The sequence below is a fragment of the Hippoglossus stenolepis genome, chromosome 14 (genome assembly GCF_022539355.2).
Source record: "Hippoglossus stenolepis isolate QCI-W04-F060 chromosome 14, HSTE1.2, whole genome shotgun sequence".
NCBI classification, from domain to species: Eukaryota; Metazoa; Chordata; class Actinopteri; order Pleuronectiformes; family Pleuronectidae; genus Hippoglossus; species Hippoglossus stenolepis.
In genome coordinates this window covers 15,674,943-15,801,195 of record NC_061496.1, presented here as the reverse complement: position 1 = coordinate 15,801,195, position 126,253 = coordinate 15,674,943, and the positions used below count along the sequence as shown (strand labels likewise).

At 41.2% G+C, this 126,253-nt stretch overlaps 3 protein-coding genes across 6 annotated transcripts; 1 reads left to right on the top strand and 2 right to left on the bottom strand.

Annotated features, from left to right (window-relative positions):
* Window positions 1-21,193: 21,193 nt before the first annotated feature.
* On the bottom strand, window positions 21,194-64,666 carry tle5 (TLE family member 5, transcriptional modulator). Of its 3 annotated transcripts, XM_035176308.2 has the most exons (8): window positions 63,759-64,666; window positions 45,357-45,445; window positions 42,387-42,450; window positions 37,219-37,263; window positions 27,988-28,050; window positions 27,124-27,198; window positions 25,834-25,860; window positions 21,194-25,619 (listed from the first exon to the last, which is right to left on the bottom strand). In XM_035176308.2, the coding sequence occupies exons 1-8, from the start codon at window positions 63,783-63,785 to the stop codon at window positions 25,392-25,394; spliced, it is 618 nt and encodes a 205-aa protein (XP_035032199.1). In that variant the 5' UTR covers window positions 63,786-64,666; the 3' UTR covers window positions 21,194-25,391. The 3 variants fall into 3 exon arrangements, with proteins under 3 accessions (XP_035032199.1, XP_035032200.1, XP_035032201.1); XM_035176309.2 differs by lacking the exon at window positions 25,834-25,860 and having other exon boundaries at window positions 63,759-64,664; XM_035176310.2 differs by lacking the exon at window positions 25,834-25,860 and having other exon boundaries at window positions 21,194-25,616; window positions 63,759-64,663.
* A 1,677-nt stretch (window positions 64,667-66,343) lies between these two features.
* Window positions 66,344-102,925, bottom strand: LOC118120798 (guanine nucleotide-binding protein subunit alpha-11). Of its 2 annotated transcripts, none has more exons than XM_035176103.2 (7): window positions 101,661-102,925; window positions 79,735-79,919; window positions 78,410-78,564; window positions 77,881-78,009; window positions 73,731-73,860; window positions 71,790-71,943; window positions 66,344-70,908 (listed from the first exon to the last, which is right to left on the bottom strand). In XM_035176103.2, the coding sequence occupies exons 1-7, from the start codon at window positions 101,794-101,796 to the stop codon at window positions 70,718-70,720; spliced, it is 1,080 nt and encodes a 359-aa protein (XP_035031994.1). In that variant the 5' UTR covers window positions 101,797-102,925; the 3' UTR covers window positions 66,344-70,717. The 2 variants fall into 2 exon arrangements, with proteins under 2 accessions (XP_035031994.1, XP_035031993.1); XM_035176102.2 differs by lacking the exon at window positions 77,881-78,009 and adding an exon at window positions 77,221-77,349 and having other exon boundaries at window positions 101,661-102,923.
* A 5,713-nt stretch (window positions 102,926-108,638) lies between these two features.
* LOC118121318 (guanine nucleotide-binding protein subunit alpha-11) lies at window positions 108,639-124,268 on the top strand. The gene is made up of 8 exons (XM_035177111.2): window positions 108,639-108,839; window positions 109,090-109,253; window positions 111,808-111,992; window positions 112,825-112,979; window positions 115,454-115,582; window positions 116,797-116,926; window positions 118,056-118,209; window positions 120,775-124,268. Exons 2-8 carry the CDS (start codon window positions 109,106-109,108, stop codon window positions 120,978-120,980), a joined length of 1,107 nt encoding a protein of 368 aa, XP_035033002.1. The 5' UTR covers window positions 108,639-108,839; window positions 109,090-109,105; the 3' UTR covers window positions 120,981-124,268.
* The last annotated feature ends 1,985 nt before the right edge of the window (window positions 124,269-126,253 follow it).

The window sequence follows — 126,253 nt, the reverse complement described above, 5'->3', positions numbered from 1 at the left end:
GCGAGTGTGTGTATTTTAATGTGCATAATTTAGGTATATATGTGTGTGTGTGTGTGTGTGTGTGTTGTATCACATATGAGCATATGCCACATGAGGGGGTTCTGGGCATGAATCTATTTCATTATTGGTGCGTGTATTGTGTTTAAATGTGTGTGTTCATACAGTATATGTTTGCATAAGTAGTTTGCTGTGGGTGTGGGTGTGTTTTTTCTGTGAGTGTGTGAAAGTATGAAAGATTGCATGCACAGTATCCATGTGTGTTTGCGAGTGAGTGTATTTTAATGTGCATAATTTACGTGTGTGTGTGTGTGTGTGTGTGTGTGTGTGTGTGTGTGTGTGTGTGTGTGTGTGTACAGTCCCTGCAGGCTGTGGTAGACTGTGCTGCAATCAGCCGGCCTGGCATCAGCCAATTGTGTGGCTAACTGGGATTGAGGCAGACTGCAGTGAATAAAATACCTCCTCCTCTTCCATCATCATCATCATCATCATCATCATCATCAGCATCATCATCAGCATCATCATCATCATCTCTCTGCTTATATGTCTCCTGGGATGCATATAGCAATATTTCCTTCTTGTCACACGCACAAGCAACATTTTTCACATTCATGATTTTCTCAAACGCACAAAGATTCACTCATATATATTTTTGAATTCAATAACGGTGCAGTGTTTCGAAGTCAATAGCAAATAACAGGGGACTATTGAGCAACGGCACATTTATGGCTCAGTGGTAAAAGGGTTTATGAAGGACCCAAACAAATGACATAAGTATAAATAATTAAATACATAAATAAATGAAAAATAAACATTTTGTTATCAAAAGGCTATTTTTCTTTATTTCTATATTTATTTCTTTATTTCAACATTTATTTATTTAGGTGTCAATATGTTAATTAGGTAGGCAGCCAACTTAAGACAGAAGTAGAAGATCACACCGCTCTAACCGATCCGGCTTTTTTTCCACCCCTAATCAACATACGGACAGAGAAATATAAAAAAATGAATGTAGAAATTTACTTTTATATATTCATTTATTTATCCTTATGTCATTTTGGGTCCTTCATACGTGCTAGGGTTAGGTTAGGTATCCAGGTAAGTCTGTGAGAAATCTTTTGTTCATGCCTCTTTTCTTCATCCTTTCCAGTGACACTTGGCAGATGAATCCATGCAGCTCTTTACTTTGTGCTTGCTGGTCATTCATCCAGCAGCAGCAGCAGCAGCAGCAGCAGCAGCAGCAGAGAGTCGCTGTGTTTTGTCTCTCATCTCTGCATGTTGCTCTATTCGCAGAGTTTCCACTGATCTCAGGCTCTCGCTCCTCTAAGGTTTTTCTTGAATTCAATAAACTTCTCTGGACAGGAAAAAAATGATTTACTGATTTATCAATATCACTCGTCAAACTGGAACATCAGTATCTCTGCCTCGGCCCCTCACTTTGTCTTCTCTTTTTCTCCCTTTTCCTTCCTCCCGTCTCCGCCTGTCGCTCTCTTTTTAAACATTTTGACAGTAGAATGCGTTATGTAAGTGTAAAACGTACTGGCAGGGGTTCCTGCGACCAGATGCAGAGTGTTCAAAAACACACAGAGAGGAAGAGAGAGAGGTGAGACTGACTGAAAGAGAGCAGATGCATGTATGCGTGTGAGGAATGCTGGATCGGTGTGTGTGTGTGTGTGTGTGTGTGTGTGTGTGTGTGTGTGTGTGTGTGTGTGTGTGTGTGTGTGTGTGTGTGTGTGTGTGTGTGTGAGCTGGCCAAGGTGCAGATGGCGGATGTCAGTGTTGAAATATTCATGATGCCATGTTTGGAGATTCCTGGGGGATATCTGGTTCAACTGGCCTCAGAGCACAGGCAAGTGCTGCAAACAGAACTCCACTGTGTGTGTGTGTGTGTGTGTGTGTGTGTGTGTTTTAAAAGTTATGGAATCAAAGACAGAGTTAGATTTTTAAAGTTTAGAAGAAGATTTGAAACATCTTTTTTGTTGTCTTACTTTTTGAGCTGGCGTGTTTTCCTCAGCCTCTCTGGGATTTCTTCTGTCTTACAAAGTTACTAGATCACTGTCAAGTGGATATTTTACATTTCTACAAGAAAGAAATGGGGGTTATGTAAAAGACTAACAACTATAAATACATTGACTTACTCCACAGTTGTCAGGATCTTCAATGGTTTTCCTCTGTTGGTATATATCGAGTGCCGACCTCTCTATGTATTGAGTTGTTGAGTATTGAATGACGTGCACCTTTCAGGTCAAGATGCACTGTCATGATCTGCTGCTATAAAGACTTATAACTTACTTTGGAGAAGGAGACATTTCCTGGAGGCCTTACGTACCAGTGTAAACTCGACCTGTATCAAACTCACAAAAACACATGTAGAAAAGATACGTTTTGTTGTTATATTTCACCCCAGTACATAAAAGTGAGCGGTGATGTGTCCGAAGCCACCAGCTGTAGTGCACCACTGGAATAGAGAGAATTGCATTATATATATAAGAAGAATCAATAGTTATAAGTCTTAGTTATAATTTGACATGTAGTGTGCAATTATTGCATTTGCAGAATCCTTAAGTGTGATGCACAATATCTTTTTATCAACAGCTCTTCATCTGCTCATTGGCACAGCAGTGGTTTGAGCTACATGCTAACATGCTCACAATGATGATGTTAATGTGGTGATTGTTAGCGGGTGTAATATATGTATGTTAACCATGTTAACTTTATATCTAATATTGGCTAATTAGCACTCAACACCACATGCAGCTAAGCCTGATGGGAATTTTGCAGGTATTTGGTCATAATCTCGTAAGAGGACTTGAATGTGCACAGCTCATTCCCCTCAAAAAACTGATTTCATCCTCGTATTGTTTCTCAAGCATCACCAAAGTCCTCAGGATTCATGGACTCCAGGAACTTCTATACAACATACCGCATCATGTTAATCCATCCAGTAGCCCAGTTGCTGAGATATTTTGGTCCAGTGGACCGACCATCAGACTGACACTGCCATCCACAAACAAACACAGCAGGCAGGGGCACAGGAAGGGACAGAAACAGAAGTATGAAACAGGAAGCCAGAGAGGGTTTCTTGAATTATGCAGAAGCTCAGCGACTTCAAGCAACTCCTCGTGACATTTCATTGTTTACAACGCAGACACCCTTTTTTTCCCTTATGTATTATTTTTATATTTACATACATGTGAAAGACAGAGAACCAGTTAGAAAGAAGAGAGAAGGCAGAGGAAAAAGTATCCATGCTTTCCATACAAAGTGATCTTAACTCAATAGTACACACATTAGTCCTCGGCTGCTCCCTCGACACAGAGCTTGTTGAGAGTGGTGTACGACACATTAGCGTGCCAAGACCATTTGAGCAAGCAGAGCGCTCCAAGCCCAAGTGGAGCAGGTTCGGATTCTGCACGATGTAATGGAAACTGGCACAGACCGGCATGACAAACGCACAGCCCCACACAGAGCTGAATAAAAGTGTGAGGTCTCATTACAGACCCAATTTCTACTTTATTTCTACCTTTTTTTAAATCAGCGACTGCATCTTTAGCTGTTTAGACAGAGTTGTTTGCGGCAACATGGTCAATGTCACAGTCAATGCAGTGTTATTTGCTTTGGATCTGTTTGTCTATATCTTAGTTAATCCTGGATCTCAGTGCACAGATCAGAATCAAAACACTGGCTTGAATTCTTGCTCCCTTGTTTGGTTCTGTTCAGAAATAAAGATTTTTCTTTAAAGTCCAAAGGTGATTGCGTCATTTTCTTTTGTTTTCTTTGTAGTCAAATGATGAATGTAACTTAAAACAGTCCCACAGAGTCCCACATTACCTTTCAGCTGACATTTTGGGCATCAAATCCTTGCCTGGGTAAAGGCCAAATGTGTTCTTTCTGAACATTGACTGTATATAAAGATGTACAATGCAGCTCCACTTCTATGGCTTTTTTTCCTATCTTTATTCAAAAGGTTGAGGGCAGGGCATTTAGATTTTGTAATGCTTTCACTCAAAACCCTGCGCTTGCTCTCAAATAGCCCCTGCTTGCGCTTAGATTTTTTCCGCTTGTGCTCAAACTGTGCGCTTGCTCTCAGATATTTTGTTGCTTGGACAGATTTACATGTTTCCAGCTTCAGCTCTTCTCCTAATGCTTTCATGCTTCCGAGATGTCAGATTTCTTTTCTGTTCTTGGTGTGTCCAAATTCTCCAACCAATAGAATGTCAGGTGTATTGTTGACAAGTGAGACTGTGGAGGGTGGCACTGCGTGAACCCGGTGAAAGTAATCGCTCGAACAGAACCTTCAAATAAGTGAAGCTAAGACACCCGACAATGAGGGTGGGACAATTTCATTTGTCAACACTACACCTAAAAAAAAATTCAACTTTATTTCAACCTGGAGTATTTCCCATAAATGTGGCCATAACCAACAGCTACTTTCAGCATCTGTTAGCTCTCATTTGTAATGATTTGTCTTAAAATCATGAACTTGGAAAAGCTGTAGGAGGGTTACACAGCTTGGCATAATATTATAATAAAAATAATACTGTTTCTACACTTTGATTTCCAGAGTCCCTTCAATGCAAAAATGAGGTTAGCATGACTCATAGAGACACAATGGCAACATTTGAAAAAGTAACATGGTATGAAATTAACCATTGAAAATCATGCCAAACCCTTGCTGTTTCACTGACATCATGAACATCAAGTTTGACTGTTTGGCTGTGCTGCAAAAAATAAGTGTGAATATCACCGTGGAGAAGCATGTTCATTCTTTAGCCAGCTCTGAGGCTCATGCACATGGGTTGTAACTTCCCTTTACATTTGCTTTACGTGCAGAAACATTCATGGGTTCCTGCTGTGGCTCTGCTTTGAATTTGATAGGGGAAGAAATAAAGACATCAGGTATTGCTTCTACATTGTGGCGCCTACCACGTCTCTATCCTGTCACGCATGTCTGAACACATGCAGTAAATAATCTGCACATATACACACAGACCTTTGCACATCTCTGCTCGTACAAATACATACAATATAGATTTATATATACGTTGTAGAAGTAGCAGCACAAACATGTTCTCACACGCAGACAGGAACACATACTGCATGTCTCTGTCACCGTAGGCAAATGTTCACACATATCATCACTTGTCTATGCACACACAGATATGCACAACATTATGCTACACACATGAACACACAAACACACACAGAACTTGGCACATTGTCTGGGCCATGTCATGCCAATTAAGTTCAGAAACTAAAAGCTTTCCATCTGGGCTTTCCACCCCGACCCTCAAAATTAACCCTTTCCTGATCTGAGACCAAACACACACACACACACACACACACACACACACACACACATTTTAATCCGCCCACGCACACAACTCCAGCTCCAACATTTCTGTTCTCCGTGGCAACCGTATCTGTGACAGGGCAAAGTGAAAAGGAGGAAATTGTAAAATCTAGAGCTGACGGATATGAGGTGAAAAGAACATGAATATGTGTGTGTGTGTGTGTGTGCGTGTGTGAGTCGAAGGTGAGGGGGAGGACAGGATGTGGAAAGGATGGAAAACTGTCTCAGAGAATTGAAAAGGAAGCGCTGAATTTGGCGTTTGGTCGTAGGGACGGGCCAATTCAAATCCATCAGTGGGTTGAACAGTTCCTTTTTTCAGTTCCTAACTATTATGCAGTGAGCTCTGTGGATTATCCTCATCCTGTCTCAATAATAATGGTGACATTGTTTGTGCCTGTTTTTTTTATTCAAATGTAGTTTTATCCAAGCTTTGCTATCAATTTGGGTGAAGTGGCCCTTTAAATAACTTGTTATGACAGATATATTTTCAGATAAATGGAGCAGAGCAACCTTGTCTTGCTGGTGACACCATCTGACAGGAAGCTGGGACATCATGGTCCGCCAAGGGTGTGGGTGGGTGCGTTTGAGCGTGCTATCTGCTCGTCGTCTTATGGGGACAAAAAGCAAGTCCCCCATGAGGTGAAGACATATTTTAAGGCTTTCGTCTCCATCACATAAATTGTGTGGTAGAAGTGTGTACGCGAGAGTGCATGTGAAGAGAAGAAGTGTGAGTTAATGTGTTAAGGTATTAATGACTGTTATGTGAATGTGTGGGGTTTTTGTATGTGACATAAAAGCAGTTATATTAGTTAATATTTTCCACATCCATCATCTTTAAAAGGAAAATGAACACAAAGGGTGTTAACGTCCTCCTCAAAGTCCAGAAATGAAAAATGGCCTCCTTATAATATACATTTATGGAGACAGAAACACATATTATTATATTGAAGCCATGTTCTACTACATTTAGTGCTCAGAATACTCTTTTATATGCATGAGATACAATTTGTTGCCACGTTTTGATTAATTCATGTGCATGAGATAAGTGTATACATAGAGAGCCGGCACAACAGAGCAGACCTTCCCCGACAAGCTGACATCCAGGGTTTAGTGACTTGATTCTTTTATTCTTCTCACTTTGCAAAATCTTGTACCAAAGCCCGTCACATACTCGTCCATCTTCATACACAGTCTATGGTACAATACCATTTCGAGCACTCAGTGTAGACAGTTGTGGTTTCCATATATATTTTGTTCTGTGTTCAATACATCACTGCGTTTCTTCATCTGAATACTACTTTGTAAAACTGTAAAAATAATAAATATAAAATAAAATAAAAAGTAAAAAAAAAAAACAACATCTTTTTGTGACACATTGTCCTCAGTGACAGCTGCGTTCCCTCAGAGAGTAAATGTCAAAGTGACACTGAGTGAGGATCAAGCCAGTCTGCTGGGCTCTGTGTGTGTGTGTGTGTGCGTGTTGTGTATGTGTGCGTGTTGTGTGTGTGTGTGTGACCTTGCCTGAGCGTCCCGTGGGACTGGAGCTGGCTGGCTTGACTCAGTCCACTAAACACTCACTATCGACACACTGAGCCACCGAGCCCCATCCGTCCATCCATCAAGTTCATAAAAACATTCAAAGAAACTGGACTGAATTCATTTTGTTTACGCTCCCTCAACTGAATTATATTACGGAACATTTTTCACATCTCACACTTGTTATGGACAGAATTTGATCTGTTTTCAGGAAGTATTTGCTCCCCGAATGCTCCAGCGGGAAGCATTTGGTCCTATTAAGGCCTCATTTCACTGGCAACGTTCACTGTGCATTCAGACCACATTACTTTGTTACTGATCTCTCTGCTGCATCTGCTAAATGTTCTACTGTTGTACTTTGTCATGGAGTTGCAGAAGTAGAAGGGATATTATGCAACACACAACTCATATGCCTTGGCTATTAAGCCTCTTTCAGCCTCCTGTTGTGCCTCCTGTTTTCGGGCACTAGCACTGTCAGCAGCTGCGACAGCCTCAGTGTGCTTCACATGAAATGCTGTCTGAAGGGCTCAGGGTGGTTGAAATGAACCATTTTCTACAACGTGTCATGCAACCACGTCCGTAAAGGGAAAAGGGTTCATAGCTGTTTCAAATGGCCAAACACACAAAGGCAGAGTGAAGAGTTGGTCGTCGTAGCCTCTCCATTGCTCCTCTTCACCCAGTCTCTGGTGATTGGGTCTTTTTGTTCACAACATTTCCTTTGCTGATTTCGCCAGGGTCCTATCACAAGACCCCTTCCGGAGGATAACAACAGGCAGTAGCCTCGGCTCCCAGTGTAGAATGCAACATGGATAATCAATTAAAAGTGTTGCTGGCACCTGGTTTGCTGTTGAACAATTTTACAACTGCTTACATGCGAAGGACACAAGCTATTATTCAAGCACGTGTACTTGAGTTGTCACGTCATAAGTGTTTTCAGGCGTGTTATTTTGGATTGGTATTTTCTTTTCAAATGACTACATAGTAGTATGGATGTATATCCTTTGGGTTCCTTCCTGCCTCGCCTTCCAATGTGGTCATTATGAACAAGCACTAAACTAAACAACATGTTGTGCTTTGTTGCAGCGTCAGGGAAACCTTTAGACAATCCAACAAGCACAGAATTAGTACCCAAAAGCCAAGGCCAGAGGACCTTGTGTAAACTGTCTTTACTAAGTCGACAGGCAACAGTCACAACCAGGAGAAGAAACAGAACAAAACAAAGAGAATACCACTACAACGGCAATCAATTTGTCAGAGACTGTGAACGTGCCCTCTTTAAATACCAGGGTGAGTTGCAGAGGAGGTGCAGCTGGGAAGCGACTGACTGGGTCAAGTGATGAGCAGAAACACGAGGCTGTGACAGGTAGTGGGCAGCACAGGGACTGATCAAAGCTGCTGTCACATCGCAATAGATGTGTGTACCACAGCCATGATGTCTGAAAACACTGAAAACGAAAATAATTGACAAAAGCTATGACTTGATTTCAATATTTGAATTTTTTTTGGCAGACACAGTTGATTCAACATAGATTGAAACTTGATCTTGGCTTTACACAAAAAAAAAAACCTGAAACAATCTGGACAGGAGCTGTAAGAGTGGGTCAATCTACAGAGTACACTGCAACAAAAGATGACCAGTGAACAAACACACATACATATACACCATAGACTGTATATAAATACATCTATACTTCGTCCTATGTACTAAAGTTGAGCCAAAATATCTTGGATGATCATGGAGTAGAGCTGCCGTATCTAGTTTTTGCCATCACACCAGCTTGACCAATCGTGTGTTAGTCTCATCTGTCAATCATGAAGTTTCCACCCATTCTTATGGGATCAAATAATTAAATAAAATCAAACTTAACAGAAACATGTGATGTGTATTGGAGGAAGGTTTATGACCTATGGAGGAAGGTTTATGACCTATATGGCCCCCAGCCACCAGGGGCGATCAAGATGTTTTGGCCTCACTTTTGGGGAGCTATAACGTCGCCCATCTCCACCTGTCAAATTGATTTGCCATACAGCCAATCAGATCCTTTGACTTATTAATCTTAGCAAGTCCAGGTGGGGTCCATGTAAACTGCAGGTAGGTTATTGCAGTTTTTTATAGTATAGTTAGTAGTTAGTAGTACACAGAGTCAGTTTATACAGGATAATGTTACATTCGACTCTACATCTCTGAAAAGGTGCTTATCGTTCTAGCAACAACAGGGGAATTCATAAACTGAGCTCCATTCATGCTCACGTGAAGCATAAATAAATGGTCAGATATTAGCATTTTTGCATGTTTCCCCCACGTCAGGGGAGCAACAACTGGGATTGACTCGTTCTTGGAGACGGCCTCAAGTGGCAACTCAGTGAACTGCAGTTTTTTGCACTTCCGCATCGGCTTCATCTCTCAGCCCCGGTTGGTGCCGCTTGGCAGCAACATATTCACCCTCTGCTTGTTGATGCTCCACTTTAAGGCAAATTCACAGCTTCCACGTCTGCTGGGGTCTGCTCTGCTCCTCGTCATGTTCATGTTGCATCCCAAAATGTGTGCCCATGCTGACTCTACACGTTTACTACAGGTCCTATACAGCCACCTACTGGAATGGAGTGTGGGATCGTGGGCACATGAATGGAATGCCAGACCAACATGGATCCGCATTCTAGTATGAATGGAACTGTGGGCATGTAAATGTTACGAGAACGAGTACACAACTTGTAACCATGGTTAACCCATTACATATGACCCACCACTTTTATGGCCTATGAAGGTGTTGTCTTTGGTATTTCAAACTCATGTGTGTTGCTCTTACATCAGTTTGTGTGTAACCGGTCTATTAGCGTACACAAGCTGCTGAGCATTGATATTTACCACTACTTCATATTCTTATGTGTTGATAGTGTTAGGTGTCTGTTCTTACTACACAGCGATTGATAAAGTGTATCCCCACTGAGCACAGGAGCAAACAGGGGACACGTGGATTAATTTAGCATCAGCAGCAATAGATAAACCATAAAACTAAAAAAACGGGGCTAATCCCCCCCCAAAAACTTTGTCTATCCTTTTTAAAAGTGTATTTTGGAGTATAATCCCAGGCCTCCCGTTCTCCTGGAGATTTGTGGCGGTGTTGTTAAAACTCGGCAGACAGCACTGTACAAATATAGCTGAGTAACTAGGCCTACTGCAAATAGAACAGAACTGAATTTAATCAAATCAACACAGCGTGCTCTATGTTCCGACATTCCCCCTCCGGCAGCAGCCCTCCTCCTGCTCCCTCTTCCTCTCTGTCTGCTCTCTGTCTGACTCCGTTTCCCTCTCTCCTGCCTCCTCACACACGTGAGCAAACACGCATTACTGCACTTTACCTCACCTTTTACTCTCTTTCTTCCTGTGTATGTCTGTTTCTCCCTCTCTTTCCTTGGCATCTCCTTTTCTTTTTGCTAACTAGCCGCTCCGCTAAGTGCAGATCTATGGTCTAATAGCTGCATGAAGCCACAAAGACACTTTAAACACCCATGCAGACACAGGCTGCCTGTCTGCTTCGCGCAAATACTGTAAATCATAGATCCCATTGGCTGGACTAACACATAAAGTACCATGAGTCATCGTGTTAATCACTTTCAGCTTTATCGCTGACCAGCTTTCTGCAGGTTGTAATTATGGGATGATGAATGGCGTTTGGTGGTATTGTCGGAGAATTTAGACAACAGGGAGTGTTAAGCTGGGAACAGAGCAGCGACGGGACCCTGATGGCTGGTCTGTGTCTCCAGTGACACACGAGGATAGTTTATGACAGGCTTGCGGTGATGTTAGTCTGTTTGTGTGTGTGTGTGTGTGTGTGTGTGTGTGTGTGTGTGTGTGTGTGTGTGTGTGTGTGTGTGTGTGTGTGTGTGTGTGTGTGTGTGCACGTGCATTTACGCAGCAGTCAGTCAGTCAAGCACTGGGCCAGAGAAGCCAGGCAGACGGCCGGGTCCAGACGGGGTGAAGCAGCAGGCCTGTACACAGACTGAACCGCAGTGGCAGTGCAAACAGACCACAGCCCGACCACATCACAACCACACAGCACCCTGCCATTTACTGAGCTGCATATGGCCTGTCTGCAGCGAGGGAGAGAGGGAGGGAAGAGAAAAAGAGGGGAGGCACAGATTGCAGGACGGAGGAGGAGGAGGGAGACGATGGGTCAGAGGGTGGAGGAGAAGACTGGAGAGGGGGAAAAAAGCACAAGAGTAAAAAGTCGGGGTAAAGGACAAGAGGAAGAAGGTTGGAATAGAGGGATGAAGTTCAGCTGAGGAGGTGAGAACAGACTGGCGATGGAGGGAAAAAAAGACGGCACACAAGCAGAATTGCAGATTGGAAGGAAAAAGACATTTACACAGACCAGGAGCCCAATTTAAGCATTTCCTAAATAATTTAGCTTTCCGTCTTCTCCCTGTCTGTCTGAAGCCGGCTAGATTTACTACTGACAACTGAGTAATTCAGCTGGCAGCAGACTCACTGTGGAGCAACCATTCAGTTCAAATAGCCATCCACATGTACTCCATGATGCACTGCTCAGGTGACCAAAAATGCTACATATCCACGCACATGCTACCAGTGTAAGTCTCATGTTGAAACTACGGGTTTTAAGGCTAAAAAATACTAAATATGTGGTTTAGTTTTGGTTTATCACAGAGTTACAAATACATGGTGCAGGGTTGCGTTCACACGTTTTTTCTTTCTGCTCACTTCAACAAGATTTTAATAAAAAAAAAAAAACCTTAATCAAAATCACTATGAGTAAAATGCAGTTTTAAGTTTTAATCTTACTCAGCAGTGTGGTGAATAATGTCGTTGTCTAATGAATATGTTGAATATAATGAATATGTTGAATATAATGAATAAAAAACACAATTTTATCTTAAAATAAGAGCTTTAAAATCATTTTGATGGTACACTAATTTTCATTGTCATTGCCACAGTGCTTATGGAACGGCTGGAATCAACTTCCCATCCATTGCATTACATTACACATCAGTTATGAGTTATTAAAGTTCATCCTGAGGGCGACATGAACGTTTATCCCACATGTCGTGGAAAACCCCGAAATTTCAGCCTTGTGTTGCTGCTAGGAGAGATCTCAGGGAATCATCAGAATCATCAGGGTTCATCCTCTGAGCACCATGAATGTTTGTAGTGAATCTCAATGAGGTATTTCAGTCTGAACAGATTGTTACATCAACCAGCCGGCCGACTGACATCCCAACGGCCTCTGAGCTAGTGTGGATAAGAACCAGCATGGACAGACACAAATTGAAGGGTTGGGGTGTGGACTGGAAAAGTTAACACTGGGTAGCATATCGCAGATGACAGCTGAAAACACCTGCATCAACAAAGAATCAGCATTCCAGCAATTGAGCGGAGCTAACACTTTTCAGCCCGACAGCCATGTATTTATGAAGTCATATAAAAGACTGAATCGTTCTCACAGACCAGTGCTGCAGGAAAAAAAAATCTTTCAAAAGACACTGGAAATTGGAGTAAAAAAAAAGCTAAATCGCAGCAGTTCAGATTGACAGTGTAACTTTGATTCATGAGCAGGAGAAGAGTCGGATAATTAACAATATGAAAAACAAAGAAGAAAAAAATAATCTGCAAAGTTTGAATTCTGAGCTACATTTCGGCAGGAAATGATTCGTGAAACAGACGATTTAACAATTAGCACGACATTAGCACGTGTTTAGGAGACTAACTACAAGCAGACCATTATCTTGTCATTGGCACTCAGATGCTTTTAAACACGAGCACGGCTTTGAATGAAAGAGTTGGACAAAAGAAAGACGGAGGTAACAGATTAAATATAAGAGGCAGACGACGGAGATGTGGCTGAAGAGAAATCGAAGAAGAGCGTCAAAGTGAGATAGGGGAGGAGGAGTTTTTTTTGAAGGTATATAAGAGAAAAAGAAAATAAGCAGAGTGGATTTCATGGCGTGAGGAGGAAGCCAGGCCACTAATGTTGTAAGATAGCCCGAGGTGTTTTCATACTTGAGCTAGCGCTGATGGATGGAGGTCGTATGCCGATGAATTAGTGATGAGGATCAGGATGAAAGTGCTTTCCAGAAACAACAGTGCCAACTCGACAGAGCCGGGGCACATGGGGGATACAGGTAGGCCTGGGGTGCTGGGCTGGATTGACGAAGCAGACGGGCCCAGTCAGCCAATGAACTGTTGACACATATCATACATGTCAATATTACCTTAAGTATGATCACGTCTTCAGTGCAAATAGAAGGTCATTCATGTGTAATCTGTATTTTAGATGCACACTTTTTCCTTTCCCCATTCATTTTTATCCCCCGGTTTTTGTTTGGAAAACAGCTTCATCATGGTAATTTGATGCGACTGCTGCCGGAGAGAACAATTAGACAAAGGACAAAATGGATGTGAGCCTACAGTGGCCCACTTATAAAATGGCAAATGTGTCCCAAATATCCCAAAACAAACACGAGCCCTATTTGGCCAACATGCAGTGCTCTAGGTAAGGTGTTATCTGGAAGTGAACCTCAAGTGGCCCATGTGGTAAATGGTGGATATGGCCCAAACATCAAAAAAACAAATTGGGCCACCTTTGGTTGACACATGGTTTTGCTAAGGATTTACTTAGCTCTCTTACTCTCTGGCAACCGAGTGACATCATTCTACACGGAATGTGAGCCGGACGACAGTGTTCGGTGTCAGCTAAAACAATTCTGCTACATCTTTACCACAATTGCCGATTAAAATCTAACTGACACAAATCATGTGCAAATCATGTTCACAGATTCATGAATAATTGTGATCCATAATGAGTGACCAATACAAACATTGGAAGGAAAAAACAGTCGTCTGGCTAACTGGCTAACTGGCTAACTGTCTAACAGTCTAACTGTCTAACTGGCTAACTGTCTAACTGACTAACAGGCTAACTGGCTAACTGTCTAACAGTCTAACTGGCTAACTGGCTAACTGTCTAACAGTCTAACTGGCTAACTGGCTAACTGGCTAACTGTCAACTGGCTAACTGTCCAACTGACTAACAGTCTAACTGGCTAACTGGCTAACAGTCTAACTGGCTAACTGGCTAACTGTCCAACTGACTAACAGGCTAACTGGCTAACTGTCTAGCGGTGTGTGTTTTTCCTTCCTAACATGTCGTTTGCCCTAGAGGTTGAAGCAGAGAAGGTCAAAGCCTCGGCTAAAGCGGATACGACAACAATAAAAGGTGACCGAAATGAAACGGGCTGTAAATATTAATTGAGGATTTTTCTGGGTTTGAACATTGTTGGAAACATTTTGGATAAGTCAACAAAAAATATAACATAGGTCTTTCCATATCTTTATACATAACAGGAAAGAAAACGGAAAGGAAGACATCAGCAATGCAAAACGCCATAAACCTGAGACACAACAGTGAAGTCTGACAGAATCAATGATTGAATTTCAGAAGTGATTAAAACATTGACACTGTTTTGGTCGACTTCAGCTCAACGATCCGGTCGTTACAAAGTCCAAATCGCACCAGTGATCCCTGGATTTCAATCTCCAGTTTGGGGCTGGGAACTCAGCTCTGCAGGGCCCCCGAGAAAATAAACACTTCCCCTTCACAGAGCCTGATCTGACCATCGGTGACACAGCAGGAATAAAGTTATGGCAAGAAAAACAGAGAGAGTGACAGGAAGAGGAGTGTGAAGAAAATATATAATGTAATACATACTGTATGTACTCTTTAACTAGCATCTGGTACTTTTTATAATATCGGATAACAATAACAATCTGCCCACGCTATTTGGTTAAGAACTTCTCAGTTGACATTTTTTATGTTTCACAGAATATCAACAGAAGATTAGTGTCCCATTTTCTGGTATGAATTTATATCATAGACTGATTATAAAGATGGACGACATGACAGCTCCCCTAAAGTGAAGTCAAAGAATCTCCATCACCACCTGGTGGCTGGCTGCAGTACATGTCATATATATCAGGCCTCCTCCATGTTGGTAGATGGGACATGGACCAAACCAAAAGTATGCATTGAATAAAATGTTCTCAAAGAGGGTTTCTATCTTATTAGGTTCATTAGATTCTTATCACACTGATGTTTGTTCAAGTGTTTAAGGTTTTGATTAGTTATTCAATGTGCTGAAAGATGGCGGTGTCTGAGTATTTGAGCTTCATTTCTGAATAGTGGGAGGAAGAGGACATGTGTCATCCATCTTCATACAGTCTATGATTTATAATAAGGTAAGTATATTAGTAAGATTATCAAGAAAGAAATTTTAGTCAAAATGTACTGAATTGTGTTTGTTATTACCAGGGCTGATGTCAGTGAAGTCTTCCTCCTCTGGGTTGGATTTTTATTTTTTATTATTGGATTTTGAATTAAAATGATGGTCTTTTTCCACTGAGCTCATTGATTATTAACATCTGGTAAAACAACTTGACTTGTGGTCAGATTTGATCAGAGTCACACAGGAAATATGTGAGATATCTGCAGTTTTACCAAAAATACCCCAAAAGTCAAACACATGTATTACCTACATACATACATTAATACATACATGTATTACACATACATACATACTATTAAAGTTCTAATGTCAGTGGATAATAAATCTCCACATTTAGCGTAGAGTTTTTTTTTATTTTGATGTACAGCTCACGGGGGTTGTCGCCTGTTAATACATTTTGTGTTTAATCATAAACTGTTTCATATAATCAGAGAACGAGAGGGAGTTACAGATAAATGGGAAGGGAGGAGGAAGAAGATGAGGAGGAAAGGAAGGATAGAAGAAGAGAAAGAGAAGACCTGGTTTCTCTTCTGGCAGCAGGAGACGAAGAGGAGGAGGAGGAGGAGGAGGAGGAGGAGGAGGAAGAGGGGGGGTAGGCAGGCTACAAATAGAGCTGGGGAGAGGAAGAGAGAGAGTGAGGGGGGGAGCAGAGAGAGAGGGAGAAGAGAGAGAGAGAGAGAAGGGAGGGGGTCCTTGTTGAATGAATTTGGCTTTGAGCGATGGGAAGTCTACTCCACCGCTGTGCCAGTAGTGTGTGTGTGTATGTATGTGTGTACAGGCATATGTATACACGCCTGTATGTACATGTATGACTGCCTGTATGTGTTCAAGTGTCACCAATGAGGGTGTGTCTTTGTACGTCTGTGTGTGTGTGTGTATCACTAATGCACAAATGTTTTTGCAGACGTGTGTGTGGGTGAAAAATTTGTGTGAATGTTTGTGCATATCTGTTGGACAGGCGACTATATAATGTTCCTAATGGTGCGTAATAGACAATGTGTGTGTGTATGTGAGCGTGTGTGTGTGTGTGTGTGTGTGTGTGTTTTAGGCGTGTTGTCACCAGGATTGGAAGTGACAGGCAGGAAGTATCAGAGGCAGCTGGGTAACAGCCCACTAACCACACAGGGGAGGGCTCTACACTGAACGACATTACCAGTGTGGGGCGAGAGACTATAGAGACATGCAGAGAGAGAGAGGGAGAGAGCAGGAGCAAGAGAGGAGGAAAAGAAACAAAAACATCACAGATGAATTGAATTGGAGGAAAAATAGGACATGTGGGCTGAAGAGGAAATCTGTTTAGTTGTTATTAAAGTGAGAGAAAAAAACTTCCCAGCATCCATCCTGAGCTGTCGGAGGTTAAAGGAGCAGTTCAACGTTTAGAGAAGTGAGATTATTTGTCTCCTTTCTCCGGGTGATGTCAAAAGTGCAAGACAGCAGCTGTGAACTAGATATTTCGGCTCAATTGTTGTACAACGGGAGAAAGGAGAGACGTGTCGTCCATCTTAACTTCAGTCTGCCTCCTGATGGTTCTCCATCTTTCTCTAATCTTTAGTGTTTTCAAAATGTCTCAAACTCTTACTTCACATGTTTTACTCAAGGGTTCGGTAATAGAAGGGAGAAGGTGCGGATAATTTCATCAGGTAATGTTGTCCTTGAAAGAAAGTAGGAGCGAAAGACAGGAAAATGAAAACGGTACGGCATCTGTTGAAAGAAGCAAAGTCAATGGAGGGTAGAAGAAGAGACTCGGGGACCGAAACAAGCGACGGAGGGAGACAGTGACTAATAGAGATTAGACGAGAGCGGTTATGAGTCAAACGTGAAGGCGGGATGGGAGATGAGAGACAAAACTAAAAAAAGAGGAGTGAGAGAAATGGGGTGAGCTGATGAAGAGAATAGAAAATGAGCAAAGGGAAGAGTAGAGAGAGCGAGAGAGAGTGAAATTAAAAAAAGATTAAAATATCAGAGAGAGGAAGAGGGAGATGAGGAAGGTCAGTGAAGGAGAGAGGACGACAGACGAGGGCTGTATCTCAGATGACTCCATTAAAGTTTGAATAGGTCTCATCCCTCTCTCTGTTTACACACACACAGACACACACACGAATAAATATGTGCACACTTACACACACGCCTCAAATACACACTGAGGATACTGTGTGTGTGTGTGTGTGTGTGTGTGTGTGTGTGTGTGTAACAGTACAGAGAGAAGACAAGATTAGAAAAGCGGGCCAAGAGACAGTTTCCCATGGTGCATCTCTGGGAGCATCTGTATCAGACGAAGCTGTGTCGACTCAGACTGCTCCTCCAGCTGAGGCCGGGAGAGAGAGGGAGAGAGGGAGAGAGGGATAGGGAGAGAGACCCAGACACAGACAGTGAGGGAGAGAGAGAAATGGGGGGAGAGGAAGAGAGACTGCGACAGCAGAAGTGGAAAGTCAAATTTGTGTATTCACTTTTTTTCTCATTTCTGTGCCTGACACACATGCAGGGAGCGACAGAATGCAGAGGAGGAGAAGAACAAGAAGAGAGCGAATGGAGATAAATAGAGGAAGTCTTTGAAAGGAGAGAGGGGCAGAATTTATATGCAAGAGTCTCAAAGTGACAGGAACGAGTGAAACTGAGAGAAAAAGAGGACGAAGGAGAGTGATGGATAAGAGATAGGGATGGATGGAGGGATGGATGGATGAAGGGACATGCGGCGGGTGAGAGAGGATGGAGAGGCGGCAGACGGAGATTGACAGCCTCCTCTTTTTCCCGGGGACGGATGAATAAACCGGCGCAGCGGGGGGCGGGGGTGGAGGAGTGGGATGGATGGAGAGAGCGGGAGGGAGAGAGAGAAAAGAAGAAGGAGGGATGAGGGATGGAGGAGGGGAGGTAATGAGAGATGGAGCACATCTCCGTAATCAAGCCATAAAGGAGAGGGGGAGCGAGGGAGCGAGGGAGAAAAGACGAGTGGGCTCTGAATGAGTCAATCATGATTAATCAAGACGCTTCTTGCTCTCTGTCGCTCGCTCCCTCTCTCTTTCTGTCTCCCTCAGACTCATCATCATGTCTCTCATACGCACACGCACGCACGCACGCACGCACACACACACACACACACACACACACACACACACACACACACACAGACAGAGCTGTGTACACTGAACATTCATCATGTGTTTTTCACTACAACGCTTTCTTTAAATCTGTGGTTCCTAAACTATTCTAACTCTGTTCGATGGTTTCATCATCAGCCGCCTCACGTGTAACAGATCATCACGTTTCTGTAGAAAACGTCCAACACTGTTACAGGAGGCTTTGAACTTTCCAGTGAGGGAGAACAGGGCTGGACCCGGCGAGGCCAGAGGAGCGGTGGTGATGCGGATGCTGGTGGGGGGGAAGCAGCAGCAGCACAGGAGGAACAGAGCTGCGTTCAGGTGAGGGGTGTGAAGTGCACGGTGCTTTGAATACACGTTGCACTGAGAAATATATGAAATGTATGTGTAAAGAAAATATTTGGTGTTTTCTAAGAATAAAGTCTGAAATAAACCCTCTCGTTTTGTTTCTGGATTTCTTCAATAATTAAGTGACCTGTCGGATTAATCTCTGTAACCCAGATTCACCAGGAGAATATCTGGAGCGCGGAGGTGAGGAGGTGGCGTCTGAGCAGAGGAGGCTGAACATGATGCAGAGATTCCAGCAGAAAGTCGCAGTGTTTTTGTTTATCAACACTGGCGTCTGCCCTTTTCAACAAAAGCTCCCAAGTCTTGTTGTCTTTCCAAGTTGACATCTTCATCAGCATCTTCTGCGTGTATGACTCCTCTCATTCATCCTGAGTCAGTTGTATTCTTCTAGTTTCACGTCTGAAAACATCATCAACGCGCTGAATTCTCTTGAGTTTCTCCTGCTGTGCTGTCGCTGGGACATTTTTTAACCAAGGTGCTGGCAGGAGAAGAGAAACTGACTCAGACGTTTGAATTCTCACACCCAGCCCCCAGGAAGGCGTCTGGAGAGTTCAAGTACCCGTTCATTACATCAGTCCTTCCATCAATGACGGATTACTAAATCATAAGAACTACTCATTAAATAAAACATAGATAAAAACACAACACATAAAAGATTATAGTAGCTTAGATTATAGTAAAAAGACCAGTCAACCAATCAACCTTTCAAATGAGACTCATAGTTATTTTATTTTTTAAAAATCATTTCCAAAAAGAGAATCATTTACAGCAGAACAGTTTGAGTTGAAGTGACCAATCCAAAGGATTCCCATGTCACAGAATGAGCTGCGTTATTATAGTTATCAGTTCATTTGTTGGCATTGAGAAACATGTAGAATATGAGTGTTTTCCTTTAAATGAAACAAGATGTGATGATGGAACTTTATCTTCTTCCAGAGGCTCTAATGTGTTGAAAAAGAAAAAGAAGTGGATGAGAGAAAACCTACCTTTGCTGCTGCTGCTGCTGCTTGTGTGCCACTGCTCGTGAGGAGAGTGTGAATCCTCAGACAGAAAGAGAAGAAATAGGGCACTTTCATATTTATTTAAGTGTCAGATCCAGAGCTGTCTGTAGGGAGCGGGAGGAGAGGAGGAGGAGAGGAGGAGGAGAGGAGGAGGGCTGCAACCACAGGAGCTCTGAGGTTTCACAAGCTTTTCTCTTTTCTATCGCCCCACACACCCACACACACACACACACACACACACACACAGAGAGAGAGAGAGAAAGGAGACAGACAGAGGAGGAAATTAAGAAGAAAAGCACGGACCTGCTGTCACTCACACTCACACAGAAAAAACAACTGCATCAGTGTGTGTGTGTGTGTGTGTGTGTGTGTGTAACAACAAAGTTATGTCTCAGAACTAACAGATAAATGAAGATTATAAACAGGTGCCAAACAAGCCGTGATCCACATCATCTGTGTGAACGTGCGTCAAACCTCCACCACACCACACCCACGCGCGCGCACACGCACTGGAGCACACGTGGGAATATCTCAGGGCCGTACCTGCTGCTATCACCTCACAGTGCAGGTGCTGCTAAACGTAAATCAACACTTCCTCCTGGTGGAGGAGGTGTGAACTGCAGGGGCCCTCCGGCGGCAGGAAGTCGTCCTTCCTGTTGATTAATTGTCAATTAGACAAAATCATTAAACTAAAGGATCTGAAATCATTTCTTGAGCAAACGTTTTGGTCACCGAGTAAATCTTGTAAAAATCTGACTGTCTGACATGTGAATTCAGTTTTATCTAGAGACACCATCTGAGAACTGTTTAATCCAGATCAGGCAGGTTTCAGTCTGAATCTGTGCAGGGATGTTTGGATCTGTTATGTGTTGCATAACACATTGTTTTATATTGTGTTGTTTTATACGACCATAGTGGATGAGTCGAAAAAATCAGCACAAGGACGTTTTACCACATTAACTTAGATTATTTTAAGTTATAAAATATGTAGTTTTACATAAAGCAATGTGCTCTGTGAAATTGAACTAAACTAAACTTTTTACTTTCCAGTCATTCTCATTAGGCAACAAAAAACACTTTTTGCTGTTGTGCAGCAACTAAAAGTAGAAGTAAAAACAAAGTGATTTTGGTTTCTTGCATATGGACGTTCAGCAGGAGGTGAGTTTAACATTAGACGAGGTGGGAATCTTTCTATGGGCACTACGGCTAAATTGTGTTTTGATTTATATCCTTTTACTGCACATCAGCAAGAAACAGAGATATTCTTTTATCACTTTTCAACTGTGACAACTTAGAAAACTTACATCTAAAGTGATCCATCAAAACTGTGATACCAATATTAAGAATAAAAATAAAAATAATCAATTCTTATTTGGTCTGTTGTCAAAAAAAATCTGTATAAAGAGGTAAGACATGTAAATGCATCATAAAGTTAATACTATAAAATCAAATAGTGCAACAGGAAATAAAATGTGATCATTCATTTACAGTAAAAAATGTAACCAGAGTTCACTCAACAAAGATTGTCACTGATTTCAAACTGAGTAAAAGAAGAAGGAGAACAGTTTCTTATATGATTTGATTGACTTTATTTGTAAGGCACAAGAAGTCCTTCTTTACTGCAGAACATTTCATATTATTTATAGTAAATGTTTGTTGTACTTTTTTTTTTATAGTTTCTTTTTGTTGTAGTTGTTGTTTATTTGTTTAAATGAAGCTATGGTTCCAGACACAAAAACATTTTTTTTTTTCCGCCAAAGTACACACTTTCAGGTTTTACATTATACACAAAATAAGTATTTAAAAAAGACCTTTACAAAGCTCAAAACGCTTACAATGCTTCACGCTATGGGGGCAAAAAGTTTGGGTTCGGGGGGGTAATGTGGCGCGGGAGTAAAGGGGATGAGGTGGGATGGGTGGGGGGGGGATCAGAGAGGAGGAAAAGAGGTCAAAGGGCAAAAAAAGGTCAACGTACTGCAGTTGTTTCCCCCCTGGTGTCACATCAGGTTTGTAACACAATAGCACAAGAATCATCAAGGACAGACAAGAGAAGATGCAGCCATATACACATAAAGCTTTCTATGTATAACTGTATACAGAGGCCAGCACCTCCCACTACTTAACAAATACATAGATTCTCATTTCTATGTTTATAACGTCAGCTTTGTAACTCTGGTTCTAGTTCATATCGAATAAAAAAAAGAAAGAAAACAGATTTTAAAAAAGAAAAAAAAAGAAAAAAAGAAAAACCAAGTGCATTGATCACAGAAAACCTGGAACAAACATTCTTTTAAAAAAAATGTCTCCACTAGAAAGAAATCACTCTCAGTTCCCCCGCAGACATGCAGTTATGTGTGGGTGTGTGTCACTTTGTCTACATGCTCTGCATATCACTACGACAAGTACAGTATGTAGCTAGATACATACAGCATGTGGCTAGATGGGACGACGATGTGCTGCAAGCTTAAATTCACGAGCATGTAAGCGTTTGTAAGAACAGCGATGCATTTCATTTCTGTGGTTTATCACTGACGGCCGAACCTGTACAACTGTTTACACACACACACCTCGCTCACATGCGTACACAAAGCTGCAGGATCGCCCCACAGACACGTTCACACACACAAAGGGTTTCATTCTGAGATTCCTTTATATGGAGATGTTGGTTTTTTTGCTTCCTGAATTTCCACTGTGTCAAACTCGCACATGAATCAGCAGTTTTACGGTGACGTCAACAATAAAATGTGCTTCATCATTGTTCCAGAGATTGTTTTAACATGTGTAAAAAGTTTGAGAATGAAACTCTTCATATCCATTCACTCACACTAAAGCCATTAAAACAGAGGGGAGGCTGAGAAAGTGTGTGTGTGTGTGTATGTGTAAAACATAATGTCAAATCAACAATCATACAAACACAGGTCACCACTAAATCCGATCGCCTCTGTGGACCTACAGTGTCACAAGTTCGATACCACTAAGGATTTTTCTGCTGGAAATATGTGTTTGTGAATTTCATCCTGCTTCAAACTTTTCAAACATGTGATGGAGCCGTCTTGGCTCCTACAGACCTTATTAAAGCCTTTACACAGGTGCCCAAGCACACACACGTGTTTTCACTCATGCTGCCTGATTAGACCTCCTCACGTGACTCTGTCTCTCAAGTCAGTGCACTCACATGTAGAACACGTAGCGTTGTCATGGCTGTCGTGCACTAACTGGACATGGCGATGGAAAGGTTGGTCTTTCGGCAGAGTACCATCTGCTGACGGCTTTGTGCACATGACTAAAGTATGAATGTATGCCCCGTTTCACATGATGTGGAGATTACGCTCCGTCACACCGCCAGTAGTTTTGTTGCACATGTTTTGCTGCCGTCATGTCATCAGAGTTAAAGTTTTAGAAAGTGGGAAAGACTCTTTTTCCCTGAAAACTGATGTGTGTGTGTGTGTGTGACATTGCCTTTAATATATCAGACACATGCCTGAAAGCCAAATGCCTCATGTCAACCAAAGCCCTTTATAATTAAACTGAAATGTAATGGAAAGAGTGGTATGTTGTCAATTCACAGTGTTTGTAACCTTCACAGAGAACACGCAACTCTTCAGTCCTTCTGTTGTTTACTGACAGCTTGACTTATAAACATGGGAATCAATAGTACATAGACATTGTCTGAAATCACTCCCTCATTCACATAGATTATGTTACTCCGTTGTTTTTCTAGAGTGGTTCTCAAACTGGGGAGGTGGAGCCACTACACAGTGTGTGATGATGACCAGGGGAAAATGGATTCAACCAAATTGAAAACGTTTTATTTACATGGCGATAATTACCCTCATTTCACTAAAACCTACTTTGGATCTTTTTTGTTTTGTTTACTTTTGAATTCTGAAGTTGTGGGATATTTATTTAGCACTTTTAGATCATTTTTGCTTCCAAGTCAGACATTGAAGAAATGACAGGAAGAAGATGCAGCTAAAGTCCACAAGCCGGGGACCTTGTAAACATACTGTACGGCCTGTGTTTGAACCACTGGGCCACTGAGGGCACTATAACGTTTACAGTGTTGCCATACTCAAATAAAATGGCAGCCAGTTCATGTAGACACTTTCAACTTCCCCCTGACGAGAGGTCTAATCAGACGGAGTAACATTATAAATGAAAACAGCAGGGTGGGTGGGACTGACGGAGCTGAAGAAGCTTTCAGTGCTGCATCTGTCTGATATGAGTTTGTTAGATCTTGGAGATTTCCCACTCAGTGGCGTATTAAGATGTTAAATCACCTGCGCAATGTCGTGTTAGTCAAATATGTGGCAGACCTGTGTGTTCACAGTGAATCAAAACGCACGGAGAGAATCTGAATGTACAGAGGGACAATGTTTCCATCTTAATGGGAGGACACAGATGTTTCTTAAAATAGACCAAAGGCTACTCCTCAAGATCTGGTTCATGACAGGGACTGGGACGGACCGCATGCAGAGTTTTAACGTCTCCAGTCTCGTCTCTGTTTATTAAGTTTGTACACTCAGCGAGGATAAATAAGCCGTTCCCCTCGTGACCCAGCTTGCTCTCTGTCCTGTCCTTGTTTTTAGCTCAAGCCTGAGCCCATGAAGGACACTTCTTCAAAGACACACGCTGCCCTCTGCTGTCAAACACACAACATGCACGCTCTCTCCCTGCAAGTGTCTGCTCTAATATTAGTGCACATTAAAGATGAAAGGGGCGGTGGGGGGGGTTGCACGAGTGGCATCTCGGTTCTTTTTGTTGCTACCTCTGCTCTCGTTAATGTCTGATTAAAAAAAAGTTGCCTTTTATTTAAGGTGCTGGGCGGATTGATCTGACGTACCTCACAGGGTCAGGCGAGGAGGATCGTAAATAGGGGGGATTACTTACTAAGGTGGGTTTGTTATCTAGACTGACAGCTCTCAGCAGGAGGTTAGCTCTTACAAGGTGCTTTTCCTTTCTCCATACAAATTCAGGATTATACACAATCTCTATTTTTCTGGAGGTGTCTTATTAAAACTATTTTGGTCAGAATGTGACGGTAGCTGTATCTCTCCCTTTAGTTTGGGCATTAGGCAATTTTCAAACAATTCTATGATTTAAACTCGCGGCCAATTTTATGTTTGAATGAATGCATGCAATGTGAACTGCCACCAAAAATTAAATCAACACTATTAAGCTATGTGAGACCTTATCTTAGGAAAGTGAGTTTTGTAGGAATGATGGGATGTGTGCGACTGGTTTTACAACTCGCCAAAGAATCACTCTGTTTAACATTTAGCTTGTTTTAACACCTACAGGACTGTGTGTTCATTCCCACAGATCAGTCCTGTCTGACAGTGCTGTCTAAGCCCCCTCAGAGCAGAGGCAAGAGGTGGGGGGGATGGGGGGACAGGAAGAGAGGGATGGTGGAAAAAAAACCTGAAACTAAACATGAGACAGAGCAACAGGACGGCAGGAAGCAACCGAAATAGAAAGTAGTCCTGATAAAAAAAGAAAAAAACATGGTAGAAACAAAGTTGTATTACATACAAAAAAAGAGAGTGTTTGAAGAAAAGACACAGGATACAAGAAAGAGACACTGATGTGATAGAGAGAAGGGAGGATAAAAAACATCCAGGTAAATGGTAAATGGTGAAGGGATTAAAGCCAATGATAGCTAAGGTCAGATAGAGGGAGACCAGGAGAGCGACTGTAGGCCAAGGGGGCTCGGATCTCTGGATTCAGGTCTCTGGATAGAAACAGAGCTGAACTGGAAACCATCTAATCAGACTTGTCTCCATCTTCCTCGCGGTGGCTGTCGACTCCTTCACGTGACGCTTTCTCCTCCTTGGCCAGCTGGGCTTGGGAGGCCAGCAGGGAGGAGAGGGAGAAGAGACCGGAGGAGGTGGTGACAGCGGGGAGGGATGGCTGGCTCAGGCCCAGAGGCAGGGGGGTCATGGGTAGGGCCAGGCCCTGGAGCTGTGACAGCTGGTGAGCCTGGAGCTGCTGCTGCATGGAAGACAACCAGACACAACTTAGGCACAGCAGGACAGACACAGCCCACAAATCACTTCAAAACACTGATACTGTAGGAAAATGCTAAGTCTGCAGTGCACAGAGCTCATATACATCACAACTGGGGTTTAATATATAATGCCTGAGGCAGAGCACTAAGAGTTCAAGCTGGGACAGATGGAATGCACGTCATAGTTAAAATACATACTCTGTAGAAAATGGAAAATCTGCAGCACTGTGTATGTATAACACCAAGAGAAAAGGAGTAAAGTAAAAATGTGAAACATATGAAAAAGAAAATCCCCAAATTAAACATAGGAAAATACACAAAAGAAACTCACTCACACTCTTTTCATTTTCATATAGACAGTCACTGCAATTTAACCACTGTGCTCACACTCTACATGGTGACACATCAGTGGGTTGATGTTTAACACAATCCTGACTAACTGCCTGAGTCTCCTCAGTCGGAACCTACAACCTACAGCTCAGCTTTACTCACAATGGAGCTCAAGTGTTCTGTATGTTGTAGATATATGCGACGTGTATATGGTGATATTAGCAACTACCACAAGACGATATTGACAACAATGGGAAAATGGATATAAGGGGATGCTCTCAGGTCTATGTGAACCTGTATCCTCTGGATCTAAAGCAACAGACGGGAACAAAATGGCGAGGCAACTGTGTGAATCATGAATCATAATGACAGAGTGGTCAGGCTAGCAAACACTAGAGCGATAGTAAAATGATGGAGTAGATAGCCTAGCTAAGGCTAAACCTCTAGTAAAATGATGGAGTAGCTAAGGCTAGCTAGCGTAAGGCAGATAATGATTAAGTACGTGTAGCTGGCTAATATTACAGCTACTATGATGAAGAATTGTAGCTATAGCTGTAGAATTGAAATGGTCAGATCCAGCAATTTGGACTAAAGCTACAACTCTAACCGGTTTACTCAATTTGTTTAGATTTGAAAATACCATATCATGCAAAGTCCCAGTCTGTTTTTTGTGAAGATGTAATGTATTTTAGTCTCATGTAATGTAAATTCTGTATTTATAACATTTTGATATTTAATGTTTTATTGTTTTGTGATGACATTGCTTTGGGCTTCACGAAATGATTGCAGACATTTTTTTATATTTTCTGGTATTTTAGAGACAAAAATATTTAACAATAATGGAAATAATTGTTAGCTGCGGACCTAAAATCCACTCAAAGGAAGATCTTATAATCAGGATCATTCATCCTGAGCTGTAGCCTCTTTGACTCTTCCTTTTCATACCGTCAAAGAAGTAAAGTTACAGTACTACGTCATGTCAAAATTGCCAACATATACATTAATCACTACATCAATGCTAACAGATTAAATTGCCCCACTCATTCAGCTCATAAACAATTATTCATTAAATAAACATCAACAAAGCAAAAAATACAGTTGAATTTAATGGCTTCTCTAGCCATCACAAGACCCTCTGGCAGGGCTGGAACATCGTACCCTTATGATGGAGTTCATCTCTGGAGGGGTGACCTGCTTGGCCCTCTCTATGGCTGCCAGAACCTGCTGCTGGTGCTGGAGGCAGAGGGGTGGGTTGGGGGTGTTAAAGACGAGAGGAGGAAAGTGAGGGAGACAATAAACGTGAGGCAGAAACAAGGGGAGGAGAGTTGGTGGGGGAGAGAGGTGAAAAGGTTAGATCAATATCAATAGTTGCAACAGAGACCCAACAACCCTCGCTGGTGATGCAACCCCCCCACCCCCAATGCCATTCATCTAGTCACTCACACGCACACACACGCACACACACACACACACACACACACACACAAAGGCCCTGTGAGACACTGGTGAAGGGATGGTCGACTGGTGTGCTGTAATGGGTGGAGGTCAAACCCCTGTTGGGCAGATAAGAGCATGGCTTATCGGAATCACACAACCATTTATTTCACTGACGGACACAACACACCACACACACACACACGCATGTATAAAGGAAAAGAGGAGTGGGATGGAGGAGGCTGCACAGGGAGGGAGGGTAGTGAAGGAGAATGTCAAAAAGGAAGGGGGGAAGGGAGGACAGGGGGAAGGGAGGCAGATTGAATATGGCAAAAAGTCAAGGTGGGGGAGGGAGGAATAATAGTGAAAGCGGGGTGGAAAGGAACACAGGAAGTGCGTGATGATGAATGACGGGAGGAGAGGAGAGGAGGGGAGGGGAAGGAGAGCGAGGGGTCACAGAGGTGGGAAGGTAATGAGGCGGGAATGAGGGTGATCTCATTCCACGATGTGAGAAATAGGGCCGAGGGTCAGGGGTCAGTGACGTCTTTGTGTCAGTGTGTGTGTGTGTGCCACAGTGTGTGTACTCACCTCCTGAGACAGGTAGGGGAGGACTTGTGCACAGATCCCATTCAATCTCTTCACTATCTCAGCCTGTGGAGAGAGACTTAATTAGTTAAAGGATAATATTGGCACTATTCAAAATGTTTATTGTCAACATATCAGAACAATAATTTTGAAATCTTCCTTTGGCCCTAAGACCTAAGGCTACATCTACATTAATACGTTTTCATTATAAAACTAAAACGATCTCTGTCCACACAAGCGTTTTAGCTCCATATCAGTAATAATCCCTGCGAACACGAACATACCTAAAAATACAAATCACGTGACCATTCATGTATAGACTGGGTTGAATGCCGGTGTAAACAGGAAGTGGATTGTCTATTATGCCGATCGTTGCTTAGTTACAGAAAACAGGAAAGAAAAAGGGTATAAAATAAGAGGATCGATTTCTTCTCTTCGATCGACAACAAGGTGGAACTGTTACACAAGTGACAGAAAGTGTTAACAGCAGTTTGCCTTCACAGCGGGTAGTTGAGTCGTGACTCATAACAACCAATCAGGTGACTGCATCATGGTTTCTAAACGCCTCAGTTTTTGCTCGTCTGTAATACAACACAGCCTTTGAGATTTTAAACTAAAAATAGGGTCAGCAGCTCCTCAGTTTTAGGTGCTCAGAAACTCTGGAGTAGTGATGTGACAGGGATGTGTTTTAAAAAACTAAAATGAGGTAGTGTGGATCTAGCCTCAGAGGGACGTCATTTCCTAAGACAGCTGAGTAGTAGTTTTTGCAAGAGTTAATCAAGCAGGAGTAAATTATGTTCCTGTTGGTGACTATTTTAGGAAGCAGATGAATTTGAACACATTTTTTTCCTATGAGTGTTTACAGCACCAGCGTGGTGTATGAATTACTGAATCAAAATAAAATACAGTGCCCATGTTCGTAATTATGAACGAGCATCATCCAGTGAGGTGGTGCGGCTCATCAATATGTTTTTGCAGCCCATACAAACCTTTAATGGTGCTGTTGAACTGAAATCCATCTGGCAACATTTATAAAGTGTGGCCAAAAGCAGAGGGGACATGAAATAGTGCAGGCAGGCCTGTAAACATAAACTGCACAAGCTATCACCAACTCTCTGCAGCCAATTCACAACCAGAAGCACATGTGTCTCGCTCTGTTCTACACAGAAATTAATGGGAAGCAAATTTTTGTCTGATTGCGCCGTCCGTCCACCTACACAGGACTTCTCACTTGAGCTGCCTCATTAGGTCTGGTTAAGACCGTGTGGGAAAGTACAAACTGTGACTGATTGACAGCCCCCTCGCTCTTCTTGTACATTCGCTGCACATGTTAGGTCCAGAGGACTTGTGTCATTATCGCTGACTGTGCTTCATCTGGCTGTGTCGGTGAGCTGCTTGTGATTTGGGAGCATGAAAGGTAAAACTGCTTCAATGGAACGCAGGCAGCAAATGAGGTGCCAGATAAGAAGTGGCGAATCTTAATTCCATCTTTTTACTGCCTTTAAGGGTTGGCAGACATCACAGTACATATTTGTGCACAATGATGTATGTATGTATGTATTTTCTAAGACGTTTTAGGTTAATGTCATATTTTGATATTTATGTATCCCACAAAATTGTTGATATTCAGTATATATTGTAGGTGGCATTTCATGTACCAAATGGAAACCACATTTCTTGCCCTAACCAACAATGTTCCATGAGGCCTTTTTTTTTCTCCATTTGGCTGCTCCAGTTTCAGGGTCTTGGGTTTAGTAATTCAAGCAGAGCATGTTGCTCACTGGTAAAAAAATGTGGATATGAGAACTTGATTCTCCAGAAAACCACCACAACCTGCACCTCTGCTTCTTGGGGGACATGCAGTCCCAGTCGTGACCTCCACCAAATACAGTTCCAAGGTTTTCACCTGGACTCAAACCTCAACAGGGAAACTCATGTTAAACCGGAAGTGAGGAGAGCATCTAAACGTTTCCACTCTTTGAACGTTTAAAAAAAAAGACAGAGCCTATCCTGTGAGGACCGTGTTACCACCTTTACTGCTGTAAGACCATTGCTGCAGTATGGCAGAGTGCAATAAAAGCCAGTAGGTGCAAAAAAGGTCCCTCAGGACATTTTCCAGTGGCCGCTCCACACCACCACAACTCCCATCTCTCCAGAGCAGGAGCGAACATGCTGCTCCCACAGACAAGAGCAGATAATCCAAATCCACTACAACAGAGCAGCAACAATTTCACACACATCCAGAGCAGAACAAACAGGCTGAGAGCAGCAACTCCGCCTGCAGCTGTCAGACGAACAACACAGCACTGAGAGGAACAAAAGATGGAGAGACTGGAGTTTGTTTTTATGGCTTATGTGTATGATGAGTATAAATGTATGGGTATGTGCTAAAGTAGATATGCATTGTTCATAACCATAAGACATTTTCAGACACGACCTGCAGGGAAAATCCAGAGAATTGGCTACGGAGTTTACCCAGTTTGCCTTTCACACATGTGCAACACAGCAGGAGGTTCTCTGCACAGACACGTTCACAACATCAAATCCTCCGCATTATTCAGACGAGAAGATTGAGTTTCCTTTTCATTTTTGCGTCTGTCGTGTGTTAGAAGCGTCATCAACCACCCACTCGCTCGCTGTGAATCCAGCGGGGAATTCCCTGCTGTGTTCACACATCGGATTCTCCTGGATTTCTCCAGACTTTATACTAGGAGGCCAGGATGAGAAAGTCAGCAGGAACTGCGGAGCGTCTCACTCGGACATATACGTTCACAAATGCATCTCCTCCAGAGAGTATCTGCTGAGTTCAGTGCATGTCTGAAAGCAGCACTATAAAGATATATATTTCTTGTATGAATGTAAATTCGGTTTATATTCAGTTGTTCATTTTGAGCATGAATGTTATAAACTCAACCTCCAGTCATGGTACAGCCATCTAAGTCAAACCAAATCCATTTCATTTGTGTAGTGTAAAATCATAATAGAAGTTACAGCACTTTTCATGTAGAACAGGTCTAAGCAGTACTCTTTATAATACTATTTACAGAGACCCAACAATTCCCACCATGAGCAAGGACCTGGTGACAGGAGCAAGGAGAAAGTTTTAAAAGGCAGACACTAGAAGAAGGAGAGAGAACTGAGAGATAAACTGGACGTTTATGTGCTTGAGGGAGCAAACAAACAGTTACAACTGAAGCAGAAGTGGTTTTCAGAAAGTTTGTAAAAATCTGGTCAGCAGGACAACATGGACTGTACTTTATATACCAGGTATAAATAATTAATTGAGACTGAGGCCAACCCACTGGTGGTATACTGATAACAGCTACACAGCCTGAAATAATAAGGCACCAACTGAGAGTTAAGGTGTAAAGATGAGTTTTAAGTATAAATTCAAAGGCTTCAACTGAGTCAGACAGTCCGATGTCAGCAAGCAGGTTAGTCCAGAGGAAGGGGGGGCGAAAGGAAAAGGCCCTGCAGCCAGCAGACTTCTTTTTAACTCTGGGGACAGACAGGAGCCTTTTGTTCTCAGAAAAGCAGAGGACGAGATATAATATCTGGTTTAAGGAGATCAGACAGGTATGAAGGGGAAAGCCACTTCAGTACTTTGTACATCATAAAAATAACCTAAAAAAGGAGCCAGTGAGGGGAAGATAAAAGTTTTTGTAATCATAGTGTATCTACAGATGGACGACATAACTGCTCCCCAAAGTGATAGATATCATCTCGCTCACTGCCCTTGATGGATAGATGCAGTACCGGTCAAAAACTCCTCTTCCTCCAGGTTAGAGGATGGGCCATTGACCAAATTTTAAGTCAAAAGCCACTTCAAATACATTTCCTAAAAGAGGGTTTCTGTAATCTTAGGTCCTTATTAGACTGATTGTATCAAACTTTTTCAGTAAGTTTGGTTTTAATTTGTTATTTGTGCTTTAAAAACAAGGTGAAACTGACTTGTGATTGGTCGAGTGCATCGACCGGACCTGGACATCGCTGCTTTACAACATGATGTCAAAAAGGTACCAGTGAAGAGGCGTAATCCATCTTTGTATACAGTCTATGGTTGTGATATTTTATTGATTTTACTAAAATGTTCGTCGCTGCATTCTGAACGTTTTGAAGACTTCTAATACGAGCTTGGAGCAGGCTAGAAAATAATAATCAAGTCTAGAACAAACAAAGGCATTGATTAGGATTTTACATCTGTCATGGACAGAAAAAACAGGAATTGAGTAGTATATGTAGGAGCTGAACAACTGCACGACTGCTGGGACACTTGAATGCAACGGAGCCATTACTTATGTTTTAAACCTTTGTATTTTCTACTGTTACAAGTAAAATATCTGCTGTGAAAATGGCTTATTGATCATGGTATGTAGTTCCTACTTTGGTCTCATCATGTGATACCCAGCGTACAGAGACAGTACTTAGGACAGGGGCAATGCTCATTGATCAACAGCAAAATGACTGTAAATGAGCCAGAGTTAGCTTGATAGGTTAATTTTAGTCTGTTCTCTCTGGTCAGTTTTTAAAATGGCAACTTAAAATATAAATACAGACTAATATTCAGACAGGTACAATGCATAATATTAAGTGAAAACACAACGTATGAGACAAAGCTCATCAAGTAAACAGCAACAAAGACAAACTGCATTATGTCTGATTATCAATAAGCCAATTATTCAGCTGACCAGTAAAAGAACTTTTCACAGGATTTGTTGTCAGGAAAAATATATAGAACCCGACGTTTCCTTTAAATCCTCATTAAATGTAAATTATCGTTCAGCGATTCCAAACACACTCTCATTAGTGTGGGAAACATCTGCTATGACCTTCCCAAACTGGGGCACACATCTTGTATTATACACACAAACACACACATATCAGCCATATCAGAATCCCTTTATCACCTCATTAATTAAGTTGCTTGTACTTCATACTCTTTCTCAAAACTCTTGGATGCACACACCATCACACACACAGTCACGCGCACAAATTAACAATCACCCAAGGAAGCACGCACATACCCTTTCCTCTTTCTCATCATGCACACTCTCCATCTTTCTCGCATGCAGGTCTATTATCACATTTGGTTGGTAATCATCCAATCCGTCTGAGATATGCAAAGCAGCAGTAATTGTGTTAGAGCCTAATTTGTGGCACGATGAGGAGAGAGGGGCCCTCCTAACAGTCATTAGGCATGCAGAGCACAGCTCCCCATCAAGCGCCTCACTCCTATCCGCTCATCATTACACATACACACTCCCTGATATCTCTAAAATGTCTCACTAAAATGTCTCAGCGGGACTCGTTCCATGCTAACTATGACGCTTCGTCTTTTTCACTGCCCTTTATGCTGTCGATCTCTTCATACCGACTCTGAGTCTGTCTCCTCTTTTGCTCTTTATCACCTTCCTCTCAGTCTCTCTCTCTGAATGCTTCCCTCTCTCTTTTGTCCTCTTGTTACATTTTTTTCTGCTTCTTTCTAGCCTTCCTCAAGTGCTACTGCTACTAACAGAATGTGAACAATATATGTGTGTGTGCGTGTGTGTATGAATCAACCCTAGACAATATAAAACTGAGGCGGGAGACTGGACATACATCATTGGGCAGCAGCAGATTAAATTCATTGATCATGGACATTTATTTTTGTCTATTTTGTTATAGATTTATAGTTTTGAAAATGTAGGTTTAAATAGGAAAGCATGCACTGAGATAGAAATGTGTTTGAGTTGATTTAAAATGTGTTTCAAGGAAGCATGAGAGGCAGCCTAAACAAGCCGAACATTTCACAGACTTCCTTGTGGTTTTGTTCCTGTTTGACCTTTACTGTTTAAGTGTTGGGCTATTTCTTCCTGCTATGAATACACCAGGACTCATTACTTGTCGAGGTTGTATGTCACACTTCATAAAAGTTACATTTTAATTTAGGCCGTCACGTCTACATCATCTGTACTCACATAACCTGATATACAGTGGTGGAATTGAATCAGGCACATTTATTCAAGCCCTGGTCTTAAAACTGTTTTGATGCACTTATACTTACCAGCATTTATATATTATACAGGAAAGCATTAAAAGTAACATTATAGTTACAATTAACATTTTATGTGAACTTAACTTTATTACATTTCAGAGAGAAACACTGAACTTAAGACTTTACTACAATAGTGTGGCAGCTACAATAATAAATATTTTACATACAAATGAAATGTGAGCTAAAATATGATGCATTATATTGAACTTTTTAAGTGTTTCAGATCAGCTCCAAGTCAACAAAGTGCAATCACATTGCTGCTTACATGTTCAGACATCAGTTATATATACACAATATAACATAATATTATCATGAATATGTTTACTTTTGTAATAATGTATATAGATCTGCAATATGCTGTACTGTATGTGCATTGATGACTCCTGGACCAGATCATTTACATTATGAAATAACGTAGCAGTAGAGTAACAGGATCATATTCAGGGATCCCGTTACATTTGCGGTTAAAAGACCCTCTACACTGTTACACACAGATGTTGTTCCAGCTCTGTCAATTAGTCCACTGCCGTCACACAGGCAGAACAACAATAGATCCACGTTCGTTTGTACAGAACAACGAGCTGGAAATAAAGGTACAACATTTCCGCCTCGAACAGGCTGTGTAAAAGGGGCTACAATGAAAGCCCCTTCACTCTATGCTACACAATGTAACTATAGATAAAATAGTATGTTGTCAGGTAGGACACACATGTTCAGGAGGAAAACATGGTGCAAGGCCGAACAATAGGGCCCAGCAGTAACACAGCTCCAGTCCACATATTCCCAGTTAAATCCACAACTCAACCTTGCTTCTCCTCACCGAGACAAAACAGAGAGTAACAGAGAGAAGCGAACACAGAGAGAGGGAGTGAGAAGACAGAGCAGAGAGGCATTTTTTGAATTGAGTAGGACAGAGTGATCAAGAGGGAGCAATTGAATGTGTGAGAGTGCGAGCGAGAAAGAAAGAGAGGGAAATAGAGACAGAGGTTGAAAAAGGAGGAGGAGGAGCAGAGGAGGAGGAGGGGGTGGTGGTGGTTGGCTCGGCACAATAGGCCTAGACATGAATGCTCCTCGACACTCGTTTCTACACATCCCCTTCAATTTCAACTCTCTAATGGAACTAGCGACTCTCCACACCCACTCACATTGTGCACAAAGAACACACGCACACACACACACACGATAACAGGTGCACACATGAACATTAACACACAACCACTTATGTGTGGCATAAGTGGTTGTGTGTGCCAGTAATGAGCCACAGAAACACACACACACACATATACATGAGCATATACTCTGATAGAGATAAGCAAATTCTCAAAAACACACATATGAAACAGCTCACACACACACGCACGCAGCCACACACAGACTTTGAATTTCATCCCTGTCAGATAAAGGAAAAGGGGTGTAATGAATGGCACGCATATGGCTTAGTGTGTGTGTGTTTGTGTGTTTGCCCTGCATGCATCACAGTGCCTGTGCGATGCCTCCTACCTAGAGTTTGTGGCGGTGCATATATGTGAAGGTCTTTAAATCATGGAAGCTGCAAACTCTGTGTGTGTGTGTTTGTTTCCATTTGTCAAAGCCCACTCGGTTCCTCCAATATGGCTGTCAGCATGCGCCGTCAATCATAAGACAGTGTGTGTGTGTGTGTGTGGACGGCAGCTCCAGACGAGGTCACAGATAAGGGCTGGCCCTTCGGAGGCCCATCGCTCTCTCCCTCCTACAGACTGAGCATAAATTACTCCCCCAGCTTCAGCCACTGCACTAACTGATGTATGGGCCCCCGACTGGGTGAAGTCCTTTACTCTCAAATGCAGTGTATTGGGCAACTGATAATAGATTTTTTGCAAATAAAAGAAAAATACTATGTTTCCAACACCAGCTGCCACACTCTATCAAAATGACTGTGCCGCATTGACGGACTTTAATTGACATTTTTCTGCAATTCCTAAACTTTTCAATTCCTAAAAATTTTAAAAATGGAACACCTTAAACACATTTTGAGACTCACAGGCAACAGCAAAAACAGCTAGACCCCTTGGCACTTGCATTTTACACACAGCCTCAGGTGACATCATTCAAACGTCTCTGAACACTGAGATTATCTTGGCAATTCACACCTGCCAATCAGTGAGCTGCAGGTGTGCGGAGGGGAAATGGGTTTGGGAATGCACAGCTGCGCCTGCACTGACGGAACAACACGGTGCGAGGAGCCATTTAGTATGTTCCACGTTCTGGAAGTAAAAGTTTAATCCTGCACAGATCAGGTTAGATGATCGGCAGCTGGAGCACCTCCAAGGTTTTGACGGCCATCAAGATCTCCCTGCTGAATCATCAGCGCGGATGGAAAACAAGGGTGGTAACGGAATGCGGTGAAGGATCAGTAGTTCTTGAAACGTCATCCTTTCACAAAGTTTCAAAACGATGCTGTCCACACCACTAATGGCGAGCTGACGTTAAGAAGCTCACGATGATTTCTGTGCGGCACATCAAAGTGAATACTGTCTAACACACACCTGGTAGACCGGTGCATAAGAAAATGAAGGTCAGGAGAAGATGGTTGCGAATTCCTGCTCGGAGTTTAGTGAAAAACTATTTGAGACTCTTCTTTGGCTTCTCCATAGCAACAATGTCATGGGAACTGTAGTATTTCGCTATTTGCCCGGTGTATATAATATTCCTGAATATCACCCTGATGTGTAGAAAACATTCAGATACTTTTCCATTAACCTGCAGCTCTGATTGCTTCTCTAATGGGATGAAGTATTTAAAAGCTTCATTTTGTAAACCAGCTTTGAGCTTGAAGACTTAACTTGCTGCAGATAAACTGCAGACAGAATCTTTTCTCAGGCTGCTGCAGGGAAATATTGAAATAAATATATAAACAAGGACCTTTTATTTTAGGAAATATTTCACAGCCTACACTGGTCCACAGTAAAGCAGCAGAACAACAGCCTTACCAACTATAGCAACATTTAACACACTGACAAAAGAGGATTGTTAATGTTTCTGGCCTATAGCTACATAAACATGCACATCAGTGTGAATCCAGGCATCATAAGCAAAGGAATCCTTCCTCTAGTTCCAGTATTTACAGCAAAATCAATCTGCTATTCATGGACAAACAACTGTTTTATATGTTATGCGATGAGAATTAATGAGTTTCCCTTAAGGAATTAATGTAGACTCACCTGTTTGTGCATCTCAATATTGAGCCCATAGGACATCTCGTAGTACTGGAAAGAAAAAGCAAACAAAAAGAGAAAAATGTTATAATACATGAAGCTAAAATCTAGGAATTAAAAGTAAATAATTCCTGAATATAAAGACGACTCTCAAAGACCACAAAGAGTCTAAGATCTCAGATATTGACTCTACAATCATATTTTCATTCAGACCCACCTGCACCCACAAAGAGAAGCTAGAAATAGGAAAACGAACAATGTGTATGTGTGTGTGTGTGTGTGTGTGTTCAGTGTTAATGAGAGGGCCACCCTCTAGGCGTCAACCCTGTTAATCACCCACTCTGTCTGCAGGGGAACTGGCTGTGTCACTGGAAAACAAACAGCACAAAGATCTCTCACACACAAACGTCGGTGCGTGCACAAACACAAACACACACACTCTGCTTGATCTCACACTGGCACTATCTCGTATGTGAATGCACGTGTACACACACGCACACTCTTTTCTGCAGCGGCCCACGCAGAAGCTCCCTAAAGTAATTACAGCACTGGGAAAATGGAGGTGCTGCCGCTGGCCGGGGGAGTGGGGCAACCCGATATGCTATTAGAGAGCTGGTGGTGGTGGTGGTGGTGGGGTGTCTGGGTTGTTGTGGGGATACAAGGCTGGGCCTGCTACTGATGGAGTGGAAGTGCGATTAAAAGTGTGCACGTGTACATGAATAGTGTTTGTGTTGTGTGTGTGTGTAAGAGAAAGCAAGTGAAGGAGGAGCAATATTACATTCATGGTTCAATCTCAGCAACAATTTGAGTTTAACCAGAAGATGGTTTGAAAGTGAAGATAATAATTCTGTTCTTTTTGGGAAAAGAAAAAAAATTGCACCTAAATTACAACAGGAGTGAAACTTGAATTATGCTGCTGTGACAACGCAGAGCTGTCACATTCTGAACAAATGGAAAAAAACATTCGCTCTAATGAATTCAAAAGCAGAGAACATAGTATGTTCCCGATATGAAATCCATCCATTTGTGCTGCTGCATCACCAACACGTCAGTTGTCGTGGTTACTATGCAGAAGTCAGCAAACACACTCACCTTTACCCGCGATCTTTGAATCTTTGTTCGGGCTGCAACTAACAATTATTATTACTGATTAATCTGCCTATTCTTACTATATTTTGAAAAGTTCAAAATGTTAAGAAAAAAAGTAAAAAGTCTTGGCTTTTATGATGAATCAGTTGTGAAAATCGTGATTGCTACAATGTAGCTACATACCATAAGATGTAGCCTACAACATAACCTTAGGTGCACAACCCCAGAAAAGTAACTTCACATCAGTGTGATTCGTAGCATTTCTTGTCCAAACACTAAACACTGGCCAGTTGACTGACAAGAAGATAAGGCATGCAATGTGTAAACATGATAAGGTGAATTTTCCTTTTGGTCAGATGATAACTGATCAGATGTTTATAAATTCACACATAAGTTTGAATTTTGAATATATTGTTTGTTCTGGTGGGTGTTGACATGTACAATAAGTGAGTTCAATGTGAGCCTGTATCTCCTCAAAAATGTCATCACAACTACTGGACTTCGACTGTTTGTTTTTTTCTCTTACATGCTTCCAGTGCCAGTAATGTTTGCCAAGGTGAAATAACAAAGAGTTGAGTTGATGAAAAAGCTATGTAATACTCTACTGCTCAGTAATTCTGGAAACGTGTGCAGTTAGTCATTTCTAGGAATGTGAAAGATGAGGCTTATACAACACACACATGATGGGGTGGTGCTACAACATTTCAGGGATTAAATCCTTCACAGAGATGACAGATTGACGGAGAGAACTTCTCTTTAACCTTTAAAATTCTCCCTGCATGTAAATGCCTACTTCTGCTTTCTTTCAGTGTTTTCATTCGGCACATGTAGCCGTTAGAACATAGGGAGAACTGGAAACAAAGCAGTGTTATTAAAAAGAGAAAAGACACACAAAGACTAGGCTTTGTAAAAAATGTTTGGGGGAGACAAAAACAAACTAGCTGCAAGGCGAAGTGCACCGTACTGGGCTGTACAAACTGAATACAAATAGCAAACACTAATAAAGACGCTAATGACAACCCTCAATTTTCCTTTCGTTTCTTTGTGATGATAATATCAGCCTGGCGGCTAACAAACATCCTGCTGGACATTTACCCAACCATCAAAGAAATCATGTAAACTGGGGTAATTGAGGAAGTGGTGTTTTTGCAAACCATGTAAACGTGTAATTCACCTTTAACCCTAATCTAGATCAATTACAGTAACGACACAAAAGAAAATATATTTATGAATTTCAGAGGTTAACTCATCTTAAACTGGATGTTTTTGCATTTCAAATAATTGAGCCATCATTTATTCTTGTACATCTTGTGTCAATATGTGTGTCTGTGACTGAAATTATCTCTGCAAGATATAAAATACATCCCTAGCATAATCTTGTAGTCCAGCTTTCTTAATGGTGATGGCGTTTATTAGCTCCTGGCTAGGGGCCGGCTAAGATTTATAAATAGTAGGCAGTCAGACGAGATCCACTCAGGAACACTTTGCTCACTAGTCACCTTGCGAAACATTGCTAGCTTGACAAGTCAGTCAAAAGTCAAGCGAAAAGATAAGATTTAGAGCGCCCTCTGCTGGATCACAAGTCAGACTTGAACACAATTTAAACATAATTTGACCCACAACCATATATGAAAATGGACAACTTCACTGCTTCCAAAAGTGATGCTGAAGCGTCTCTATCACCACCTGGTGGCTGTCTACATTATAGATCATAAATCCAGCTTCCTAATGTTAGCAGATGGGACAAACAAACTAAGAAGTCAGGTATTTTTTCCGGTCATTTTAATTAGCTCTTATTACACTGATGTGTGTTCGAGTCCTAATTTCTGCTGTTAATTTGATTTTAATTATTTTAAAATCAAATCATTAATTATTAATTATTATATAACAAACTATTGCTATTTGATGTAATAAAAACAAGGTTAAACTTCATGATTGACAGCTGAGACATTCTTGGGATTGATTGAGCACGTAAATCAGCGGGACGTGATTACCGCTATTCCATCGCCTGATTGCCACAGCACAGACTCTGGCTACAAATACGTAAAATGGCAGCGTTCGCAGAATATTTTGGCTTTACTTATGGAAGTGGGAGGATGTGGTGACACGCTATCCATCTTTATATAGTCAATGATTTGAACAGGTCATTACAGGTTCGATATTAAAATGTTCACATTTGAGCAAATATTGGATTTTTTAATAAGAAATGTCAGCCATCGTGTGTTTGTGTGTGTGTGTGTGTGAAAGGCTACAATCAGGCTAACAATGCCTGAGTGAGTGTGAGAGCGTGTGCACTCGCTCTTGCGTGAGACACACAAACACACAGAGGAAGTGTGTGCGTGTGCATGTGTGTGTGTCTGCTGGCTGGCTGATGGTGGAGAGAGCAATGCGGCGGCACAGATTAGATGAGATTAAAGCCAGTCAGAGGATCAATTAGAGGCAAAACATCAGACGGCTACACAGCCACGGCCAGCAACAATGAGATTAGCCTGGAGGTGGAGCAGAGAGCGGGCGAGCACATCTGTGCGTGCGTGTTGGTGTGTGAACATGTGTGTGTGTGTGTGTGTGTGTGTGGAGAGACAGGGAAAAGAGGAAATGAAGGGGGTTGGGGAAAGAGGAATCACACGTACAGTAACTATAAAAATAGAAAGGAAGTGAATAATAACTATTCATCTCAATTTATTTGACCTATTTTTAGTGGGCATATGATGATATTGGTAAACATATCACTTTTCTAACCACATTAATTGTTAAGATCTCATAAAACAGTGATATTGGTTGGACTGGGTGTAAATGAGCCAATAGTTTAGCCACATGATCTACTTTTATTTACAGATAAAACCAAATGTGAGCACATCCAAAGTCAACAAATTTCTCTTCCTACAAAAAAAGAGATACAAGCAGCAGTGTGGGGGTAGTATCATACACTTTGTTTTCATTATTCTCATACAGGAATGCAACTATAACACACTTTCAAATTAATAGTAACTGTTTCAAACAAAAAGCTCTGTACTCCCACACAACATGGCCAATTAGGTCAACTGCCACGTTTGTTATGTTTGATGCTGCAAATCAGTGAACTAAAAACACAAGTAATTGGTTTGATAAAGAGTGAACTACACAAGAGCATGAAAATAGTTCTCTCTAGTACTCTATATCTACTAATATGATAATCTATATAGGATTGGGAATTGACTGTGACTCGAATCGTGACGAGAATCTAAACTGAAATGTGAAATTCCCACCCCTACTGGTTAACCAATTGGATTTGTTTAAAACATGTTTGACTGTTACTGCTGGTGATTCTTGCCCAGTTTGACTTGTATCTGGCGGTGAAGCTGCATTGCAAGATGTCAGCAATTATCTTGTTGAGTTCAGTTTATAAGAATACATATAACAGATGCCCCAGACTATGAAAATAAGATTTGAGTTGTAATAAACCAGAATGACCTGCTCAGAGAGAGAAACCAGACATGAGAAAACAATCACATTGCAAATAGAGAGAGGTGGTGGAGGTTGACTGGAAGAAAAACAAAAACAAAAATTCTTTGCAAATATACATCAAGAGAATTTACTAGCGCAGCAGGAGATGTCCGAGACGCATTCACAACAACAGGAAAATGTCTAGAGCATTCAGGCGAGTGGCACCTGGGTAGAGCACGTAGAAGGCAGGACAGACACGATGTATAAACGTCCTTTATCACCAAAATGTCTTTGTCTTTCCAAGTTTACATTTTCGTCAGCATCTTCTACAAATATGGACTCTTTTTCATCCTGAGATATTTGTATTATTTTTGTTTCGTATCCACGACGTGTCAGAAATGTCATCAACATTTAAACTCACGAGCTGTGAATTTTCCAGACATTTTCCTGCTATATCCTGACATGGGCCTATATCCTGACATGGTGGGAAAAATGTCCGCAGCAACCGACTCAGACATTTGCGTTCTCACACACACCTACTCTGGAAAATTTCAGGAAATTATTTTGACTTCGGTTGATGTCTAAAATCAGCTAGAAGGTAAAAATAACATTAAAGGAAATGTTCACCTCTGGTGCACAACACACACACACTCTTCACTTACCATGATATAATGACGCTGCATCTCTGACTTCTCACTGGCCAACTTGTCACACTCAAGCTTCAAACTGTTGAGAGAGAGAGAGAGAGAGAGAGAGAGAGAGAGAGAGAGAGAGAGAGAGAGAGAGAGAGAGAGAGAGAGAGAAGCACAGCGTCAGACCTTGTTAGTCAGCTTGACAGTCTCCCTCCTAAAGTGCTGACACCCGATGACTTCTCCCCCCTTCATCATCATTACCTCCACTTTCACCAACAGCACTGTCATCATCACTTCAACCCTCATCACTGCCTCCACATTCACCAGCACCGCCTCCGTTGTCATCATCTCAGCCACTATTTCCATCTTTATCATCACCGCCTCCATCATCATCATCATCATTACCACCATCATCATCATCTTTACCTTTACTAGTCAGCGCCCGTGTATACACCAAGACTGGCATGGTGTCACTTAACAGGTGGAGGTCAAACTTACTCAGAGGTCTAAGAGATGTCGAGCCCAAACTCCGCTTTCTAAATTAGAGGCGAGGCAGTGAAGTAAAAAGTCTAAATATAGTGTCGGAGCATTTCCTGTGGCCCAGTCCCCGCGACAGCCATTAGCTGTAATCATGTCAGAGCTGAAGTTATGCGAGGCGACAGGACAAAGGGGGACGCGTCAACAAGTCAGCCTGATCGTCAAGTGTAAAAGACAAGAGTAAAAAAAAAAACCCCTCCTTGATGTCTTTGATTGAAACAGCCAGTTACAACATGTCGGCCTCAGAAGGCTTCATCTGATGTGAGGACTGGATAAGGCTCAGATCAACTAAAGATATGCACACAGTGGATAGGTTTATATTTAAGGTACGTCTGACAAACCTGTCTGCTGGTGTGTGTATATTTATATTGGGATTTCTCCTAAGCTGTCTGCAGGAATGACAGCCCGATTACAGTGAGCGCTGACTGAATCTTCATCGCTGTGAGTCTTAACTGGTAGACTGAACTCCATGTAACACACAACCATAATGTGAGCTTACTTTTCCTCACGGTATTTTGCTTCTTCTGTAATTATCGCAGATATGATCAAATATAATAAATCAGTCGCACCAACACTGACGACACGTGTGGGCCTACCTTTGACAAGATTTTCATCCTGCCCCTGAGTTTAGAAACAGCTGATTGAAATACTTATTTTTGGAAATCAGTCATTTAATGATTCAGAATCTGTGTGGTTTTTGTTTGGCAGAAACATCCCCTAATGTCTCATCTCAGCTCTAATGATGCTTCCTAATACTCGACTGCCTTAAACTGAATCTCTTTCCAAATGTAAAAGGTGCCCATATTGTGCTTTACAGGTTTTTACTTTCCTTGATTGTCACAAAAATCAACAAAACATCTGCTAAGTTACAAATCTTTGTAAAGTAGGTCCTTCTCGCCCTAAGAAAACAGTGGTCCTGAAGAGCATGAAACAACATGTCAACCGGTGTGTGATAATGTCAATGTGTTATTGTATAATCCCTTATAGTAGCTGATGCTAACTGCATGTTTCTCTTTGTTGACGTCAAATCAAACAACTCTTCCTCTGCATGAAGCATCTGAAAGATTTAACTCTGAGGGAGCATGACCGATATTTGACTCAGTTACTGAGTTTTACTGAGTTGATTTTTCAGTAGACACTGGTCTGCAACTATGGATGAGCGTTCAATAATTCTAAGAAGGAATGGAGATCAGGCGTGTCCTGAATCTAAACACATTCAGTCAAATTTGCTGGTTAGAGATGATCATGGAGGTTCCCACCATGGCACGCAACAGATACCCAACCTGTTTTACTGTCTGGGGGAGGGGGGGTGTTTTTTTGTGTGTTGTTTTTTGCTGGTGAGGAGCAGTTTTATTCTGCTGCCTTCTTCGTGTGTGTGAATGAGCAGCCTCCACTTATTCAAAATGCTGCCCTTCCCTCCTACATAAAACCCTTTCTGCCATCCCTGTGTTCATGTGTAGGCTGTGTGGTGGGTTGTCATGGCGACAGGCCTCCCTGCTGCCAGCCTACCTGGGATTGGCTTTGTGCCTCCTCTGATTGGTGCTCAGCAGCCCCTGGGCCTGCACCGCTGCTCTCAAACGACACTTTGATGGAGTTTTATTGCCGAGTCTTCCGTCTCTAAATCGCTCCTGCTGTCATCTTTATTTTGATTTATGTATTCCCTGATCTATTTATGCATGTGAATGAGGGGAGGGGAGAAGAGAAGGGGGTGGGGGTGGGGGTGGGAGGAGGAAGACTGTGACAGCTACAATGCTTGCTACTATACCCGGGGGAACGCCTGCGGTACATTTGCCTTTTAAAGGCTTCAGCACCAGACAAGCACAGCGCAGCAGCAGCGCGCTACAAAGCCCTGTCTGTGGTTCCCAAGCCCCCGCAGCCCCCTCCTGAGTCAATAGGCACTGTATGCATGTTCTGTATGCTCAGACAAAAAAGGCATTCTTTCAACTGCGCCCTGCCTCTCTGAAGAGGGTTAAACGGTGCTGCTCACCGTTGTGGGAATTACACAAACCAAAGGCGAGGAAGAAGACACACGGGGTGTTATTGCAGCTTCAGAATCCTCCACAAACAAGAGCGATCAGACCAGAGCAGGGATTTTGCACACAATATGCCAGGCTTTCATCTGCCTGCGCCTGTCTCGGCAGAGGGAAGCCTCTGGAAGGTTCTCGGAGAGCAGGTACAGAGAAACAAACCAAACTCCTCGGGAGGGAAAGCGGCCTTCAAAGACTCACAAAGAGGATCTCTCGCTGAGTTGCAGACCCCGTGGCGTCCCCCCCCTCTTTATAAGCACTATCAAAACGATCGGTTAAGATCAAATCAGGCACTTTGGAGGTGCCTGAGACTTCTGGCACTGTAGCGGTATTTAAGCAGTAAACCAAGATCGATAACTAGGGGTCAACGAGATTGAACTAGGTATAAGTCTGTTTTGTGTGTATATGTCTGTATGCATAGTGTTTCTGTTTGCACCTGTGGTATTGTGCTTGGAGGAACTGGAACTCATCCTTGATCCTGTCACAGGAGTCGGAGGTTGTGAATTTCAGCTGCTGCGATGAAGCCTGCCAAAGAGAAAAAACAAGAGGAAAACGTAAGAACCAAAAGGAAAGAAGAAGAAACAATATTTTAAGGTTGGGGGGCTGCAACAGAGAGAGGGAGCAGAGTGACTTAACATCAACCTGGAATTGGTTGTCATGTATGCTTCCACACACAAGGAGTCATACACATACAATCCTGTGAGGACTCAACAAAACAGTGCACACACAAAGAATAAAAAATGTGGACCCATTGTTACTATCCGATTGTTAAACCTCTGAATACACACTGCTCTGTTTTATATTTCAATCACTACGAAATAATGTGCCTGCACTCAAATCTAAACCCCACACAGCCCCAATTAGCCATAAATGGATGTTGACACTCCCATATTTAACCTTCTATAGACATAACCCAGACGCTCGCTGTCCTTGCTCCGGCATTGGCAGCGTCTTTACAACCTTAAGAGTTATTACCCACGGCCGTTATGAACAATAGCATATGTTGTAAGCCATAACAGCAAAGTGATTGATGACACAGGGGTGCGTCAAACTTATAATCCGCTGTGTGTTAGTGTTTCATCATTCCTTATTGGTATTCCAACACTCAGTTTGGGTGGCATTAAGTAAACTTACTTACTCAGGCTAGAATGAATCATTCTTGTTTAAATTAGGTCGGTAACACACATGACAAATATATTACAGGGAACTTGGTTGAGACTGTGTTGAGCACTTTGATGTGTTGAAAAGATTTAGCTCGAAATAAATTGTCTCCTAAATTGTCAGTTTGACATCATCTGCCTCTTTTCCACATTGAAACATAACATAAGCAGTGCCTGTTGTAAGGCATGTGTGGAGCAAGAGTCAGGGATACTGGTAATATTTTATTCTAAAGTATAAGTAAACTAAATATCTTTTATTAATAATATTATTGTAAATTTTCTTTAAAGTAATTTATATGAAATAAGCAAATCATAATTCTACAATTTAGAACATATATGACAAACTGATGAACTAAAAATGTGTAAAGAGTCCTCTAAATCCAATATTGCAATCAGCACAGACATTATGCCTTTGTATTAAAGACAAAGTAAAAAATTCCCCCAGTGGACAAATCTGCTGTAGTCACTTAAATATATGTTCTTGGATAAAACTGCACCAAATACCACCCATGTCATATCAGAAGACTTCTTTTGTGCCTCGTACAGCCAGCTACAAAATTATTCAATCACCTAGCATGAATGTTGCTATTCGCCCTTATTGTAATTCTGTCCACACTTACATTCCCCAAGCAGCGGTGGATGGCCTGGCTGTGTGTTAGAGCACAGCAAGCATCAAACCCAAATAGGGACAAAATCTCATTATTTCTCAGCAGGCTGCATAATGGGTCAGGTGGGGGGAGAAAAAAAAGAAGAAAAAAAAAAAAAAAAATCGACATTTTCCCACTATGATTGAGCAGGCATAAAAAACCATCAGAAATCTGATTGCAGCACTTACGGGAAACTAGCCTGCTGCTGTTAGGAATGACCTGTCACTTTGTACTCCGCTCCCCCCGGCATGTCGCTCAGCTTCATTTTTAACTACAAACAGGCTGTTTCGCATTCACAGAACCATGGCCAGAGAATATGCTAAGCAACAGGATTGCTTCAGGTTGTAGTCATAGACCTCTGGCTTCAAAGGCTGATTTCTTTTTTTATGCTTTGAGGCTCAGCAGGCCGGTGCTCCACTCTTACATGTTTAAGGGTTGGGGATGGATTCTTACAAAACCTTCCTAGGGTACAGACAAAAATTCATGGTGGTTTCCATTTGGGCATTCATTTAAATATTTCAGATTAGGTACAAAAATATCTACACATGGGGAATTCTGGAACATTAAGGTTTGAAGAGAAAGGCTAACAGTTAGAAGAACATTTAAAAACGTAGGGACAAGCACAGTGACCTCAGCCATTACACGTTCAAATGTCATGAGAAGTGCTGACATTATCATGCTGCTACCACACACAGAAACTCCCAATCCACACAGACCGAGCTGCTGCTCAGAGACAGAGGCTCCGACTGTAAAGCACAGTAACCTTTTCCATTATCTCTCCAGCCAGTGTGGCATGGACCAAACTCAGCAAACAACAGCTTGGCTATATGGCTCTGTGCCACGCAGAGCCTGTGTCAACACGACACACTTAGCTACAGGCAGCCGTGCAACTCACTCCTTGCACTTGTAAAGTTTCTAATACGTGCGTGTATGGGTTAGTGTGTGTGCGTCTGCACACAGGTTGCCCCCAGTGCCGCAGGTTAGAGTTGTTGCCCTAGATCCAATTTCCTCCCTGTGTAGCACAGTATGCAAACATTAAAATACCAAAGTTTCTCTTAGTCAACAGCCCCTGGTCGGGCATCCTGTTCCACAGGGAATAAAGAGGGAGGCAGAGAAGACAGAGCAGGACAAAGACAGGGAAAAGAAGTCAGAACATCATAAAAACAAAGGCCAATAAGGGCATACTAGGACTTTTATGAATGAAGACAATAATCTTTCTGATTAAACAAAAATTTATGAGTTTAGTTCAATCTGTTAGTAATTCTAGAAGTGGAAGAGAAAAGTAAAATATGGCGTTAAAACATGTACTGCAACCCCGAACTGAGTCCAGACATCCCCTGGAGAACGCATTTGTCCAAATCAGTATTATCAGAAAACTGCCAGCTCCCTAAGATTGTGCTAGTGGAGGTGGGAAAGTGGAGACGTACTCCGGCTGAGCCACGTGTGCGTTTCTGAAAGACAGAGAACAAAGGACACATACTTGTTTGCCCTCTCACACAGGATACCTGTAAGAAATGTGGACATGACTCCAATGAGTGACCACGAAGTTCACTCATTTTGGATATGGATAAAAGTATGCTATGTTGTAAATAGACTTGCAACATTAGAGCACCAGTAAGTTTTCTAGAACTAATTATGATTCTGTGCTGATGAGATATATATATAAACAAGCTAACTAACTAATTAAAGTCAGATTGATCTGATGTGTGTCATTGTCCAGTGAATTCACAGGGAGGGAGAGGGCGTGTTGATAACCTTTCTATCCTGCATACTACATGCTCAAAACTACAGCACCACTACTTGACTAAATTAGACTGACAAACCACATCTGACTGATCAAACATGTATGAAACTCCACACACTGTCCACACCTGAATCTACGGTCAATGTGTTTGTTAACTGGTAATGATTTAAATTGCTGTGGACCTTATCATGGATATGTTAATGGCCTCAAATCCCAAACAACCACTAAGATTTATACTTAGTTGTGATCTTTATAGTTTTTGTTACAGTTGGTAACAGAGCTTTTATATGCAGCTGCTAAGTGACACGTTTTACAACTGGCTACCTGGCTGAAACCTGCCTGAGGTGACTGAATTGTTAAAATATTATTATTATTGTCAAACAGTCACAGTGGCTGAGTTAAATTAGACAAAGACAGTTAACTGTTATAAGTATGCCTGTGACAAACACAGGAACACTGAATTGGTGTTTTGTATATGCAAGATGATGTGTTTGTAGGGTAAATCATATTTGGATGAATAACTTACTTCTGTACGTGTAACCACCAGATCTGTGGTTTGTCAGAGCTGTGTTTGATTTTTGATCTGGTGATGCTCTGAAAAAAAATTAACTTGCAAAGCAGTTTTTGTTTTTGACGAGACATTGTACTGTTTTCTCACAAAGCTGAATTGCTTTTTTATTTCCGGAGACATGCTGTCTTGTGTACCTGCTGCTTATCAGCCCCGCTGTGACTCCAAACCTTTGAAGATGTTTCTAAATGTCATTTGGTGTGGTTAAGCTTTTCTTGCAAAGTTCAGTCTTGTGGATTGTTAATGCTCATCAGCTGCCGTTTGTGCTTTTTTTATACTCTGCACTTTATTTTGTATTTTAGTACTTCTGATGGGCTGAATGATCACAATGGCAACCCTCTCATTGAAGCAAAAGAGTCTTCATTAAGGGCAGAGGATGAAGTGGGTTTTTAAAAAAAAGAAAGGGAAATTCAAGAGCTTTTGTTGATAAAGGGTCTAAGCCAGTGTTGATAAACTGTAAACAAAAACATGAAATTACTGCAGTGGAGTTAATACACTACATCTCGCCTACTGCATGCCGTGCCACCTCTTGCCTAAAAACTCAAGATTTTTCTGTTGGTGTGAACGCGTCAGACCGCAAAATCGCCTACTAAAGGCAAACTCCAGAGAAAGATAGGATGACATTGTCTTGACGTTTTCTGGAGTTCATGTCTGGAAATGGCCTAACATACAGTACATCACAATGTTTTTACCGACCCCAGCTCAAATGTGGCCGCGGTTGGCTGGCAGTTGGAGGTGATATTGTGGTACACACTCTGCTAACAGAATGAGAAGGGGACGGGGATAATTTAATCCATAGTTTTGTGACCAAAACACATCAGAGAACCCTTCCCGTCAGCAGGCAGGACAGTTCGCCATAGCAGTCAAACACCAGTCTTATTAGTTTTTTTGTTTTGCTAATCATGTAAAAAAAAAAAAAAGGCGATTGCGCAATGCCATGCAATGCCAGCAATTCTCAGTCAATCTCACCTAAATCCTAGATGCAATATTGAGCCAAGTACAGGAGTTTGAAGGACGATTTTCACATGGCTGCCCTCATTCTTTCACCACCACACACTCAAGACTATGCGGGCCTCTCCCAGCTCCATGCAATACACACAGCTAACAATGTTTATTATCTCTCGCTCTCTGTCAGTGACCAAAACAAGGTGCTCTATGGGGGCCTGAGAGCCCACAACAGATGGATGCCCATAATGTTAATGAAATACTGCCGTAATATTGTGACACATGCCATCTGCTGTGACAAAAAAGGTGCCTGCACGCTGTGTGTGTGAAAATGTGTTTGTGCAAGAGAGAAAGGCTTGGCTAATGTACATGTGAATGTGTATGAGTGTCTGTGTGTGTAATTTTTGGGCATTACACCGGAACAGCCGAGACAGTGTGAATGTGACAGAGAAAGATATGGGTGTGATACAGCAAAAGAGAGACAGTGAATAGGTGTGTGTGCATCTGTGTGTAGGGTGTGATAAACCTCAATGTATGATGCTTGGCTGCCAGAGGAACAAATATTCACGGCCATGAATCACACACAAGGACACAACAGCCCACACACACACACCCGAACTCCATCACTTGCTGAATTTGCATATTACACACACATAAACCTACATGCAAGCACACACACGGCACCTAAATGTAGGACAATCTCTAATTTGATTCTGCCCTGCTCCTTTGAGACGTAATTAAAGCATTAAAAAGCTTTGTGCGCGGGTGAGGCAATTGAGACAGTCTTCGGCGAATAAATGGGATTCATCGTTTCAGGAAATTGCTGCCCCACCCCCATCCCCCACCCACCAACCCAAAGCCCACTATTCGTCACCCCCTCCTAACGAGTACACACACACACACACACACACACACACACACACACTAACTCTTCCCCTCCCTGGCCTCATCATCCGGTCCAATCCATGTGAAATCTACTGTGAACCATAATGTCTATTTTAAATAAGAATCAGGCTTAGGCCGATTCTGCTCTATGATCAGTCGAGGAGGTAGGTTCAGGGTGCGGTGTGGGTTTTTTAACACAGACCACAACACAGCGATTAGACACACCAACAATACATGAATACAGTACGCATATCCAGTGGAGTATTTAGATAAAAATACAAAACACACACACACACACACACACACACACACACACACACACACACACACACACACACACACACACACACACACACACACACACACACACACACACACACACACACACACACACACACACACACACACACACACACACAGAGAGAGAGACAACAGCAGGATACATTGGAAAACATCCTCCTCAGTATAAATCCTGCCTGAGGGTAGTGGCAGTGTGGGGATTGTATTTCCTGGAGCACTGCCTGACTGTTTACATCTCAGTCGGAGTGTTTGCATGAGTGAGTGAGGGGTGTGTGTGTGTGTGTGTGTGTGTGTGTGTGTGTGTGTGTGTGTGTGTGTGTGTGGGGGAGCAGGGATAGAGTCTTGGCATTGTAATCACTCACTAATGACTGGATGTTATCTCACTCCCACTTTTAAATGAATGTAGAAGATCTGCGCTGATGAACAGTTGGCCTATTTTTTCAACGCCAGTTTGTCTGTTTGCTCCATAGCAACAGTCCCAAGGATGCTATTTGAGCCATCCGCCTCTTCTGTCCATCACAGACTCCCATTGCCCAGTTTTAGTGCAGAGGATAGATGGAGACGCATTATTATTCAAGGATAATGTGTTTTCTAAATGACTGAAAACACAGAGGAAAGTATTTCTGTTGAAGCACAAATAATCATTAGCCTATTTCAGTTGAGTTTGGTGCAGAGATTAGAAATTGTAGGGGTAAATTAGTGTTTGGTGTGAGTGCAGTAAGAATAAGGTTTAGATAAATGCCTTTGTGGGAAGTGCTGAGGGCAACTTTAGAAATTGTTGTTTGGTTATGAAGGCTTCCCACAATACATTTGGAATAATTCATCTTAACTCTGCTCTGCAACGTGACAACTCCAGTACATTTCTTTCAAAATATATGAATATATGAGAATTCACACTATTAGGAGATAATTATGTCAGTTGGTGAACACAACAAGTGGAGTATTTGTTTAACATGTAAGCAAACCACTTAGAAGAAAAAAAATCCATCATGACATTATTCACCAAGCCAGACGTTGAGGGCTTAAGCCTTTTGCTAATACACCAGCATCAAACAAGATCACATCCTCCATCTAAGAATAGCTCCAACCAAACAATTCCATCTAAATATCCCGGATTAGTGTTTGGAATAAAGCCTATGTGCCCAGTGATCTGAGAGAGGGACAGCCTAACTGGCCTGCATCCAGGCTCACCCCGGCCAACTCAGTCTGGGCCAAGCGAACCTTGCTACGTTAGCTGCTGCTCTCTGTGTGTGTGTGTGTGTGTGTGTGTGTGTGTGTGTGTGTGTGTGTGTGTGTGTGTGTGTGTGTGTGAGAGAGAGAGAGAGAGAGAAAGAAAATGAGGAGAGGCTGAGGAATAGGATTGTGTCTTCAGCCACTCAGGACAGGGGCTTTAGAACGCGAGGAGAGCGTAATCCTGTTTGGGCCAGGAATTTGATTTTGATTATTATCTCTCACGAACCAAGCTAAGGCTTACCCCCATTTCTGCAGTGTTATCCCCACAACACACAAACACACACACACTTCCCCCCTGCAGCCCAACAGATTTGACCTCGTTAAGACGCTTTAAAGGGGATTACTCTACTTTTATCACTTCGAGTGAAGTGCCCTTGCAAACACAGGCTTGGCGTGGCTCGCCCTCTCTTCCCACTCTGCAGAACTATCTTGACCTCCTGCACAGAGTCAGCCAAGCGCACACTACAAACACACACAAACATGACACTTCAGGCACACTACCCTGAAAACACAGATGCACAAAATGAGCCTACCTTAAAACACACACACACACACACACACACACACACACACACACACACACACACACACACACACACACACACACACACACACACACACACACACACACACACACACACACACACACACACACACACACACACACACACAAAAAGGTGGGGGAAGACATTCTATAACACAACACACATACACACAGGAAAAGAGTGCCGAGATTGCAAAGCCAAGGGAAATGGGCAATTTGTCAAGAGTGGGGAAAGTGGTGAGGCTGACATGGCTGTGGGTTTGGAGACCATGGCTGAGATTAAAGCCAGCCTCGCAGAAGGGGGGCTTTAAGATTACACCCAGTACAGTTGTTCAGATGATTGATGCCTGCTTGTAAAAACCAAGGTTATTACTTACAACACTCTGCGAAGAAGGAAAGACAGGGAGGGAGGGAAGGAAGATTAGTCCCAAAGTTCGCAACAAATAAGTGGATAATGAAAGCAGAAAGCTGTAGCGCCGGCATGTAGCCAACACCAGGGAATTTCTGTTTAATTTGCTCAACTGAGGCGAAGGTACTAAAGTTCTTGTGCGTGTGCAGTTTACAAGTTTTAAAAGTTAGTGCTATTTTTTCCCATGATTCCAATCTAAGTCATTTAATTTTGATTAGAAGCTAATGAGTCCCAATGTAATCTTTACACCATGCTGCAGTGTAATGAAATATCAGCATGTTTTAGGCCATGTTCAGAATGTCAGCAATAGTGATGCCCCCTCAACCTACACTATTCCTCTAAGTCAGAATGAGTGGAAATAGATCTTACGTTTTAATTTGTGAAACAAGGATGTCCAATTCACATAGTGACTGATCGGGAGTGCAGGGACGAGGACGTAAACAGAATTTCAGCTTGCATTCACTTTTGTCATTATTGAGTTTCCATTTAGTCTTACAGGCCTAATGGGACTTACAGTTTGGTTGGTCCAGTTTAACCTGCAGGATTTTTGGAGGCTGCTGAAACATGTTCTGCTGCCGAAGAGGATATAAATTAATGATGAGTGAAAATGAGATGTTAACGCTCCTGGCTTTTTTAAGTGCAGAAATAAACCAGGAAGAAAATCTGAAGAAAACAGACTGAGCTGTCTACAGACGCAACCAAAATAAAATTCATTAAGAAAGGTTACTTTGTCAAATGGCTATGAGAGGATAAGAAACTTGCAGGTTAAAACACTTGATTATTACCAATGATATTTTGTGTGAAGCAGAGTTATCTGTTTAAGACATAGTGCTCATGGGCTTCATTTTTCACTGTGTTCCTGTGGAAAAACAACAACCTGTTTTTCTTATTACACAATCTATGAACTGAGGACTACAGAAAAACACAATGCTACTCAAAGCATCGCCCAAATAAATGTATATAATCCTAGCAGAATAGTTTATAACATTACAATCTTCTTCTAGAGAAAAACCCACGTCAATGCAGCTACTAGTATTTAAAAAAAAAAATTATACTTGTGGTCTGTGTCTAATTAAGGTTGCAGAAATTAAATAAGCCTGAATTATAACTGTTCAAATGTGAAGCATTTTCTATATCGATGGAACTAGTTGCAGTTGGGACCAGTGGGGTGCCAAGACCTGCCAGCCATGTATTCTGAATACAACATGATAGAAGTCGGGCTTGCCTCACAGTGGACATACTTCCCCCCTGCTGAACTAACAGGCTGAGCGAGGGAGGTTTTCATGGCCGTACTGTGAATCCTGCGGGTGTCTGAATGGGATCTTGGTGGGGATGAGGTGACGTATTGTTCCATTCGAGGCCGCTCTGCTCTTGGGCACACAAACAGAACAGCTAATTCTCTTGTCTGGACTGGTGCAGTGCCGCGCGTTTTGGCAGGTCTAGGGGCCCTGGCCAAGGCGACCCAATCAGGCAGCCCCCTGTCGAGCTGCTTTGTTCCAGCCCATTGCACCGTTCTGCTCTGGGGAAGGACTGTAACCCCCAACCCCACCGACCCGCCTTTCCACCTCCCACACACTCCTGAATACTGATGCAGCCACTCCACTACACACACACACCCTGCATTCACTCTCACACAAAACTCCCACGCACACAACCACCCGATGAGCTCTCATCTGCCCGTGTCAACGTACATGTAAACACACACAAGCACAAACTCATTACCATTCTTCTTTTTTCTTTTCACCCGTTACATCCTTCAGTTATGCACGCACACACACACACAAATCTGCACATACACTGAAAGAGAATAATGTATAAAGACAACAAAGGCCCTCCCACACATACAAAGCTGTCAATTGCTTATGAATTTATAAAAAGACAGCCTATACTACACGCCACCCCCACATCAATATACACACCTCGCCTGTAAATGCTGTACACACACGCACACATCTATACAGCTCTTGCAGATTTTTTTTGCAGCAAAACCAAAAACCTGGTACGACTCAGTTGACATCTGTTTTTATTTATATTCATGTTCTTCTTTCTGGTGAATTTGCTGCGGTACTTCATGTAAGGCAAAGCAGCCAAGGGAGGGAAAAATAAGAAGTGCACATTTAATGCAGCATGTAAATCTTCATCAGAGTTTCAGGGGGAACCCTACTTGCTTTGTTGTGATTATATATTAAACTTTTTCAGGAAAACCTTTCTGATGAATGTGTTTCATCGTTTATTTCTTCTGATGACAACGATAAACCACACAATAGGCTCTTGTGTATTCCCTGGGCCTGGCCTGTAGCACAAGATTTGGCCGTTTCTTGTTTATGCATTCTTAAAATCTATTAAATTACATTAACTTTGTATGATTCTAAACAGTTCATAAAGGGTTTCTCTTCAGTTATTTCTGTCTAACACAACATATAACCTCAAGGTGGATGTTCTCTAAGTGATTGGCCCAGCAGGAGACTGCATTATTCATATCGTGGTGGCATATTTTCCGTTCCTTTGATTCAGCATTTCCATCAAGCAAGAATCTGCCCTGGTGTACTCTGTAAACTCCAAAAGGATGGTTCCATATGTGGGTGTCTGCATGGGTCTCTGTGTCCATTTTGCTATAGCTGCACCTAAAGCCATATGACGTGGTTAACCAAAAACACCTAGCTTTACGAAGATACTCTCAGAGGAGAAGTTTTAAAACAATTGAAAACTGCCATGGCTGTCAGTAAATCAGAGACTGAGGATCTTGACTTGTGGACACGCTACACTTTTTATGTTTGGCTACAACTAACCAGACTAACCAAAACTTTCCCTCCAACAACTTTGGGATGGGAATTTCCCTTATTCTTGCAAATTGTAAGCTAATATTCAGTCAACACAATTGACCTGACTTATCTAAAATGTGACAGAAGGGGAGAGAGACTCTGTTGAGACATTTTATTAACATCTGTCCTGAATGATCCAATCATAAGTTGCCACCCAACTCTCAGTACTTCAGTTCACTCCTGGTATTAGAATGCAACTCCTCATGTGTGTCCTGTGACCGGTTGTGATCAGATCTCACTTCCCTGCTCTATATGCAAATACATTTTTACATCATTTGTGTTCACAGAGATTAAATTGTTGTTTTTAAACAATCTGAGTTTACATATGGTCATTTTGTCTGCGTTTGTGTGAGAGAGAGAAAGACGGTCTCGGGCTACAACACAGCTCCTCCATGATATAATTTTTTATTTCACTCCTTTGAAAAAAGAAAATAAATAGAAGAAAATAAATATGTGTTGGTAAATGTGAATATAATGGCAGTGGCCACATCTAATTTGATGCATGTGAAACACTGAGAATTGTATGAATACTTAAGATTCATTGTGAAAGTGTGGTGGGTCAGAAGACGTCAGCTGAGTAGGCGGTGGACGCACTGGCTTTCACACTGCTGAGAGAAAGTAGATGTGTGAATGTATCACAGACCACCTCCCTCAACTGCATCCTCAATACTACTTGTGTGCATTTACATCTGAACTCAGAACTGATCTTGTGATAAGATCACTCAGGACAGATTGTTATCAGGTCAGAAAAGGGCCAAAGATCATCAAACATCCAGAAAGAAATGGAACCGACCAATATTCATTATTTAGGTTTGGTGATAGACATGCCATAAGTTAATATTGAAAAAAACAGTCTGATAATTTGTCATCCTGCTGGTAGGTATCCCTTTATTATCTCTGTATTGTACAAAGGCTCTTTTGACAATGTCGGCAATTATTATCTTTTATCATTAAGTACCTAGACTGTCTTGTTATTTTAATAAAAAAAATTGTTTTTCTCATTGATTTTTCAGATAATGTACCATATGATATAATACACAAATATATTTCATATTGCCATATATTGCAGTTCCAACCTTGAGTCTAAAGGCCAAACTTTATGGCCATGTTGTCTGTAATGCCGATGTATGCAGACACTCAAAGCCGCATTCACTCTCTGTGTCCATTATAGACTATATCCTGCACTTTGAGTGTTGTGTACACGGATCTGGAACAACATTAAAACCTGTAACTGGTTTTAGTGATGTGGCTTATTGGTGTATGTGCTACTTTAACAGTAGAGTATGAAAAATGAGTGGAAGTAAGTTGAAATACTGCATGAGCATTTGTAATCTTGGCTTGCTGTATCCTGAAAAGTAAAATCTGTCAAAGTGCAATTGAATCAGCCTCATGAATAAATCATGATGTACTTGGTCACTGCTATGCTGATGACACTAGGCTCTACATTCCAATCAGTCCTAATGACCAATCAAACATTGAAACTCGCCACAAGTGCCTACTGAAATTAAACACCGGATGCCTTTCTCCAACTAAACCTCTCCAAATCTGATAATTGTATTTGGTCCCACCTACAGCACGGATGATATCACGGCAAACCTCGGTGAACTAGCCCCATTTACCAAGTCCTCAGCTAGAAATCTGGGTGTGGTCTTTGACCAAAACCTGAGCATCGGATCCCACATTAGGAAGGTTGTGCGATCATGTTTTTATCATATAAGAAACATAGCCATGGTTAAATCTTTTATCTCACATACAGACCTGGAAGAAAATAATTCCTCTCGCCTCAACTACTGTAACTCCCTTTATAGTGGGCTTACTCAAAAATCAATCGAATGTCTACATTTAGTCCAGAATGCTCCTGCTCAGCTTTTAAACAAACCCTAAAAATGTAACCATATCACCCCTGTTTTAGCATCCTTGCACTTGCTGACTGTTTATTTTAAAATTCTTTTCATCACTTTTAAAGCCAGGCATGTGCTGGCCCCTCCCTGTAGTTCAGACCCTTTATCTCCCTACGAGCCAGGATGCAGTCTGAGATCCTCTGGTAAGACGTTGCTAGCCTTTCCAAAGTCTAGGCTGAAATACAAAGGAGATAGAGTTTTTGCCATGAGGGCCCCTACACTTTGGAACGGTCCGCCAGAAGAGATTAGACTAACAGAATCGGTTACCTGTTTTATCTCTCTTCTTAAGATACAGCTCTATAAAAAAAGCTTTAATCGAATGATGTCAGCCTTTTATTATCTGTATCTCAAATGAAATGTTTTTGAATCTGTGACCTTCATACTACTTGTTGTAAAGCACTTTGTTACTTGTATTGAAAAGTGCTATACAAATAAAGTTATTACTATTATTATGAAGCATGTGAATTAAAAACTTCACATTTCCCCCATAAATGTTGCTTGGCTCTCTTTTAATCTCATTACAGCATCTTTTTCAGTGGTTTAATGGCAACCGAGTTGGTTATCTCAATGATTTTCCTGTGTTTTGGTTCAAATTTGCATCACTTCTTCGATTACCTGTGACTGCAACATCACCAGTTTGTTTCGAAAGCTCTGTTGTGTTTCTCTCTCCCTCATTTCCTGTCATCTGTCTACTGACACTGCCTCAAAAAGGAATAAAATGCACCCCCTCGGAAAAATTGGGAGACACTTTACACTGGGGTACAAAGGTCCTCAGTATAAAGGAGCAATAAGTCAGACAGCGTATTTGAATGTGTATTCACATGTATCATCTTGAGTCCAAGTCAGTGCCTGTGTGTGTTCAACAAGAGAAGGGCTGCACCAGTCTACACCCCTCCTTTTCAACCAACCCCAAAGCATTTTGACAATCATGCACTGTGGCCTTCTACAAAAATCAACATCACCTGTGACCCATGGCCTCAACTCCGCCACTCAAAAGCAGGGCCTCCTGCGGAGTGGGAGTGTTTTGGTGGAGGCGCTCTGTTTGTCATGCTAATCAGTTGGCCTAACCTTAACGACCCAGACATCTGCTGGCCTGCGTGTGTCAAGACCCACATTCAATTTGTTCCCCAGCTACAAAAAAGGCAGATAAGACCCTTGAGGCTGGTAAGAATGTCTGTGTGTGTGTGTGTGTGTGTGTGTGTGTGTGTCTCCTTGTTGTTGATGTATGGGTGAAAGGGAAAATCCCTTCTATTTCTATGCATGTACTAGAGCAATAATTACCAGCAGAGAGTAGCACAAAGGTGTATGTTTGTGTGTTCTAATGTCGTACTCATGTTTTCTTCTGTATGTGTCTATGTGAACGCATTAATGTCCAGTGCACCCACAAACACACACACTGCCAGGCCTTCCGCTCACACACGAACACGTGTGTGTGCGTTTGCAGCAGAGCCACGGAGCAGGGGTGGGGGGGGTTTGTTTAATGGGCGAGACAGGGGACCATGGGGATTAAGCTCCCCCCAGCTGGAGGCTTTAGAGGAAAGGCTGGGGGCTGTTCTGTTAATTCAAGTGGGCTTAATAATGCCTGTGCACCCTCTGCCCCTGACCCTCCCACCACTACATCAGATCTGGGAGGAAACGCATGATAAAGGGAGACAAGTAGGAGGAGGAGGAGGGAGTGTGTCTGTGTGTGTGTGTGTGTGTGTGTGTGTGTGTGCAACCTGTGGCCATCTCAAGCACAGGCTCAGAGGACTTGCGAGATTTCGCCTCCATATTACGTGTGGTGTGCTTCGGCTTTGGCACCAGGCCTTTCTGTTGCTCCACTTTCACGCCGTAGTCAGTTTTGTTGAAGCTGCATTAGGATTAATCAACACCCAAACAATATGGCAAATGCTATCAACTGGGTCAGCCACTATCAAACGAGTTTTTTCTCCTAAACCAATGAACTGTGCCCTCGACCCGTGACAGTGGATTAAAATGCCGAAAAAGACACATGAATCCCCGTTTAACCTTGGTCTATCTCAATGGGTCAATTACAGTGGGAACCACTTTGAGTGATGACCACTTATATGAATCAAAAAGCTTGGACAGAATCATTTAAAAATAAATGCTGTTTAAATAATTTCCTTTCTGTAATCAGGAAGTCTGCTTACAGTGTTCACTTTGTCAGTTCACACGTCAATTGATGTAGCCTAATAGTACCAGCTGCCCATGTGAAGGTTCTCCTCTTTTTGGGCTTCCAATGGGTAAATAACGACTGTCCCTGCCTGCTCTCTCCATACGAGTTCACAGTGTGCGAGTTCAGGTACAGCTTGGACCGCAATTTTCTGTCCAAACCCGAGTGAGTCCTGCAAAAAACTAACAAGCGTGACCCAAACCAGACAAAGATTTTGATTTTAGTGTCCGAATCCGACCCGATGTTTTGCCTGTTTACAGAAATGCCGTTGAAAAATTAAACAGTAGATAGCTCAGTCGACAAGACCAAAACAGAATATCTCTTCAAATTTTTGGTCTGAACCATCCACATTCTAGGTTGGGTTCCCACATTATTTTGCCTTCTTGTTGCTGCTCTGCTCGCATTGTTAGTTTTAGTGTGTAGCTATTGTGGAGTGTAATGAATATAAAAACCGTGGCACGATGATAATAATTTGTCATCTGTGTTCTTTGGATATTATAAAAACAACATAATCCTAAAGAACATAAATCCAAATAAATATATATAAGAAGTAAGCGCTAACAATGTGCATGATGACTTTAGAACAAACAATATGCACCAATATGACCAAAACAAAACGTTAAACTCCAATAATGGTACAAACCCACACTGTGCATCTCTGAAAAGACATCACAGCCATCCAAGTGGAAATTTTTTATGTGTGAATCATTCACACAGGAAAAGATTTAACAGTATTTTAATGCAATGTGACCACACATCATCACCACCGCCACCATTTCCCCCTGCAAGTCCTCCGCTGCTGTAAATTAGATGCATCATACATGAGAGAATCCTCGATTGTGCATATCCGCTGTGAAAATGTAATGCTTCTGTTCCCTTCGTATGCTAGTCAGGAACTTAAACACTAACGTTACTACAGGACGAACAAAGGAAAATAAAACGAAGGCAGACTCGGCGGTGACTGAGTCAGTTTGAGAGCTCTATCATCTGTCATTATGACGCAGTGCTGTTACTCTCTCATCCTCCACCTTCTTATCTTTTGACACTCATATCTATATGGGTGTCACACATTCTCCCCATCCTCAGGCCCCTGTGACAGCAGCTGCAGAAGAGAAGTGAGATTTGCAGAGGAAATGTATATGTAGAATGCATGTATATTTAAAGCCATGGGAGAGGGCGGGCAGTGAGTACACAGGTGTATTTGTGGGGGGTTGTAAATAACTGGTTGTGGTGGATTAAGACTGAACCTGCTGCAGCACCAGTGAAGAGATATGTTAAATTTACAATCCTCATTTTAAACCTGTGTTGGGTCTTAGGTCTACAATGAAGCAGGATGAGGGCATGCAATTGGATTAGAAAAATAACCTCATCAGGCAAGCAGGCGGACAGCAATGGCGTGACCCATGTTCTCACCTTGGAAAGGGTGACAGAGCTCCCACCACATCGGGTGACTCACCCAGAGGACAGGAGGGCTGGTTTGGAAGCAGATCAAACCTGGCATTAACATCCATCTCAGGTGATCACATCCCAAGTACACAGCTCTGTGTGCAGGTGTGACTGCACAGCAAAGCACCTTTTCCACTGGTTAAAAAACCCACCAATACCCACTTACATCGGGCTTTTGTCTGCAATGGGAATGGATTCAATTGGCTTTCACTCCCGGGTCATGACTCTGCCGTGACACAGGCTCCGATCGGCAGTGACACCCGTGTGAACGCACTAATTTGGCAAGACAGCAAGGTGAGAGAGCACCTAAGTAGCCGGTGCGATTGTGACGTCGGACATGACGCACTGGGGACAAACACAGAAAGGCAAACTCCTCTACTGGCAGTGGGAAAGGTGTCAATTGGCCTATTTTTAGCAGGTTTACCCGCATTAAAAAAACCTGCGTATCCCTGCTAATTTTGGTGTAAAAAAGGTACAAGATGCATTGAGGACACGATTGAGATCCGATCACTCAGACCATGACTTTGGATTTGCAGTTCTAAAAAATTAAAAACAAGTATTATTTGAGATGATTAGTTTGAAATGATTAAGTTACACTTGTGGGATGCAGCGCAAATAAAGGATTTCACTCCTCTGACAAGCCAGGCTGTGACCAGAGGTTCCCAAATCCTCACATCCTGCTCCCACACATCAGCAGCGGCACAATCAGGCTGCCACGCAGACTGACCGCCAAAGGGCAAACCATTCATGTCACAAAAGACATTCAGGTTCTAGTTTCAGCAAACAACTCTTCCCCTTTCAGCAGTAAAAGAACTAGTGGTGGCGACAAGACGTTGCCAGGGAAAAAAGCAGAGGGCACGGTCCCTGGCAACATGACAGCACTCTTGCTGTTGGGTTTACCGGCGCTCCACTTACACAAATACCTCTTTGTTATATTTGCTCTTGCAGGAGAAAAGTGACATTCCAAGCAAAACTGGAAGGTGTGAATACAGGTTTGATGTTAAATGAGCAGACCTATGGGCAGGTTTCTTATGGCACCATGCACGACAGAGTGGTCTTCAATTTTCATTTTAAGTCGAAAAACTGAAAGAATTTGATTTGAGTCCTTAGCTGCCTGTCAATATACATAAATGTTTGACCAATGGGCTGAGAGCCCTCATCACTGATGACTGCGTGCCCTGGACTGAGTTTCTGTTACCATGGAAACTTGAGATTTAGGGGAACAGAGGAGATGTGGCTTTTTACAGTCATAAAAACACCCACCTGCACAAAACTCTGTACAGCGCATTGTGAGAGATGCAGCTGCCATATGATGACAGTAACCATAACCAACATCTGTCCAGGTTCCATGTTCTGACAGGACTAAAGCTAATAAATATCAGGGTTGGGGCCTTTTCGGAGGATGAAACAGGTTGAAACTTAACTGACCTGAGGGTGACCAAAACCTGATGATTGAGCTGTTTGATTTGGAGGATGCAAAAACCATTTGGGAAAACTCAAGAGCCAAAATATGTATTTCTCTCTGTAATCTCACGTCACGTCTTCTGCAGAATTTACCTAAACTATCACTGCAATTCGAAACCAACCTCATAATTAGTACTGTGCATGAATATCCCCCAACGGGCCTGTCTTCCTTACAAATGCTGCAGTAAAGAAGTTTTGGGTTTCCCCTACAGCTAATAAATATCTGGGTTCAGGTTCCCTTCTGGAGCAGGTTGAAACTAAACTGGCGCTGCTGGTTGTGACCCAGGAAACCAGCCAACACCAGAGCCGGTTTGATTTGGAGGATGCCATCAAGTTAAGAGCCGAAAAACAGATGTCCTCTACAATCTCACTTCACATCTTACCTGAAAACAACTTACCTGAAATAAAAAAATTTCAAAAATGCTATTCCAAACCAGCGTCGTGTTACTACTGTGCCCAAACCACCTCCTAATGGGCCCGTGTGAAATACAACATGCTGTCTAATGCAAAACCAAGTTCAATACGTGATAAATCAGCTGGATCCGGCACATAATTCCCGAACAGATGTCGCATTAAAGACAGAAAAAAAGCACTTACTGAGTGTCTGGATTGTGGAAACATCATGTCAGTCCCTTGTTTGTTGCTCTCCTTCCTAAACACGATCAACTGTGTGCCCTGTGTTTGTAATTTTTCACCTCGCGGTGCTCCTTTGTCCACAGCTAGCCCAGCCTTCACCAGGAGCTGTCCAGCGTTAGCCGGTGGACTAGCTTGCGCGGTAGCTAGCGACCCAGCTCCCCCCGGAAAAACACACCGGAATCAACAGAAATAAACTCTACGCGGAGGGCGAGCGCGGTGGGGAAGGGTCTCTGGGTCTCGTCTGGGTGATGGAGCAGCGTTGAGCGGTGCCTGTCCCCCTCTGTTTACTGTGTCTGCGCGCAGCAAAGCACCATCAGCCGGGCTCCTCCGTGCTTCAGCTAATTCTTCAGACGCTGTCCGTCAAAATGATTCATCGCTGTTTTTCCGCCTCGACGCACCAGCGGCAGCGACGCGAGCTAAACGCGGGTAAATGAATAACGTTCCACACGCGGACACGTCCGGTGCTGCAGCTAGCTCGGTAATGGCTTCTTCTCCCCGGGTCTTGCGTCGGCCCCTTCACACGCTCCCACTTCGCTCCGCAGCGACGAGGAGAAAGAAACGCGTCTAATTCTCAGAAATAACAAAATGTCTGCGGGTTCGTCTAAGTTGAATCCCCGCTCCGTCCGACGCCAGCGAGGGAATCAGTGCTGCCGCTGCTGCTTCCGCTAGGACGGCGGAAAGAAAACCCAACAGGAAATGGAAAGAAAACTTCAAATTGAGATTTATCCCAGACTCTGGGCGTTGATCAGTCCTGGAGGAGCAGAGCGGGGTTTGTCGGTGCTGCCGGAGCCAGAAAGTCAGTCCGATTCCCGGAGCTGGAGAGAGGGAGGTGGGCGCGACGCCGCCGAGCTGAACGCCCCACACAGAAGCGCGGCGGGTAGACGAGCGCGGATCTACACGCCGCGGATCTATCAGCGGCTCATGTCTGAGCAGACAGCGCCTCCTCTGGACAGGTCAGCGCACTGCGGGTGTGGAGGACGGGAGCTGAGGTCCACTGCTGCCAGAGTTCAACCCTCAACCTTTAATCTGCTGAAGCTCAAAGGCACCGAGGCGACCCCAACAATACAAACCCCCTTTTTACTGTTAACAGCTGTGGTCAACTCTGGAAAACTTTATTCTGAGAAACCTGCATGGTATGATGTAAAATGATCAACATTACAGTGCTGCTGCAGACAGTATCATTTAGTTTGCAGCAGTAGCAGTATTACAAATAATAAAACATCATATCTTTATGAATTTAAACAGAATTTCTGTAATATTTTATAGACAATTAAAGTTGCACCTTTTGAAAATCGCATTGTTTTTATCCTTGTTTAGCTTGAGATTCTATTGTTTTTATTTCATTATATTTATTTGCTGCTTCTGCTTAGTTTTTACATTCTTAGTGTTCTATTTCTCAGTACTTAGTTTGGTTCCCTCTCATGTACCTCATGTTTTGGAATGACAAGTCTTCTTGAATCTTAAAAACATTTCCTTTAGGTCTTTGTGCTTATTACTTTTACCAAGGGTCTATTCCTAATATCCTCTTTGCTGCTGTAACATGTCAAATTGGGACTAATAAGAATTGTCATGTTTATTCATATTTTCGACAGGCTACATATAAAACTGCCTATTATTTCATTTTAGTCATTACAAGAAACCCATCAATATTTTTTCTACAGTTTATCAAATGACAACGTGACACACATGTCAAGAGTTGCTGGTATGATGATAATTAATTTAACAGTTTAATTATATTTGTTTTAAATGTAATCACTGCACAATGTTTTTTATTTAATCTTCTGGGTGCCAGCAGGTATGAAATTCTACTATACAATACTAAGTCCATTTATATTTGTGATTTATTTAATTTACATTTTAAGATATGTAGCAGTAAAACTGAGAAGAATCAGGCTTAAAACATGTTATATGTATTAAAATAGAATTAAACTTATCTTTATGTTATCCAATCCCCCACCGATTCACCAAGCACCTGATCGTGTCTCCAGTGGCTTCCGTCCAGATGCATTTATAGTGCTGGTTCCTCTTTATTGATGCTATTGGTCTGTTTTTAATATGTTGCCATGATGCTGAAGACTTATAAGTTGTAAATAAACATTACTAAGATGATCATGGTTTCATCATCTCACTTTGAAAACATATTTCAAAATAGTGTCAAATCTATTTTAAAAAATGCTGTCAATGCTATTTGGACTCAACCTGGCATGATTCACCTTTATAAAAAAATAAGAAAAATAATTTTAAGATCAAGTTGCTTGAGGTTCTTCCCTATTTTATGATACTGATCCTGTCTGTGTTGACTCAATCAAATGTCCACATTAACATACAAGAAGGTTGGAACTGCTACCGAGGCAAATCGGCTGCTGAGTGAAAGGTAGAAAAATATACATTACCAATGTAACTGTAAAACATTACTGCATGCTGTGAAAAATGCTGCCACCAATTTAAAATATATAAGATTTGTAGTATGGAACATGTAGTTTGTGGCATATGTGGTGCTTTCGTCCCAACATGTAAGAAAAAGGAACAGTACAGGGATGCAATAAGAGAGTATAGGAACATATTTTATTCCAATTTAAAACATTTAAAGGAGAAGGCTATGAAAATCATTTTCATGTCTGAATGAGGTTCAGGCAACAGTGGTTGAAATGAAACATACAAAAAGAGAAATATGGCTAAAATACTGTAAATCAATAACCATTAGGACCCTTTTCATGAGGGCGTTGCATGAATACAGTATCTCACCCACCCACTCCCTCCCCAACCTGGCAAACACATGCAGTTAAAATGACATTTATCTTAAAAACAGCAGTTCATCATTAATCTTAAATATAGAATAAAATTGTCCTTTTTTTAGTTAATTAATCACATACTTAGTGTTTATTCGTTTTAAAAACTGGACCATGAAATTCACAGGCCCTCTTGATTTTTCACAACATTGGCACTTGTTAAGAGTCTGGCTTTACAAAGAAAGGGGATTGGCACACTCATTGTACATAATTTACATTTGGTATACTTTAAAAAAAAAAAAAAAGAAAAAAAGAAAGAAAATAAAAATCAAACAAAAATACATTACTTTCAATTTGTACACCACTACACAAAGTTTAACTCTTAAAAAAGTCTGTCATCTTAAGTGGTCCTAAATACACGTGTTAAGGTGTGTCAACCTTACAAAAGAGAAAAAAAAAATATATGCAAAGATAGCTTTTAATATCACTGTATGTCCATCCCTCTAACCAGAATGGATCTCAAGCATAAGCAATAGCCATCAAAAGTGTACACACAAACATACACACCTTAGAGTACCAACAAGCGCGTTTTGAAAGGACGTCTAAGTTGCATGAATGCAGGCCCATTGCAGTGGTGCAGTTTCAGTGCCTTCGACCCAGGGAAAGAATACACAGTCCAATCAAGTAAGGGAGAAACAAACAAACAGCGGAGCGGAGAACGGCAGACATGTAAACACGCGGCATATTCGCTCACTCCTTATTATAACCACCAAAAAATATTATAATGGCCATTTCGGTACCTTCACTTGGCAAGTGTTTCAATAAATAAATTAATACTGAGGCTTAACACACAAGCTTCATTTGGAAAAGAAATATATATAAATGCACAAGTGGATGAAGAAAAGTTTTCACCACAGATCTGGGTCAAGTTATTAGAAAGGTTTAGTTTTTGATATCTTTTCTGTTGCTGATTGATTCTGCTTGGCACAGTGTTTTTGTACTAGATTGTCGTACAAATTTTTCTCCAACTTGCATTCAATGCGGATAAAGCAAATACAGTAACACACAAATGCAAAAGGTTTTAGTTACATGACCCAGCTCTGCTGTGGCTCTAATCACTGGTGGTGTTTGCCATCTGACTTTTTCCTGTGTTCGTCCCCGTGCCATAATAAACCAGACCAGGCATCAAGCTCACATGTTGAAAGCACGTGAAAAAATAAAGTTGTTGCGAATGCGCCTAACATTTTATCATCCTCACAGAAACGTATTCAATCCAATTTGTTTAACATTAAATCATCTACATAAGAATAAAGTGTAAGGACTCCCACAACAGATTTCAACGTGTTAAACCACAGTTCAGGGGAATCAAGTGTGATCTCAGAAAGCACAGCTAAGAATGTTAAATAGACATAACCCTATTAGCCCAAGTCTCACCTCAAGTATGTCAGTTTATTCATTCATACATCAAAATACATAAGCTCTTAATTTCGAACCAAAAAATTGTCAGCGAGTGTTTGTGACGCTTCACCCTAAAAATCCTCGAGATAAAGCTTGGGCATAAATATACAAGACAATGGCATCATCAACATAATGTGCACGTTTACGTGAGGTGCGAAGTTTACTCAAGGTCGTCTAACAAAAGAAAAAGACACATCTTTTCTATTGGAAAAATTACAAGAAAATTTGAAATAACATTTTGGCAAACAATTTCAGATAAGTCCTATTTTCTAAGATGTTTAGTCCGACTCATTTATTCTGAGTCCAACACAGACGATGCCAGAGTCGAGCATGGAAACACTACCAATGAGAAGATAAAACCAATATGCATAACCACATAACAGAAATTATTGTAAAGCCAAGACGATCAGCACACAATCTGTGACAAGAGCAAAAGAAAAATGTTTAGGTGCAGGACAGTTAGGATGCTAACAATGTGCTTTTGCACCTTCGGGAACCCCCTTGACGTTAGCCATCGTCCTCTTCTGAAAGGCAAAAAAAAAAAAAAGGAGATAGCAAACAACGAGCCAAACAGCCGCCACACTTCCCTCGGGAATGTCACGTAGGCATCTGTGGACTGCTGCATTCCTCCCTCACTGAACCTGCGGCCTTCATCCTCAGTAGGATGTCAACACCCCCTCCCCTTTAATTAATTTCATCTTTCGCTCTACTCCTTCCATAGAGTCCTTCTCATTTCTACCAAAGCTGCTAGTAGTAGCCCTTGTGATGAAAAAGTTATGAAAACTTACCTGAATTACATTGTGAAGACAAAAATAGCCATCTATCAACTTTCAGCTTAATGGAATATTTAAACAACTATCAGGCAAGAGACACGATATGGGATTGGTACCGAGAGCCAACACATATCCCTAAAATTACAAGCATCCTTGAACAGTAAATATTCAACCACCAAGTTTTTTGTCTGTTTTCATTTTCCTATTTGCATAAAGCATAAACCCGACATGGAAACAGTGTTTTTCTTCCATTGTCAAGCATTTCAAAACAGAACTCCGACAACTAAATATATGAAGTATCATTAGAAAGATAGAACACTTGTCCATAAAATAGTTTTGATATTTTACAGCAGTATAAAATCTCCTCCCATCTCCAAGGTTGGAAAAAAGGTTGCGCTGAAACTAAGGAGGAAGTCTCATTTACTGTCAACAATACGCAGATCTGATTGATAAATTAGACAATACAAAAAAGAACCATCTACTCTCTTGCTATCGGTTACAGTTCATCAAATGTTGGCTGAATAATATGGCAAAATGACGTTGATTACAGAGAAGAGCTGTTTAGATGATCGAGACTCGAGACTGAAGCTAAACTGGCAGCGCAAAAGCTTTTTTTTTTCTCATCTACAACCAACTATTGCACTGGACTAATGTGTCATCATTCACACGTTGTGCACAGGAAGATTATTCTCACCATCGAAGAGGAAACAAAGAAATAGAAATCACAGTACTAATACATGTGTGATTCAGACAACTGCCGACATAAAAGAAATGCCACACAAAGTGAGTTGTTAAGCCGTCAACATCTGAATGATCCGACATGAGAGAATTTGCACTTCATTTTGTCAAAGCCGGTTCCCAAATAGGTTTCTGTTAGTATCTGAACCATTTAAGGGATAAACGGGATACTGGCAATGTCATCATATTTACAGCACAAATATACGTGGTTTGAATTTGGCAACGCGGTACAAAATAACATGGAAGTTGATACTCAGAGTGTAAATACTTGGAAGTGTTCCTCAATCTTTTGTTTCATGATGTACGTTAACACTTCACAAGGAGGAGCAGTGTATAAGAACATGTGACGCTTTCTGCAGGGTTGTGTTCACTTTGTGTAACCATCTTCAATTTCAACTTTGACATTAGTAGCAATAATATACCCAAGAAATAGCTGAAAATATTTAAAGTCGACAGAGAGCGTGTAGTCACCTCCGTCTACCCCTCACCTTAGTGTGAGCAGCACAAAAACTTTATTTACATTCAACAGAGCTCCTGTGCTCCGGTTTAGGGCAGGGTTAACAAATAGAAAAATTCAAATACACAATTAACGACCCACGGGGAACCAAGTACCTCACTGCACCCCAGCACTGCCTGATAATATATTCCTATGGTCATAATTAGTAACCCTTGACAGGGGAGCGGAGTGCAGGGTCTGCAGCCAGACCTTCATGCCCTCATTCTGTAGTGAATAGCATGCATGGGTTAAATAAGAAGAAGAGGAGAGAGCCCTTTGTCCATGAAAGCTTGCTCTGCCCTCTACCCACGTCATACACACAAGCACTGGTGATAATGTAGTGTTAAAGAAAGAAATGTGAGCCACACCAGGGGCCAAAAGAGGAGCAAGAGGAGCCCCGGAGTGGACCAACGACTACCCCCCGAACAGAGGGACACATGGAGGGAGTGTTGTATTTGAGTGTGTTTCATGTGTGTTTGTGCCGGAGGAGCAATTCATAGAATGATAAAACAGAACTGAGGAGCTACGTGAACAGAACAAGAGTAGTGTTGGTCGAGTAAAGTATAAAGCAATACTCATCTCTTTGAGCCGCAGTGTGTTTCTAGAAGTGGACTCTGCTTAGTGTGTCTGAGTGCGTTTTAGTATGTGTGTGTGTGCGTGTTGTTGTGTATTGGGAGGGCTGCAGGTTTCTTGCTTGCTCTCACTCCATCTCTTTACATTTCTCCTTCACACCAGGTTGTACTCTTTGAGGTTGAGCTGCAGGATGGTGTCTTTGACGGCTGCGAAGACGAAGCGGATGTTCTCCGTGTCAGTGGCGCACGTGAAATGGGAGTAGATGATCTTGTCACTGTCTGGGTTCAAGTCCACAAACATCTTCAAGATGAACTCGCGACCCGCCTGGGCGTCCCGTTGAGGACCTAGGAGAACAATAGAGTACATCATTTTTAGCAGTTATCATATTTGCCTTATGGAACCTATATATGGATCCACGAAACGGTTCAACACAAAAGGAGTGGATCCAGGAAGTTCCCTTTTCACCTTTTTCCCCAGGGAATACTACATACATTTTATTTGGAAAAAATCATGTATATTTAGTAGACGGATATCTATGACTTATCATTTAATCACTATTTATTGTTTATTTACTTCTTCTTCGTTTGGTTTATTGACGGGTGGCAACCATGTGGCAACCAACGTCAAGGTGCACTACAGCCAATTACTTTGTTCCTTATTGTTCATTTATTAGTGACACGTGCCAATTATAGACACAACTGTGATTGTGGCGGGGTGTGAGGGTGAGTAGGCATTTTATAGGGTCATAAGCCAAAAACTCACGCACTTAAAGCTGAATGTCAGGTTGGGTTGTAGTACAGCTTAGTAACCACAAGGTGTCAGCCTACAATCACAGATATGGGTCATAAAGTTTTAGCTTGAGAGATTGAAAAGTAAATTCAACCCTTGTGAGCAGATGTTGATACTGACAGTTGGAACGCGGCCAGTATCAGTGTTATGACAGAAACCAGAATGTTTGATGTTCATAAAAGTTGAGCTCTGTTAAAAGGCTTCATCTGGAAACGGACTCAAAAAAAACCACTACTCAGCTCCAGAGTTAGAGCCAGAGTTTGACCCATTACTAAACCCATCACTTGTACGGATAATTAATGAAATAAATCCTGGAAGTGAATTCAACACTGAGCAACATGGTCCTACAATATACAACCTTTACAGGACAGGCCGCTCATATGAATTTTATAATGCTATGAGTTCAAATAAAGCAAATATTAACAAAGGATAATACCGTCAAACTCTGGGAAGTAGTCAACCAGGTGAGAGTACATGATCTTCTCCTCCAGCAGGTCCTTCTTGTTGAGGAAGAGGATGACTGAGGAGTTTTGGAACCAGGGATATGTGATGATGGTCCTGAACAGAGCTTTACTCTCCTCCATACGATTCTGACAGAGATGAGCAGAGGAGAAGAAACAACGTCAGGTTACATTCAGTATCCACGACTTTTCAACATCTGTGAATGCAACGATTACACAGAGGCCTCAGATTCTGCAATTAAAATATTAACATAAGATTATTTCAAAACAATTCTCCAACTCAATTAGCAGCCACAGCACTGACGAGTCTGTTGTGTTTTTTAAGTTTTTTCTTTAGCTCTGCGAGTGATGGAGCTGGATGGAGTCGTGGTGTGGCAGCTGGAAGAATTACAGTGAACAGTAACAGATGAGAAACAGTTGGAAACACTCAAGTTTGTTAAAACAATGCAGAGTGACATGAGACTTTTCCTGTTATGTTAACTGATCCAGACGTGTCCCTAATGTAAGACCCGTCCCTCAAAATAAAACTGTCTAGCAAACATAAAAAGTGAAAAAAGCTGCTCATGTAAACCACTTAAAGCTGAGAGCTGCTGTTAAATGTGACTCTTCCTCCTCTTTCTGATTTTAACTCCTGCGGTTCAGTCTTGGCGACTCGTAACATGATCCTGGCCAGACTTGACCAAATGTTTGAAAACAATCTCATCAGGCTCTGACTGGTCAAAGTCTCGGTCTTGAGCTTGTCAGCACGTCAGGATAATCCCAGTTGACTGTGTTGCCTTAACGGTGCCGAGCCTCGTCTCAGCTGTCACCAATTCAGAAATACAGTGGGAAAATGTTCTCGTGTGAAGTGCACCCTGTGATCGTACACACAAGCATGGAAAGTAAAACTACTATAGCTGAAAACAACTAGAAATATTGCACGGCTCCAACAACCAGTTGACCACTGGAATCTAACCAGTTCATCTTTTAGTCCAAGTGAATGTTTGTAACAAATTTGAAGACATTTGCTCAAGCTGCTCTAAAGATATCACGTTCGAGAAAAACAACCACATTTTATGAAGCCACTGCGACCGTGACCTTTGGGCACTAAAGTCCAAGTGAATGTTTTTTTATTTGTTTATTTTGTTATTATTCTTTATATTAGAATATAGAAGAACGGGTTTGTTTTCAGCAGAGGCTGTTCAAGTGCAAATCTTTGCCACTAACTTTGGTTTTAATTAGTTTTTTGATGCAATGAAAATGTGGTGAAACGTCATGATTGACAGCTAAGACAGCTGAACTGTGCTCTCATGCCCAACAGGACAGCTTGTATTAACCATCAAACTCTAACTCTGGCTTCTAGTGAATTCACAGATTCAGTTTCTATCTAATGGAATTGTTTGGATTATTTATATGTTGAGGTGTCCATGACACAGAATGTGCACATGATAGATTCTAAGTCCAAAAAGAAATAACAAATGTCCCCATTGTGGGACTAATAAAGGATTATTCTATCTTAAACCATTATTGCTGCAATAAACTTGAATCCAATGATTAATTTTCATTTAAAATAATAGAACTTTAGATGCAGGGTACATGTTGTCATTTGATCAATAATTCCGAAAACAAAACTATCAAAGATGGAAAAGGCATTCTGATCACTACATACCACCAAAAGAACATCATATATAATGCGACTTTGAATGTGTCAAGTTTCCTTGGACAACTAACTGAACATCCACTTTCAGCTGTACGACATTCAACAGGCAGTTCGAGAGGGTAAAGGAGTTATGTTTAAAGTTATGGAAGCTAAATCATTTTCAAACTACAGTGTAAACCTCTTGTGTTGACTTACACAACTAGAGCCGATTGTATGAATGTGCCGCTTCAAACTGTTTTGTGTGTGAAATCAAGTTATTTCTGTGTCTCTGTCTCACCTCGTTGTCAGACTCCACCAGGACCTGGTCATACTCGCTGAGCGCCACCAGGAACATGATGGAGGTGACATTCTCAAAGCAGTGGATCCACTTCCTCCTCTCTGACCTCTGACCCCCCACATCCACCATCCTGATAGGAGCATGGTGGGATGAGATGGAGGGCCACCAAAAAAAACGGCCGATAGAATAACATGAAAGACAAGATATTACAATTAGCACAAAGGTCTTTTGTTGTCAAACGATAAGGTGAGCATGCTTTATGATGGACATTGCAAAGATTTAACTTTGTCAAATCTGTGGAACAACCATGGATAAGAAATCCATGGACATTGCAAAGATTTAACTTTGTCAAATCTGTGGAACAACCATGGATAAGAAATCCAACTTGAACCACAGATGTACGTACACCGGAATCTAAATTAAACATGACATTTTTCACATTTAATTCAAATTTTGTAGTTGGCAACAAAGCCATGAGAAAGGAAACCCTGAAGTAATTCAGCCAAGGACAAGCCAAGAATCTGGGTCACTTCAGGACAGGAGTTTGATTTTCCAGTAGAAAATCCATCAGTGCAAAGAGGCATTCATCTTGCAGATGTTGGGCCAAAGTTTTCACTTAGTTACACTAAGGTTTGTATTCAGTTGTGGCCAAGTGATATGTTTCAAGTATAGTCTGACAGACAAAAGACTGCTTGAACATAATATCTAATGAGTCTAGTGCGGTTCAAGCCAAACACTATTTTTGCACTGAGAATAGAAAAAGAAAAGAAAGAAGAATCTGCAGCAAGAACAGAGCAAACGTTCCCTTAAGTGAATCAAAATAACTACAAGAAAGTAAATGTGTGTGCAAACAATGCCACCATCTTCCTTCTCTCCAGAGAAAATGCTGGCGAGTCCATGCAGGAGATAGAAAGCAAATCTGCTAAATATTACCCTGTTTAAAAGAGTGAGGGATACGAGAGGATCAACAGATAAAAGGTAGGAGGCAAAAAGAAAAAAAGGAATGGTTGGAGGAAAAGAATTATGAGGGGAAATGGCACATAAAAGAATTGAGAAATCAGGGAGGACACATAGAAAGAATGTGAGAAAATGAAAACAAGGGCTTGGAAGTCTCGATATACGGGTGTTGATTCTGGGAAAGGAGACTCATGGACAATTCTGTTTCAAACGTTGATCTTTTCATTTATACAAGTTTCATCTTTAAATAACAGAAATTAAGACAATTAATGAAATGGAATTAGAATGAAGACCGAATTCGGTGGCATAAGAATTGAAGAGGGGTCAGTTTGTTTGATATGTCCATTGAAACTAATTAAGCTGCTACAGTCAAGTTTGAGTCTCCGTTCTACAGACAATTCCACCAACTACTCCATATCACTGTAGAGCTACAGAGTGAAAATGTGATCACACATCACAAAGGTGAACTCAGTCAATGAGTCGGCCAGAGGGAGGGAGGGCGTTGATAAATGGAGTCCCGGAGAAGAAGAGCCGGCCTAAATTAAAACTCCTTCACATCAGACGACCTCCTTTTTTTCCTCTAGCAAGGATGAGTGACCTACTTAGTACGATAAGCTCTCCTATGTTGGATAAGCCAAGTAAAATGACATTTACTGTGACTTCAAAAGCCAATTAAAAGAGAAGGAAGCACGCCTAATGGAGATGTTTGTCTATGAAAGGCTTCCTTGTTGTGGCTACTGCCCCGACAGCTGCAAGCACAAGCAGTTTAATCCCACATGTGCTCGTTACTATCCACATGCTGGGCTGAGCGACTGCGCTCCATGTTTAATTACAAGTACATGACAACACGTACTTATGATTCACTAAAAATAGGAAACTAGAAAAATAAAGTTCTTCTCAATAAAGCCTGACACCTCACATTCATCTCCACTTCACTTTTGTATTTTTGGTCTCTCAACATAAAATTGATGTAATTGACAGCGTATAGTGATTCACCATCAGCAGCACAGTCCAGCAGAGCCCACCGGCCAACTGCAACAGGGCTGCTGGGAACCTCTTCAGCACGTCACTGCAAGCAGAGTTATTTTGAGCCTTGCCAAGCGTAGGAGCGGGCTGACATGATGGCATCCTATTGATTTGCACTCTTCTGTAAACACTCTTTTTCCCTGGATCTCTATCTCTGTATGTTCTCTCTTTTTTAACAAAAAGGAGGAGGAGGAAGGGAAGCTGCTCTGCGTATTGATGGCAGGTTGTATGATAGCCTCTATGGCAAGTCCTGACGACACTGGGAATATCATGGTAAAATACTGCCGTTTATAGTGAGTGAGGCTTGGGAGTGTTTAAAAAAAAAACATCCATTGTTGGGAATGTTTTTAAATCATGCAAAAATACTAGAGCTGCAACAAAAAATGTTCTCAATTGATGGTTTGTTGTCATAAAATTGTGAAAAAAGTCCATCACAACTTCTCTTAGGTTATGTCACCAGATTGCTCATTTCATCCAACTAGCAGTTCAAATCCCAAAGATAATCTATCACATAGGATATAAACAAAAAGGGACTGTTACACTGGAGCTGTAACTCTGCAAATGTTTGCTAGAAATTTTGGTTTTAGAATTGCTTGAAGTTATAATTCTGAAGTTTCTTTTTGTATTCTACTGCCTGCCTATGCATAATGGATTCATAGGATACGATGCATGCAACAATGACCTCGCTGTTAACTCTGTTCAGAGCTGTTTGGAATTACTGTTAATGTAAATGGAATATTATACTACTATAGCTTCACATTAAAAGCATGCAACTGGTTTAAAAGTAGGATGGCTTTACTGTGAAGAGGATTCACAGGTATTTAAAAACAATTCAACGGTAATTTTTTCGGCATCTTTGTTTTCAGGGGGCTGGTTATTAATTCTTGCCCGTAGAGGAACACGAAGCGGCGGCCACAGTGAGCTGTGTGATGAAAAACTGCAGGCGACAGGCTGCACACCTCCATCTTCTCAGAAATGTAGCAAACGTGTGGAAAACTCACTACGCTGTGCACAGCATGATATCAGATTGTCGTCGCGATTCTTTATTAACACGCCAAATCCTGCTACACCAGACGCTCTCTGTTGTATTTCTGTCCAAGCAGCTGTTTGGAGAGTGTTTAGCTGTAGAACTACACCACACAAGTTGTTCCCATAGTAACCACGTGTCGCAAGATCACCCAGAGCTGAAACTTTGAACATTTATGCCTTACGGTTAATCAATCATAAGATAATTAGATTTTCAGTCAATAAACCAAATTACTAATCAACTAACTTCAGCTTCAGTAGAATCTACTGTAACACATTAAACACATTATTAATTACAGAATAAATTAGAGACATATGCAGACATTGGGTTTAAATGTACAAACCGGGACATGAAACATGTTGTAGGACACACAGACATGTTGAGTCAGACTTTAGCCGGCAGTTGTGATTTTAAAATGATGAAAAAACACTAGTAGGGTACAAAACTGGGGTTAGTAAAGTAGTGTAATTCTTCTTCTACCTGAAAATGATGCTTTGCAAGTCGAAAGGGTATTCTATGATCCCAGTGGTTGGGATTCGAACCCTAAGCACGTCTTGTTGGGTTGGTAGATAGAATGGTTCAGCAATACGATCCAGATCACTTAGATAGCTAAAGACAGGAAGGACAACAAAAGAGGGAGGAAAGAGAAAGTGAAGCATAACAGCAGATACCGCACACCCCCTCCAAAAGCAAGTGGAACAGTCGAGAGGTAACCAAAGGGGAGAAAAAAAACCATTCCCAAGAGTTATGAGGGGGATAGGTGACAATTCTTACCACCACCCCGCTAATTCTCTCTTATTAGCTTCATCCGTGATGGCAGCTCCCAAAGACAAAGCCAATCCTCTGCTTTCTCTCATAGTGCAGGTTTGTAAGTTTAAAGGAAGCAGGAACTATAACTTGACTCCAAAATGACAATTTAGCTAAGAGGCCGACTGTGACCCCCTTTTCGAACACACAAGATTAGTGTCTTTCTGGTGAGTCTGGAGGCCAGCCTTAGAGAGTGCACCATCAGGGATGTGTAACAGTGCTGAGCCCTGCTGTGCAACACAGGGCAGATGTGGATAGCGGCATCGGCGGTTTCCAACTGACTGGCCACAGGCAGCGAGCCAACCAGTGATCGGCAGCACTTGACACCAGTACCTGAAGATAACAGTCTCCAGGTCAAATGGGTACTCAATGATGCCAGTGGTGGGCACTCGAACCCGCAGCACGTCCTGCTGAGTGGGCACAAACCCCGGTGATGCTATTCGCTCTAAATCACTAAGGTAACTGTGGAGGTGGAGGGAACATATGACAGAGATGCACATGTAGGCAAACCAACAGTGTCAACAATACAAGACCACATGCACATTCAAGTTCAGACACACAAATTCCTTTCTGTAAAAAATGAATGCATTTAGCCAGCAGCAGCTCATAAAAATACTATACTACTATGCATAAGCTTGAATTCTTACCACAGTGTTAAATTTTTCATTTAAGTCAGAATAGATTAATGTTGGTTGTAATTAGCTCTGATATTATTACCAGTCATTTATAAACCCACCAAGACTTCTTCCTTTTCCCCGACTTCCCATCTGCCTGAACCCTCTTCACTTCCTCTGCTTGAGTGTAACCCTTAAAAACCCTCTAAAAAAAGCCTTCTTCACAGAAAGTAAATAATCCGACGTACTATTTGGTTGAGTCGGAGAGCTGGTACTCTCTCCTGCGATCATAGGCCTCCTGGATGCCAGGGTCGGCCCACAGCATCTTTATCGCACCGATGTACGGCTGATCGAATGATGACACCTTTTCCACGTCCACCTCACGCACCAGCAGGGCATTATTCTGAGAGAAAAGCAACAAAACCAAAAGGCAATCTTTCAACACAAGCATTTGGATTCAGTACTTTCAGATTTAATGTAAAAATTTAATTCATTCGTAATAAGGTGTACAAAATATATAAAAATCCCAAAAGTGCACAAGACAGGCAATCTCTTTACAATATTATAAAAATAAAAGGCAGTATAATTTATTTAAGCAGTAAAACACGTTCAATAAAATGTACATCACTACTTTTAAAATGTCCCTTTCATTCAAATATAGTGTAAATTATCAGTGGCCACAGTTAACTGGAGAATGACAGCTCGATTCACTTTACATCTTATTTTAATACCAGGTTTATGATCTATTTGAATATGGTTTACAGGAGATTAACTAAACAAACGGGCGTTGGACTGGGCAATGATGACTGGTAATGACAACTGCAGCCAAACATTTGATAGGAGACTGACTAAGAAACCACACTAAGACATGTGCCTGTGTTTTTTGGATCAAGTCTTTAATGTCCATGACACCAAACTTTTCACTGTTCACCAGTGACAATTCAAGGATAAGAGTCTGCTGAATGGGTGAAATGTAAATTAAACATTCAGGTTAGAGCCGATTCATCCAACCAACCCACATAACACATAGTTTAATGGCAATTATTTATCACCATGCATCATGACAGCTCTTAAATCACTTAGTTCACCATTCAATTCGGAGTCAATCCAGAAAAAGCCTCAAAACAGACAAAAAGAATTTCAAAAAGGATCGGATGGATATACAGAATCACAGATTATTGTTTCCAGTCTAAACCCGGTACCTAAATTACCCACCAACTTAAGTGACATCACCTGAGGTAATTTATCAGATCGTATACAATCTCCTCTGGAGCCACAAAAGGCTTTATACATCCCAGAGTTCCCATTAAATCATGTCAGTGATTTAAGTTGCATCCTAAAATTTGAATACCTACAGATGTTTTACTTTGCACAGTAAAAAAAACTAGTTTTTCCGGAGTTTTGACAGAAAACAGTGCGTTACTGAAGGATCCAATTTCTTGTGCAATTTTTTTTAATACATTCATATCTTGTTTCTCACACTACTGCTAAAACTACAAGCATTAAGATGTACCTCTGCTCCAATATTACATCACACAACAATATCTTAATCCCAGCACTTGACAGTACGCACCTTATTCTGTTCATACTTGAACGGGATCTTAAGGGTCTCGGTTGCGCGGATCATGGCCTGCATGGAGGTGAAGATGTTCTGGTACACCAGTTTGGTGAAGCCCTTCTTGTCCTCGTCTGTGTAGCCTGACCCATGGATTATTCTCATCTGCTTGATGAAAGTGCTCTTGCCGCTCTCTCCAGTACCTGAGGAGGAGGACAAGAAGAGACAGGAGGTTAGCCGGCAAATGAAAACAGGTCAGAAGTGGATATGCCACATTGCCGACAGTGTGAAAAGTTCTCTTCCCACTTAGGTTATATTCACTTACAATGTTATAAAAGAGCAGTAAAAACTCAAATGAGGTGTGGTGAGAACTCTTGTGTGCAGATAAATTGGTAAAATATAGAATATGTTGTGAAACTTTCTGAATGAGTATGATTAATGAAATGATGAAGTATGATTAATAAATTCAAACATGTTTTTATTTAAAAAACATCACACCACAATTGCATATGACAATGACAAGTTGTAACCCACCCCCTCATGAATCAATTAAAAATACAATCAACAGTATAATGAAGTCACAAAGTATTTCTGCTGCTCCAATTAAGCAAAATTTGTAGTGAAATAAATAGACCTGAGGGTGCTGAGCTGTCTCATTTATAACCGTTGCGTTCGCACAAAACGAGGCACGAAAGAAGCGTACGCCACTTCGCATGCAAACGTTGGGATCTGTCAAAACAAACTTGATGGGAAAATGTGCACACTTCCACGCCAACTCTGACCAATGCGTGCAAACAGTTTGGAGATGGAAAAATGGCGATGCAGCGTGAGGTGGTGAACTGAAGCCAGATTATTTATCCACTTCATCATTTATACATCAAAACCAAGGGCGTTATTTGTGCGCAACATAACTGTTCCATAAGACCCTTAAATTAAAACAATATATAAAAATATATATATATATCTTCTAACTCTGTGCGTGAATCACCAAGTCCAACTTTAGTTTTAATTTACAGACGGGGGGGTTAATATAAAACAAGTTCCCTCACATTCTGACAGTGTTAAGCAATCATTTGAATTTTATATATCTTTATGTACCTTTTTGCGTACGCCATGTTTGGCTTTTTGTGCGCACATACATTTTTAGTATGAATCCTACGCACTGTTTTATAAATGAGGCCCCTGATCTGTCCACCTACATCCTGCTCCTGACAAACTAGACTGTGAAAGAATGTGCATCATCATGACCCCAAAAAATGGTCCAGAACTCAACCACAGTCTGTTTTTAACAAACAAAGGCTGCTCAGCTTAACTGGTCATTCTTTCCCATGTTGCGGTTTCCCCTCCGCCCTGTGGAGCATGTTTTAAAGGTTTTCATTCGAATCTCAATGTGTTTGTCATTAAATGTTCTTATTGTCCATGGACGACCTGTTCATTATCTTTGCTCATTAGACCGGTTGTTTTTTCTTTTTAAGGACATTACAATATGTTGTATTGATTATGCCGAACGTTCTATGGCTCTGATCATTTTTGCCTCTTTTTTCCTGCTTCAAAATCACTCCCCTTTCACCCATGGACAGATCTTCATATTGGTCTTGTCAAGGATCTGTATTATGAAGCTGTGTTCAACATGCACAGGATATCTTTTCATTACCTTGCATCAGTAAACCCACCACTGTCCATTCTGGATAACCTGTACTACAAATACCAGAAAAAAAGCTAAAATTCGTAACTCTCATCATTATCTTTTAATCTTACACCCAAATGGCTTGACTTGTAAATTGAAAAAAAAAAGGTATTGACCTTGATATTCCAATAGTTTGAGAGGACTGTATGTATTCAAACATGAGAAACAAAATAAACCTCTGTACCCTTGAGTCTTTTGATTTATTTCTTTCCCACCGGCGCACTTCGAGGCAGAATGGTCTGAACACTTATAGAGTTTTGATGATGAAGCAATGTGGAAGTTGCATAACTCTGTGTTATCTACTCTAGATACGAATGTAGACTTAACTCTGGGCCTAACTTTCGTCAAGCCCTTATCCTAAAAGTCTCTTGGATCTTGTGAGGCGAGTTGTGCACTGCAGTGTTTAGGGCAGTGGTTACCACAGAGGCCTGACTGACAGTGTGGGTGAGTGGAGCGGTTCACAGGGCTCCATGGCTCACCCCCAACACAGAGAACGGTAAACTGATTTTACTCCTCCAATATTGTGTTGCAGTGACAAAGCATATGCACATGTGCATAAATGCAGAAAGACCAAGTCATAGGGGAGGAAAATTGCTTGCACAAGCTGCACACACTCTTTTACAACCCAGTCTCCATTTCACTTCTCCCAATACTCAAGTCATAGTCACTGCAGTTCAGCTACACATCTGACATTGTGTAGTTTGATGAAAAAAAAAAAAACTCAATCACATATGAGAGCCTCTTACTTTCAATGTTTGGTATTTTTACAGATAATTCAAAGTTGCTTTTAATCCACAAGGATGAAAATGTAAAATGTGGGCGTGTTGATGACGTTTCAAACATGTGACAGGCTCAAAACTGAAAAAAGATGTAGAAGATGCCGACATAGATGTAAAGAGAGCTTTCCATGATAAGGGCTGACACGGGCGTCAATGTGCTGTAAGCGGAAAAACACCTGATCGCACGGAACTTGTATGCTATGTCCTGCCTCTGCCTGAAGCACCCTTCTTCTGAACGCTCCGTTTCAAGATTTCTCTGTTGTTGTGAACGTGTCTGAACGGAGACTCTCCTGCTGCGTTGTTCATTTGTTAAAGAGAAAATCCAGAGAAAGTCCGGAGCCCATTGTGAGGACATGCTCCCGAGTTCATGTCAGATTCTCTGCATCTCTGTTTACTTCGGAACAATGGCAACTGTTATCATGTTGGAATTGGAGTTGATAGATGTTGAAGAGCAATTACTTTTTCTTGAAGAACTGCAATGAAGAAAATAAAGACGTCGGGTGAGACGGTCTCTGAATGACCATTAAACCGCGTAAGGCGTAACAAGAGATTCAGAAAATACGGGGTTATGCATAGGCTACACTGGACCTATGGTGTAAATTCGGCGCAGAAGCATGAATTGGGCTCAAGGCACAGCAGTGATTTTTACTAACAATGGCTCTACTGACAATGTCATCCATAGTCGCCTCTTCAGACAAGCAATGGATTTAAAAGTGAAAGTAAAATTGCACTGGAGGAAATGGGAATATCAATACAAATTGGGAACAAAGGAAATATGCAAAGGAAACAACACTCGTGACACTGATAATATTTACAGCGGCGTTGTCTAAGCAGAACTGTAGATAAGATTAGATAATACAATGTGCTTTATTGTATAAAGTACAGCAGGGATCCCAAAGGCAAAGTAGCTGAATTGTCTTCCAAGAATGACTAGAGTCAACTTTGACTGTCGGTGACTCAAGAGCACAGTTGAGTGTACAGTGAAGGAGTGCCCCGAGTATTGCCTGCCCTCTAACCAGACAGGATCTTTCACTGCGGAAAGCAGGTCAAGCAACAGTGGAGTTTCCCCTTCAGACAAAGTATGTCTTTGAGTGGGACATGAATAGCAGTTGTCAAGAAACAGCACTGGAGTTCACTTTCTCATTGACTAAAGAGCTAGAACAGAGGGGAGGGGTGTTACTGGGATGTGAGTGATTGAGTAAGAAAGAAAAGAAAAATACTATATATGTATATAATAAATCTAGTCAGCCAAAAAAAAGGTAATATCATTTTTAGGTCCTATCATCCGCACCTAGTGTGTATTCATGTATATCTCAATTTCACATGCATGCAATAAAAGGAGAGTGGCAGGTCTTGCAGGCATGATCAGCTTAATTCAACAGATCCCATTGTTTTTGCCTAACAGGAAAACCCAGCAGAAGCATTTCTCACGGACAAGCTACTGTACATTCACTAGAGCTTCTCCTGAGGGGTAATGCTAGTTCCCATGGCAACTCCTGTTCTAGTCTCATAAATACATGGCAGAAAACACCAGCTGATAGGCCCAGTTGATAGGCTTCAGTACGTCTCCACAGAGCCCAGCCAAACATGCAACTTTTAATCCCACAACGTCCTCAACCACTATTCTCCTCTCAGGCCCTGGGAATTAATAAGTTATGGAGGCAAACAAAAAGAGAAAGATTTGAAACTCAAACATCTTATTCTCCTCTGCATATTGAGAACAAATTTGAACCTGAATTTCCGAACCCTGAAAGAATAAATACTGAAAAAGTTCTTGAAATTGCTAAACTTGAAACACAACTGAAGACTTCAGGGGAACTCAGACCAGATAAATGGTTTTCAAAAGAAAATATTTCGGTGCTATAAAATCAGTGGTTTTTAAGTTTCAAAATGACGTTAAATTGTGCTTCAATTCCACAATTAGATACTTAGTTGCTACAAGATTCAAATCTTTATGGTTATCATTTGCTCACGTGAATATTACCCCCAATTAATGGCATTTTTTTCTTGTTTATGTATGTAGGCATGTATCAATATTAAATATTAAAAAAGAGTAACATGTAGGTAACAGAAGCAGAGGCAAATATATTCTGACTTCTTGTTCCTTGCATGGGGTCAACTTCCAAAAAGTGCTAACCAATATCATATTTTAACAGGATCCTTGCCGCTTGATGAATTCCAAAAACACACCGTCATACCAGTAGTGGTCATCTTTGCTTTTCAGAAAAAGCAAGAAAAAGAGGTGCTCCCCTGAATGCCATCTGTCATTAAGAAGTATATACTGTACATATGACTACAAAAAGTAGCCTAATACTAATGCAATACTAAACCCACATGTTTGTACAATCACAAGCAGAGCTGTGAAATTAGAAGCTTTAAAATATTACAGCACTGAGAACGAACACAGGCTTAGAGACCTTGAGCCATTTCAAAATCCCCAACACAGCAAAGCCTGGAGGGGGCAGAGTGAGAAGAAGCCCAATAATCACACAGCTGTGACCGTTAAACGAAGCAGAACCATGTCACTCTGCCCACATCGTGCACTGACCAGGGAATTAGTCATTCTGCTCAATAACCATTAACCCACCAAAAACAGGAGAATAGTTGAAACAGATCTGTTTCAACGAGTCGGGGCAGCTGGAGGCCACAGCAGACATTTCTGCTAAGGTTTACATGAAGAGTAATGACTTGAGGCAGAGTTTGGCAAAAGTGTGACTGAGTGGAGGAGAGGGGCGCTCTGAGTAAATGATTCTTTAAAACTTCCCCAAGCACATCAAACAGGAAGCTATGTCCACTTGTGCTCAGTGTTGGGAAAGGCTTGTTGAAGGCCCGTATGACTGTACTGTAGTGAATGACTGAACGACTGTCTAGAGACCGGTGTCGCCCGCAGGAACTTTTCCAAGAACTTTTTTACGAAGCCACGCTCTAATTTGACTGCCAGAGTCTAGTTCTGGGTTTAGTTCCTGAGTCTGTTTCTGTAAACTAAAGAGGTCCATGCTACATAGAGCTGCATCTATCGATCATTTTTTTATTGATTAATCTAACGATAGGTTTTTCAATTAATCGATTATATTAAGTATGCACTGCAAGGCGTGTGTAATTTCAAGTTTAGCAATCAATCCCAAAAACTATCTTAGGATAAAATTAGAGCAATTTGAGTAACACTGAAACTTTACACTTAACTTTTTTTTAACAGGAATAATTCATCTCTGAGTAACAAACACACCCAAGCACATAATCCCTTCCCCCACTCTTCTCTCCTCCTCCCTCCCTCCTACCTCTTCCTCCCTTTCTTGCCCGTGCATAGCGGTTGTGCTACTGTGATAAGCCATTTCTGATTTGCAGAGCTTACAGAGCACCATGTTGTTCGGTCTCTGACTAAAAACTCCCACACTTTAGATCAGGGGTATTCAATTAAAATTCAAAGAAGTCCAGTTAGAGAGATTTTCCTCAAGCAAAAGTCCAAAACATCATAATGTCTAACATGTGTTATGATTCAGTGCCATATATGTTAAAGTAGCCCAGTAGTTGTATCAATGTCTGTATGAAGTTAAAAACTGACTGTCAAATAAAATTTAAAAAGTACAATTGAATAGTATTTCAACAACGATTATTATAAATTTTTAACATTGAACTCGAGGGTACTTTAATAACAAAATAAATGTTCTTTCCTCGTTTCAAGTAAAATGAAGTGAACTGTGCTTAAGATGATCGTGGGCAATTTATTTTCACTTCAGCTTGCTCTTAGTGTGAATCCATGCTTTGATTAGGTGCAGCCACCTTCCATACGACACGTCGGCGCACGTTAAGCAAGTCAACGAATTTACATAATCGATGACGTCTATGCATTGCCCCAGCCCTACTACATAGGTATTCTGTTGGCAGAAGAACGTTTGGGGTTAACTTTGCATTACTGAGCATAATAGACTGGTGAAAACCAGGTTACACAAATGGTAAATATTGCTGTATATTTTTTATGTATAAAGATAAAAAAAAAGGCAAACAACAGCAGTAGTCATTGTTATTGGTGGAGAGCATAGAGTGTATATAAAGATGGATGACATGAGACATGACTGATCCATTCAAGTGAACCAAAGCATCTTGATCACCGACTGGCTACGTGGACCAAAAAAGTTCCTTTTGTTTTAATTAGTTATTTGTTGCTATAAAGATAGGGTGATTATCATGATTGAAAGGTGAGATGGATTTGCGTTGGTAACCAGATTCTTTCGTCTTCATTTTTGGATGGTGGAGACGCATTTTCCATCTTATATAGTCTGTGGTGAAAAGTACTGTACCGTGCACTGTACTGTGAAAGTACTGTACTCCTTAAATAACTTTTAAACCACATCATTTCAAGGGAAAGCATTGCACTTTGTATTGCACTGGAGTCACTGGACAGCATTAGTTAAATGTCCAACACAAGTATCAAAATTTCCCATCTGGGTAAAATTTGGTTGAACTCTGGTAACCGAGAAGGCAAGAGTCTAGGGCTTGGCAATAAAACGACAGTGATAATTATCGCGATATAACTTTCCTCGATAGAAATTTAAGACATGGTTGATAGAATGTCGAAAGACCTCATTCCATCCATGTTTTGACAAACAACACAAACAGCCCGAACCAATCATGTGGCTGGAATAGTGTTTCGGCCACGTCAGGTCAGGTTAGGCTCATGCTAATGTTTGGGCTCATTCATATTTTCTGCTTCGTTCATTCTTTTAGCATTTTCCCACGGCTGAATAATTATAACACCGCTGCTTCAGGACCAGGACAGACGCTCATTAAAGTTCCGGTTATCCTGTATGTGTCAGAGTCTCTGTCGGAGTCTTCTTCCTCCTCACTTCTCCTCCTCTGACCTGTGCTCACTTTACACTTTACCAATAAACACCATCACTGATCACAAGTTATTAGGCCACGTACAGGAGTGATGTTTACTTTGGGTTTGTTTGAGTCGCTCTAGAGTTTATGAGACACATGTTTAAACCTGCTACACAACACGAGACGTAACATGACGTACACAGTCAGGACATCAGGGTTAAAGTGACCGGAACGACATGGAGACACCATTGATTAATAACTAAATACATGCGATTATCAGTTTGTGTGTGAGGCGGGGGACATAGACGAGCAGACAGACACACACGCTCCTGCAGACAGAAGCTCTTTCCGCAGATTATGACGCTATGCTGTGTTTTGATGTCATTGTTGCGACGCCACATTTATCTTGGAACACGAATATGAATTCAGCAGGTTATTATAAAGAACAGTTCTACATGTGAGTGATTAGAAAACATCAGAGGAGCAGAGTCACTTGTTGTTGTCTGATTTGATATATATTCTCATTTAGATCTATATCGACTGAAATTATCGTGATAAGATTTTCTTCGATATCGCCCAGCCCTACCATTGATATCATTTTCATATGCATACCCTGTCAAAGCATCTGCGTTTATGTTACCAACTCATTTATTCACAACATTCCTTTAAGTTGCCACCTGTCTGCATGTTTGATTTAATGCAATCATGTATCAAGGAGAAACCTGACTACAACCTGGTGTGTTTTGCCTTCATGGGGCTTTCAAGAAACCTTAAAAGCTGGTTTCTTTAGTACAAACAAACTCACCTTAATTGCCCTATGAAACAAAGCCAATGGGAATCCATTATCTAGCTAATTTGCCTAGTCTTTGTGGTTCTTGAAATGTGGTAGAAAAACAAATGTACATAGGAAACTTTTAGATCCTGGGGCTAGTTCCTGCTTGTTCCGGAAACTATTTCATTGAAAGTCTCACTGACATTTGCATTTGCTGACAAAAAACCCTATTTGCTAACTTTACTGTCTGAGGGAACTGGGTGGCTGATAATAGCATCACTGGATTAGCATGTTGGCAGATGCTACAGTGCATGGCTGCTATGGAGACAGGAACTCTTGTTTGCTTAAAAACGGGTTTGTGTGTTGGTGAGGAATACAATTTCTTTCTTATGAATTTGCAAAGTCACTGCTCCCTGTCTCAGCCCCTCACAAACCATCCTCCCACCCATTATATATATATATATATATGGACTAGAGCACAAGGGACATAGAGTAAATTGGCGATAGGTGGATTGAAGGAACCTTCAGCAGGAATGAATGACAGAAAAGAGTGCATAGTAAAGTAATGATATTATCAGAAAAAACAGGCAGATTTATAGATATTGGAGTGTATGAGGGCTAAATAAAAAACTAAAAACTGACAGGGGTGCAGCCAGCCAGACACAGACGATATTTTACTGTCTTCTAAAATCTAGAATAATACAGTTGAAACCGGATATACTGTTCAACCATTAATATGCATCAAAAAGCTTTGGACAGAATGGTTCCGATACAAATCCTGTTTAATAATATGGTTATAGAGAGCGAGCAGAGTCATGACGAGCTGAATGAATGAATGAATGTGTGCAGCTACGAAGAAAGATTTTATACATTTAAAAAAAGTATCACTATATCACTATAAGTATCACTATATGTGATAATAAGTGTTGATATTGTGGTGGTCATTTCAAATAAATCAACGTTTAAACTATAGCGGGTCAGAGATGTCAGCTGAGTCAGTGTGTGTGCCTCTGCCTGTGTGTGTGTGTGTATCTGCAAGTAAAGTATTCTGTTGTAATGACCCAGACGCCGCACTATCTGCATGGAGACCTATAACAAAATAATCAGAGCATTTTCTAACCTTTAGCTTTTCTTGCCAAATCATCTCATGTGATAATACTCAGCCTATCAAATCTGTGAGTTCTATTGAGCAGTCTAAACAGTCGATAGGCAGATCCGAGAAGAGAAGAGAGAATAGACAATGATACAGTAAGTGAGTCAGAGGAAAAGTAAGAAAAGTAACATCACATTGTGTGCTCCAAAAAGAGCAAAGTAGACATCCAAAACAAAAAAAAGTGAGACTTACTTCAAATAAAGCCCTTTTATGAATATGCCAACATTTTTACTTATTGCATTATTCTTTCTTTGATTTGAAAGTCAGTTGTTGACTACACACAGAAGTGGATACATTAAATATTTCTAAATATATTGCATTGAATCATAAATCTATTTAGACAAATTTCTTTTTGCGGACCAGGCCACCACTAGGCCATTCCTCCAATCCAATCCATGTGCAACATTTACATCTTCTTGTTGTCACTTCAAAGTAGGGCTGGGCAATATGAAAAAAAATCTTCACGCCAATTGTTTTCACAACAGTCGATATCAATGTAAATTGCGATATAAATCAAATAACCACAACATAACTAACAATGTTCTCCTTATGCAAAAAAATATTTTACTTGCTCGTACAATCATCCGGCGCAGGGCTATTCTCATTGTCATTGGTTATTCATGTTGTTGGTCAAAACATGAATGGGATGAGTTCTATCGACGTTATATCAACATGTCTTAAATTTCTATGGAGGAAAAGTTATACAGCTTTAATTATCGCTATCGTTTTATCGCCCAGCCCTACTTATAAAGATAGTCTATATGGCCATTATTGTTCACATACTTCTTAATAAGAGGGCAACTAGAGAGAATGGGTGGGAGTGATGAGGACCTGAGTCTCTTCTTTGCTTTATATGGATGTTTGAACTGTGTCTATATGGAGCAAGTGGACTGATGGGGGGTCAGCATGTATACATCTATTCCAGTTTTAAGAGAAAATTCCTGGCATTCTTTTCCTTCTAAAGGACTCCTAGACAATTTAATTATTTTGCCTATTTTGGTTCCCATTAAATCAAAATGCTTGTTCTACTGGAACAGCAGTGTTTCCCACATGACAGAGGTTTTGCAGTTCACAATCCCTCATCTAATTGCAATCCATCTTCAGCCTCACTTCCTTCTTCCTCGTCCAAGATCTAGTTGGGAAGTTGCCAAATTGACATTTGACTGTATAAACATAAAAAGACAATTTAAGCTCTTTGTCTTTTAGGTGTCCAGAATGGCTTGATTATTATATGCACACATATGCAAAAATACACAACTGATAAAAAAAGTGCTAAAACTTCCAGAAATAATCATTCATATGACATATGCGGGGATGACTGTGTCTGTGGAGTGGGGCATCTCAGTAGGCTGATGAGCCTGAACACATTGCTGTCCTTGTGATGCTTTTGGTAGCTCATGTTTTTTATTGACGGTTTGAATGTCTTCTGGGAATGGGGGACTTTTTGGTCCAGATGGTCTCCACCCAAAAAAACTTGAGCTTGGACGCTATCCACTAATTCAACATATGGAGTAGGGGTGGGAATCTCTAGGCACCTCACGATTTCATTCCGATTTAGAGGGCTACGATTCGATTATAAAACAATTATCGAAGGATCAAAGAATTTTATTTCCATATATAATTTATTGTTTTTATCACTGTGTGAATACTAGAGGTGTGCATCTTTACTAGCCTCATGATTTGTGCTTTAAAAAGTATTTTAGACTGTTACTGTTATTACAAGTGTGCTGTAATTTACAAAATAAGCTTTTCAATTCAAAAATCTGAGTACAACAGTCAGTCTATAACATTCGACATTCAGTCAGATCTGGTTAAAATGAGTGGTCAATTAACAAGGGTTCACTATCAGCAGGATAAAAACATATTCAAAATAAACATCCCTATTCCTTACTCTGAATTAGAGTAAAACTATTTTACCAATATTTTTAGATAATGCACATTTTTGAAAAGACAATAACAAAGCGAGCTCCACTCCCTGGCTCACTGCTGAGCTTTCTAACTTATGTTATTCCAGAAACAAACTATAGAAACAAACAAGTGAATGTTTTTATCAGATGTAATGAAATTCCCTTTGGACATTCCTGATATATCACATTCACAACAATGTGAGGTCACCGTAACCCTGACCTTTGACCTCCAGGCACCAATATCTAATCAGTTCATCTTTGAATCCAAGTCAATGTTTGTACCAAATATGAAGAAATACCGACAGGGTGTTCTTATGATATCACGTTCAAGAAAAACAAACATACTTTGTGAGGCCACCGTGACCTTTGGTTACCAAAATCAAATCATAAATCCTTGAGGCCTAGTCGGTATTTGTGCTTGATGTGAAAGGATTCCTTCAGTGTTCCAGAGAAATCGCATTGACAAGGTAAAAAATAGGCTTTGTGAGGCCACATGACCACGCCCTTTTATATTTGAACATCAAAATCTAATCAGTACATCCTTGAGTCCACGTGAATGTTTGTACCACATTTGAAGAAATTCCACGGAGGCATTCTTGAGATATGGTGTTCATGAGAATGGGATGGACAGACATTCGCACGTACGGACCACCAACCTGAAAACGTAGCACCTCTGGCCACTGGCTGTCGCAGTAGCGGAGACATAAACATGGGCTCTGGCAAGGCACACCAAAGACCCTTGTTATTGGCTTGTCTTCAAACAGTGGAGGACAGTTGCACTGCTCTTGCCTGAAAAGCCAAAGCTGTCTATTATCCGCACTCTTTCACAAATTCCTCTTATAACCCCAGTAAGTTCTGGAAAATATTCAAATCTACTTCTAAGATTTCATCTGTTGTAAAAAATACTTGAGGCAATTAATGAATAGTTGAAAACACTTTTATCAAAGCATTCCATTCTAACTTCATTTTCGTCCGGCTTCTACAATAGAACATTAGAGCCACTGGAGGTAGAAATAAGTAAATAAAATTACAGAGTCAGGGGAGGGGAGTAATATTCAGAGAAAAATAAAACTCTAAGATTGAAGTTGTAAATATATGTAACAAAACTCCTGCTTGTTCTCTGTGATTAAAGTGGTACATTTGAGGAAAAAACATTTGGTAGAAAGGCTTAAATACTCTCAGAGATGACTACTAAAATAAAGATTTGCAGGGGGAAAAAACTCTAAAACCTAAGTCACAGATTTATGAGATTTTGAAAATGCAATTTAATACATGCCAGGATGCTTGTTACATTGATGAACATTTCAAATGGGTTCCTGGTTACAGCAGGACACAACATACTGATTTAAATGCAGTGAAAGCTTTAGCTTTCTTCTGAATCGGTCCAATTCATGTGAATCTCTCTTCAAAAGGCTGATGTTTACGTTAAAAATTGAGATTGTCATATCTTAACCATAACTTGTTTAGTCCTTGCTTTTTCACTTTGTTCTGTCTTCCCATGTAGGTCTCTCTGTGTGTCTGTGGAGTGGGCGCGGCACTACTTGTTCTGTTCCAGCTGCCTATCTGTCCAAAGACTTGCCATTTATCAACTCATCAGACCTGCAGTTTATATACTTGCTCTTTACCCACTGTGTGCTGCAGTCAGTGTGGTACCAAATGCTCTGCCACTTAAAAATTGTGTTGTTCTAATGTTCCTAATGCCTTTTTTTCTGTGTAACCTTTATTTCATTGTGCTTCAGGATCACACATTACTTCCTGTTTGACCAAGCCTGCTACACTCCAGACAATGCGCCTCTCACTCAGCCTCATGCCCCATCAGTCTGCTCCCAAGCTCATTCTCCTGGCTGCTGGACAGTCATCCAACTCTGCTCAGAGCTCAGCCTTCATTCCACATCCAGCACAGTCCTACAAAATGCCAAACCCTGTGGCACTCCTTTTACTCACTTGTCAAAAGCTTCTGACACAGTTGGCCACTCTCTGATCGTCTTCTTTTGACGATGCCAGCTGCATATGGTTTCAGAATGATCTTTTCATTTTTTGAAGTTCCAATGTGTCAAGATAAGTAATGGACCAGTCTTATTAACAATATCACCTCTTTGTGCAGCTGTACATTGTACCTTCACCTTTATGCAGATCACATGGGCCTTTAGTGCTGGGTAGATTATATCCATGCTGCCATTCAAAATCCACAGCCATCATTGAAAAAAAAAAAAAGAAAAGTCATAACTTCCAACTGGTCCTTAACTGTACAAAGACTAAATCAATGTTTCCAAATGAAGGAAAACAAATTGTCCTGTAAGTAATACCATAATAGTTTACTACAAATGTCCATGCATTTGGGTTGATGAAGAAATACTTTTTAAATCCATATTGATTCTTTGCATGTTAGTAGCCAGTTTACCCATTCAGAAGCATGGCTGGTCTTGTAGGTGCCAAACTTTTTCAGTCACTTAACAAACTGAAACTACCCTTACTTGCCAAAGATCGGACATAAATTGAGACAATATTAAAGGTTTTAGTGGGACATACATGTCTGTAATAGCGAGCTAGACAGGCAGTGACATGAGAATGACTGGGCAGTCTTTCACAGGGATGACTGCCACATAACTGCCGAAACTGGGTGTGTCAACATCAGTTTGCTCAACCAACAGAGCCGCCAGACAAACAGTGGAGAACTACAAACACCTACATGCCCTGCTCTTGTACCACACTGTGAAACTCAATTTTTCATCTAACAGGTACAGGAGATGAGGATTTCATATGTATACCTCTAAAAAAGAAATGTTTGGGTTGGCTGAGAGCATAGGTATACTTACGCCACCTATGAAAAGTGGACTAACAAGTATTTCTTATGTCAGAGCAAGGATGAATCATACTGTGTAATTTGTCTTTTATGACATAATAGTACAAATTTAAATAACTTTATTTGTATAGCATTTGTATAAACGGAGGTTACAAAATGCTTTACAAAATACATGGCAAAAAAATAAAATAAAAAAGGTATTGAATTCTATTTTAAGCTCCAAATCGTAAAATATTAGGGTCAAGAGAAACCCAACCATTCCCACAATGAGAAACGAGCCTTTGGAGAGAAAAAAAACTCCTTCATTAATTGGAAGAAACCTCTAGCACAGTAGTCGCCAATCCGTCGATCACCAACGACTGGTCAGTCTTCACTGTCGATCCCTGCTCTGGACTCACTGGCTCTGGACCAGCTGCGTGGTGGTTGTCTGTTGTTCACATGAGCAGTGTGTCTGCTACTGTCGGATTATGTACTTAACACCAGAACAATAAAAAAGGTATGAAGAACTGCATCTTCTGGTCTTGCGATAACAATCAAAGCCCTGTTAGAACAAATGAATGGATTCAGAAAGTGAAACACTGGATTACTTTTACTATGAAACGGGTTCGATGTGTTTGAGTGTTGGAAATACCTTTGTGACAAGGACGGGTAAACATTGGTTCACAGCAGAATAAACAGAGAAAATGATCTTTCACCTGAGTTTTAATGTTTATTTGTTGAATTTATGTCACAAACAAATGGTTGCAAAACTTCCTGTATGCATTTCAAAATAAAAGCAATCCAGCGTTTCTGTTGACCAAATACATTTTTTTTCTTTTTTTAAATATGAATTGATATTAATGTGAATATTGTGCATTGAATAGATAAAGTTGCATTACTGCCTCCTAATGCCCCTCCTAAGTGAGTTTTTTGGAAGATATCAGGGTGGAAGATCTTGGCTTACGTTTCAAATTAAAAAGCAATCTTGGGCTTGAATCGGTAGGTGACCACTGCTCTAGCAGAACCAGACTCATTGTGGGCGGACATCTGCTTTGACCGATTGGGGTGAGCGAAGAAAAATGGGGAAGAGAGGAGAGGAGGGTGGCAAAGAGGGGAGAGGAGAGAGAGAGAGGAAAGAGAGAGACCAGGAACAGTTGTGTAACCATCATATTTAAGCTCTGTCAGACTGGTTGTTATAATGAAAATAAGAATCGTCAGTTTGGCGTCATTGGGTGTTTCAGCCTTTTAATCGCAATAACGTTAATTTAATGACATCATTGATATGCGTTTCAAAATTTAGTTGGGAATCAAATGTGACACCTCGATTTTTAACTATTTACTGTTGCTTGCCAGAGGACCGAGAAATGGTAGTAACTTGCCTGCTCGCTGATTGGGACCGAATCTGAAGGAATTCATTCCTTAATGGCAGCTAGGCACTCTGTTAATACGCTCAAGCGGCAGACATTGTCTGGCTTAAAAGACAGGTAGATTTAGGTGTCATTGGCATAGCAATGATAAGTTTTGAAATAGGCCTTTAATTCTGTGTGATTGATCATGATTTAGCTTTTCCAGTAAATGCTGAATGCTGGCTTCTTAACATAATCAGGGACACAGCCAGAAGAAAGAGCAATTCATATTTTTGAGAAGGATAGGGCCAATAGCACCGATCACTTCTTTTAGCAGTGAGGGGAGTAGAATACCAAGAGGGCTGGAAGAAAAACCACAGTATCGATAAGCTCAGAAAGAAATATTTGCTGAAAATTAGTAAGGAGAATAGGACAGGCAGGACCATCAGCAATATTTGGAATAACAGTGGTAGTTTGCACAATATTAGTTCTGATGTCAATGATTTTTTGCTTAAAAATAGAAAGACTTTTCAGTAAGTATTTGAAAGGGATACTATGGCAGAAGGAGCAGGGTTTATGAGTCTATTAATGGCTTTGAAAAGGAATCTGGGGTTATGGAGATTAGTTTTTAAAAATAATTTGATCTTGCTTCTTTACTTATTTTATTGTAAGAAGTCAAAATGTCTTTCACATACAGTGAGACAGTAAATTATTAGGATGGGAGGATTCATATGGATATGGTAAAGAAAAATTGTGATTTGTTTATAAAACTCTCAATAAGACAGGAGAGAAGTTATTCCCGCATATTATCACACAACACTGAGGTTTTTTTAATTCATTGTTGCAGAAGAAGCGATGTCCCGCTTATACAAGAACATAAATATGAATTCAGCAGGTATTTATAAAGATCAGCTCTAAGTGTGAGTGATTAGAAAAGATCAGAGGAGCAGAATCTCTTGTTGACCAGCTGATGCGCCTCAATGCTGCCAAAGGCTTTAATCAGAGTTTATGGTTTCTTAGATGCAGCACACAAGTCTGAATGAATGTCAAAACAATGTGGAGAGCACTGACCTCTGTTAAAAACCGACTGTTGTAGTCTGATTTTTCAAATGAAAACCTTATTTTGAAATTTACAGCATAGCCTACTTGAAATAACAGAAACAGTCTAAATACTTTTTTAAAGCACAAATCATGAGTCTAGTGAAGATGCACACCTCTAGTAGTCACGCACTGATAAAAGAACAACACAACCTCAGAATCGGTGAGCTGCTGAAAGCAACAAATGTTTGGAATTTTACGTAATACATTACTTATTAATTATCAAAGATTTTATTTTATTAACTTATCTATTAACCAACAAACAATTTCAGCAATACACTGGATCAAAACAACAATCAATTGATGCCCAACACAATAAATGTTAGACCACCAGTGGCTGTCAATGCTTCCTGTTGACAGGAACAAAGTACCACACAAGAAATAAATAGATGTTCTAGCTGCTACTAAGCAGTGTTATGAAAATGTATTCAGTAAACCACTAATAGCTGTGACGTACAGCTAGGATAACGAGTTGAAAAGGTTTGATCTGATAAGATAAATTTTGCCGCAAAGTGGAACAGAACAGAAATTATTTCGATATAAACCATATCAATTTCAGTCAGCACAGTCACACCAGAGAGCCAGTTAGACTGTACGAGTCTAGCAATTTGAGATTTCTGGGAAATAAGCTCACATGGGTGATGATTAGCATTATCAACCTTAGCTGAGGCAGGAAGTGCTGATAGACATACAGCTGTGGTAGTGAGGATACAGGAAGGCAACTCTGCCTTCAGTGTTGCTATTGTGCTTGTGAGAATAACTGGGATACAACCGGGCAATCCTGGCCTGTGATGCTACAGTACGTACAAACACTCTCACAAAGCTCTTATGGGCCATGTTAAATCTGTGTGTGGGTTGTTCATCTGTATTGTCTGAAATATTTGTTATTTCCAGACATGCCTGCCGTTACCTTGGCAGCAGCTAACAGGGATCCGAATAAATATGGCGAACACAGGGCTTATCTGCTTGGCTTACTGTAAGACTTACTAAGAGAAAACCACAATAGGCGTAGGTAGGGCTCCATACATGAGACATCCTTGGGTGTTGCCAAAAAGCAAACACTCATTAACCCACATACTACCGACCTGTTTGAGCGCTGTGCACATTGACAGATGAAGTGTGTGCTCAGTGTGTGTGTGTGTGAGAGAATACTGTATCCTAACTCCCATTTCAATTGTAAGTTTAGGTAAATATCCTGTGCCTAGTGTGCTAGCTCAGTCAGGTGAACAGAATGTGCTCCTGATGTCGTGGATTTGAATCTGGCTGCTAGGTGCTCTCTTTCTCTGCTGTTCCTCACAGTGGGCTTTCACATGACAAACAGTGCAATGCTCAGAAAGGCAGCAAGAACACATGAGGAGAACTGAAAGCAGGTCAAGTTGGGTGTGAAAAGGTGAATGACAAAACTTAATCGTAGCTTAAAAACTTTCTGGGGTGGTCCTCTGTACAAGGCACGGTGTTGCTGCCGAGTTGTGCATCATAGCTGTACTGAATATTTTTTACATAAAAATGGACCACATGACTTACTTGTATTTAAAAAGGACTTTTAGTACTTACACCCACAGTTAAACCTACAGTTCATCGCTCGACTTTGCAGTTCTCAGGTCCCCAGATCTACATAGCTTTCGTTTCCCACTTCCCTACAGAGCTTTGTGGCATCTTTCTGCTTACTGTTCAGCTGCCTGACCCGATAGTTCGATGTTTTGGTGCACTTTCACTGCACTCATAGTGTCAAACCCCATTCTACACTGCCAGCTGAAAAGTAAAGAGCAGGCTGGCAAAGTTATTGAACAATGTAGTGAAGCATTTAGCCTGAGCCCAAATTTTCCTCTCTGGTTTTAGAAGACCCAAAACAGTTTTAGGAGTTTCATTCACCAAGCTAACTTCAAATGAGTGATACTCTGTTGTTGCTAGTCCTTTAAATAAGCAACTGTTTGCCCAGATATTCCTCTTATCCACTCTTGAAGGTTCATCATATGTCATAGGATGTGTGCAGGAGTTCAATAATACATTTTTAGAATCTCCAGTAGAAATATAATCATTTTGTCTGAGGTGTAAGTAAATGTCGCTAAAAATACATGGGTTTTGCCTCGGACAATCGATTTATTTGTCAGACTGGTCATCAAAAATTGACAATGCTGACCAGACAGTTTTGAACTATGGCAGGAAGAGGTAGCACCTTTTCTTAAAAATTTTATAAAATGCATTAATCAAGATAATTTTAGAATCATAATTGGATTTTCTATTATTCTATATAAAGAACCACAAATGATTCGAGCAATGTGTTTAAGGGATGAGTCAAATGTCTGACTTCTTTGATGAGAGTTTTATAATGTGAATATGCTTTCAGAGGAAGAGAAAATATGCAGCATTAGTGCAGTGTTGCATTAGTACAGGTTTTACAGGTTTTTCCATTCATATGACTGACTTACCCTTCAGTCAACAGCGGATCCACATAGAAAAGTCTCACTGTCTCGAGTCACTGTTTGCACACACAATGCGTAACATAAACTTATTTTTCCTCTAGCACCATCCTTTTTGCACATAACAAGGTACTTTCACAATATGGCATATCTTTACAAGTCATTACAACAACATACCAGTTCAATTCGTCAAAATCCCCTACATACATGAGTGTTCATCTGATCATTTCAGTTAATGAGAAAAAAAAAAAAACTAACGTCTGCAATATTAACAAAGTTGCTCCAACAAAGACAGCCATTCCCACATTCTAAACAAACACTTCTATTTACTTAAGAAAGCTCACAAACTAGTGCTGTTACTGCAGCTCCCTGGGCTCCGGCTGTACACATTTAATTACTTGTGGCTTTAATTAGCTACAGAGCAGGAGGCAGAGCACTCCTCTGACCCTGGCTCTTCCTCAGCCGGCATGTCTACCTTGCATTAGCTAACCACACCACTGAGGAAATCCAGCCTGTTGCCGATAAACAGCTGGAATAATTGCCTCGGCTTAAAACATCTGACAAAACCACCAGTCCTCAGAGCTAGCAGAGAAGAATTTCACCAGTGCATCATATTAAACTACAGTAACACCACTATATTGAAATAAAAGGTTTTGAACTTAATTGGGAATTGCAAGTTCAAGTTAGAGCAACACCAAGCTTTAAGATTTCCATCTTAAAACAGATATATTTGGTTACAGATAGTGTTTCAGCTCTACCAGCAACTACAAAAAACAACCAAAACATTGTTTTTATCCAAATTGGTAAGAAAATATACAATCCAAAAGTTAATATAAGAAGTCACAAGCCACTGCAGATAAAAGACGAATACATGCGCAGCCAAAAGCATCATAAAGAGCCTCACTATGTGTGAGGGTCTGTAACAGCATTAAACAGTCATAGGTTCCAAATGAAGTGAGACAACCAGAGTGCCATAAAACTAGATAGTGTTAAGATGCTTTTGTGACAGCAGACTCCTACCACTTACTGAAATAAAAAAAAACTGCCAATTAGTTATTGAACATTTCACCAAAAAACTTGGGTTGTGAGGAGGGAAAACGGACGTCTACCAAATGTCTCTTTCAATGAGTCACAGTACCAGCATCTCATCTGTGAACAGGAAAAGCAGGACAATAAAAATATTTCCTTCCACCTACAAATTTTTTTATTCTAATCAATGTTTGGCAATGTGTTGGCGAACTGAACCAACAGATGCTCTTTGTGTGTAGCCAACTATGAACCCGGGAGCAAGGCCAAAAGACGTGTAGCCTTTAATACTAAAAGTGGAGAAGCAGTTTCACACAACATGTTCAAAGTGCGAAAGTTATGCCTTTATTCTGCATCACCACTCTCAATAACAGACCAAACAGGAAAGATGAAGTGAGGGGAGGTGTTTACGTCTGTCGTCCAAACTACTCCAGAGTTTTCAAGCACCTAAAGTGAGGAAGGTTGAAATCGTCTCTGGACCCATTTGAAAACACCAGGGCTGAGTTTTGCTCTGGACAGGCAGAAATGGAGACTTTGGAAACTATGACGTAGTCGCCCACATTCGCTTCCTGATTGGGTCTCATCAGGAGCAAGCCCACTGACCGTGGTGAAGACAACGCATTGCCAACACGTACTTTCATTAACAGTTCCACCTCGTTGTCACTCTGAGAGACAAAACCCTTGTCTTACTTTTCACCATTACCTTTTCTCACTTATAGTATAGTACTACGCAACCAAATGCAGAGTAGACTATCTGCTTCCTATTTACACTGACACGCAGATGCCCAGTGTACAAGAGGTCATGTGACTTACGTATTCAGCTATGTTTGTGTGGATGGAGATTACTTCAATATGGAGCCAACATCGGGATGGAAATTGTTTTTAAAACAGTATTTTAAAATAAAAACGTATTCGGATGAATGTAGCCTCAGTCAGCTTTGACAACAATCGACTGAGCTGCCCAAGTGTCAACTATTGTTTATGGTGCACTAGAGTGAAACCAAAGTATGGTGAAAGTAATTATAATTTTACATTTTAAATGCTCAATGGCCCTGCTAGTCTTCTTTAAACATGAAAATTAGTCTGCGGATGGCACGGCCTATTCTCTGGAGAACAGTCATTTCCCAGAGCAGGCCACCTCAGTAGAGGCCAGACACCAAGACAGCACTGTCTCCCATGTACCAGACTTAATTAAAACCAACTCCTGTTCATCATTTAAGACATGTTTTAAAGGCAGATAAAACTATGGTTGTGTGGAAGAGGACTAAAGGAAGGTGTTAAAAAAAAAAAAAAGCAACTGCTGACAGCTGGTTGTTACAGCTTTTCTTAACCGAAGTCACTCTTTGGGATTTTTTTTTTTTATTCAATTCATCAACTTCTAGGATCTTAAAAATAAGTCTTCATGTACAGGAGGAGAATACCCATTTGTCTCTATACAAAAGCACATTCTATTTGTGTATTAAGAGTTTTGGCAAAGGCACAACATTATCAAAATGAAGTCTAGATAACTATCAGTAAACTAGTCAGAGAGGCTGTTGTGAAGTCAAATCCCCAACCATTAAAAGAAACCCCGCTTGTAAATGAGTCATTGGGTAATGAAGTCAGTCTCACTAAGAAGTTTGCTTGAATTCCTGGCTCGATGTAACCGTTCTGCCACTATTCGCTCGCGTTGGACTGGAAACACCATCTGAACCACATCTTGTATTTGCGTATCACATCCCAGCCAAATCATGCGGTGACCAGGGAAATAGATGTTGTACGATTGTGGGTGCAGTGTTTTGCATGAGGAGCCTGTACAATACAAATCAAAAGCAATATGGCTTGGTGTGTTTGATAGAAATATCACCTTGGCTTTCTGCAAAGAACTTTGTGTTTTCCCATTTTATGCACATGTATGCGTTTGGCATTTAGTTTAAGAACAGTACAAGTTAAAGAAGCATCAACAGACATATAGGCTTTCTGCATAGGACTTTGTGTTTCCCATTGTATGCACATGTATGTATATATGACGTGTGTGTGTGTGTGTGTGTGTGTGTGTGTGTGTGTGTGTGTGTGTCAGAGGTAGAGGTGAAGTGTCACAGTGCAGCCATGCCAGTGTGAGTCAGTGTGTGAAACTATTACAAACACGTAGGCACCATGCAGGCTTCCCTTACCCAGCAGCAGCAGCTTCAGCTCCCGTCTCGCGTCTCTCTTGTCTCGCCGGAGTTGCTTCTCGATCTCGGCGTTGATTCGCTTGGACTCCTTCGCCTCTTCACTCAGGCAACAAGCCATCATGGAGTCTAAAGTCATCACCACATGAGCTGAAAAAGCCCGTCTGACAGGGGGGCGCGAGGCTACACCTCACACAAAGTACCGGCGAAATTAAGGAAAAGAAAACCCCACTCTGAGCAACAGTCCGTTTTCAAATTCTATTAAGATACTGAAGACCGATGCTTGGGAGACTCGCTGCAGAATCTGGCCTTTCCTCGTTGAAGGTAAAAACCGCTGTCAAGTGTCAAATATTTGACAGCTTAGTCAAAGTCCTGTGTAAATCCTCAGGCTACGGGGACTGACAACCGACCACAGACAGTGTGCAATGCAGCATGTCCGCAAACGTCTCAGAAAACCAGTGCAAAGACCCACATTATTCCACGCACTTTCCACAAAAGCTGATATTAGTCAGTAGGCTAAACGCTGCTAATGTTACCACAAGGCTAGCGTGTCAAGTTGATGGGTTTTTAGCGTAACAACACTTTTGAAAAAAAAAAAATATATATATATATATATATATATATATATATCTTTCCTGCGTAAGAAAAATTACGGGTTTTTAATTTCAATCAACTACCGACTTCGGTCCCAGACACAGTGGGACACAACTGGCTGCCACTGCCACATTTGTGCAATCCCTCCTCCGCTGGTCGCCCGGCCGAGCACAAGCCTAGCCGCCCCGAAACCAACGCCGTACGCCCGCGCAGTGACAATGAGCGCCCGTCAAACTGTCCATCCACCGAGCCCACGGAAAGACTACTGACAGTCAACCCCCACGACCCGCCGAGTGAAAAGCACCGCGCTCAGGGGCAGGTATCCTCCCGCAGACTCAGGCTCCGGTGGCCAGGGTAGCTAAATGGACAGGCTAATTGTTAGCGGGCTAGGTTAGCTCAGCTAGCCATCCTTGGATTTGCAGCACTCTGGCTGAAGCAGAAAAGCACAGGGCTCGGCCTGACGGAGCAGCTCCGGCGCATTTATCTAGACGTCTCCCGAACAGGCCTCCAGGACCAGACCCTGTAAAACGCGGAAAGGGCGTCTTACTGGCGGTCAAATGGAGCCATGTAGTCCGTGCATTTTACGGCTCCTGGTGTTTTTTCCTGGTGGTGGCGATCGCTCCTCGTCACCCACTCCTTCTTCAGCCCCGGTGTGGCGCTGCTGCTGACGTCGCTCGGGATATGATTGATTGACGCGGGCGGAGCCAATGAGAGTGGCGCTTGTGGGCGTGGGGGGCGGGACTTTCCCCCCAGCATGGTTAACCTCCCAAGTTTGCTTGAGAGGAAGTCTTCCTTCTGGAGGCGTGTCGGCGATCAGCGGCTGACATTTGACTGGACGGGCAACGCCCATCTCCTGTCAAAGACCCGATCATCCACACTGGAGCTGCTCGCTGGCAAACCCCCACCCCAAAAACCATAATTATTTAATGATAATCATTGTGTTTTCATTGATCCCATTAAAAAGTTGTTATTACTAACATGTTTTTCATATGTTTATTCTTTATAGTTTACAGAGTTCTGTTCTTATTTTTTTACTTGTTTAGTGTGTTATGTGCCTGATACCTTGCTGTTGTAACATAACACAGGAATTTTGGGATCAATAAACCACATCTATCTATCTATCTATCTATCTATCTATCTATCTATCTATCTATCTATCTATCGATCTATCTATCGATCTATACATCTACTTAATTTCATTTAATATTATACTGTTGGGTAGTTAGGTCCATTGTGTTTTATCATATATTCTGACCATTAACCGGTGGGTATGCTTTACTAATAATTTGAATGAGTTAATCAAATAAAAGCTATAAGACCTCAATGTAAAACTATTCACTAATACGACTCTCTCACAAACTAGGATGGTACCCAGTAGAGTACATAACTCCGCCAAGGCCCAATGGTCCTCTCAGATTCAAAGTTGCACCAAACTTCACACACTACAGTTCTTTAAATGTGCCTGTTTTTTTCATCATGATCCATTAATTATTTCCTAAGAAAACGGTAAAAATTGTTTAGGAAAGTGGGAAAACTCCTGGATCTGCCCCTCATCATCAGTCTGTGTGTGTGTGTGTGTGTGTGTGTGTGTGTGTGTGTGTGTGTGTGTGTGTGTGTGTGTGTGTATGTGTTGTCACTTATGAAGGTGAATCTCATTTAAGCAGTCAGTATATTGTTGGGAAGTTTAATGTGTAATACTGCATCATATTTTGTGCATAATCTTAATCTTCATCTGCAAACAGATGACAAATAAATGTAGTTGAGTTAAAAACACAATATATCTCTTAGAAATGTGGAGAAGTACAAGTTGGAAATAGCAGACGAATGAAATAATTGACCAGTACAATGTTAAAATTGTCCTGAAGTGCAATACTTGTACTTGTACTTGTACGTGTTTACTCTCCTCCAGCAGAGTGAATATTTCTACGAGAATGAGGCAGAGCAGGTGGATGATGGTGATGATGACTGCTGGCATCTTCATCCATGTTGAAACAACAACTCTGTCACTGTGAGTAAATTCTTCTCCAGTAAATGGGCCGACAGGCAATCTTGTTGAGCCAAGTGACATCTTGTGGACATGTGGTGTAGTTGCAAGCCTGGGTTTCAATAAAAACTTCATAGGACTGCAGTCATATTTTCTATGCCTTGTACTGAAAGCAGTGATCTCTTCTCTACAACACCTAAACAATTAGATTTAAGGAAAGTTGAAAAAAGTGGCTGATTTATGCAGTTTTCAAGTTTGACATCCTGACGCTCAAATGCCAAAGACACATACATGTAACGGGAGGAATGGAGCGCTTCAGATTTCATTGTTGGTATGTTTGGTATGATGAGGAAAAAGCTTCAGACATGACTCATGAGTTACAGCCTGACCTGCCTGCCCACGTCTCTGGGGGCTGTGAGCTGCAACTCCTGCCACAAGACTCCACCCACAGAAGTGACTAACATCCTTATTCAGTCACTCTGGATCTCAAAAAATACAACATTTGCAATAATCATATACAACCGACTTAAACCTGACTTCAAATGGAAAAGTCCTTAAACAACATTTACTGAAAATAAAAGTACAGGATGTGTGGGTTGTTCAGTTTGGAGATCTTATTATTGCCCGTTTTCAAATCATTTTCAAATTTTACATAGTGCTTAACATTTTAATTCCATTTTCCAAACAATTATACTGCAAAGTCTTGTTTGAACAATTGTGTTTTAAACACTACCATAGTAACACTTTGCATTATCCATGTGTGTTAATTTGTTTTGGAAGTGATGTTAACATGAGAGGAAAGTGCGTCCCAGGGTGTGATTGCTGTTGTCAGATTAATTATTTATCATCCTCTGTTTCCCATACCAGCCGGCGACAGGGGACAAAGTCTCCTCGCGGTCCTCCACTTCCTGCTGGTCTCTCTGCTGCCTGTAAGGATCCATCAAGAGGAGACTCAAATCCTACAGGCCCTGCATATTTCTACAATGTATTACATCTTTCTTTAGGGATTCAGCTTCTGTATTTAAAGTCATTAGAGTCATTCAAATATTTTTCTTTTCTTCTTCGATCTTCCTTTGATCTTATTGTTACTCCCATATTTTTTACAGATATAAACATAATCAAAAAAGAAAACTTAGATTAGCAAAACAATACCTGGAAATATTGACAAATGAGTAAAATAGAATAAAATGGAGTGAAATAAAATAAAATAAAACAGGTGCATAAAATGTTTATGAACTAACAGGTTGTCCTAACTCGTGTTCACAATATATCTGGGAGATTCCGCTTCCCCTCCACAAGCAGGTGAACATATCAAACTTCCCGTCTGTGACTGGAAGGATATTTGTCACTGTCACAACAGAGTGGGTAATGGGGATCTACATACTGTAAACTGTAATGTAACTGGAAGGATGTGGTAAATAGTTTTCAGTTACAGTCAGTCCACACCCACTGGATTCCCTCCCACTCTTCTTTTTCCTTTTTCTTTTTCCTTTAATTTCATAGACACAGAAAAACTGTGCCCCATCTTTTCTGGCAACATCGGTATTATTTTTTCAAATTAACAATTACAATTTTGTTGAAAGATTTTATAATTACTGAACATGTTGTGTTTGGCTTCTTGATTTCTGACAAAACACCTAAGGAACATTTTTTATAAATCTATTTATTGTCCAGGCCAAATTCTTTATACTACATTAACGCAAGTTTAGTAGCTTTCGTAAAGATTTTCGTAAAGTCGTAAAACAAAGGCCATAAAAATGTACATTTATGTGCTGCATGTAAAGTGGGCACATAATTAATTTTTTATATTCTTTTATAATTATAATTTATTTGACTTCTTTGTCTCTTCTCATTTGTCGTAACACATAAATTCATATGTAGAATATATGATGTATGTTGTCGCTTGTGTAACTTGTTGCACTGTTGTGAAACACACACACACACTCGTCTACACCACATGTGACAAGAAGGCCTATTTGTTTATAGGAATAACAGCTGTAACATAAATCCATCATGTGGAGTAAAATCATTACTCAGCAGCTTTGTAGTAAACCTTGATAAACTCACTGTACAGTATAACTTGCAGTAAATGTGCACACCTCTTTCGCTCTTTCACCTCACCTGGTTCCCATAGCAATGCAGTGCTTAGTATGTGAGACCACGAGAACCTGGACAAACCGGTTCTACTGGCTGAGACAAAAGATTGACATCCAAACAGAATAGAGAGAGAAGGAGGGACAACAAATACCTGTTATAAGCTCGGTTAAATAACCTGCTGCCACATACACACTGCTGTCTCACACTTTTACCATGAGACTCATTTCTTCTAGTGTTATGATGTTTTTTTATAGAAATGTTGTGTTTCCAATTTGATGAGTTGATTGAGATTTCAAATAGTGTAGAATAAAAATAATTTCATAAAAAGTTGAAATTGAGTAAAATCTGAGTGATTCACAAATTTCGTGGAGGAGTGTAACTTGTGTGTGAGAGTGATTTCACTGGAGCTGAAACCAGAAGCAGGGAGCCTCCGCTGCGGCCGAAACTTTACCCGCAGCGCAGCGCAGCGCACCACACGCAAATCGCACGCAGTTAGAGAAAGTCAGCTTCCGCTATTACACTTTCACAATGAGACTGTTTTCCACAATAAGACCCCCAGAATTTCCACAACAGTAACATCAAGCAGGACTCAGACGAAGCCACATCCTGCACAACACTCAACCACAAACATAAGCTCATATATTATTTGCTGTCATATGGATTAGCCTGTGGTGCACTTACAGCGCTGTGTATTCTCATCATGTAACTGCATGACTCATGAAGCACTTATTTACTTTAGAACAATGCACCTGAGGAGTGGTCAGTATCAACAATGAATCATATGGTGCAGAAGAACAGTGCAGCACTAAACGGTTTGGAATCATCTTCTAAAGCATGTTGCATCTTTGATCACAAGTTGATTATGTCACAATAACAACAGGTTTTGAAAAGATTTACTTTTCTCGGTTTGATCCAAAAGACTAAAAAACGTTTGCAAAAGATGCACGAGTAGCTGAAATACTGTACATGGTGGTGGATCCTGATCGTGGTGGCTGCTGATCGTGTTTTTTCCCCCCCCCGTTAATATTTTTTTTAGTAGTTTTCCCTTACTCTTGTTGAGGGTTAAGGGCAAATGATGTCACACCGCGTTAACCCCTATGAGACAAATTGTGATTTGTGAATATGGGCTATACAAATACAAATTTGATTGATTGATTGATTGATTATGTTGATATGAGGATGCCATTTGTTGATAAAAACGACATGATAATAGTTGTGTAGTAAATAGCATATATGGTACCTTTCCAAAAGTTATTGTCTAAATTGAGAAAGATAGTAAAAATAGCACAATCTAAAAGTCATCTATGAAAAGGTAAATAAATTCAACAAAAATATTAACTAAATTCATATGATGGTATGCAGAGTGAACAATCAAAAGAGACATATAATAGCTTGCATTCACAAGTCGATTATTATGATTAATTATTTGGCAGTATTGCAGAGATTTCATTATATCTGCAAAAAAATGATATGTACATTTTGAACACACAATATTTGTTAGATAAATGTACTGAAAGAAACAACCCATTATTTCACGTTGAAATATTGTCAGTAGTAAAAGTATAAATAGCATGAAGTGGCACCATCATAGTTAGGTAAAGTAGGTGACAAGTATTGTAGAAGTAATATAAACGTATACATGTAAATATATAAATAAATAAACAAAATAAATAAATATCTATATCTATCGATCTATCTATCTATACAATTAAATAATCAAACAAGATATTATAAAGTCTTAAAAATAATAATAATTAGAAGAAGAATATGATAGTGTGTTGTAAATGAAATAAATATATATGTTTACCAGTGCCTTAAGGAGATAACAATAGAAATAAGAATAAAATAAACAAGTGACAGGAGACAGTGAAACTGAAACTAAACAAAAGTGGCAGTAAGTAGTAATAGAAAAAGGAGTAAGTAATATGGGATTTTACATGATATTGAAATATTGCACATGATTTTAAACTATTGCTAATTATTTTTAGATATTGCACATTGTAATACAAATATTGCACTTCTATTGTATATGTATATGTTGTTAGTAGTCACCCCATGTGGAAATAAAAGATTGTATACAATGCCACGTGTTTTATACAACACATTTAAACATGTTTTAAAAGTAAAATCCATCGATTTACTTCACTTCTTTGGCAAAATGTTAAATGTATGAGTAATTGTCCAAGAACGGTGTAAAACGACATGCTCTTATTTCATACGCGCGACGCCTCACTTCCGGCGCTGCTGCGGTAACTTGCCGCTCCTCCTGCCGCTCCGTTGCCCTGAGCGCATTCCAGGTACAGTGAGTCTGCCGCGCACCACCGAGGCTGCGCATTCCTCTGTAGGCGCGGCGGACTTTCCCGAGCAGACTGCCGCTGCGGCTCGATTCGTTGTCAGCTGGAAACTGGAAAGCTGCGCTTCAGCCACGGTGTGTGTGGACAGGGGACGCGGGGAGAAATGGAGCGCGGAGCTGCGCGTAATCGGGGAGAGTGACGGACTGACAGGAGGTAAGAAGCTGGAGGATTTCTGTCTGTAACTCCAACACGTTCACACTGACTCAGCAGCCTGAGCTGATTTCCAAGTGAATATTGTAAAGTTACCAAAGTTCAACTCTGACCTGTTGACATAGGCAGTGATTGTGTTCACAGCTTCAGAGAAACTCTGCTAGAATAAAAACCAATGGCCGGGACCCTACACGGCAGCTTGATTTTATTGTCAGTCCTTATCGGCTCATTACAGCTGAGTATTCATTAACAGTTTGGTGTCAGTGGCCATGGCCTGCTGGCAGTGGTGCCAGCGCACCTGTGTGTGCCTCATGAGCGAGGAGGAGAAGAAGACCATCGCTGTGGACAAAGAGATCCAGAGGATCCTCAAGCAGCAGAAGAAGAAGGAGAAGAAGGAAGTTAAAGTCCTCCTGCTGGGTCAGTGACTGCACGCACACACACACACACACACACACACACACACACACACACACACACACACACACACACACACACACACACACACACACACACACACACACACACACACACACACACACTGGTATGCAGCTATCCTCTTTAGGACTTTGTATTGACTTCTTTTCATTGTGGACAGCCATAACCAATTCATTCATGCCAAACCCGAACCCTAACCCAACCACAATTCACATTTAACCTCTAAACTTAACCATCAGAAATGAAGTTTAGCCTCATAAGCACCAGGCTTTGGTCCCCATGAGGACTACTGGTCCTGACAAAGTCAGCGTTTATGCTGGAAAAGGCTCAACAACACAAACAGCACTAATTGAACAAATGAAAGAAATATAATTGACTTTGGATGTCACTGTGAGGAACACCCTGCATGCAAATAAAAACTGCTCGGCCTGTTTGATCGCCTGCAGCCGCGTGATAAAACAATGTAAAGCATGTGTCACCATCTGAGTATTTAAAGAATGGTTCACATTGAGATTGGTTATACCTGAAAAACCCGCAGGGACTGTGGAGATGCACCGCCCAGGAGCCTGAGGGCTGAATTCACAACCGCTTTAAAAGTCCAGTGTGTAAGGTTTAGGTGAAAGGGATCTATTGGCAGGAACTGAAAACATCGGGAGCGGGTCTTCTCTACGGACGCCACCATGTTTTTTTACAGTAGCCCAGACTGGACAAACTAAACACCTTTTGAGTTTTTATGACAACTGACGGCTGCCACAGGTTCTCTTTCATGTTCGGAATGAGAGGCTGAGGTGACGGGTGTTCAGCTGCAACATGCAACTTCACCACTAGATTCTACACACTGAACCTTTAATTACTTCACACCTGACAGGCAGCAGCTGTGTAGTTTTGCTTTGAGGCTTTTATGAGGTCAGGAGCATATCCAGGTTCCATTTAAACCCTTATCCATCCATTTAAACCCTTTCACAGCTCTCTTCATTACCTTAAAATGAGAAATTCTTTGTTGCTACTGAAAAGCAGCACGATTGAAATTTTGCTCACAGGGGCAACAGGACGTGCTGTAAACATTAAAGGTCCAGTGTGTTCAATTATAATATTTAAAATCATGTTTTCAGTAACCTTAAACAAATAGTCGTGTTTTTGTTACCTTAGAATGAGTCTTTTATATTTACATCAGGAGCAGCTCCTCTTCCTTCTGCCATGTAGCACCACCATGTTCTACAGTAGCCCGGAAAGGACAAACCAAACTCTGGCTCTAGAGAGGGCCTATCACATTTTAAATATAATTTCTCATACACACTTAGAAGGGGAGGGTCAGGCAAGGGGTATTTTGTTAGTTGCCATATGCAACTAAATCCTACACACTGAAGATTGAACATATTATCACTAATTGTGAGCATGTTTACAACTGATTTGGAGACATGTCTCTGGCCACCTGACTTAAAGGGATAGTTCACCCAGAAATGAGTGAATTTTCATTTCTGGGTGAACTATTGCTTTGAGTCCAACATTCACTCTTCTTTTAGCTCTGTTTTGGTCTTTTCTGGCTACTTGTCTGTTAAATGCTTTGCTGTGCTCACAGGGTATCACTTATTTTGTCTGTCTGCTGTTTAGTGCTGGACAGTTCACATTCAAACTGTTCCCCAGAGCTTGCATGCTAAAAACAGGGTTGACGAGAGCGTGGGGACAAAATGTTAATGTTGCAGAACATAAAACCAAATAAGTGAGCTGAAAGATGCTAAAATTGTTTGTAGAGAGTTGAGTAAGAGTTGGTAATTATCTGTAATAGTCACTCTCAGCGACACCATTTTTGATCTATTGTTAGCAGAGCAAAATTGTTTAAAGCAGATTTCAAGTTAATTACATCTGCCAAGGAGGTTATATTTTCATCTGCACACCCAGGGATTTGTTTCACTTTCTCAAACAATGTGCAATAACCAGGCATGTCTAGGGGACCGGTGTCTGTGAGCGTGTGAAATTTGGTGAAGCTCGATTAAATTCATTTGACTGTTGGGAGTTAGAGGAGGTGTTCAACTCTTCTGAGTGCCATTAGTGAATGATTTTTCAGATACATTTTTAGAAGAAAGTTAAATCTAGAATATTATATTATTTATACACATAAAAAGTGGAATCTTAAGTGCTGCGAACTGCCAAGCGCTCTTTAAGTCTACTACCAGATAGCCTGGAGCTTTCTCTATGGAAAAACTTACACTGAGTTTCAGTGTCACTATCAGTGACCGATTTTTAAATCCAATGTTATCTGTCCATTTTATAAATCACCTATCCAGACAGGGTCCAAGGCAGCAAGACACACACACACATGCACATCGAGTTTTCAGTTCACCTATTCTGCATGTCCTCAGATCGAGGGGAGAAGCTGTAGAACCTGTTAAAAAAAACCTTACAGACACATGTAGAACATGAATACTACTATGGCCCCAATCAATGTGGATGCAAACCGAGTTAGCCGTGCTGCTAACATCTTTAGAATCGTAACACTAATTTGTGTTTTTGGTAATTTCATCTTTTGTTGGTGCAGGAACCGGCGAGAGTGGAAAGACCACCTTCATCCGACAAATGAGGATCATTCACGGGCGAGGCTTCTCAGAAGAGGAGAGGAAAACCTTTGCTAAATGTATCTTCCAGAACATCTTCTTGGCCATCAAGGCCATGACCGGCGCCATGACCACGCTCAGAATCCCCTACTCGAACCCAGAGAACGAGGTAAACTCGCACACACCGTCAGCGTTACCGGCATCACCATGTGTCAAAAAAGCAGACGTAGCAGAAGACAACAATTTTTTAGTGCCCGCATTAAACAAGAGACACCAAACACAATAACACTCACTGTGATATGTACAGTATTTAGTGATTTAAATTAAGCTTATATTTTATACAATGGTTCTTTTTTTGGCTTTGTTTTATTCTCACGCCCATGACTGCTGTTTGTGAAGGAAGTTCACACACATCTCTTTGCACACTCACCATTTTGTAGAAGCATGACCATCAACACACAAACTGAACCGGTGAGCAGGGCAAATAAAGAGGGACTATTTACACACAAAATGTCTGTGGCCCTGATGTGCAATTCACAACGACGAATGGGAAAACCCAACACACAGCAAATCACAAAGCACAGTAAAATCAAGAAACACGAGATTATCTTCCCATGGAAAATGGCTGTCGCTGCTGATTGGATGAACGCACTGTCCGTCTTTTTAACTGGAAGGACATACTGCTTTCACATTCCTTTGTTGTTTTCCTTGTACGGCGTATTTCCTTGATGTTAAAAAGACGGACAGTGCGTTCGTCCAATTAGTGATGATCCTTGTCAACAGGTAGCAGGAACCTTAATTGTTAATGTCATTGTGTTTTCTTATTTGCCATTGTATTTTGTGTTGTGTTTTTGCATTTATTACTGTGGCGATCTCCTCAGGACCACCATCGAAATGTAACAGGATGCACTCAGGAGTTCAAAGAGTTGAGAGTTGTGTTAAACGTCACACACACACACACACATCAGTATGTGCTGACGTCTTCTCTCGCTGTCTTTCAGATGTTCGCCAAGTGGCTGCAGGACGTAAACACAGTGCAAATCACCCAGCTGGAACGGGGCTACGTGGAGGCGATTCGCCGCCTCTGGGCAGACCCGGGCATCCGTGTCTGTTACAGACGCCGCTGCGAGTACCAGCTCCTGGACTCCACAGAGTAGTGAGTACAGCTGCTGTCGACACTGCACCACACCCTGAGTCAGGGCAGGGAATTTGAGAGTGTCACATGGTGAAACATTGTCAGAGCAAGTTGCCAAAGATGATATCACTATAAAGAAATCTATGATGGGCAGGAGACAATATCAGCTAAACACCACATCACAATGCCTGTGTATAATAGAAGAAAAAACACCTGTAAATGGCTTAATATACTTTATCAAAAAACAGAAATCATACTTTGTATTTATTTACTTCTTACTTTAGAGACAAGGACAACTAGTTGTGCAAGGAGAATATGGTATACATACTTTATTTTCTTAGTTGGATCTAATGGTTCACAAAAACAACTGGACCCTTTAGCATGATACATGACAGAAGGATGTGGTATAGGTCAGGGAAGAGGCCATCACATTTTGGTGCAGATCTAATTAACGTGCAAATCCAGGATTTTTTAGCACGTTTATATAAATATAATTTAACTGGATCCAACAGAGAAAGACATGATCAAATGAGCAAACAAATCAAATAAAAAAAATAAATAAACGTGTGCACAAATGCATAATGAGAGAGAGAGAGCAGGTTTTGTATCAGCCAGCGTTGAACCTCTTTATTTAATGATTTTTCATAAATCTTTACTGTAAAACAAAGATAGGCTAAATAGCACAAGGCATAACAACATGTGTCAATCTTCTGGAATAGAAAACAGGTATAAACCAAAAAACGACCCAGCACAACACTTAAATAGCCATGGTAAAGAAAGGAAGCAACCTTTGAACATTTTTTTTCCATTTCATAAAAACTATACACGTGTATTAATAACATCATTTGTTTCCTGTCATTGAATCCTAAGAGAACATGTAGCGACATATTGCTGCATCGTTACCACATGTGACCTTTGCACCATAACTCACAAGTGGAAACACAACAAAGAGAGTCAGATGAGTTGTTTTAAGCTTGTGCTCCTCTCACTGCGTCTCATCCTGCATGTTTTAGTCTGTGAAAACAAACTAATTTAGTGATAAATCAGTTTAGAAATTGATTAATCAATCAAGTGACTGACGGAAAAAAGCAATGGTCAACAAGTTTTTAAAATCAAATGATCACAAGAAAATGATGAACATCTTCGGATTCTTGAGGGGATAAAACAAAGGCTCTGAGAAAATGTTTTCAGACATTTTACTGACCAAACAATAGGTAGTTAATAGACAGACAGACAGACATGCCTGTGTTGTAGCAGCAACATAAAATATATAGAAAATACAACAAAACTGTACAAAATATAAAGAACAAAAAATATAAAGAACATACACAATATATATTTATAGAATGCAATATGGTTTCAATGAAAATATTCAAAATAGATTGTGTTTATTATTTTCTTTTTTATCTGTTTCAATACTTTTGCATACACATACTTAGTGCATTTGTGTTGTCTTTAACACGTATTATTCTGTACTCAGACCACAAGAGGGGGCTAACTCTTCACAGACGTCACAGCAATTATTCATTTATCTGCCTCGTTGAAACCTGCAGTTGACGTATAAGAGTCTTTTTAAGGGAAATAGAAAAAAATGAACTGTGAGACAATAATATTGTCAGTTAGCACCACAGAGTCAACATCTTTTGAATCGGCATGAAAAGATAAAAACACGAGGTGCGAGTGTCAGAGGCATCAGAGAACAAAGCCTGGGCTCAGCCTTCCTCCTCCGTGTTCTCTCTTTTCCACTGCTGCTCTGTGTTGACCCAGCAGCTCAATCATTGTGGTGTGAGCATGATAAGAGACGTCCAGTCAACATGAACTAATGACAGCTTGTATCAACACGAGCCATAAAGCTGTCATCTGTACACAGGCTGATATGGACTCACCCAACTCCCCCCTTGTATTTTTAATCACTTGTGGAGGGGGCTCAGTGAGCACCTCCAGGTGCATAGATTTATGTCTGGTTTGCTCTTTATGTTACATCACGTGTGTTAATGAAGAAATAAAATGCTGAAAAGCGAATGATTTGTCTCTGGTTGCTGTGGGGAGACCCCGGTGGTATCGACATGTGCACAGTGGCCACTGAGGAAACATAAAGTCCAGACCAAACATAAATCTCTGCACTTTCTGCTGGCGCCTTGGATTCACAGCTCTGTCCCTCATTGTCTCTCACCATGTGTGTCCGTGTTCCTCTGCGTGTGTGTGTGCGTGTGTCTCTCTCTCTTTGGCAGCTCAGCTGCTGCCTTCTGAATCCAGGGAGAGTTGATTGGCCAACTAGTCTCAGCTCTGCCAATCCCCTCTCCCTGGTTCACCTGGAGAGATCACTGAGCCACCTCCACATCACTGATTTTCTTCTATCATCATCATCGTTCTTCATCTCACTTCAGTTTGTTTCACATGGGCCAGGCTGGATGTGACATAAACAGAGACAGTTTGTTTTACTCATCTAGTGTCAGTAACACTTTTTTTTTCTTTCCCACCTCCCTCTCCTTCAGCTACATGAGTAATCTGGATCGCATCGCCGTCCAAGACTACATCCCCACAGAACAGGACGTGCTGCGAGTTCGATTCCCCACCACAGGCATCCACGACTATTCCTTCACCATCAAGCCCGTCACGCTAAGGTGGCCAATCCTCAGATCACCAGTCTCTCACAGGGACAAATCTAAAACAACACTATTCATTGCTCTGTAAAAAAAACACACTATTGACTCTGAAAGAGGCCTTGTCTGCTTGCGCCTCTTTGTAGGATCACATTACTCATCACCTCTGTACAGAGCTCCTGTCGGGAAGTGAGGTGGCGCTCTGCGTGTTTTTCTTTGACCTTGTATTGGTGTCGTTTCTCTCGGAGATTAGAAGGATCTTTGACAGCTTAGCAGATCAAAGTTCACTTACAGCACAAGGGAAACTGTTCCCGGAGGAATTCACACCTTTTCTTTAATCATGAGACGGAGCTCAGAATAAAACAAGACAAACTGATGAAGGCATTTTGCTTGATTTCTTAACATAGGCTGTAAATAATGATAGATGATCCACATCCTCCCACTATACAGAAATTAAGTATCCCCGCAGAGGCGCTTGGGGGATGGAGCCATGGACCAAGGTCCCGTAGATACACTCACTCTGCCAATCTCGAGGCCTTGACATTTTCATACCATTTATATAACATAAAAAATAATTAATTAAAAACAAACAGAAATGACAGAAAGCATGTTTGAGATCAATTTATTTGATTTGTTCTTGATGTGTGACTTTTTACTTTGGTCCATGTCTCATCCACTCACATGGAGGAGGCAGGGTTTATGACCTATACTACATCCAGCCACAAGGTGGCTATTGAAAAAGTTTGGCTTTACTTTTTGGGGAGCCCTCATGTCATCCATCTATATAAAAATATAAAAATATTATTTATTTAGTTTTTTAAATCACAAAATAAAATGCTGAATGAGGATTTATTGGCTAAGCATACCTCCTCCTCTACATGATATTTCCCCTTGAAAAAGGAAATCTCAATTTTTGTTTCAATTAAAAATAAATTTCTGGTTTCATAAGTATTTTCCTTAGCTTTCACTCAAATTTAAAGAAGAACCACCATTGCAATTTTTTGTCTCCTTACATCAGAATATTTCAAGGTTTTGCTGAGACATCAAACAGGGACTGAAAGTTTAAAAGGGCTGACATTTAGTTTTAATTTTAATGTGTTTGTATCCATAAAAAATGTGTGATGACCATAGTGTAATGGCTTCTTTTCAAACCAGTAATATGAAGACTCGTAAAGTCTTTACAAACTGCTGCATACTCTGACACCTATTTATTCCTCTGCTGTGGTCCCTGACAGGATTGTGGATGTGGGCGGTCAGAAATCAGAGCGTCGGAAGTGGATACACTGCTTTGAAAATGTCATCTCCCTCATCTTCCTGGCCTCCCTCAGCGAGTATGACCAGGTCCTCGAGGAGAGAGATGACATAGTAAGATCCTGTTTGTGTGTGTGGGCGTTTTGTCTGTGTACCTCTGTCAGTCCACCACTGCAGAATGTGAGCAACATACCTACCTACCTACCTACCTACCTACCTACCTACCTACCTACCTAACTACCTACCTACCTACCTACCGACCTACCTACCCACCTCACCGACCTACCCACTCACCTAACCATCCACCCACCTACCCACCGACCCACCTACCTACCCACCCACCCACCCACCCACCTACCCACCACCCACCCAACCATCCACCCACCCACCGACCCACCACCCACCTACCCACCTACCTACCCACCCACCTACCCACCACCCACCCACCTACCTCACCTCATCACCCACCACCTACCCACCTACCTACCCACTCACCCATTCACTCACCCACCTACCCACCACCTCCCTACCTACCTACCTAACTATCCACCCTAACCATCTACCTACCTACCTACCTACCTACCTACCTACCTATCTACCTACCTACCTACCTACCTACCTACCTACCTACCTATCTCACCTACCTACCTATCTACCCTACCTACCTACCTACTTACCTACCTACCTAGCTACCTACCTACATAACTAAATCCTTTACTTATTCACCAATACCATAATTTACAAATACTCAATTAACAAAAAGTCCTTCATTCAAAATTTACTCGGTGCAGCATTGTCCATCCATCCATCCATCCGTCCATCCAACTGCAGTCATTTCATCTTTCCACCAGCAGGTCTCACCCTTGTACAAGAAAACCTCTCCCCCGTTCTCTCCCCCTCTCTCTCCTCCCCGTCGCCTTCTGTCCACTTCCTCCCTCCCATCCTGTCACTAAGCCTTTTATCTCTCCCAGCCACTTTTCAGTCTGCCAACACATTCATTAACCTCCACTGTGGCCTGCACGCTCTAGACCTCACCTCCCCCCATAAACCCCCCCTTTTCTTTGAAAGGACTGCTTCCTCTCTGTGCGTCAACCTAAGCCATCTGAATCTACCCATCACAGAGAACAAGTTTAACTCCATGTCAAAGTCTCAAACACTTAAAATACAATAAAATCTCCCCCAACAATGAGCACAATGTCAAAGTTTAATGACACGGTGTGATATCTCCCTCTCTGTGCCTCAGAACCGAATGGAAGAGAGTCTGGCTCTTTTCTACACCACCATCCATTCCCCCTGGTTCCTCAAAACCTCCATTATCCTCTTCCTCAACAAGACTGACATCCTGGCTGACAAAATCCAGACCTCCGATCTGCAGAAATACTTCCCCGGCTTCACAGGTAAGCTTGTTTGCTATACAGTGAGGTTAAGTAATAGGAATTGTTGGATAAACTAGTTTAGTGGTGAACTAATTGGTTGATGGCTCAGAAGTCTGACAAGTGACTTAGATGTGAAATATTTGAATTTTTGATTTCAGACTGAACAAACAATTAAACAACTCATGGGTGGAAATCTGCTACATTTTCATGACCTTCACAGGATGAATTCCAGTATCTTTTGTGGTCCGTTAGCTTTTCTTCCAGCACAATTTTAAACACTTTACTTTAGTTAGGATTCCAAGACCTGAGTTGTTTTGTATTTTGGCTTAAAAACAGGTCTGAACACTGACAAGGGGATTTACACCATTGACTGTATATAAAGATGAACAACATAAAGTGAAGGCAAAGACTCTTGATCACCCCCTTGTGGTTGGCTGCAGTATAGTTCATAAATACCACCTCTTCCCTTTTTTAGTTTATGAAACATGGACCAAACTATAAATATCAAAGTACATTTCAAAGTAAAATGTTCTTAATGATGTCTTATTCATTAGTTGTTATCGTGCTGGTGTTTATTCAATTGTTCGTTTTTCGGGCAAGTTTGGTTTTTGAGGTGAAACATCATGATTGACACCTGATGCTGACTCGTGATTGGTCGAGCCTGTGCTTGGACAGGCCCTTGATACCACGGCTTCACAACCTCGATTACTACTGTGCAGACTTGAAATATAATAAATTTTTGTACAAAGGGACTAAGTGGAGTTGCATCGTCCATCTTTATATACAGTCTATAATTTAACAGTATTGGAGGAAAAGCCCGGGTGCAGAGACAGGTCAGCAGCAGACTTCACCACCGTTAACAAGTACAACTGCAGCTACTGTGGTTGTCTGACAAAACAAGGGTTGTGAGGATGTTTTCTGCCAGATTGCTTTGAGCATGCAGTTACAGTATCTCCTCACATCCTACTGTATCCGATGCAAAATAATGTATCATTTCAAAAAGTTTACTTGCAAAGTGAAATTTAGCAATCTTTGTTTTTTTATTATTGTTTGTTTGAGTCTTTTTTTTTTCTTTCCTCCCTCTTTCTTGTGAGTCTACACACATACAGTACATAAATGCACAAATGTACACACACACACATGCACACAAATGGGTCATTTCCAGGTACTCAGTGTGCTTAATGATGTGGCTGCAGCCTGTAGCCTCCGTGGTGTGAAAGGCTGTTCAGCGGCACCCTAACAGTCCCCACCCCCCAGACCCTCCACCTCCGTCCTCTCTCCTTCTGTTACCCATGGCAACTACAGACAGATACTGTGCTTCCTGCAATCCCTGCAGCCCCCCCACCCCACCCCCACCCCCACCCAAACCCCAGGTGCAAATGTGTGAATATGTGTGTGCAAGGAGGGACTGCAAGTGAATATTAGTGCGTGTGTGTTTGTTTGTGTGTGTGTGTGTGTGTGTGTGTGTGTGTGTGTGTGTGTGTGTGTGTGTGTGTGTGTGTGTGTGTGTGTGTCTGCAGTGTGCCCACCGTGTAGCGTAAAATAATGACTCATACAGGGTCAAGCTCCTTGATGTCAATTTAACCTTAGCGCCAGCTCTGAGCGGCTCCAACCACTGGCTGCTATTTGTCGCTAATGTCACCATGTTCCTGTGTGGACACAGTGTGGCCCTTCTCACTGCTGCTGTAGCTTCACTTAAATGCTCCTGATGTTAATTAGTGAGAAATGTGGTGATTTGGACCGGAGCACTAAACTGATTTGGTCAATTCAATTATTAGTCTGTTAACACAAAACTATCTGTTTTATCTGTGTTTGTTTGTTTTTCTGATAGTTAGCAGCTTAACAAAAAAAATAAAAAATTACATTTTGGCAGGGATCCATATCAGGGGTGGATCCTGGAACTTTCTTTAACACTGCAAGATTTCAGGCTGCAACTAACAATTATTTTTTAATAGCTAAACCGGCAGATTATGTTGTCATTAAAACTCCCCTTGGCCCATATAATCTATTTAGATAGCTTCTTTTATTTGACTACCAGTCCAATACCTAGAAACATTCTGTTTATAACCATATGGGACGCAAAAAAATATGACTGCTGAATTGATAAACAAGAATTGATAATCAGATAGTTCTCATTCTAGTTACATTTTTCTCTTTGGGTTTTGGACTGTTGGTTGAACTAACTTTTATGTGATTTGGCATCAGATATATTAATTAATTTATTGAAAGAATGACAACCGAACGAATATAAATAACTCACTTTAAGTAAGTCACTCCAGTTGCCTTTGCATGATGCTGTTTTTATCATCCAAATCAAGTGGACTGTTATTTTAGTGCTTTGCAGCTTTGGCTTTAACATCATCACAACACCCTGATATCATCACAGAGGGAGTTGCCTCTCTTGGGATTTAATAAGACTGTTTGTCCAGGATATTTGTTTCATGTGACATTATTTGTACTATCACATAAGACATTAAAAAACTGGAGCAAGGGATCATCTCAATCAACAGTAACTGACCTGAATTTATACTTTGCCTTTTTTGTTATCCACTTCCATTGCTCATCTCCTTCTCACCCCTGTAACAGGTAAGAGGCAAGACCCTGAGGAAGCCAAGAAGTTCATCCGTAAGATGTACGAGCAGCAGGCGAGGAAACGTGACCAGACGGTGGAGTGGAAGACTCTTTACCCGCACTTCACCTGCGCCACCGACACCAACAACATCCGCAGGGTCTTCAACGATGTCAAGGACACGGTGCTGCTCAAATCTCTTGAGGAATATGGAATCATGTGAACTTTTACTTCGTTTAAAATTGTTGGCTTGTATGAGTGGAGGCTCTGATGGACACCAACGATTCTTTCTAAAGTCCGGACAATCATATCTCCTCCTCCTCTTCTCACTCATCACACCTTGAAAGAAGCAGGTGCAGAAAGAGATTGTACTCGCTGCCACACTCTCTCCTCTTCCTCTCAAGTAGAAAACATGAGAACGTTTTGGGAGGACTCGGCAGGGAGACACAACAAGACTGGGTGACTTTTCATCAGGGAGAGAAGATCCAGTCCTTCTTCTCAGCCAACAGCTTTTCTGCCCATTTAGATTTTGTCGTTCTTTTTGTTTGTTTGTTTTGGTTCTTATTTTTCTTCAGAGTTTAGAGTTTGAGTCATGCAGTGACTGAACGATTCCATAATTGAAGAAGGAGCAGAAATGCTATGAAGTGCTGTGCTGCCATTAACAGAGTAACAAGTTGTACAAGAGAAGATGGGGCCACCACCAATGTCACACACATTTTAAATGCTTTATTACCATCAAGCGAAGCACATGCTTGCACACACTCCCACACATACAGCAAAAACACAAATGCTTCCATCATGTCCTGTGTATGGCAAAACATAAGGTCCAAACTACTCCGCTCTTTATCCCCACATAGTTCAATTGTTTAGGCCTGGAGTTGGCCCACACTGAACACAGTCATCAGGCGCATGTACCGCATGGAATGATGGCACTTGGGTGGTCTGCTCCTGTTTGGCAGATCTTTGTCAAAAGTAAGTCCTTGCAATACTGCGTTTCAACCAAAGGTGCTAAAATTTGTTTTGTGCTATTAGGGTCATATTCACTATTTACCACATGGACCCCTGTAGGTTCACATCCAGATTACACCTTTCTGAGAGCATTGCATGTTTGCCATGTTTGACAAGAAGGCCAGAGGTCATTGCCTGATCCACATTCGGATACTATCTGGGATCCTGAACTGGTGGATTGTCTCTGTGTCTGTGATTAATGCCACCAGAGTTGATTGTCCAAATCCCCATTGATTATAGTTAAATTGAGTCTCCTTTTATTCACCTCCAGTCTTTGCTTTACACTGTTACTGTAAAAGTTCACACATTCTTTCTGTGTTAAACGGTTTACTACATTAAGTCCTGTGTTACATGTGGGCAAACTGAAGGCTGTCTGCTCTAAACTGGATGGATATGCATTGCACCTGTAAATGGTTCCACAGACCGTACAGGCAGTGAGTCACAAAGAAAACAAGACAGAATCACAATAGATGTGATGCGATGTGTGATAAATCCTCCAGGAAATATATACATAGCTTTTTTAAAGTTTTACGTATAAGGATTTTACTTTAAAATGAACGTCACCTTTGAACTAATGAATTAGCTTATCTTAGCCAAAGTTAAAATGTGCTGTAAAGCAGATCATCACTGTTACAGGAGGCAGAAATTATGTTCCCTTTCCTGTTTGCCTAGGGTGTCGCTACGATGCTAGTTCCTACCTTGTTTAGCTTGCTAACTAGCTGCAGCTCCACATGCTGATGTGTTACCTCGTTTCCCTCCCTCGGGGAACATTGGTTGTATGCATAACCTCCATCTTTGGTGGTTAAGAGATCCACTTGTTCATGGCTCACACCTGCTCTGGTGCTCAAGACACTGAGCTGCAGCCTGCAGTTACTGAAATGGTAACAGAGGGAAAGGGTCCAAAAAACGCCATGAAGTTGAATTGAATTTTAAATTTTTGTAAATTTGTATTGCCTATTACTTTTTTAAAGAATGGATTAAATCATGAGACAATTGAGTTGCTCATACTGACAAACTACCTTGTTTTTGGTGCAATTTTCTGGCCAGCAAACAATGTTTTGGTACAAGAAGCAGTTTTGAGCTCAAAAGTTCTTTCACCCACTTTACATTGTCTATCCAGCACCAAATGTGAGTCACACTCCGTTAAAGATGAGCCTGTGAACGGGCTGAGACCAAAATAGAGCTAAAAAGAGTGTCCAGAGCTTCTTATCACACTATACAAGTCACCAAAAAAAAATATGTTAAAGTGCTGTAAGGTCTATTTCTCAGTGACTCTGAAAAAAGTCTGTTCAGAACTTTTAAACAACCAGTTTCCCTACAGCAATGGAGCCAACAGCAGCTTTTTAACAGTGCGATTTTAATGCTATATCAACTACTGCGTTTTAATTTGAAATTGATTGCTGAATCTGTTGTCTTTGCTTTCAGCTGAGACAAGATATTATTCGAACAATCTGCAACAACTCTGCAACCAATGCTTCCTGTGTCCAGCGGGGCGTGTTTACCTTCCTGTTTACACCAGCATGTGCATGCACGTGAGGGGTCACTTGATATGTTACCTTTTCAAGAATATTTGTGTGGGCAGGGATTAAAACTGATACAAAGCCTAAGATCGTTGTAGTCGTCTGGATGTAGCCTAGTCGAGCCTCTGAGCTGAGTCTGAGAGGATTCTGCACCAGTTCCTTCATCTGTCTTTGGCCAATTTTTTCTGCCAGCCCAGAAGAAAAATAAGACACTTTATTAAAATCAATACCATCAATTCAAGCTCTAATCACACTTGGTGGCTGACAGGTTTTAAAAGGTCACAAATAAAAAAAAAAGCGAGACTGAGAGAACAGCTCCATTCATGCTGCGAGTTCAATCAACAATGGTGGGCAAAAAAAATCTGCTCTGCTGGCTAAAGGGTAAAGAATATTAATATGAGGTGGCAGTGTGATCTCCTTGTGTGTCCTATTTATATCAGTGTGTGGAGAGGGGAATTTTATATTGGTCCGGAGCTTGAGTTCTACCCTTGTGTGCGTCACTGAGTGTTGAGTGTGTGTTGAGTGGAAAATGACATTGAAATTTAGTAAATTAACTGACCTTGATGGGAAGCTAATATTAGTTCACAATGTGTCTGTGACGAGGTTCCGGCTGCTGTTTTGTTGATTGTACATAACATGTTTTGATCTCTACACGGCTGCTTCATGTATGCAGATGTGGTAGCTACGTTGTTGAATCTTTATGATGCCTTCAAACACAATTGTCTGATTTTACTGTACATTAACTGATGACTACTATACTTTTGATTGATTTTTAACTGTTGTATCTTAAAATATTGTTTACCAACAGCACATAAACTGTGACTAGAGAAGGTGTTTGCTAGTGAACTACTTTGTTTTGCAATGGGAGACCTCCTCTCATACGGTGACAGCAAATATTTTACTGTAGATTTGGGTGAAGGACGTGGGCAAATATGTATTTTTCTAGCTAACATTAAAAACAAGCGTCTGTACACGCACTCATCTGCTTGCTTTTGCTTGTCTTCCTTGGAGGATGTGGCCAGAGAGTCTGTCCGTCATGATGTGTTTTCTCTTTGTCACACGGACAAGCATGATCTCACAGGCCGTAATCACACGCTCGCTGTGACCCACAGTTTGCAAATGATACACTGCAGGCTCTGCATCAGACTGACATGCAGGATTCTGTAACACACAGCACATGGTGCGGACCGTGAGAGCTCCTCTGTAAACAAAGTCATGAAGGAGAAAACGCCTCACCAGGTCGGGGCAGTTCAAGCTTGACACGATCACATGAGTGTTGTTTAACTTGCGATATTCCTTCATCAACTCCTGGCAGAAGCAAAACAAACTTTCCAGTCACAGTTTTCTAAGAGCGTGACTGTGATGATCCACTGACAACAGTCTGATGCTGTACATGCCACATATTTACATAATATCATAAAGAAACAGGCCGCTGAGGAATTACACTGTAATACGCACAAATGAACATGCACACACACATACACACACACCGCACCTCAGGAGTGTGAGAGTGTGATCCTTTGGCACTGTTGACTCTCAGACTCATCCAGAAGACTTGATATTCTCAAGTGTGTGTGTGTGTGTGTGTGTGTCTGTGTGTTTATGTGTGTGTATACATGTGCTGTGGCATCTGTTCATCTGTGAGTACTAGAGTGTATGAGTCAGTATTTTGCAGCTGCATGTACATCTGTGTGTGTGTGTGTGTGTGTGTGTGTGTGTGTGTGTGTAAACCTCTGTTGCCTTTTGAAGCCTATTTCACCAAGTTAAACAATGATATTCTCCAAACATTGTTACTTAACAGTGTTGCAGACGCATCAAATAAATGTGCTATATTTGCTGATGGGGTGTAGCCTACATCAAGGTTTCTTTTGGCCTCTTTGTCTTATTATTCTTTGTCCATCTTGCCAAATAAGGAAGATTACTTTGCCTCTTCTAGAGGAAACAATGATGGCTGGTTTGAATCCTCTGCATAAACTGTCAGAATGAGTTCCAGTGTGGGACAGACTCCCCCATTTGATTCCCGCAAAACATGGAGCACATGCGCTCGGCTCTGCTTGGAGCTGAGTGACAGGTTGCAGGTCCAGCAGCTTGTGTGATCTCTGCAGCCGAGGCAGAGCTGAGATGTGTAGCGCAGGTTAGCCGGTGGGCTCTTACAAAACCCATCTCGGCGCCTGGTGTGTTGCTATGGACTGCCTGTTGCTGATAAGAGCCGGTCACCAATGTTCCTAAAAGCAGATACACACCTGCAGGGCACTTATCAAGCATAAGCCCTGTATACCGAGATGCACACACAGATTGTCGCGCAACCGCAATCACAACAATTACCTGTCAAGATTAGTATATAAAAATAGACCACTTGGGATGTTTGGATTGAATCACTGCAGATTGTAAGATGCGGCCGTTATTGTGAACCCACCCTGTCCCTTTTCACAGTGGAGCTTCACTGTGTTTTACAAAACGGGGCTTTTCAAAGCCACTGCAGCATTTGGTCACAGAGGGGAAAAAGGGGCTTATCAGCACATGAAAAGAATCAGTTTGCCAGCATGAATCACCGCTCGCTTTCCCAAAACAACTGCATTTGTCGCAGCGGGAGACCCGTTGTGGGCCGTCTCTACCTCGCTGTGTGCTGCTCCCAACACACGGCTCAACTTAGCACCTGAACACTGTGCACCGACTACATCAGAACCTATATTCTTGTTATAAAACCACATGTTGTTGGTTCAGTTAAAATGCATTTATTGTGGGGGTCAAATGAACAATTACAAACAATTGCAAACAAATGAAGCAATAGAGTAAAGGAGGGGATCAGGCCGAGTGGAACCAAAGAAATATTTTGTGCCACTGGGTCTCTCAATCAAAACAATAACAAAAAAACCTAATTTGATGATGTCATGAAGCAGTGTGGGATCATGGGAGTTGCTGTCTTCACTATTTCTTGGGCAACTTGGTTACACTGTGTTTGTGTGTG

What these genes read in the sequence shown, in the direction of transcription:
- tle5 (XM_035176308.2), bottom strand. Translation starts at nt 63,785, where the DNA reads ATGATGTTTCCACAATCCAGACACTCA. An exon ending in TTCCACAATCCAGACACTCA is followed by an intron (nt 45,446 to 63,758) that starts GTAAGTGCTTTT and finishes TCTCTTTGGCAG; the next exon opens with GCTTCATCGCAGCAGCTGAA. An exon ending in TGCAGCGTCATTATATCATG is followed by an intron (nt 37,264 to 42,386) that starts GTAAGTGAAGAG and finishes TTTTCTTTCCAG; the next exon opens with TACTACGAGATGTCCTATGG.
- LOC118120798 (XM_035176103.2), bottom strand. Translation starts at nt 101,796, where the DNA reads ATGACTTTAGACTCCATGATGGCTTGTTGCCTGAGTGAAGAGGCGAAG. An exon ending in CTGGAGACTGTTATCTTCAG is followed by an intron (nt 73,861 to 77,880) that starts GTACTGGTGTCA and finishes TGCTCCTATCAG; the next exon opens with GATGGTGGATGTGGGGGGTC. An exon ending in TGGTGGAGTCTGACAACGAG is followed by an intron (nt 71,944 to 73,730) that starts GTGAGACAGAGA and finishes CATCTCTGTCAG; the next exon opens with AATCGTATGGAGGAGAGTAA.
- LOC118121318 (XM_035177111.2), top strand. Translation starts at nt 109,106, where the DNA reads ATGGCCTGCTGGCAGTGGTGCCAGCGCACCTGTGTGTGCCTCATGAGC. An exon ending in AGTTAAAGTCCTCCTGCTGG is followed by an intron (nt 109,254 to 111,807) that starts GTCAGTGACTGC and finishes TTGTTGGTGCAG; the next exon opens with GAACCGGCGAGAGTGGAAAG. An exon ending in ATCAAGCCCGTCACGCTAAG is followed by an intron (nt 115,583 to 116,796) that starts GTGGCCAATCCT and finishes GGTCCCTGACAG; the next exon opens with GATTGTGGATGTGGGCGGTC.